Source organism: Pelodiscus sinensis, chromosome 1, assembly GCF_052426305.1.
Source record: "Pelodiscus sinensis isolate ZL-2025 chromosome 1, ASM5242630v1, whole genome shotgun sequence".
In the NCBI taxonomy this organism is placed as follows: Eukaryota; Metazoa; Chordata; order Testudines; family Trionychidae; genus Pelodiscus; species Pelodiscus sinensis.
In genome coordinates this window covers 235,122,373-235,264,984 of record NC_143052.1, presented here as the reverse complement: position 1 = coordinate 235,264,984, position 142,612 = coordinate 235,122,373, and the positions used below count along the sequence as shown (strand labels likewise).

The 142,612-nt window shown below is 45.0% G+C and overlaps 5 protein-coding genes and 1 long non-coding RNA gene across 16 annotated transcripts; 3 read left to right on the top strand and 3 right to left on the bottom strand.

The window, feature by feature from the left end:
* Positions 1 to 6,508: 6,508 nt before the first annotated feature.
* On the bottom strand, positions 6,509 to 21,660 carry PDCL3 (phosducin like 3). The gene is made up of 6 exons (XM_006113551.5): positions 21,384 to 21,660; positions 17,971 to 18,103; positions 13,105 to 13,195; positions 12,108 to 12,251; positions 11,075 to 11,283; positions 6,509 to 8,193 (listed from the first exon to the last, which is right to left on the bottom strand). Exons 1-6 carry the CDS (start codon positions 21,387 to 21,389, stop codon positions 8,051 to 8,053), a joined length of 726 nt encoding a protein of 241 aa, XP_006113613.1. The 5' UTR covers positions 21,390 to 21,660; the 3' UTR covers positions 6,509 to 8,050.
* A 1,774-nt stretch (positions 21,661 to 23,434) lies between these two features.
* On the top strand, positions 23,435 to 25,874 carry LOC102459197 (histone H2A-like). Its single transcript, XM_006113550.5, has 2 exons — positions 23,435 to 23,571; positions 25,285 to 25,874. Exon 2 carries the CDS (start codon positions 25,286 to 25,288, stop codon positions 25,721 to 25,723), a length of 438 nt encoding a protein of 145 aa, XP_006113612.1. The 5' UTR covers positions 23,435 to 23,571; position 25,285; the 3' UTR covers positions 25,724 to 25,874.
* Positions 25,875 to 30,949: 5,075 nt separating this feature from the next.
* On the top strand, positions 30,950 to 33,833 carry LOC102460152 (histone H2A-like). 6 transcript variants are annotated; one of them, XM_075917082.2, is made up of 4 exons: positions 31,063 to 31,104; positions 31,733 to 31,830; positions 32,037 to 32,225; positions 32,852 to 33,833. In XM_075917082.2, exon 4 carries the CDS (start codon positions 32,864 to 32,866, stop codon positions 33,275 to 33,277), a length of 414 nt encoding a protein of 137 aa, XP_075773197.2. In that variant the 5' UTR covers positions 31,063 to 31,104; positions 31,733 to 31,830; positions 32,037 to 32,225; positions 32,852 to 32,863; the 3' UTR covers positions 33,278 to 33,833. The 6 variants fall into 6 exon arrangements, with proteins under 6 accessions (XP_075773192.2, XP_075773202.2, XP_075773201.2 ...); XM_075917081.2 differs by lacking the exon at positions 31,063 to 31,104 and adding an exon at positions 31,137 to 31,272; XM_075917077.2 differs by lacking the exon at positions 31,733 to 31,830 and having other exon boundaries at positions 30,950 to 31,104.
* An 11,534-nt stretch (positions 33,834 to 45,367) lies between these two features.
* Positions 45,368 to 79,610, bottom strand: NMS (neuromedin S). The gene is made up of 12 exons (XM_075917050.2): positions 79,213 to 79,610; positions 56,603 to 56,796; positions 55,317 to 55,372; positions 54,262 to 54,309; positions 53,734 to 53,793; positions 53,614 to 53,640; positions 53,469 to 53,522; positions 51,363 to 51,437; positions 50,333 to 50,368; positions 49,893 to 49,934; positions 48,551 to 48,600; positions 45,368 to 46,385 (listed from the first exon to the last, which is right to left on the bottom strand). Exons 2-11 carry the CDS (start codon positions 56,736 to 56,738, stop codon positions 48,562 to 48,564), a joined length of 573 nt encoding a protein of 190 aa, XP_075773165.1. The 5' UTR covers positions 56,739 to 56,796; positions 79,213 to 79,610; the 3' UTR covers positions 45,368 to 46,385; positions 48,551 to 48,561.
* CHST10 (carbohydrate sulfotransferase 10) lies at positions 79,600 to 118,089 on the top strand. 6 transcript variants are annotated; one of them, XM_075916981.2, is made up of 7 exons: positions 79,600 to 79,732; positions 94,700 to 94,839; positions 99,064 to 99,161; positions 105,005 to 105,079; positions 107,775 to 108,009; positions 111,150 to 111,255; positions 115,542 to 118,089. In XM_075916981.2, the coding sequence occupies exons 2-7, from the start codon at positions 94,740 to 94,742 to the stop codon at positions 116,077 to 116,079; spliced, it is 1,152 nt and encodes a 383-aa protein (XP_075773096.2). In that variant the 5' UTR covers positions 79,600 to 79,732; positions 94,700 to 94,739; the 3' UTR covers positions 116,080 to 118,089. The 6 variants fall into 6 exon arrangements, with proteins under 6 accessions (XP_075773096.2, XP_075773141.1, XP_075773102.2 ...); XM_075916987.2 differs by having other exon boundaries at positions 79,602 to 79,732; positions 94,703 to 94,839; XM_075916997.2 differs by having other exon boundaries at positions 79,700 to 79,836; positions 94,703 to 94,839.
* Positions 118,090 to 129,601: 11,512 nt separating this feature from the next.
* On the bottom strand, positions 129,602 to 133,942 carry LOC149525720 (uncharacterized). The gene is made up of 2 exons (XR_016348415.1): positions 133,587 to 133,942; positions 129,602 to 130,466 (listed from the first exon to the last, which is right to left on the bottom strand). It is a non-coding gene; the product is annotated as an uncharacterized LOC149525720 (long non-coding RNA).
* Positions 133,943 to 142,612: the final 8,670 nt, after the last annotated feature.

The following is a 142,612-nucleotide window of genomic DNA, read 5'->3' as shown; positions in this document are numbered from 1 at the left end:
CAGTGGCCAGCACCAGGTGCCCCAGAGAGGGTGGACCGAAGACAACGATCAAGCAATTTGTCTCCTGCCATCTGTCTCCAGCCTCTGACAAACAGAAGCCAGGGACACCAATTCTATCCCCTAGCTAATAGCCTTTTATGGACCTAACCTCCATGAAATTATCTAGCTTCTCTTTAAACTCTATTATAGTCCTAGCCTTCACAGCCTCCTCTGGCAAGGAGTTCCACAGGTTGACTACACGCTGTGTGAAGACATTTCAGAGTCAATTGCTGAGTTTGAAAAGATCACTGTAATATGAAAACAAAAGCTTCGAGTTCTTGGAAAGAGAAGAAACAAAGACCAATCCTGAATAATATGTCCAAAATGCCAAATGTGCATAGAGCACTGTAGTTGTACACTTATAGTCTGAATACATTATTAGTACTCATTTTTATAATTACCACAGATGTAACATGTTTTGCAAAACAGACAAATACTTTCTGACCTGAAGAATTCACATTCTTTGCAAAGCCGCTGAAGGTTAGCACAATTTGGGCATGTCTAACACAATAAGACCAACCACGTTTAATCTTTTGCTTGAGGAATTCCAGGAAATAACTGGTTCCACAGTGCAGTTGATTTTGAGTGCTCAGCCGCTCCCTGAGTTACGAACAAGTTACGGACCAACACTTGATCTGTAACTCTAAGTGTTTGTAACTTGGATCCCATAGAGTTACATGGCGACCGCGCTGTTTGTAAGCGCGGATTGCCGTTCGTAACTCGGATCCGCATTTATGACTGCTTTGTTCGTAAGTGCAGATGGTCGTAAGTCGGGGAGCGGCTGTATTCATAGATTATAATAAATAGATTCTGAGGCCAGAGGAAACTAATCATCCATTCTAACCACCTCCATAACACAGACCAAACGTCTTCCATGAATTAATTCCTGATTGAATTAGAAATATCTGATCTCGATTTTAAAGTTACCAGTGATGGAATAAAAGTAGGACTGTTAATTAGTCACAGTTAACGCATGAGATTAATTCAAATGAATTGAAATGTTTAAAATCACAATTAATCACAGTTTGAATCACACTGTTAAACAATAGAATGCCAATTAAAATTGGATTACTCACATGCATACGGGCTTGGTGGACTGATACCTTATTCTCATTGTCCTGAACCTTATGCCTTCATTTACTCCATTGCAAATTAATGTAAAATGGTTCTATTCTGGTTTGGTAGAATTTTACATCCATTCTATGCTGATATATGGATAATGGAGATTCAGACCCATAGTCCACTCAGAACAGGGCAAGATGTCTTGGCAGGAGCAGTATGGAAAAGCATGCATTGCAGCTCTCTAGAGCTGTGTCTAGACTACACCATTCTTCCAGAAAAAAGATATGCAAATTGCAACTACAATTTGCGTAGATTTTTCCGCTTTTTTCGGAAGAGGCTTTTCCTACACTGGGCCGTATGTCAGGAAAAAAATAAACATCCCTTCTTCCTCATAAAATGAGGTTTACAGGGATGCTGAAAAAACACGTCTGCTCTTCCAAAAAATTTTTTGGAAGAGCAGACATGTTCCTTGGACATGGCAGTTTTTTGGGGATACCGTTGGTATCCCGGAGAAGCTCTGTAGTCTAGATTTACCCTAGGCTATACCTATAGTGGGGATAGGTGATGTCAGTTACCAGTGATGCAAATAAAGGTACTTTTTTATAAACTTTCAGTTCACTTAATATAGCTATCTGTCAGGTACCTACTTACTAACTACAGATTATAGCTATGTAAGCAAACAGACTTTAGAGTAAAAGTTGCTCCTATGGTTGTGTTTTACCCTTCATCCTGCTGAATGTCATGGTTAAAAATCTGTTCATTTGATGGAGGTGCCTATGTATCTGGTTAGTTAGGGGGAGATTTCCACAGCAATGCATGAAGTAGTTACCCATACCAGGGCAGTTAATAGACTTAGTTCACCTAACGTTCCCCATAATGTTGTAGCTGTTGGGCTAGTTTGCCTTTGTTATATTTACTGCTACTGTATCCTAACTTCATTATATTCACGGTTACATTTTATTTATTAGATTCAGCAGCAATACAAATTAACCTACAGACTTTCATCCTGTAAAGATATTAGCTTCAGTAAGTTAGTATAAATCTTCAGGCCTATAATATCTAATCAAAGAAACTTGGTACAGACTAACAGCCCAGTGGAAAATCCCAGTTTTGGGGGATCAGAAAATAGAGATAAGTACATCTGGAGACATAAAGCGTTTGAGATAGTCAGTGTTCTGTGTGGACTACAGGGAGAGGAGTACGTAATCGTCATCATCATCATTATCATCATTATCATGCCTGGTGAGGCTAAGTGGAGGATGTTGGTTACCTACAGTAATCTATGGCCAGTTTTGAGTGGTAACCAATCAAAAAGGTGCCAATATATATACCAATGTGTACTTTGGAGTGTCTCATCACAAATCCAAATTTCTGTTTTACTCTAAAATCTCATACTTTGATGGGGAACCAAGCATATCCCCCTATTAACTATAATCCTAGGGAAAAGTCATTGTTAGCTCATAAAGAGACCCACTTCATAGAAATTACTAAAAATATGAATAAAGCAAAACCAGCTGTTCCCCCAATTAACAAAGGAAGGTAATGAGTCTGTAACAATCCCTGATGTGGATGTTGGATTAAAAGAATGGGTATAGATCAGGGTTTATTGAGATTATTTTCATTATTCTAATATACAATTTAGCAGGTATAAGCAAAGTCCTAGACAAGTAATTATCATTGAACGCATTTATTATATCTATAATATAAAATGGCGCACATGACACATCCCAGAAATATACCAAGAGTATCATCTGTATAATACTCAATCTCCACCTCGAGGGGGGGAAAATAGCATTGGTATATAATAACATCTGACCATTTACATCCGTGCCAATGTGAGGGGGGTTCATTTTACATTTCACCCCATCCGGGGCGGGGGGGAGGGGGAGTATAGCCAATAGAACTAACCTGCCTGCTTGCCTATAGATACAGAAATTTATTATTTCCTTATGGTTTTGATGATGTGTTTATTATAAATTACATTAGGTTTCTATTGGCGTTAACACAACGGACTTACAGGCCACATCCTATATGATGAGCTAAGGCAAAGTTGGCATGCACATGCCTGGAATCTTTCACCCAGAGAGCAAAGTCAGTGCTCATATATTTTGGACCTTTCTCCTAGATAAAGCAACCTCAATGGCATCGGGCTTCCAAGAATCCCTCAAACTTAGCAAATACATCAATACATAGGAAAACCTGAAATAACTAGTTAAGACCAGACTGAAGAACCGTGTAGGGCAGAAATAACAAATGTGATATACAACCACAAAAGGCCCATGTTACTGAATTGACATATATGAGAAGTTAAAAATCAATATTATTTTGACTGACGGGAAAAAAGACACTTCAACAGTAGTAAGGTGAGGAAATACAAATAAGTAGAAAAGGAAACACCCCCTACTGAATATGATCAAACATAAGGTCAGTGTAACATACGATAAAAGTGACATCCTAGCTTAGGGGAGCTAGGAAAAGATGATATAGTTCCTGGGAGGTGCCAGAATGACAGCTAGTGGTAGTGATGAGGAAGGCGAAGGTGATGAGGAAGATGATGGCGAACAGCTCAATTGTTCTTGAAGGAAGGGTGTGAGAGTATGATATGGAAATATATATGTACATTCCCGATCTATCTTATGAAATTGGGGTGTTTGTGACTGTGCTAAATGTATTTAATAAACTATGTGTAATTATACAAGAGTTCCTATAGTGTGAGTGTTGCAACTGTGCACATCAGGGTTCCCAATCATAGAATAATTGAATACTGGGCCTGATCCTTGGACAAAGGACCTGTCAACCCTAAAGGTGGTGACCAGAATGCGTAATCTAAAATCAGCCTACAATACTGTAAACATTTATCTGTTCAGAGGAGGTGTGATGTGATTATTGATCCAACACTGCTGAGAGATTAACTGAGCTCATTGTCCACATCCTACAGATTTAATTTCTGCTAAGGATCCAAGCTAAATGATTGGCTAGAAAGGGCACAAGTACATGATTTATAAAAAGCAGTTCTCACACTTATCTCTATGCCAAGAAGCATAGAAAACATTTAAAGATGCACTGTACATAGGTCTCAACTCCATGACAGAGTAGCTCATCAGATTTCATTCTCACATTTGCCCTCCTTTAAAATGACATCTTTTTACTCCCAAAGCAGCAATGGATTAAGCAGCTCATGGAAAAATACAAATCCATCTTTAATCCAACTACTGCATGTATCACTATTCTGTATTTCAGTGACTTCTACTAAAATGCGAAACAACAGCTTCTCCCTCCCCCCTCCCCAGCAGATAGTATTGAAATTATGTGGCTAAGAGTAAATCATAAATACCAATGACATGGAATACACGTACAGGTAGTGCAGAAACTGCTACTTTGTGACATTTATAAAAAGAAGGAAGACAGAGAACCTATTCCACAGCTACCGCTTCAGGCCTTTCCTTCATAGGAAGGGAAGACCAGAGTGAATTATGTAACAGTGGGTTCTTTACACACACACCCTTCTTGCATGACAGCACTGTTTAGATGTATCCTTAAGAAGTGGAAAGGGTCACCTTGAGCCAGGAATAAACACTCCAGTTTCTTGGATACTTGGGTGCATAAGTTAACAGAAACTGCAGTCCTTGTTGGGCCCAGACTTGGTCTTGCTGGTAGTCCTGTAGCAATTCCACACCACCCTTTAACTTTTGTTGCACTATTGGTCTATTCTGTAGCAGGATAATAGCAATGAGCAGTCTCAGTCCCATTGACTTTTTTTTTTTTTTTAATCAGGTTAGTTTCTATCATCAAACCGCACTAGGCATGTTTCATGGGTGCATAGATTTAAGAACCATCAAATACACAGCCTCTGTTAGAGATGAAGTAGAACCTCCTACTGCTGGGTTGAACTTTGTCAAGTATGAATATTAGAACAATATTAGACATCAGGGATGGTCTAGATGGTACTGGGTCCTGCCATGAGGACAGGGACTGGACTCGACCTCTCGAGGTCCCTTCCAGTTCTAGTGTTCTATGATTCTATGGTTTTGTTTAAAGAAACCAGCCAGATGAGGTAATAGCTTGTAACAGATTAACTTCAGTTGGTGAGACAGTCTTTCAAGCTCTCAAAAGTTCATCTTCAGCCATGGAAAAGGGGTTTCCATTAAAATCACGTTCAGTTTAAAAGCCAATACAGCAGGTGTCAGCATTTTGTGCATGTCTGAGGAAGTAACCAAGAATGTTTAATTTCTGGCTCTACTCCTTTTAAGTCCATCCCACACAGTTAAGAAAGAATTGATTAGTTGAACATAAGATGACACCACTGGATAATCTGCAGCAGGAGCAGAGAACCCATAGGCCAGGTCCAGCCCTGGCTTACTTAGGTCCAGCCTATAGCGAGGCTTGGGGCTTCAAGCCGCATTCGCACTCCAGCCTCAGTCTCCGAGCCTTGGCACCTCCATCTGGTGTAGCTGGAATCCAAGGGGAGCTCAGGCAACTTGAGTTGTATGAGTAGGGGCCAGGTCAGGGGGCTTTTTTTTTTTGGGGGGGGGGGAGGTGAGACAGGGAGTTGAGGTTTTTTCCTCCTCATTGGTATATGCCCTCAACCTGTTTCTGTGGGTCACCGCTTCCCCCCCCCAAAAAAAAGGTTCCCTACACCTGGCCCACAGGTGGCATTATGTACACTGCTCTTTTATTATGGTAAAACCCCTTTATCTGGCATACTGGGAAAGCAGGGGGTACCAGTAAATTAAAAATGGCAGTCAACTAAGAGGGAGGGATTTGGAAGGTGGGCCTGGGGCAGAGCATAAGGGCTGCACAGCACAGGTTCAGGAAGGGCTTAGGGTCTCATATGGGGGAGGGCAGGCACTCATCTCTCGCAGCCCCCACAAGTGGTTCCCCATCCCTGCTGCTCCTGGTGGAAGCACAGCCAGGTGGCTCTGCAGCAAGCAGGCACACTGCCTCCAGCTGGCCAGGAACCACGGGGGGTGGCACCTGCAATGGGCCAAGAGCCACAGGGTCGGGGGAGGGGAGAGAGGAGGAGAAGAGAAAGAGGATGGAGGAAGCCTGCCTAGCCACACCTTTGCCAGCAACAGCAGAGATAGGGAATGACTAGAGGGGAGTATCCCCGTGCAGGTTCCACACCAACTGCTCTACAAACTGGATTTTCTGTGCAGATCAGAAGTGCCAGTTTATTGAGCTCACCCACTGGTGCATTGCCACATAAAAAGGGTTTTAGTGTACTTCAAAAACTCTCATCCCAATTTCAAATATGATCACAACCAATATTTATATTGATGTATCAAGGCCTCTTCAATATGCACTGGAAGAATTTCTTCCCAACATACAGATCACTTCCACACTGTAGCATTGAGGTGTAAGAAAAATCCAGATATGCAAGAATAAAACAATCAAGTACACAGACAGGTATCAAACAGTCTGACAAGTAGTATTTCAGTGCTTGTGTTAATAGAAGTTTGTTTACAGACAAGCTTAATATACAATTAAGTTTTTACGTTCAATCAGATGACAATGCTGACATTTTAAACAGAGCAATTAAATCAGAAGCTTCTAATCAAGTTTTCACAATACAAGGAGACCATACTGCTGTGGTGTCCAACCAGTTCTGAAGCAGTAGCCACTAGAATGAACTAGCCCCATTATTCTGAAAATGTAAATAATATGGTGGCTACTACTATAGCCAAATAGCCATGAGACTAGCATGTTGGACACCACGGCCATACTCCACAGGTACTCATTGCTAGGTAGTATTGAGGCCAAGAGCAATCTTTGTTCACTATTTCTATTGCAGTAACACCAAAGGAACAGAGTCCCCTGAGTTAGACAGTGTTGATCCCCATAAGAAGGCAGTCTCTGCACCAAAAATCTTACAGACTAATATGTAATTTAATTAAAATAGCAGATCTTTAAGTTCCTCTAATTCAAATAAAGGGGTCAAGTTAAAGCCATCCAGCTGAAATCTTCCAGAAGCTTATCTCAATATAACAAAGCTAAATGTTTTATACTTATTAAATGCTCAAATTCTATACTGTGCTTCCACAGACTCCATCAGCAACATAACAAAAGGTGTTTAGGTAAGCTTGTCAGCATAGTCATGTGCCACTTATTAGCATCCACATGTAGACAAATGAGACATGTAGGTAGACAGCAAGCCCCGTCTGAAACAGGCATGCAGCTTTCTTAAACTTCAGAATATATATAAATAATTAGGATGGCATTTTAATTTTTTCCCTCCTCCAAGGGCTTGCTATTTTAACAAGAATTAGCTGTGGCAAATGCTGGAAGACAAAGTTTTTACTTTAATATAATAAAAAAGGCACCTCTTAACATCAAGTCCATTGTGAATGAGGCACCAGTTTGGTAGCAGCACTAAAGCATTATAGCGTTAGTCAAGTGAGTATTCTACAAGGTTATTAAATAGGTCAGAGACTGTTCTTTAGGCAAGTTTGCCTCTGTGCCCAAATGTGCGTCTTGATAAACAGCCTAACAAAAGGACTCTGAAGCCTTAACTTTACTGCAGCTGTTGCAATGCACCATTTATTGCAACTTAGATATTTACATGAATATATCTTAAGTTATTTAAAATCAGTGTATTATGTTCCATGCCATATAGTACTTAAACTTGTAGGTCTCTCTCTGTTGCAAAGATTTACCAAAACAAAAGAAAAAATGATCACTTTTCCTACTATGTCTATTTTTAAAAATGTGGAATAAGATTGATTGTGTCTCCATTTATAAAGGTATTTCAAACTGTCAGATTTTAAACAAAGTTGTAATAGATACAAAGCTGGAAATTGCTAGTAAAAGACTGCCATCTTGAAAAACTATTCTTCCTTAATTGAGGCATCAGTGGAAAGATTAAGGTGTGTCAGGTGGGTTTTGTCCAGTATATTGGATATGAACTTTGGTTGAAAACGTACTGCATCAACCTTAGATGATGGTAGAGGAATTAATCATCTTCAGAATCACTGTCCCTCCTTGTTGGAACAGAGCACCTAACTGAGGATATCAACTGGTCCTGGATCTGTTTCCTGGGGTTTTCCTCTAGATCTGTCTTGATGGCACCTGACTCTGAAATCTTCCACTCCAGTTCTACATGGAATTAAAAGAAAAGAGTGTCTCATAAGGATGGAGGAACAGAATATGCTCTTTCAGTCTCAGCCTTCTCTTTTCTGTAGCATACATAACCTTTTACTATATGAAACAGCCAGCATTTTACAGACCATATCTTTGCAGATTAAAATGTACAAGATGAAAGCATGTATGATATGGACCAATCAGTGGTACACTCAAGCTGCTGAAAATGTTGCTAGAGGGATAGAAGTTTCTTGAATTACTTAATGACCGAATGGTAAGAGACAAATAGATTACTTAATAGAAGGAAAAAATACAATTCCATTCACACATCAGAATTAGATAATTTTACAGAGAAACTTTAAAAATACAATTCATTCACTTCCCACATCCCTTGCGCTGATTAGTTCTTTCACAAGAGAAGGCTCTTCCTTCTGAGAGCAGGCCTTATTAGAGGCTCAAATTGGATGACTTCCTCAAAGTGGAAGAAAGTCAATACCACACATTCAGCAGACACCACTCTCCTAGCCCTGCTGGCAGTCCAATCATGAAAAACTGAATTCTGTTAAACAAAAAGGAAATGGGTATACCGCACATTCTCCTCAATCATACAAAAATCACCCCCGAATCGTAAATCAAAAGAAGAAGAATTCAAAGAGTGCAATGGCCAGAAGTGATCCTTATGTGATAACTAACCTGAGGTGGTATAACACGTACCTCCAGGAACCTGAAAATCAGTTAATTTAAATTCAATTACTTTAAATGAAGGGATGCATGCATTAAGTATCCCTAAGCCTGACTTACAGAAGCTGGGCCTGGAAGACAGGGAATGGATCCCTTGATAAATATCCCTGTTCTGCAGGGGCCAGTGCCAGGTGCTTCAGAGGGAATGAACAGAAGACTGGATACTGGGCTAGATGAACCATTGGTCTGGACCCAATATGGCTGTCCTTATGCTTTTAGACATGGAGAGCTGATCATACTAGAACCTTTAATTATTTCTCACTTTGATGTACAGGCAGTCCCCGGGTTACGTACAAGATAGGGACTGTAGGTTTGTTCTTAAGTTGAATTTGTTTGTAAGTCGGAACTGGCGTCAGCCACTGCTGAAACTGATCAGTTTCAACTGCGGCTGAATCTGGACGCCAGTTCTGACTTGCATACAGATTCAACTTAAGAAACCCAGGCGTCCCCAAGTCAGCTGCTGCTGAAACTGATCAGTGGCTGATTCCAGGAAGCCTGGGGCAGAGCAACTCTGCCTGGGGCTTCCTGTAGTCAGTCGCTGGTCAGTTTCAGCAGCGGCTGACTTGGGGACGCCTGGGGCAGAGCAGCTGGGTGCTGCTGGGTAGGTCCGGAGCAGCGCTGTGGGACCAACCCGGCAGCCCCCAGCTGCTCTACCCCAGGGGTAGACAAGAAAAGCCTGGTCTGCTGGGGGGGGGGGGGCACTAGCTGCACCCCCCCCAGCAGACTAGGGAGACGGGGGTGGCGGGACCGCCCAAGTCCTCCACGGCTTTGCTCCGTCTCCCTGGTCTGCTGACCTGGGAGACGCGGAGCAAAGCCTTGGAGCACGCCCGCAGGGGGACAGCTCAAGCGCGCCCGGGCTGTCCCGCTGCGGGCGTGCTCCAAGGCTTTGCTCCCCGTCTCCCTGCAGACCAGGGAGACGGGGAGCAGCTTTTCTTGCCCCGGAGGACGGGGGCGGCGGGACCGCGGCGCATCTGGGCGTCCCGCCGCTCCCGTCCTCCGGGGCGAGAAAAGCCCCGTTCGTAACTGCGGAAAGTCGGATCCGCGTAACTCAGGGACTGCCTGTATAATTAGCCAGGCTCTACATTTAGATTTAGTTGTTCCCAAAGCCATGCTCTCATTAGTGAATTTTCCATTGGAAAGCCAGGACCACTTACCGTAGAGAACTACACGGAAAATGTAAAAAGTGTTAGTTAAACCAGGACTATGGTTAGTGAAATCTATTTGCATCCTTCTGCAAAATAGGTAAGTGATATAGCTCAGTACAGCACTTGAAACACAAATTATTGGTGGTGTATTTCTCTAGCACCCTCAAATTCATTTTAGGTTACAGGGCAGAACCATTGGGAAATTTAACAATATCATTTTAATTACAAGAAAATTCCCTATTGAATCAGGCTAAAAGCTTTCATTCCATTTCCAACACATGGGAAGTTTAGTTTTATGGCTGACATCCTTGATGCACCATTTAAAAGTTTTGTTCCCCTTCCCTCTACTTTCAAAGAAATGCTTTTGCAGACAAGCTTAAAGAACATTCATAAGACTAGAAAACATGGTGCTGAAACACCTTGTCAGACCTCACGTACAGAACATATGACATGCTTATCAAACATCTGCGTCAAGTCTGTTAAAAGGTTCAGCAACGTTGGTGGCCTGTGCTTAGATTATTTGCAGCAGGACTACATTGAATCCTGGCCTCAGAATCACATGAGTTTATAACACTTCCTCTTGGAGCCCAGACTCTGACACTGTTTCAGAAAGGAGAGACGCATCCTGGTTACTGCCAGAGATGCAGCAGAGCTGGGAAAGGGGGAGATAGAGGGTCAGGCAGCACATCTTCAGGCTTTCAGCAACAGCGGGGGGCAGGGTCACACTCACTCACTCACTCATATATTCCAGGTACAACCAACTATGGAGGGAAGAAACAAGATACAGTTTTTATATATATATTTTTTTTGTTTTAAATATACTGTTGAGTCAGAAAATATACACAAGAAATGTAAATAATTGTGACACTTCTATTATATTTTTTTGCCCTGTCACTAATTCCCAGCCTCTGCATTTCAAGATCAGTGCAAACATAACATACGGAAGATTAGTTAAACAGGTTACAGACATTTTATTTTTCCTATATAAGATACCAGATACAGCCACTTACCATCTCGTGTCAGGTTCATGCCACCAAACACTAGAGGCCCAACAAATTGGGCCTTGATATCTCCTTCAAAATATATGAAAATTGTTGGCAGGTTCCTATCAGGGTAATTGGGTATGCAGGTTGTAGAAATGGCTTTGATAAATTTAACATCTGGGAACTTCCTCGCAAGTCCACTTAAATGTTGATTTATCAAGGTACAGAGGGGAATTCTGTTAAAAGAAAAACAGGTCAAAAGAAGAACTAAGAAACAGAATATCAAGAGTAGTCCTCCACAAGGAAAACTAGAAATATCAACCTATTGAACAGTATTTATGTATTAGAATTTATAAAACAATTTCAGGATATTACTACAGTGCTCATCACCCCAGTATAAGATTAGAATAATTCATTACAGTAGTTCAACTAAGATTTTCCACTCTATTATAGGGGAAAAAAGTGTACAAGATTCCTTTTTTAGCTTAGAATAGTGACAGAAATGGTAACATGAGGTGAAAACAGAAGAATCAAACTTGTATTTGTATTAAGAAGATGAAGTAAAATATTGTGTACTACGAAGAATTGATAGCATGTAAATTATATTAAAGATAATGAACACAAGCAAGCTTTTTAATCATTTTTACAACACATTTATTTGCAAAGTAGTGACAACTACTTTTGCTTCCTTGAAAAGCTATTTTGTAACATCAGTGGAGTTGAGTGCTTTACTTGCCCACATTTTGTGCAGCAAGAGAAGACGGGCCACATAATTGCATCAGATAGAGAAGGAGGCTGGTGATCTTGAGGGCATAGCTTCAAGTGCATTTATATAAAAAAGGATTATGCCTGCCCCCAGATTTTCTCTGTGATTAGGATCCAGTGTACTTTGGTTGTAAGTGTTAAGTGTAACAAGTGTGTTTCTTCTTAATTTTAACTGACAGAATTCTGGAATTAATCCTTTAGTGTCCATAACACAGTTATGCACTTGTCTAAAGGTATTATCATTGTTCATTAATAGTTTCTGAAAATGCTGAGTGTTTAAAAACAGCATACTTACCCTTGTTTGTAAAGATGCAGGATTACCCATATACCCTTGCCAGCTTTGGTGACTTCTTGAACATAATCCTGTCCTGAAATCTCTAGAATTTCCCCAAATTTGTTCTTTATTTGAAGTGCTTTCCATTCTGCTATCCTTTGCTGTCTACACAACAAGGAGGGTAAAGATGGGTGAAGATAAATTGAGCAGGTTTGAAAACAGATGCACTTATATAACAGAACAATGATTAGACAATCAAAGTCACAGGTTTTGAAGTAGAGAGGAATGATAGAAGTCTCTAAACACCAGGATAGTGAAGGAGTGTTTACACAGGTTCACATTTAAATAGAAGAGCAGTCTAAACCCAATTAAATTATTGTATCATAGTAGAGTAAAGTCATAATATTCAACTTCAGACTCAGTGCATAAAATATATCTTGTTCCTGAGATAGAGGTAAATAGGTAAATAGCTAAAAATACGTAGGGACAAGTTCTCCACTATCCTGCACGTTGAACAGTCATTTGTATCTATACAAAATAATACCAAGTCTGAATGACAGGTGTTTTTTTTTTTTTTTTACTCCCACACTAGACTTATAACTGATTGTTCAAGAAAAACATGATAGAGATTCAGACCATAATCTCTCTGCCTCAGTTTCACTAAGGCAAAATTTTTTAGAAGTCTCCAATATTTTAGGTGCTAAACTCAAGATCTGATTTGCAGAGGTGTTTTGCACCCATTGACTTTAACATGGGTTATGGGTCAAGAGTACCTATGAAAAGATGAATCCTAAATAGGGTATCTAAGATGTAGACCCAAGTGGATTAGTAACGATAGTATGCAGTCTTTTCAACCAGGGTACAAACCACAGGTCTTCTAACTCCCGGTCTTGGGTCCTATTAAGCACACCTTTCTCCCCTTTTCTTCAGAAAAATGAAAATCCAATTGCACTGTATTAGTGTGTAAGGACGTAACCACGATAGTTTCATTTAGGCAGTTCTGCAAGCTGGCTCTCACCTGTACATTTTGACAGCTTGCTCGTCTTCCTCATTAAACTCATCTTCATTTTCTTCTAGCTCCTCCAAAGTCATGTCTTCGTATGTTTTCACTAGAAGGGGAGTAACATAGGGTTAGCAATATTCCAAGGAAGATTAGCCTGTGCAAGTTCTTTTTTTTCCCCCCTGCTGTTTTTCTAAGTTATTGAACAACACAATAAGACTACTTACAATGATTTGAGAAGGGAGTTCAGAAATCCTCAAATTCAGCATTTTGAACAGGCAGAGGGATGCTTGGTGCTTTATAAGCACTCCTCTCCCCAGATTTACTACACTGTAACCTCCGTACTCTGCAGGGTCTCTGATTCACGAAGACCCAGGATACAGACCCTGTCAGGGGAAGAAGGAAGCAGCTTTGTGCACTGCTGCTCCTCCAGCTGGGAGAAAAGCAGTGCAGAGGCACACTCAGTTGAAGGCTTTACCATGCTGCTCCCATAGTGGTGGGGGGTATTGGCTGTAAGTGGCAGGGGATGTCAAGCGACAGGTAAGCACTCCATTCTCATCCCCCTCATTCCCTCTCTGACTCAGTGAAATTTTAATCTGGCAAATCCGGTTTCCCAGGAATGCCAGATTAAAGAGGTTCACACGTATTGTAAATATCTGGGACGTAACTGCAAATACTTGAGCTTGATCCCTTCTAAACATCAGTTCATGTTGCTTATCCTGTGATCCCAGTGAACAAATACACATTGCATTAAGATTAAGGTCTCAACTAGGGATGTTAAGTAACAATTAATTTGCTAGTCGAGTAGTCAATGGAATTTCCATCCACTACTGGTCTAGTTGATAAGAACTTCTGCATTCTGCTTTTGAAATGTACAAGAGTCCCAGCAGGAACTCTTGTGCATTTCAAAGTTGGAACACTGCGTGAAGCCCAAGGCCAGTGGGAATTCCCGCTGACTCTGGGCTCCATGTGGGTGCTTCCGCTTTGAAATGCGCACGAGCCCTCACTGGGGATTCTTGTACATTTCAAAGCTGGCACACTGGGCTCCCCACAGCATTCAAAACAGCAGCAACGCATGAAGCGGCTGACCCCAGGCTCCTTGAGTAGCTGCTGCTTTTAAAGTACTCTCCTTCCTCCCCTTGCCACTTTTGATCGAGGCAACAAGGGAGGGGAGGGAGGCGGAGCGACTAGTCGACTATCCGATATGCATTTGCTTATTGGATAGTCGACTAGTCCTTTACATCACTAGTCCCAACAACATACAGTAAACTTTTGATAATACGGCACCTTTAGGACCCAGGGGGTGCCAGATTATCAGATATGCCTGATTCTCGGAAGGGGGGGCTACGAGGGGTCTGGGGTAGGGTGGGGGAGATGCCACCCCAGACCCCTCATAGCTCCCCCTTCCGATAATCCGCTCTGCAGTGGCTGAATCGGGGACAACTGCAGCAGAGCAGCTGGAGTGCTGCCGGGTTGGTCCGGTAGCGCCGCTCCTTGGCGCTGCGAGACCAACCTGGCAGCACCCCAGCTGCTCTTGGGGACACTTGGGACAGAGCAGCTGGAGTGCTGCCGGGTTGGTCCCGCAGCGCCACGGGGCGGTGCTACGGGACCAACCCAGCAGCACCCCAGCTGCTCTGCCCCAGGTGCCCCTATTCAGCCTCTGCTGAAACTGACCAGCAGCTGATTCCGGGAAGCCCGGGTCAGAGCAGCTGGGGTGCTGCCAGGTTGGTCCAGTAGCACCGCTCCTCCGCACTGCGAGACCAACCCGGCAGCACTCCGGTTGCTCTGCTCCAGGTGTCCCCCAAGAGCAGCTGGGGTGTTGCGGGTTGGTCCCGCAGCCCCAAGGGGCAGTGCTATAGGACCAACCTGGCAGCACTCCAGCTGCTCTGCCTCCAGCTTCCCCGATTCAGCTGCTGGTCAGTTTCAGCAGTTGCTGAACTGGAGAAGCCGGGTGAAGAGCAGCTCCAATTGTCCGGCTGCCCCAGCACTTCCGGGTTCCTGATGGTGCCGGACCATCAGGAGTGCCGGAGCATTGGATGCCAGACTAATGGAGTTTTACTGTATTCAAGTAATGAAATTCAGGATTACATTCACCAGCCTCACACCATCATCAACCCTATTCCCTTGCCTCTCCTCCACCGTTAACTGACTACTTTACAAATTCATAACTATAGCCAAGCTAAAACTTACTTTAGACAATGATATCCATGTCTTTTGCAAAGGAATAAGCAAAGTTGTAAGTCCAGAGAAGAAGATGGCATCACGAAATGGGCCACCCAAATACCGGAGAGAATCTGCTGTCATCCAGAAACAAAACCCTCACTCCAACTATGCTCCCCTACCAGTCAGCTTCCACCCCACACTCAAACTCAGACAACGTATCATCAAACTACAACCCATGCTCTAGAGTCTATGGGGACCCCATGCTGACAAATCTTTTCTGCCCCTCCTCTTCTGGCCTCCAAACAATCACCCCCCCCCCCCAACACCTCCAAGCTCATCAGAAGGAACTCCTTGCATACAAGGGCATGCCAACTCAAAGCAGCACTAGATTCTGCTGGAACAGATACATCTGCAGCTTTTGCAACTCCACTGCTAAACGATCACCACTCTCCAAAGCATACCTTTCAAGAGCCAGGAATCCTCCACATGCCCATCACACTATGAGGTGTACCTCATCCAGTGCATTAAATATCCCAATAGCAACTACACGGATAAAACTAGATAATCACTATGCTTTCAAATGAACTCACTCAGGGAAGCGATAAAAAAGATCACTCTATCATCTGTGGGTGGGCATTTTCCCCAAAGCAATCACTATCTGACCTATTCATTCATAACCTCAAAGGAAACTAGCCCAAGTTTCAAAAGATGAGCTTGGGATCTTAAATTTAGCAATGTTATGAAAATCACTGAATGAACAGACACATTGGATTTATAGCTTCTTATAACATGTAGCCCCCTAGCCTGTCATGACTAGAGAGGTGTTAACAGGCCACTCTGCCTTGAATAGTCCCTTAGAATAAGTGTTAACCAATCCGTTCCACCTGCTCAGAGTCCCTTTCCCAGAAGAGCTCCGAGTGTGTCTGGAAAGCTTCTGTCTCTCGCACTAACAGAAGTTGGTCCAATAAAAAAAAATTAAAGAAACAAGGAGAATTAGGTAATGTCCTGGGACTGACATGGCTACAACTATGCTACATACAACAATGGAAGATATCAAATTTTGCCATCTGAAATGACAACTCCACAACATGATGAAAAAAGAAGCAAAACAACAATATTTATTTCCTGAACAAATGCAAGAAACAAAACAGAGATTATGAATCTGTTATAGAAGAGGGTAGGGAAGGTTCTCTGGCTTGCAGTATGCGTCAGGTCAGACTAGATCACGATAGCACCTCCTAGCCTTAAAGTCTAGGAGTGTTCAAAGACTACCTCACAAGGCATATTTTGTACAATGACTATTACAAAAGTGTGCAGGGAGTGAATTCACGGTGCTTAGCGTCAAAACCATGCGTGCACACATAAATCAATGGACATTTTTTCCATAGAAAGCTAGCCTGCTCACAATGCTTGCTAAACCCCCTCTGTCTGCCACAGCTGGATTGTAGCCTCCCCTCCTACCTGTGCTGCAGCAGGAGGGGGACTCCTGTGGCCAGATGGGGGCTGGACCATGGGGCCTGCCCCAGGATTGGGGCTGGGGACAGATTGCTGTGGCCAGATGGGGGCCGGGCTCTGATTGGGGCCCTGCTGGTCAAGCTTCATTTTAAATCAAGTAAAATATTATGTCCAACAAAAAGGCTTTCAACATCATCTTTATTTATGGTAGGGGAGAGGAACCTTTTTGGGGTCGGGGACCACACAACTGAGAAGGAAAAAGCGCCCCTCCAAAGACCCCCTCACTGATGTGGCCCCCAACTGAAACATCTCACTCCTCTGGTGCTCCAGCCCCATGGGTAGGGGAGAGAAGACTGAGGTTCAAGGTCTCAGGCCAGATTAACTCTTCTGGGGTTCCAGGGTTAGTGAATTTGTGGGGCCTACTAAGCTCCAGGGTGGAGCCAAAAATGAGGGGTTCAGTGTGTAGGACAGAGCTGCTAGTGAGTGGGATACAGATGGGGGTGCAGGATCTGGGCAGGAGGTGGGATGCAGGAGGGGGTGAGGATGCAAGGTGGGGTGCAGGACCAGGCTGGGAGTAGGGTGTCTGGCCAGAATACCGGGGGGGAAGGGAGAAGTGGGAGACTGCGCAGCTGAGGACGCAGGTGGAGGGACATAGATGATGTAACTCTGTCGTCCCGCGGGGAGGGAGGGAGGGAGAGGGAGAGGGAGAGGGAGATCAAATTTTAAACATAATCAAAGAAAGAAAATTGCCGCTTGAAAACTTACTAGAGTCAAAAATCCAGAGTTATATTTGTTGCAAATGAACTATTAAATGGACAGCAAAAACCATGAATGACTTGTTGATTTACTTATTTACTTTGCATATTTTGATGTGATGTTAATAATTTATTTTTTAACAGTTCACAAAGCTTTAGCTTTACTGGCGGTGACATTGAGATTATATTACAAAATAATTGTCTGACACCCCACCCCCCCACAAATAATTTCCTAGAATTGTGAACATTTAAAATCTATTTTAAGAACCAAAAAAAAAAAGTTTAAAAACGATCAGTAATAGCTGCCAAAGTTGTAAACAAAATGTAATTCTACCAATTCTGCTATGTTATATATGTTTTAATATAATATGGCTCTGCTTTTGGTATCCTGAATTAAAGGAGAAAAAGTTTGTTTCTCATTTAGAGACTTTAAAAAAGTAACTGGACATGCTAATATAGAAATGGCTCAGGATTTTAGTTTTCAGTGACCTGTTCTTGCCTGATCACTCACCAACAGATTTTTGCCGGAGGACCTGCTGTTCCTGCTCCTCTGCTGCATTCTCGTCCTCTTTTAGTTTTTCCTTTGGAGGGAGGATGCCCTTCTTACGCAAAATGTCATTCCATTCGGTATCTGCATTAGGGTCCTAAAACAGAACAAAACAGAGGATGTGCACCTTAAACTGAATGAACACTTCTACCACTTCCACAACTGGAATAATTTTATTGTATGGGCAATGGAGAGCACACACAGAATCTCCTGCTGATGGGATTTTTATACACCTTAAGCAGAGGATAGTGCCCTGCAAAGAAACTGATACCTTGCTCCACTCTCTTCTGTTCTCTCTCAAAACCCTACAGAAGAGCTTCTGAGAGTTCTCAAAAAAAGGAGAATGCTGCAGCAGAGTCTGTAACTTCCTTAATTGGGGCAGGAAAATGAGAAGATCTGAGTCATCACGAGGGCAGGTAAAGACGAAGCAGAGCAGGGTGTCTATCCAAGGTTTTTTGTGTTTTTTTTTTTAAAGCAAAAGCAAAGATGACAGAGGTTACAGGATTGGTGACCTCCTTATGGACACAACTAGCTAGGAAAACAAAAAGAAAAACCATTTTTTCTACTAAGAAAGTTTTCACCAATGGAAAGCTGCAAATGGCAGCCCCCAAATTCATTCCTGCCATACTGGCTTTTTCGACCCAAAGAAGTTGCTTAGAATACATTTAAAAACCAATTTTGTTAAAATTGCACCAGTTTGTGAAAACATACTTGTGATTTGAGCTCAACCCAAATCACTACAGAATCAAGTTTACCTAAATCTACATAATCATCTTGGACTAAAACAGGATATTGTACTGATTTAATAAACACAGTTAGATAAATGTGTATGTAGACATGGACTAATGTAAGATCCAGAATGTACTAGGTTTGGGATTGAAACAACACAGAAGTAGTAGGCTCTTACGTCACTTCCTTCCATGAGGAAACTTTTTAAAAAGTGTTCTTCCAGGTTTCATTGTTTATGGGCAACATTTAGATGTAATGCATAAGATAGTAAAACAAACTGTTGAAAAAGTTAACAAAAATATTTTAAAATAAATTGTAAAAAAAAAAATACTGTTTTGAATAAATGCACATATACAGCCACCCCTAACCACAAACAAAGTGATTTTGTATGCCTCTCAGGACAAGGCACAGGAAAGCTGAACAGAGGTCAGACACATAAAACATACTGCCATCATGGAAGCATAACAACATTGTGGGAGTCAGAGGAGTTGACTTGGGTTTTCTTTACTTTGAGATTTAGAGACATCTGCTCCTCACATGGACCTGAAAGAGTGGTGGGTAATTAAGGCAACAAACTGGGACCGAGGACGTACAGGTTCACTTAGTGGCTCTGCCACGGACTCCTTGTTCCCTAGCTCAAGCTTATAAATAGGGCTACTATTCCTTACTTTGTTAATACAAAAATTGCTCAGATACTTATGTGTTTCCCATCATTACAGTATCTACATGGATTACTTGGGTGACTAATGCAAGATTTACTTCTATGGGTTAAACCTCTCTAGACCGGCACTTTTGGGTCCAGGAATATCTGTGGTTTGGGATGATTTTATTTAGCCAGATGTCTACTTATCATGGATGCAGCCAAGTTTCATGCGGTCCCCTAAAGTTTGTTTATAGCAACCAGTCCTGGCCCTCAGTGCTCTGTGCTGTTATTTAGCTCTAATTTATCCCTAAATATCTTCTAAGACCCCAATAAGCAGTGGAAGTGTTGGTAGTGCTGCTAGACAATATTGACCTCCCATGGTTCGGCAAATTCTCTGGTCCCAAGAATGCCAGATTAGAGGTTCAATCTGTATAAACTTTACAGGCAATATAGGGCCCATCAATCTTCCAAAGCTATCATTCTCACTCAGATCAACAGCACTGTAATTTCCAATTGCAAGAACAAATTTTAGTGACAAGTGTCACTAAAGGCAGAAATTGGTCAAAAAAATGTGTAGTATTGGTGACCACTCATATTTCAGACTAAGAACACAATATCCCTTTCCTGACAACAAGTCCTTTCTGGCAGACAATGGCTTACAAGACATCAAAATAAAGACAAAGCATGTTGCCAGTTTATGTCAAGCAACCATTTACATGTTCATATCTTCTGAATGAGCACAAGCAGAATTGTGCCTGCCCCCTTATTTTAAAACACTAAGTATCATAGGATTGTTTGGAGTAAGACCACTTAAGTCAATTAAATTAGGCTTTATTTTGAGGCAGTGTTGGGATTTTTCACTTGTAATATAAATATAAATGCAGTCATGACTGCTTACAGATATTTGAGGCCCTGGTACATCCTGTTTAAGGAATCCCACCCCCTCCCACTCACTTTAGATCAGTGGTTCCAAAACTTTACGCCATCACGTTCCCTTTTTGATTTTTGAGAAACATTCACGCCCTCCTCCCTCTCAATAAGAGCAAAACTTGTTGAGAAAAAAAGAAAAGAACTTACTGAGGCTGAAAAACAAAAATAGCAGCAAAACTTGCTATTGAAAGGGGGATGGGGGGGGCTGGGTCACCTCATGCCCCCCCCCTGGAGTTTGGGAACCCATGCTTTAGATGTTACAAGTATTTTAGGGTCTGCAGAGTTTAGGGCCTGGTAGAACTGCCCCCCCTTCAGCTCTGATTGTGGGAGGAGTTATTTTAAGGCAACCAGATGTCCCATTTTTATAGGGCCCATCTCCTGACGTTCGTGTCCCACTTAAAAAAAAAAAACCCCCACACTTTCTCTCTAGGTACTCTACATGTGTTGATATCCAGAACTGAAGATTCGGGCGACAAGCAGAGCCACAGGAGTGTCCGGGGACAGGCGTGATAAGGGTGCGCAGTAATAGCATTTATTGGACCAATTGTTTAGTGGTGGAAGAGCCAAGCCTGGGAGCCACCAAGTGCCCTTCTCCCGGATTGCTGCCCCACAACCTGCTACTCCCCAACAGCGCTTGGCCCAGGGACAGATGTCACGTGTCTCTCCAAGGTCCTGGCTCGGGGGGGGGGGGGAGGGTGGCTCCCCACCCCCACGCTGCAGCCCCGCCCTGACGATAGCTACTCGCAATGCAAGAGGCGCGCCCAGACCAAGCGGAAGGGGAAACGCGGCGGAGGCTTTTTCCCTTTATATGGGAAGCTCCGCAGTGCAACACTGTAACCCGAGAAGCGCCCGGCGAGCCAGCCGCGCGCTCCTTATGTGGCTATGGGCGGCCGGCCAGCTCCCCGCTCCCGAGCCTGGCTCCTCCTGGCAGCTCCCGGGCGAGCCCCGCGCAACAGGCCCGGGAGGGGCCGCGCTGCATCGGGGCCGGGGGAGACACACGCTCCCCCGTCTGCAGCCGGGGGGCTTTACCCGCCCTTCCCCGGCCGCCGCCGCCTGTCTCCCGGGGCCTCCTCACCTGCATGTTGGCCCTGACACTGCAGCAGCGGCGCCGCCGGGCAAGATCCCCCCTGCAGCGCCCGGAGCCCACGTGCCGCCGGCTGCGGGGCGAGTCCCTCCCTCTGCGTCTGGGGCAGCGCCGCCGCCTTCCGGAGCAGCCTTATTCGGCAGCGGGGCCGCCCAGCGCCCTTCCCCTCTGCGCTCCTGGGAGCTGGCGGTGGGGGGCGCCCGGGGAGCGGGGACTAATCCTCTCGCGTGCACTAGTGACCCGTGCGAGAGCGGCCGCGTCTCCTCTCTCAGGCCTGGGTTTTGCTCGACTGAGCATTGCACAGCTCTCCCGGCGCTCAGGCGGTGCCCCCACCCCAGGCCCGTCACTGAGTCCTGTCGGAGCGCGACAGCGTCTGGCGAGCTCAGGCTGTCCGTCACTATTAACCCCTCCCCCCCTTGAATTTTCCCAAAATCATCGATCATCATTTCCTCATTCAGAGAGTCTTGGAACCAAAGCGGTGGGAGGGTGTGGGGGAGATAGCTAGCTCTTCCCTTCACAGATGAAGGGGAACGGATCACAGTACTAAGAATTGGTGTTTGTTTTAAGTGCAAGGGATCATACCTTCAACAAGCCCGTTCTTGCACAAGAAAAACTACAGTAAAGCTTAAGAACACAGGGCTTTTTGCACAAGAGTTATTCCTCTCCCCATGAGGAATAAGCCTTTTTGATCAAGAGCTCTCGTGCAAAAAGGCATGTGTAAACAGGCAACAGCGGTTTCTTGCACAAAAAAGCCCTATGGCTAAAATGGCCATCAGAGCTTTTTTGTGCAAGAGAGTGTCCACACTGCCATGGACACTCTTGCCCAAAAGCACATCTCTTGTGCAAAAGCACATGGCAGTGTAGATACGCTCTTGCGCAAGAACTTATTGTGCAAAAACTCTTGTGCAAAAAGTTCTTGTGCAAGAAGCCTGAAGTGCAGACATAGCCTCGGGCTTTGTCTATACTGCGCTGTTTTGTGCAAGAAATATGCAAATGAGGCAAAACGTGAAATATTGCCATGCTTCATTTACATAATTAATGAGTAGCCACTTTTTTGCAGGAGGATTTTGCACAAAAAAACCCTCTTGCGCAAGATCCGTTCTTCCGCATGTTTTCAGGAAAAACAGCTCTTGTGCAAGAGGAGGTTTTTGCACAAAATCGAGCCATGTAGACTGCGCAAAAAGTGGCCACTCATTAATTATGCAAATGAGGCACTGTGATATTCAACACTTCACCTCATTTGCATATTTCTTTTGCAAAACAGCGCAGTATAGACATAGCCTTAGATTAACACACAATCCTGAAATCAGCATCTCCCATACTCTTTCATAGGCTGCTCTCTACTTAGTGTGCTGGCTTTTGTCTATCCCATTCAGTGTCACCCATCTCTCCCTATAGAGCTTAGGCACCTACTTCAGACTCTGTAGGCCCTAGGATTTTCAAGGTGCCTATAAGTGAGGGAGTGTAAAACCACTTTGTGCAACTCAGCAAGAGACCTTAGGTATGCTGATTGACCTGCAAGTTTAATAACTCTAATGACAAATGGATTATTGGAATTATTAATATTTGAAATTATTAGTGTGAGAAATCACCAAGCACAAATGTAACCACCAATTTCTTTATTCAATCCAAAGTCCAAATAGTACATTATTATAGTTGCTCTAAACATGCCTAAATAATCAATTTATTGTATCCAAACAATAACTAAGCATTTGATCAATTTGATTACAATCAAGCTAAATCCAAGGGTGTTTAAACCCATATTGGCCAGCTTCAGCATAGTCAGGCAGGTATTAGCAAGGAATCCTTTAAGAGTTTACTTTTTATACCATTTCACAAACAAGTAGTGTCATTGCCAATTATTGACTTTAACTGAAAACCAACTGGAGATAGTCCACCCATATTTCCAGTATTAATCTGGTTAAGACAAGAGAAACTTCCTCCACTTCTCAGGTGTTTGTAATAGATTTCTTTCTTTTTCCCGGTAATAAAGCTTACTCTTTTGGGGGCATGAATGACTCATTAATAAGCCATGTGGTCACCTGATCTAGAATAACAGCTGCTAATAAAATGGCTACCCTTGAGAGGTTAAAAAGAAGGCAGTTAGCTTCTATTAGAAGAATTTGCAGGTTAGAGGTGGTAACAAGCTTGGGCTACAATATAGAAAGATTTATTGAAGGTAATGGGAATTGTCTTGTTTTTTAGTTAATGTATACCTGAAAAGTAAAAATATTACATTACAGGGAAAGCATTGTTTTTTGGGGGGGGGGAAATAATAATATTGGGATGCATGTAAGGTAGAATGTTTTTATGCATATCTATGTAGGTACTAAGGTTCTTCTGGATTCTATATATGACAAAGTAGAACTATTTAGTTTTTCTTTTTAGCCTAATAAATATGTATCTCTCTGTGTGTGTGTGTGTGTGTGTGTGAGATCACACACAACTATGAAACCTAGATTTAAGATCAGTTGTCTTTTTAACCCTGTATCCTACCTTCCCTAAGTACTAGACAGAAGAGCTTTAGTAGCTCTATTAAGTTGACCTCAGAATGCTATAACCTCGAATAACTATAGTGAAAGCTAGTTACATCAATATCTACTGAGAAGGCAAAAACTGTGATTAGTAACACCTGCTTACATTTGTGGTTTGATAAAAATAAGTCTTATAGTGGCTCCAACACCATAAAATAGTAAGAGCTAGGAGTCCTAACATTATCTATAAACTTGAACTTCTATTCTAGGATTCCTGATCTTTATTTAGGTGGGTTTTTTTTTTTTTTTTAAACCTCCCTTATTAAGCCTAGAGGCATCTTCCTTTAGTGGGTGTTTCCCACAAAACTCTCCCTCTCTGTAGCTTTTCCAGAGTAGTATTTAAGAACATGTTCTTTAGTAGTTGTAAGAATTCTTTGCACTTGAAAGTGGCTAGTCACACTACTTGTCTCTTGAGAATAAACTTGGTTGCTCCAAACCAGAAAATAAGCTTAAAAAATCCTGTGGTTACAGGAGAACCAACTATCTCTTAGCTATTTTCTGATAGCTTTATTTATATACAGTAAAAATAATTTGAACTAATTATATAAAACCTGCTCTCTTAACTATGAATAGAGTAGATGGTGACCTGGATCTTCTTTTGGCAAAAAGAACCAAAACTACAGTTTCTGAGCATACTATTTTTGACTAATTGTCTTGCAAACTTAAGGTAGGCATGCATGGCAGAAATCTACTTTACCAAATAGTAAACCATCTATTATGAAGCAGATGACTTAGAGCTCATGACTAGTTGTGAGCTGTAATTCAAACCTAAATCTATTAGGCTATGTCTACACTGGTGGCTTCTTGCACAAGAACACGTCCATGATGCCATATGCAAGCTGTGCTGTTGCACAAGTACCCATGGCAGTGTGGACGCTGTCTTCATCAAGAAAGCTCTGATGGCCATTTTAGCTATAGGGCTTTCTTGCACAAGAAATCCCTGCTGAGTGTCCACGCTGCCCTCTTGCGCAAGAGGTCCTGCTCAAGAGGGCTTACACCTCATAAAAAAGAACATAGCGCTTGCGCAAGAAGCCCTCTCTTATCACGCCGTACTGTAAATTTCCTTGCACAAGAGCTGGCGGGCAGTGTGGATGCTCTGCAGATTCTTGCACAAGAATGGCTGTACTTGCACAAGAAGCCACGAGTGTAAATATAGCCTTAGGAATTTGTAGGGTTTTTTGATTGTGTGGTGGTTCCTCCCCCAACTCAAAGTAGCGACCCAATCTCTGTATTGGAGCAGGAGGCTATATGTAACCCTGCTACCATTTTGACACCTGTTACATAGCTGGAACTCAAGCGCTGGAATGGTGTCACAATGCCCTGACTAACATAGTTCTGCTTCTGTGGTTTGATATTAGAATGTCTGGGCGGGGAAAGAAAAATGTGGTGGCTGCAAAACCTGCACTTCCGTCAAGAAAAAGTAAGACAGCAAGGGCTGGCCTGCAATTCCCTGTGGGACGTATCCACCGGCTTCTCAAAAGAGGGAACTATGCTGAGAGAATAGGGGCTGGAGCTCCTGTTTACCTGGCGGCCGTACTGGAGTATCTGACAGCTGAGATACTGGAACTGTCAGGAAATGCTGCCCGTGAAAACAAGAAAAGCAGGATTGGGCCACGGCACATCCAGCTGGCTGTGCGGAATGATGAAGAGCTAAACAAGCTGTTTGCGGATGTGACCATTGCTGAAGGAGGAGTTATGCCCAACATTATTTCCCAGCTTCTTCCCAAGAAAACACTTAGAGATCCTCTAGAAAGTGGGGATCCTGCTGCTTCCCAGGAAGAATCCAGTAATTATTGACCGCCTTTGTTTGTGTGGGTTTCTGTACTTGCTGACTAGTGACTCTTGTTTGTCCATTCTCCTATATATGTTAACACTGCTAAATAAGACTCTGGTAACCATTTTAATGTTTGTCTTTTTAAAAAATATTTAATAAACTTTCTAGAATTCAGCAATTGACTCAGTCTGTTTCCCTTCAAGGAGTTGGGAGTATTAATCCTTTCTCCAGGAAATGTCTAGAATGCACCTGTTAAACATGCTTCTCTAGCACTCATCAAAACCAGCATAAGAGGGGAGTTAGCAGTACCCCAGGCCCTGCATGGGGCTCAAACATCACATTAAACCTCCAGAAAGAAGAATGGAGGGAGAAAACAGATCTTTTACCTAAAGATGCAATGCAGGTGAGCAGATTAATTTCCCTTCCTCCCTCCCCAGAAGAGAAAGACCTCTGCTTCTATGTGCTAAAATAATAAATCTGTTTTCATGTATGAACTTGTAATGGAGTTAAGTACAGAACCTTCAACAGTTATGCGCATAGACTGGATTATTATTCACTGACCAGCTAAAAGTCACTGATATATTGAATGGTTCAGCAACAGGTAGTTCTCTCTGCCTCTTCAGGGACACTGTCCAGAAAGGAAGGATACCATCAGTGCTGATGGTGAATTTAAATAAAAATCTTTAACTGGTCACACTCAAGTACCACAAGGCAGTGAAAATGTCTCCATTGAGGCTCTAATCTCCATGCTCAAATGAGGTACAGCTCCTAGCTGACCTAGGTTTCTGGCATCTACTAGATATTTTTCTTCCTTCAGCCACCATCTGTTAGACAGGAAGGAAAGTCCCTGCCATGACTTAGCCTTTCTTGCATCTGAGCTATTTGTCAGGCCTTAACTCTGGGCCACAGAGGTCCACTATTATGCTGCTCTAATGGAATAGCTAGATTCTCCCTCCCTGCCTACCGCCCTCCCCCCACATGAGCTTGTGGAGTCTTTATGCAGGTTTTAGAATGCCCTAATCAAACCAGGGATGACTCGAACTGTAACAAAATAAAAAAACTGGTTCAAAAGTGGTAAAGTTCACGGAGGATAGGTCTGTCAATGGCTTTTCACTGAAGTGTGGGTGCGGGGATAGCTGTTGCCATGCCCATGCTAGGCTTCTAGAGACGATAGGTGAGAATATCTTTCCTTAGACCAGTTTCTGTTGATGGAGATGAGCTTTTGAGCCACTCAGAGCACTTCTGGGCTGGGAAAGGTACCAGCAGCAGCCCTACACTTAAAACACTACAGCTGCATCTGAGCCACTGAAGAGGCAGAGAACTTCCACATAATTAATCCACCTCCCACAGCTATGGCACTGCTTCTCTCATTGATGTAACTAGGTTGATGGGATGGTAACAGCTTCACTAGCTGGTGTGGATTTTCACACCCCCTGAGAAACACAGTTAAGCTTGATCTGTTCAAAAGTGTACTAGTTAGAAGTCTCCTGGCTGTAGATAACAGATTTGTCTAAACTATAAATTTAAGTTGATCTAATTTACATCATCATGGAGGTGCCATAGTGATTAGTGTGAATGTATACTCTTTGGCTGTGTCTACACTGGGCCACTTATTCCGGAAAAGCAGCCGCTTTTCCGGAATAACTTGCCATCTGTCTACACTGGCCGCTTGCTTTTTCCGGAAAAGCAATGACAATCTACTGTAAAATTGTCAGTGTTTTTCTGGGAAAAACTCTGCTGCTCCCGTTCAGGCAAAAGTCCTTTTCTGGAAAAACTATTATGGAAAAGGGCCAGCGTAGACAGCACAGTAGTCTTTTCCGCAAAAAAGCCCCAATCACGAAAATGACGATCGAGGCTTTTTTCCAGAAAAGCGTGTCTACATTGGCACGAACACTTTTTCTGGAAAAAGTGCTTTTCCGGAAAAGCATCCTGCCAATGTAGATGCGCTTTTCCAGAAATACTTATAATGGAAAACTGTTCTGTTTTAAGCATTTCTGGAAAAGGGTGCCAGTGTAGACATAGCCTTTGTTCCTTGTGGGGGGCCGTGTGCCCCCTCACCAGTGGTACCTGTGTGGGGTGTTGAGAGCTTCTGACAACAAGCCACGGTCAGTTGCAGCAATGCAGCGTCCATGTAGACACTACACTGATCTAACTACATCAACCTTGACTCTGTCTCCCAGAGAAGTGAAGTGAAACTGGTGTCACAGGCAAATTACATGGGCAGTTGAGAAAGTTTACTCTAGACAAACTAGAGTTTTAGGCTTTGATGTACACTGCTTTGCATCTACCTAACTCCATAGTGTAACAGACCAAGACTTGATGTGGGTTTGCTTTAATCCTATTACTGTACCAGTGGTAACAGACCACTCTACCTCTGTGCTAAAAACTTATACAATTATTGTTGTAGTTTGAGTATCTGTTCCACCTTTTGTTCAGAGTCCCTCCTCAGTTACACTGACATTCAGAGTCCCTTCCCCAGTTCATAAGACCTGTGTGTGTCTTGAAAGGTCATCTCTCTCGAACAGAAGCTAGTCCAATATAATATTCCCCCTCACATACTTTGTCTCTCTAATTTAGCCAAGATTAGGATGCAACCTGTGCTCTGGATGTCCCTAACACTCCAACTAGCAGAAGCTGGGGCTGAACAACAATGGAGGGCCCACTTGAAATTGAATTCCAGCCATTTGAAGCATTTCCTTTGAAGCAGCTGGTGCTGGCCCCCATCAGAAGAGAAGAGGCTAGGCTAGGGGGCCAGTTGGTCTCGCTCTATAGGCTCTTCTATTCTTGCTCCACAGAAGTAGGGTGAGTGAGGCAAGAGCAGCTTATACCTGTTCCATGTAATGAATGCTGGGTAATAGGGTGAGGTCTCCAATGCTCTTAATAAGGTGACCATATGTCCCATTTGAGCCAGGGCAAGCCCTTTTTAAAGCCCTGTCTTGGGAGCTCTGATTTTTTTTTTTTTTTTTTTTTTTTTTTTGCAAAACTGGGCATTTGGTAATCATGTGCATGGTTTTGTCCAAAAAAGTGGGGTGCACATGACCCATAACAGTGCAGAGGAATGTGGGGGTGAGGTGAGGCAATGCCATCCCTGCATAGGAGGAAGGGCTGGAGAGAGTGGCTCAGTCTGAGCCAGGCCCATGCAGGCTGAAGATGGGGGGGGGGGAGGTGTCTGGGTCAGCCCTGTGTGCAGGCAGTAGAAGGGGTTCCAGCTGGCCCTATCCATAGGATGGGGGGGTGGAGCTTGCTTGGTCAGGTCCCGTGTGGTTTTCTGTTTTCTCTTTGGGAAAATATGGTCACCCTATCTTCCCTCCACAATCTATGCAGGCTGACCTCTGTGGCTGCAGAGCAACAAGGATCTCTTCCTGGCAGGCTAAAGCTGGCCAAACACTTAATTTATCTCCCTTTCTGATGAGAAAAAGCCTTTTGAAAAATAAAGAAAACATGTAAATCTTCATATATTAACCTTGGACAATTTTTTAATTCAAATGAAACTTCCCTATGCTCTATCTTGGGGGCAGGGATGTTGGGAGGGGAGAAGAAACGACCATGGAAAGGCTACATCTAAACTACGATCTTCTTCTGCAAGAAGAAATGCAAATAGAGCACTCATTTGCATTGCCTCTTCCTTTCCCTTTTGTGCAAGTATTGTCCTTCCCAAGCTGGCCAGGACTACAAGGCTATGTCTACACTGGAGTGATCTTGCACCAGAGATATGCAAATGAGGCTGAGCCTGGAATATTGCCGAGCCTCATTTGCATATCTAATGAGCCACCATTTTTGCAGAAGAGGCCCTTACACCAGAAGGAGATGTCTACACTGCCCCTTCTTGCGCAAGAAAAACCCTCTTGTGCAATGCCGCTATGCTGATTATTTTCAGGAATAGGGGCATTGTGCAAGAGGGGTTTTCTTGCACAAGAAGGGGCCGTGTAGACAGCTCCTTCTGGTGCAAGAGCCTCTTCTGCAAAAATGGCAGCTCAGATATGCAAATGAGGCTTGGCAATATTCCACGCTTAGCCTCATTTGCATAGCTCTGGTGCAAGATTGTGCCAGTGTAGACGTAGCAGCAGTGAGGAGTCCCTAGCTGGAGTTCTCCCAGCAACACAGGGAGATCAGACCCACCTCTACCTCTTGGTAGCTCCTGTGGTTGCAAAAAGCTCTACAATCTAGCTCTGAAGGCAGCACAGAAGTAAAGGTAGCAATCCTCCCAACAACAGGTTTGTGCCCTGCCCCACTAATCTCCTTTTGGTCAGGACCCCATGGTTACAATACCATGAAATTTCAAGTTTAAACAGCTAAAAATGAGACATTTGCCAGTTTTCAAATCGTGGCTGTGAAATTGGCCATAACGGACCATGAATTTGGTAGGACCTTGTTTAGAGCTTTTAGCCCAGAGGTTAAAACTCTCACCTTGTGTCACCCAGGTTCAATTCCCCTCTCCGCCTGATGAGGAAAAAGGTTTTAAACGGGGATTCTTTACCTCCCAGGAGAGTGCTACAGGATATTCTGATAGGTGTGGAAGGAAGCCCTCCATAGCTCCTGTGGGAACTTTCCCACTGTGTATTATAAACATTTAAATAGTGGGGAAGAAGATGTGAGGAAAAATAAAGACTCTATGGCAGTACTGGTGCTCCAAACATGTTTTAATTATTAATCCAAAGTGGAACAGCTTCAACAGTGGAGACTAGAGAAGCCCTGTGTCAGAATTTCACATAGCTCAGTCATTAGAGCATGATTCCCAAGATGTAGTCTCTCCCTCTTCAAATCCTTCTGTCCTCTCAGCAGCAGGGGGGAATTGAACCTTAATCTTCCACACCAAAGGTCTGTGGGCTAAAAGTGAACAGGTTGTTCTGAATTGAATTAAGGGCTTGCCTAACCCATTTGCACAAGAAGTTGCTTAGCCACCTAACTGAGGGGTTCCTGTTCTGAAGCACTAGCATGGTTAGGTGCCTTAATCCAGGCTAGAAGGAGATACCTGTCTCTGTGTGGGGCAGAGGCCTTAAGACGTGCCTAGCAATAGTTCCCATTGCTTGATGTAAGTGGCTTCTATAGACTGCATTCTGAGGTGCCACTTTCTCCCCATTCATTATAAAAGGAGCCTACGCACCTAACTCAGGCTTTGTGTATCAGGACCTAACTATCTTGTCAACAAATAGAGAAACAGCCTCTACATGGCAGGTGTTTATGCTCTTTCCCTCTTCTCCAGTTTATCATTTTGGAGTGTGTGGGTGTGTAATTGAATCATCAGTAATCCAAGTGGGCTCCATGATCTGGAGTAGAAACTGTTAATGAGTGGCTATGACTGAAGGGCTTAAAGAGTAGTTTCCACAAATAAGAGAAATCTGTTAGATTCAGAGGGCAGTGTTCCTGAGCAGGAGAATAAGTAAAGCATTTGGTTAAGGTGAAGGTATGTATGTTTCTCACTAGGAAAAGATATATTGGGGGGAGGGTCTTCTGCAATGATCTATGAATTTTAGTTTAAGCAGAACTTAAGTAACTGTATTTGATGTACAACAACAGGCAGGTTTCTAAGATAAATCAATTAAGTTGCTCTTATTGTTTCTATTCTGTCAAAGTAAGTCTCTAGTTAGAATTTATCTTCTCCCTAGCCCTGATACTGAGATAAAGTCTCTGATCCCCTGAAGGTATTGCTGTTCAACATCTGAACTCTTTTTCAAAACTTCTCTTGCTTTGCATCTGATCCCCCTATTTACCTATCACTAGCTCTAAATAGAAAACTTCAACTACTCTTAAATCTTATTTCTCTAATAATTGTAGGTTTCAGTACAGATATTTGGAGGATTAAGTAGGGAAGAAGGAATCACTAACTGCAGGTCTCTAACTACCTAGTATGGTTCACGTATTGAACAGTAGTAGTTTTTACAAACTTTAGGGGTGGGTTAAGTTTCAAACTATATTGAGGTTCCCTTATTCTAACATCACAAAACTCATGTCAGGGAGTTGTACAAAAAAACCCTCAAAATTCTGCTTGCTTTTCTGTCTTGCAGTTGCTCACCAGTTTTTGTGTTTGCCAGGGGCTGATTTGGTGAAATTGTTTAGTTTTCCTGCTTGGGGTCCGCAGTGCTGCAGGAGAGGATCTTAACATAGTTTTCATGCAAAGCTTCTTGAAGATGTAAGAATCCTGAATATGTAAAGCCTTTATTTATTCTACCTCTCTAAACTAATTTGACTTTTCCTCTTAGAAAGGGGCCTGTTCTTCTGAAGCAGCTCTCCAGGTTAAGGGTTGTCAAGATGGCACACCTTTCTCTCTGTGGCAGAAAGTTCTAGGCAATAGGGAGGGGGGAAAAAACTTCTTTGCTTTTTCTACCTGCTCCACAGGAAAACTGCCATCTGAATTTACTGGAGACTCTTGATAGGCTGTGGTTTTCTCTTGACCAGTCTTCTAACCAGCAGGCTGACTCAGGCTACTTCCTCAGAAGAGAGCCTGAGGCATTTCACTTGATAAACTGCTGCTAAAAAGTTGACCTCTTAAAATCAGGACGTTCCTCCTAAGGAGAACAAATAAAGGTAGGAAAGGGAAGGGTGTATGTAAGCTTGCTGCTATATTAGTGGCTTCTGTGCTTTTTTTTTTTAATAGCTTAAGAAACATTGGGTACTGCAATGACATCCCAGAGCTTGTCTACACTTAAAATGCTAGAGTGGTGTCACTCTGATGCTCAAGTATAAACATTTCCTATGTTTAGGCCCAGTGGCCAGCAAGGTGGTGGGGGGAAGGTTTGAAAAATGGGCACCCTCTGACCTATAGTACATGCCCAGAGCTCCTACTGAAGAGTGAGGTTGGGGCTTAGGGGCATTGCTTGTGTCCCAGCAAGGGGTGGGGCAGGGGGACTACAGGCAGAAGAGGGAAGGACCCCTGTCTGGCTTTGTCCCAGGGCCCCACAAAACTGATCTGCCTCTACCCAGCAGTTCTCCTTTTGTAGTTAATCCACCTCCCCAAGAGGTAGACGCTTAGATGATGAAATAATTCTTCCATGAATCCAGGATTGTCTGTGAGGACTTGAGGCATACTGGCTACTCACTGGATTTTGCAGACCCCTGAACAACGTAGTTAAGCCTTCCTCTGACTACATAGTTAAGCCTTCCTCTGACTAATGGTAATTCTTACTTCCCTCTCATTACATTCTCTATGCTAGGTTGATATTAGGATGTCTGGACGAGGAAAGAAAAATGTGACCCCTACAACTGTCTCCAAGACAACCAAATCAGCAAAGGCTGGTCTGCAGTTCCCTGTGGGACGTGTCCACCGACTTCTCAAAAGAGGGAACTATGCTGAGAGAATAGGGGCTGGAGCTCCTGTTTACCTGGCGGCCGTGCTGGAGTACCTGACAGCTGAGATACTGGAACTGTCAGGAAATGCTGCCCGTGAAAACAAGAAAAGCAGGATTGGGCCACGGCACATCCAGCTGGCCGTGCGGAATGATGAAGAACTAAACAAGCTGTTTGCGGATGTGACCATTGCTGAAGGAGGAGTTATGCCCAACCTCCTTCCTGCTCTTGTTCCCAAGAGCACAAAGTTGCCTAAGCAGGCATTGAAAGATGGCCAGTCACAGGAATTCTAATAACAGCTAACCTGCTGGAAGTGAACTGTTCCTGCCTTTCTCTACAACACTAGCACTTCACCCACATAGGACTCTTGGTTCTAATCCATATATTTATATACAGACTGCATGTCTTCACTGCTTCTAAATACTGAGCCTCCGAAGGAGTCCCTCTTGTGTGTTTTTAAATGTCTTTGAAATAAATACTTAGTGCATGGAGAACTCCTTGAAACTTGTGTTCTGAAGTACACGGATACTTGAGAAGGAAGATGCTGTTCCACTATTTAATTGAAGGAAGCTTGGGCCAGGATTTTCAAAGTTATTGATTGGAGTTAAGGCCCACTTAAAATTAGGCTCACTTCATGCACCCAGAGGGTGAGTGCCCAGTACTTTCTGGTAAGTGGGATCTTCTTATACTATCTTAAATTGAGCACTCAAATGTACTTGGCAGTTCAGGGAACCCTTAAGCTGGCTTTTTCTACAGTGGTGATTTCCCCCATTGGGCTCAATTCCCCAACCTGACACTCTGAGTGCAGAGATGGGGAAACAGCTAGTAGAATAAACTCTGTAAAACCTGTCTCTGACTCCCAGGCTTTGTCTACACTACAAGTTTTTTGGGGTTTTTTGTGTGTGTTGGTTTTTTTTGGGGGGGGGGGCAGACAATATGCTAATGAGGGACTCATTAGGATGAGCCATAGTCTTATTAGCATATTTTTTGCCATTTTCCTTTTGCACAAGGCAATCCACAAACTGGGGAAGATAGGCACTTGTGCCCCTGGGGTGAGTGCAACAGCTAATGTGGTAGGTGGCTCTAAGCATGCCCACCAGACTGGGTTCCTATTCAGTGTCTGGCTGGAGGAGGTGCAGCTGCTGCTACTTTCCACTTTTGTAACTCCTAATGTCATAGTTAATAGGAGACCAGATTTGAACATAGGTTTCCTACACCTCTGATATCTGTACTAATGAGCCAGGCACTATGCTCCACTTGCATGTGGAGCTCCCTCAAGTTCTCCAGTTGCTCTGATATCTAAGCATGTATACGTGGGGGGGTCTTGTCACAATTCAGGGTAACTGCATGCACCTGTATTATCCCTCTGTGGGCCCTGGAGAGCACCTGCTCCTGGCCCCTCCCTCATCCCCTTTTTCAAGTACAAAAGCACTTTTTGCTAGCCCCTTACTACATGTTTTCTAAATGGCACTGGCCCTGCCTGCCCAGCAAGTCAGACCCTCTAAAAGACCTGCAGAGGTAGTTTGCTTTCTTTCCAGAGGTTATGAACAGTGTATAGCCACACAAGAGTACAGTGAGGGCAGAGTGGGAGGCCAGTGGAATAGGAACAGTGGGGAGGTTGAGGTGGAGCAGGGGAAAGGAGGATAGTGGGGGAACAGGAGGAGGTAAGGGGGGCCCAGGACAGTAAGGGGGTTGGAGAGACTGTGTGGGATGGATGGGAGTGTGCAACAGGGGGCAGGGGAAGTGGGTGACCATGGTGGAGGGCAGCAGGGTGGCACAGCGGTAGGCATGGATCTGCTTTCTGAGTTAACAGTTGTAGCACACCATTGGGGCGGGCTGCTAAGGTGCTTCTTCATTTAATGTTGTTAAAATCAGGTATAAAGATGATTATATCAAGAGGAAAGGTCTGTATGTTACTGGGAACATTGTGGGGAGGGGAAATCATGTTTTATTGTCTCAATCAGATGATAGTTAAAGATTAAAATATCTGTCTTGCACTATTATATCAGTTAGTGCATTTTCTTCCCAATATGCAGTTATTCCAAATGGTGTACTTTCTAGAGGTTTAACTACCCAACTTCACATTCAAAAGCTCTGGCTCTTCCTTTGGGATACTCTAAGGCCCAGATCCACACAAGGAATTTATGCAGTGTCACGCTCACCATCATAGTGTCTAAGTGCCTAGAAAATCACAGGAACACCACTGCGATCCACAATACCCCAGTTAGGTGCCTACGCTCTCTAAACAATGGGCATTTGGGGGCCCCAGGCAGCTGCCAGACTGGGCAGAAAGCATTCCAAACATTCCTTGGCAGCCAGCCAGGCAGAGGGCTCCTCCCCTCCAAGGCTATGTCTACACTGGCGGCTTGTTGTGCCAGAAGTATGCAAATGAGGCTAAGCATGGAATATTGCTGAGCCTCATTTGCATACCTAATGAGATGCCATTTTTGCAGAAGAGGCTCTTGTGCCAGAAGGAGCTGTCTACACTGCCCCTTCTTGCGCAAGAAAAGCCCTCTTGAAAATAATCAGCGTAACGGCATTGTGCAAGAGGGTTTTTCTTGCGCAAGAAGGGGCAGTGTAGACAGCTCCTTTTGGTGCAAGATCCTCTTCCGCAAAAATGGCAGCTTATTAGGTATTCAAATGAGGCTTGGCAATATTCCACACTTAGCCTCATTTGCATACTTCTGGCGCAACAACCCACCAGTGTAAACATAGCCCAAGTGGGGCTGCTGCAGAACTTGGCATAGGTCGGGCGTCCCCTTCCCATGCTGAGCGTGGCAGGGCTTAGTGAATACTGTGTCATCAGCATCTTCATGCTTAGGATGCTGGCTTTGTGAATTCCACTCCTAGGTGCCTGTCTCTCCTCCTCCATTATGTAGGGGGCTTGGGAGAGGATTGCTGCAATGTTGTCCCTGTGATATTTTTTTTTCTAGGTGCCTAAAAGTCAAGTTTTCTGACGCTCAGTGTCACAGCTCCTAAACTCTTATTGTGGATGCTGTTGGCATTTTATGGCACAATGTGGCTAGGACCGTACATTTCCTTCTTTCCCCTTAGTTTTATTCATAGCCTTTGCCATCAAAATAGCCATGAGGCTCAGTGGCATGTGAAAAGTAAGGGTGGCCACATGTATCTCTTCAGTGTAGGTCTATAACAGGGGTGGGCTGGATTACATGCTCTGATGGGCTAGTCGCAGCCCACAGCTGTAGTTTGCCCAATCCCTGGTCTAAAAGGTAAGCATGCTAGAACCAAACCTAATCTGCTATGCCCTGTATTAGGAGGTCCATGTGGAGGCCAGCCATGGATTAGTCGGTAGAACAGCATACTTTAAAGGAGAGAATTGTCACTGAAAACTGTGTAAGTGGGAGCAACTGGGTGAATGAGGTAGGAGTTTGGGTTGCTGGGGACAGCTGGGGGAACTGGGAAGCAGGAAGTGGTGGTAAGCCTGTTAATGATGCAACGTTTGACCATAACTGAGACCAGAAAGGGGCACTGAAGACAATACCCATTTTGTCTACTAGAATCCTGGCTACTGGATTGTTTCAGAGGGCCAGAACACAGACGATAGATGCCAACCAATCCATGGCTTCTTATGTGCTTTTGAAAATCCCAGTAGGCACCTAAATACCTTTAAAATTCTGGGGTTTAATCTTGCTGCCTCTGGTCTCCAACCTCATGGGTAAATTGCTTATTAACTAGTTAATGCCTCTGGAGCACTTGGCAGCTGCGAAGTGCTAGGAATGTTAACCTGCCATGACTTTGAACGAAAATAATTCATTGAAGCAAGAGGCATTTAGAGCATGTGTGTGCAGGAATGGAACAGCTGATTTCTTAGGACAGCAGTGAAAATGACGCTTTTCCTAACCGCAGAAACAACCAGTACTGCCTGAGTGTCTTCCTTAGAGATGCTGTGCATAGCATCTGTGAAGATATTTTTTCCCAGCAGGATGGTGATAGGATTCTATGACCACCAAGACTCAATCCACTCATGGAAAAAAAAAAAAACACTGCAAGTGAGTTATTAAGCATATCAACTTTCATTATATTAGGCACCTGCTAAGTTTGAATGGCCAGGGAGGGGGGGGATGTCACTCAGATTCTTTAAGCTGATAAAATCACACCCACAATAAATAAAATGTATGTACAGTTACCGACTGACTGGATAATCTCTGTCTACTACCCTTGATATTCTGTCAGGCAATGTCTACACTGCAATGCTATTTCGGGATACAGGAGTATCCCGAAATGGCTACCCTGCGTCTTCACGGCAAGCCCATTATTTCGGGCTCACTATTCCAACGTCCCTGTAAATCTCATTCTGCGAGGAGTAAGGGACATTTCGGAACAGAGCTTTATTTTGAAATTTAGCGCTGTGTAGACAGCACCAAATGATGAAATAAGCTATTTCAAAATAGCACTGAAATGAGATCCACAATTTGCGTACCTCAAATTGCGTATCTTATTTCGAGTTACAGTGCCATGTAGACGCAACCTCAGAGCCAGGGGATGCATCTACGGGAAGCCTGTTCTAGCTCCTATTGAATGAATGGAAGTCTTTCCTTTGACTTCTGTTGGAGCTGGAGTGGGGTATTGCTTTGTTCTTTGTTTTGAACTCTGCATAGCTAGTGATAACAGCACTTCCTCCTTTTGTATTATGTGTGTATTGGCTGTTTCTTTAGAGTCAGGTGTGCCTGTAGAAAAATGGTACTGTGGCTATTGATATAGTGCCCGTGTGCCATTAGCTTCTTTGGGAGTGGTTTCCCTATGGAACTGGAGCACTCAAGTCAGGAATCCATTACTAGTGTCACCACAACAATGCCAAGGCTTCTGATCCTTGGAGCATCTATCCTTAGTGATTCAATAGTAAGCTATTTGCTTAGTGCTGACGGTGTGCTGGTCACGGCAGCATCACAAAGAAAAAAATTGTCCCTGCCCTGGGTTTGCAGCCTAAAAGACAAGAAGAGGAGACTGGTCACATAGGGAAAGCCAGAGGCAGGAATAATGTAAGGTTTTGTTTCCTGAGAGTTGATCATGGTGAAAAACAACCAACAGCCTTGAGGGATGAAATGAATGGAGAGATTTGAGATGGGGACAAAGAACAGTGTTAAAAATACAGAAAACCAGTTATTACTTTTCTTGACAGAGTTGCCAGTGTATTAAATGTTATACAGAGTTTTCTCCGAACTATTTGAGTGCTCTCTCCACTACAAAATAATTTTCTTCTTCAGTTCTGTGATCTTTCTAGCTAAGATATTATGTTCTATTTTTAGAATGTAATTGAATCTCATGTCTTCAGTCCCAGCGTGCTTTTTTACACCTTTGAATCACTCCTCAAGCCATCCCCTCCACTTGCCGCCCCTTTTGTCTCTGCACAGGATTTTCAATTTCTTCCCAGAGAAAATTGACAAAATATGATGTGACCTTCCTCTCTTCTCTCAGCTCATCTCCCCCCTTTTTCTCTTCCCCATCACAACTCTCTTGTCCTCTTCCTGTCATAGATACTGAGGTTTCTCATCTGTCCTCCTCTTCTAGCCTCACCACTTGTGCCAATCTGGTCTCTTTTGCACCCACTCTCACCCCATCCTTTACTCTTCACATTAACTTCTCACATGCCTCTTGCTCTTCCCTTCACATTGCCACAATGCTTTCGTCTTGCTCAGCTTAGCCCTGCCCTTGACCCCACTCACCTCTTTAACTACAGCCCTTTCTCCTGGCTCCTTTTCATTTTTGTGATAACTAAAAGGTGCTTTTTACAATTGCTGCCTGAAGTTCCTCTCCTCCAGTTCCATCCTAGATCCTTTCCAATGTGGCTTCTGCCCTTTGCACAGCACTGAATCAGCTCTTGATGCAATCCCTACTGATCTCTTCCCAGCTAAAGATCAGATCCAGTACTCCAATCTCATCCTCCTGGGGTGTCAGCCACCTTTGACACAGCTGATTATGCTCTTCTTGAAATCCTATCCCCTCGAGCAATGGCTCTGTTCTCTTCTGGTTTTCTTCCTAGCTCGCTCTTTGCTCTTTCAGCATTTCCTCTCCAGCAGCCACCTCATTTGCCCTTGGTTCCCTTCTTTTCTCCTTCTACACCTTATCCTTGGGTCATCTCAGCCACTAGCACAAATTCAACTACCATCTCTGTGCTGATGACTCCACTACTCTAGGGTCTACTGTCCTCTTCTGTCCAAACTAAAAATCTCAGTCTGTTTCTCTGACATCTTGTAGATGTCTAGCTGTCAGCTGAAGTTCAGCATGACTAACATAGAGATAATTTTCTCCCTCAAGCCGTCTCTGCTACTTCCTTTCCCTAGTAGTGTGGACACCTGTCACCCAAGCCTGTAACTGGCCCATCTTTAACTTGGACCTCTGTCTAGCTCCTCACATCCAGGTTATGTCTAAATCTTATTGATCCTTTCTGTATAACATCTGTAAAGCTATGGTCTTTTCTAGCTATCATTTCAGCGAAAACTCTCCTCCAGCTCTCATCCTTTTATCTCTCAATTACTGATACATCCCTTTCTCAGGCCTGGATTACTGTAGTCTTGCTCCATTCTTAACCAAGTATGAAAATCATTTTCCTCCTAGCTTATTGCTTTGGTGTTGTCTTTGAAGTCCTCCATTGGCTCCCCTTTTTCTAGTGCATCAAACATAAGCTGAATTCATTGTCCAGGGGGGAATTATCCTCACACTATATATCTTCTCTGTCATTGAGAAGTCAACTCCTATCTCCAATCAAGCCACAATGTCAGCTTCTGGTGCTCACTTGTTACATTTGCAAACAAACATCTTCAGGCTTTCTCCTATGCTGCTTCCTCCCCCCACCCATGCCTGTAAGAAGCATGCCTGTATGGGTTTTGATCTAAAGAGGTTTATAAACTCTGTCACTGTCCAACATTAAACATCGATAAGTAGGTTTGGGGTTGAACAGAGGCCTTTGTTTTACTTAATTACTTGGGAAACCCCCAGCAGCATTCATTTCAATTTGAAAGTGTATTGATTAAACACAAGAAGAAAAGGAAAGTCACAAACATTTATACTACAACTGGCTGAGTGATTATGCAAAACAACCTAAACTTTTACTGTGTTTCTCTTTTTGGGGGCAAAATAAGTCTTCTATTTTCAGAACTACCTTTCTTTGATGAAAAGAAAAACATTAATATTGCTCTGTCATGATGTGTAGAGGGCATTTACTTATCCTGGTCTGAACAGACTGACAGACACAAGGTAAAGGAGAGACAAGGGTAGAAAAATGAGTGAAATACGGCTTTTGCGGATGTTTTGGAACACTGGGTCGCTAGATAGTTACAAGCCGATATTTGAGCTGGTAGGTTGACCATGACTCCTGCTGTTTAGCTCCTGGTTTATAGTCTGGTCAGGGACATCATCTGATTGCCTTTCTCAGAAAAAGTCCAGTCTTAGATACATACAGTACAGCTGACTTCTGGTTGGGATGAAAAGCCTGGAGTGTGTGTGTGGGGGGGGGAGGGGGGGAGAGAGGTGATAGGAGGAAAGAAAGGGGGGGCAAAAATAATGCAACCAGGGAAGGGAAAATAACGCAGGATCTTATCCACCTCTGTAGGGCTGTCTATTAGCTATCCCATTGATGGTCCGAGGATTGGTTTTCATGATATGGTAACTTTCAGTACTCACCAATGAAAAAAATGTCCTTGAACAGTGGTGCAAGTAAAATCCATGTCTTACCAGAGGACTAGCAACTAAGGAGGGCATGTGGCCTCTCCATGTGACCCTCTATGTGACTCCTGACTGCCCGGCCACCAGCCCGGGACTCCCAGGTTCTCCTCATTCTCTCCTCACATCCATCCCATGTTACTGGGGGAGGGAGGGAGACTCTCCCCTGCTCATGTTGTGCCAGAGAGAGGCCTTGGGGACAAGGCTGGCAGCTGGTGGTACAGGCAACAGAGGAGCTGCTCCTTTCCCCACTGTTTCCCCTGCCGTCAGGCGAAGGAGCAAAACCACTAGCCCCACCCTGCAGCCCTCTCCTCTGGCAGGACCGCTGCTGTTCCTGTCTGGTATGCCCTGCCAGCTATTAATAGCTCGCTAGTACAGCATACTGGAGCGTATCAACCTGCTTGCACTGCTGTCTTTGAAGAAGATCAAGGGCAACTGGCCACCTTCTCTGAAATAAAGTCCTTTAGATGAATCAAGATGAGTTGCAGTGCTGGCAGGTCAGGGAATGGGCTGGGATGCAAGATGAGACAGGAGATAAGAGGGAGAGCCAAAGGGAATCATAGAATACTAGAACTGGCAGGGACCTTGAGAGATCAAGTCCAGCCCCCTTCCCTCATGGCAGGACCAAGCACTGTCTGGAAGACACACCCTAATAGATGTCCATCCCACCTGGTCTTAAATATCTCCAGTGATGGAGATTCCACAACCTCCTTACACAATTTATTCCAGTGTTTAACCATCCTTACAGTTAGGAAGTTTTTCCTAATGTCCAACGTAAACCTCCCCTGCTGCAGTTTAAGCCCATTGCTTCTTGTCCCATCATCAGAGACCAAGGAGAACAATTTTTTCTCTCCTCCTTGTAACACTCTTGTAGGTACTCGAAAGCCACTATCATGTCCCCTCTGTCTTCTCTTTTCTAAACTAAAAAAGCCCAGTTCTTTCAGTCTTCCCTCATAGGTCATGTTTTCTAGACCTTTAATTGTTTTTGTTGCTCTTCTCTGGACTTGAATGGATGATGGGGCTTTTTTTTATCTTCTTTAAAGAAATACCAGAAGGGCAAAAGTGGGTGGCATAGTCCATCCACCTTATTCTTTTGTCCACCAATTATCCCTCAAACCAATTTTGATCTGCAAAACTTCTGGTTTCACATCTGGGCTACGTTCACACTGCACCTCTCTTGTGCAAAATCCTATGCAAATGAAGCACGGATTAGCATATTGCCACACTTTAGTTGCATAATTAATTAGGGGGTCATTTTTGCGCAAGAGGCTTTTGCGCAAAAAGGAGCTGTGTAGATGGCTCCTTTTTGCACAAAACCCCCTCTTGCGCAAGAGCCGTTCTTCCTGAAAAAATGCCGCACTTCATTTGCATAGACTTTTGTGCAAGAGGTGTGCAGTGTGGACATAGCCCAGATGTGAAACCAGAAGTTCTGCAGACCAAAATTGGTTTGAGGGATAGTTGGTGGACAAAAGAATAAGGTGGATGGACTATGCCACCCACTTTTGCCCTTCTGGTATTTCTTTAAAGAAGATCAGTTTTATAATTTCAATAGTTCCTGAAGTGCATCAGTGTGGACACTTTAGTTTAGTTTAATCCAGCTTCTTTGTCTGATTCTCTTGCACTTGTTGCAAACTTTAGCACCACCACCAACTTGACTTATTTTTCATGGTTATTGTACACACTGTGAACTTTCACACACTGTTACATTTGAGCTCACAATAGGGATACACTTTGTAGACCCAATGAGCGCAACAGAACTTCCTGTAAACACGTGCAGAGCTGCCTCATTATCCATCTACAAAACTCCATTTAAAGTTCCTCTTTGCTGCAAGGCCTACAAAAACTTGACACCTGCAGAGCTCCCATCATACTGACCAATATTGTCTCATTGTTTCCTTGTGCTCCCCTGATAGTCTGTTCATCTCTTGCCTTATGCCTTGATTCAAAGCCCTTTGCAATAGTCTCTCTCTTTTTGTTTCCGCATTTGTACAGCACCTAGAACAGTAGGTTCCTGGTCCATAACTGGGGCTCCCAGATGCTATATTAATATTACTACTAATAATAATTCATAATGAAGTAATAGTGATAATAATAATTATTATGAATAAGTCCAAAAGAGTTACTTTTCATTCAATTTAATGCTGATATGAAAAATGCAAGCTAATAAGTTGGAAACAGCTTTCCATCCTCTCCATCATAATGAAGGAGAAATGGCCACAGATTTTTCATCAAGTTAATTCCAGATAGCAACCAAATCCAGGGCCCTGTCTATGCAGGAAGGATGGAATCATGTGGCAAGAAGCACTGCAGTGTCTCCAGTAACTTTGCTGATTTTTGCACAGTATTATAATTCTCCTTTTGACATTTTTCAGACACATCTGGGATAAAAGCTCAGACAACTTGCTGAAATATCACACTGATTTTATTGTGCTTCACTCTCCCTTTCAGCATCAAGTGGTTACTTGATGAGGCTTAAATGATTCGGTACCAGCCAAGTAAATTGAGAATGGTACATGCTGCTCCTGGAGAAGACTAATGTGGTTTATTTATGACTCTGTCAAGGAAGAATTAAGCATCTGGCATACATCACTGCCCCCCTCACCCCCATCTGTGAGCTTTGTTTTTGCTTATTTCACATTTTGTTTTTCCCTTTTCTGATCTAGTCCAGTGGAATTAGCACGACCCATTTACTAACTCATCTGAGATCCAATTACTTTGGCTTAGTTGCTACAAAACTTTCTTACTCATGGATTCTGCAGCTCAGGGAGGGATTCAGCTGTACTAAATGTGCTTCCTTTTTACTCTTGACTTTTTTCCATCCATTTAAGGTATGGGCCTGATTCTGCCTTCACTGAGGTGCTGCAAATTTGGAGCAACTCCCAATGGAAATACACGGTTGTAGCACCAATGGGAGATCACGGTCATATCGTTGTTTCTCTATGAACATTTCTGCAGAGACCATGACTGTGGCATGTTGGTGTAACAGAACTGCTGCAAATAATATTCAAAGTAAAACCTTCCTTTGTCCTAGGCAAAGGCTGCTGTCTTCCAGAAGAAGGCTGTCAGACTTCTCCTTCCTTTCCAGGGTGCCTGGAAGGAATGACTCTGCAAGATTGAAACACAACTCAGAGCTACCTGGGAACATGCAGAGGTGAGTCTTCCTTCTGCTTTTAAAATTTTCATTCTGACAAGTGACACCTGAGCGTGGCAGCATGCACTTGTCAACAATCAGTCTGATTTAGGGCCTGACGGAATCATTAGGTCCTCTAATCTGATGTCATGCACAATATAGGTCAGAGAGCGTCATCCAATTACTCCTGTATTAAGCCCAATAATTTGAGTTTGGCTAAAGTGTTGGGTTTTTTTTCAGAAAAGCAAGGACTGAAGACATGAAGAGATGGGGAAACCACCACTTCCTTTGGTAGTTTGTTCCAATGGTTAATCATCCTCACCATTACAAATGTGAGTCTTATTTTTAATGAGGCTTCAATTTCTAGATGTTTGTTCTTGTCACATCTTTCTCTGCTCTATTAAAAAGCTTTCTGTTACCTGAAAGTTTCTCCCCATGAAAGTACTTATATGCTATGATCAAAACTGTTCCTGTATTTTAATATTATGTATCCAATTAATTTAGTTTTGTTTAGTCCCTCTGAATTCTAGTTCTATTTTCCAGGGGACAAATGCCACAGGCTGCTGGCCAGACAAAAACCAAAAAAAAAAAAAAAAACTCATGACTTCAGCAGACCATTCAGATGTTCTGAGAATGACCCTTTGTATCATTGTTCTGCCATTGCAACAATCTTATCTGAAGCATATCATGTAAAGTGTCTGAAAATGTTACATTTTCTCCAGTATGATTATTCTGGTTATTCCTGTGTTATCACTGCGTCAGAAGTTATGAATACTGGCTATGTATCTGTATCTCAAATGTAGATGTTACCTCAGGAACAAGGTAGTTTACAGCTCATCTTGCCAGCCCATTGTGAATGGGCTATTCATGCTTAATGGGTCATTAAGAAGAATCAACTCTCTAGGTAGCTCTTCCTTTGGACCCTGCAGTAAGAATATGGGAAGTGGCTGCCCCTGTTTGTCATCAAAGAATGTGAGGACATGTAATATACTCATGTGACCCTGGACTCCATCTTAGGCCAATAACTTTCCAGAGTTAATACATTTCCTGGCAGAGGATAGAAAAGGCCTCTGAGAGAGCTTCATTTTGTCTGTTTCCTGCCCTGATTCTCTGGACTATGGATTTACAACTAAAAGGAGGAATTTGAACTATGACCTGAGGACCTTCCAATATTTTGGATGGTACCAGAAAGACTTTATATGCCTGATGTCTATTTCATCACTACACACCTGAAATAAGAACTTTTCAATTTATTTGTATGTATATGATATATTAGACATGTATAACTCTCTTCTTGCATGAAACAAAAAACAGGACTATGTAGACTTTAAAGACTAACAAGATGATTTATTAGGTGATGAGCTTTCGTGGGCCAGACCCACTTCCTCAGATCAAAGTGGGTCTGGCCCACGAAAGCTCATCACCTAATAAACCATCTTGTTAGTCTTTAAAATGCTACATAGTCCTGTTTTTGTTTCAGCTACACCACACTAACACGGCTTCATTTCTATCTCTCTTCTTGCATGTTGTTGTTGTTATTATTAAACCTTTAGATTTTAATTACTACATGATTGGCATCAATGTGATTATTGGGTAATATCTGGCTGTACAACCCCCACATTATACAGTGACCTGGCTATGTAGTTGATCTCTTGGGATTAGAAGGACCCTGTATTTGTTTTCAGAAACTGCTTATCATAGAGACCAGTGTCTGGGTGGTGAGAAAAGGACTAGGATGCCTAAGAGGATAGTATTTCTGATTTCTTGTTAACTGAGACAGAAGTTTACTCTTGTTACTAGCTTAGTATAATCTAATGATCAAATAACCACCAGTTTGGGGTGAGTCTGCCCCATTTCTCAGCTGTTTGTCCTGAATCTGGTATTCTCAGCTGTGACCCACTGAGGCACAGTGACAAGCACATCTCAGAATTTGGCTTCTTATTTATTCTTTATGTTGCCTACTAGGGGAAGGGTGGAAAAGGTAGACCAGAGTTACCACTTTTGGCAAATTGTTTGGTCAGATAGAGTCAGTTAGTAACAATTGTCATAAATCAGTGTCACTCAAAGTAGCTGATTTGAACCAATCGGTCTTCATGATTCAGCCTTTTGTTCTTATTTTGGAGAAGATAATTCAGTCATGAAAATGATGTCCTGTTGTGCTGTTTGGGGTAGAGCAATGTGTACTCAAACTCTAAGTAAAAACACACTGCATTGTCATACAAAGGGCATGTCGATCATGTATAATCCTAACAGAAGGCATGCTATATAAAATAAATGATAGAGATAATATTTTGAGAGTGGTTCTTCGTCATATTACCTTAATAGATGTTATTGGTTTCCTGTAAATAAAGAACTCTGCTTTGGAGCCAGACAAAGGAATGTAACAATAAAGAGTGACCACAAGTGTGCATGGATAACTTTACAATGAAAAAATTAAAGAAGTACAAAGTAATTAATACTGTAATTTATTACGGGACAGTATATTCTAGTCAAATTAGTCACTTAAAACAATAGACAAATAGTCCAATGGGATTTTTTCTTTGTATAAATCATCTTCAAGTCAACCCATGAACTTCACATTACATGGAATTCTGAAAGAAATTAGCAGATGTTAGGACTATACTTTGTGTTGAGCTTTGTAATTGATGTAATGTAAAAATTCAGTCCTGTGTGTCAGTTCCATCCCAAAACTAATGGTACAAAATGTTAGCCTCTGCAAATAGTAGTGGATGAATCTCAAAAGGTTTTAATAACTATCCAAAGTCCACAATGATTATCTGAACTTATGAGGTCTTTCACCCATACTATAAATCTTTCCTCCCTACATTTTTTCCCTTCATCACCAAGGTCTACCTCCCTCTAAGAGGCCTTTTTCTTGAAGACTGGGGAGCACAGTGTTTATCTTGCAGTCCATTCAGCTGAGCCTTTAGAAGACTCAGTGAGTAAAACTCAGGCACAACAATAAGTCACACTTTAGTTGATACAATAACATGGGAATGGGACTTATTTGTTGCCACAGACCTTCTGTTGGCCATGGTGGAGGGTGAATTACATTCAAAGTGTTTAAGAACATGTTTAAGCTAACCACAGTTAGAAATATGTTGCCAAAAAGTTCATTCCATATCTCTCCATTCATCAGCTACTGGATCCGTGGCTTGTTTCTTTCTTAAACGTTTAATACCAAAAGTATATTTTGTAGATTTTTTTCGCTGTCATTCTAGTCACCATCCTCTCCTTCAACCAGCATTACCAGTTGCAGTGAAAACAGATGAGTCACAAACAGAAAATAGTGACCTCTTTTTTTGAAAAGTTCAGAAAGGTTGAGAGAGGATGGGGATGGTAGAAAGAGTATGAGGTTTCCTTTATAGATTAATATATACTTAACTTACCATTAAAATGTAAATGACTTTAACACAACTATCAAGAAGCGCACACACTGAAGCTGAGCCATCATGTACTATTATAGCCCATTGTCTTACTTCACCCAGGATATGTCTACACTACCACCCTAATTCGAACTAGGGTGGTTAATGTAGGCAACCAAAGTTGCAAATGAAGCCCGGGATTTAAATATCCCGGGCTTCATTTGCATCTTGCCGGCGCTGCCATTTTTAAAGCCCCGGTAGTTCGGACTCCGTGCCCGCGGCTACACGTGGCACAGAGTAGGTAGTTCGGATTAGGCTCTCTACTCCGAACTACCGTTACTCCTCATGGAATGAGGTGTACCAGTAGTTCGGATTAGAAAGCCTAATCCGAACTACCTACTCCGTGCCGCGTGTAGCCGCGGGCACGGAGTCCGAACTACCGGGGCTTTAAAAATGGCGGCGCCCGGCAAGATGCAAATGAAGCCCGGGATATTTAAATCCCAGGCTTCATTTGCAACTTCGGTTGCCTACATTAACCACCCTAGTTCGAACTAGGGTGGTAGTGTAGACATACCCCCACCCATCTACCTTCTGTTGTTTGTTATTAGTCATCTAAAATTAGGTCCCAATCCTGATGTCAGTGAGATTCCATCAGAGTGCAAGGATCAGCATTAGTGGGTTCTGATCTAGGTTCAGGTGGCTTTTGATTGCAAGCATTACAGGGCAGAAATCTTGTCTTAGTATTTTTCTCTGTGGAGCACTTCACATGCTTTAGGGTACATCTACATTGAAACACTAGTTTGGGATACTGGGTACCCCAAAATAGCTATCCCGCATCTTCACAGCAAGCCCATTATTTTGGGCTTGCTATTCCAATGTGCCTGTAAACCTCATTCTACAAGGCTTAAGGGGAGTTTGGGAATAGCGCTTTATTTTGAAATTTTGCGCTGTGTAGACAGCACCAAATGACAAAATAAGGTATTTCAAAATAGCATTGAAATAAGATATGCAATTTGCATAGCTCAAATTGCATATTTTATTTCAAGTTACAGTGCAGTGTAGACGCATCCTTTGAGTGCTGTGTAAATAATAGTATTTCTAAGTTTGGAACAGGGAAATAGCAAAAAATTGTTATGCTTGTATTACCACTTTGAAAGAGCATAAAAGTTCTGAATGCTCACACTTCATAAAATACATTAACTTCATTAGCTTGTTGATAGTGCACACAACACCCCTGATCTTTCAAGTGGCTCTGTGCAGACAGATTCCTCTCCCTATGCAGAGCAACTAGCAGTGAGAGGGATTACATGTGCAAGAAATTATTTCTCAATAACACCTTCCGTCTCAAAGATTATTTATTAAGAAAATAGAATGAAGCCTTTTAAAATCACCTTTCAGAGTCCTATTCACCACCATCTTCAATAGTTCTTCCATTTCTAGGCTGAAAATGTAATTAAATAATATTGAGGTACAGAGATCAGACAAGCAAACACTTCAGAAAATGGTACGTTTAGGAAAAATCATAAAATTATATGCCAAATTTACCACAAGTGGATAACCGGTATGGAGTGGAAATAGGACTTATGTATGGAGTATGCAACCTAGGGTCTGTTCATTCAATCTCTGGACCGACAGCTGACAGATCTGACTTATTTTTCATTCGGCACCTTAGCTCCAATTCAACAAAATACAAAGCCCTCTGACTAACTCTAAGCACGTGAGTCATTCCACCGAAATCACTTGGATGACAGACATGTTTAAAAGTTAGGCACATGTTTAAGTATCCTCCTAACTCAGGGCCCTGCTTACCTGTCAGGGCCTATTTTTACTTGATTCCTCTTCCTCTGTTGGTGGGGAGCATGTGAAAATAATTTTGCCCATGTCCACATAGTGCATCACTGGCTGAATTTGGGTTAGAACAGTGTCTGCAGCATTCTTACTTTGGGCAATGATCCAACAGTCACAGTGAGGGGGGAAATAAACCACAGATGATTTTTCATACGTTCCATTTTTTTTTTTTGGCTGTATTCACTGAATGTGATTATCAGATCACTTGGTTAGTGCAGTACTAATATTTATGTAAAAGAAAATAAACCTTTTCCACCACAACTCCTCTCTCGAAGGCTACGTCTACACTATGAGTTTTCTTGGCAAAAAATATGCAAATGAGTGACTCATTTGCATGAGTCGTAATCTCATTTGCATATTTTCAGCTGCTCTGTTTTTGCGCTGGGGTTTTTGTGCGAAAACAAGCAGTGTGGATGTTTTCTTTTTGTGCAAAACTCCCTTTTTCCACAAGGAGGTATACCGATGCACATAAACCCCAGCACAAAAACGGATCAGCTGAAAATATGCAAATGAGATCATGACTCATGCAAATGAGTCCCTCATTTGCATATTTTCGTCCAAGAAAACTCATAGTGTAGACATAGCCTAAGTGGAACATTTCAAGAGGTAATATTTTAAGGGTCATCCTTGTGCAACAAAGTTTTAATCCATTACTGAACAGGACTTCACAGTTTTTACACCTTTTATTCTAACAAAGCACAACATTAACTCCCTAAGCTTGTCAAGCAATGACTTTAGACTGCAGCATCTACAGAATACCAGGAACATTTTTTAGCTGCAAATAGTTTAATATTTTTAGATATAAATAGCTTTATGTTGTTTTCTATGCCAATGTGAAATTGCTTATAATTCAGAACTGTATAAAGAAAAAGACAAATCAGATACCCTGAAAAGAAAAAAAGGCCGTCCCATGGTACCAGCACTGTCCTGTAAAATAAGACACACAACCATTAACAAAATATATTTCAATTATAGTATGGATATATTGACAAGTCTTTGTGTCATTGTCAGAGTTGTTGTCGTCAATAATTCAAGGAGCCTTTTCAGCAGTATGCAAATAATTGGATGCTGATCGTTCCCAATGCCCATTCACCTGAACTACTGATTAAACATTAATACCCAGTAGGCATTGTCAAGAACTATCCATTTCGTTGGCTGGAAATATATTAGAATACCACAATTAAATATGATGTTACATGGACTTTAGAAAATGTCTTGTAGGCTGCTTTAGTAGTGGTTGATTATCTCTTGGAAGCAGCAGGTGAGCTAGTTCAGAATAACTGTGGTCTCAGATTTTTATTTTAGTCTAAATTAAATTAACATACCTTCTTTGTAAACTCTGCAGCAGCAATTTGTGATTCCTGTAAGGTGATAGCACATATCAGTTTCAACATATCCATCTGTTCATGAGGTGTTCATTTCCTTGGTTTTGCATATTAATCTTCTAGTACTGGTTTTAAGTACATTGCTCCAATCCATTTTTGGAAGTGAGAATTTTAAACACAAATCAGATTGTTACAGAGAATCTAGCAGGAAATCAAAATTTGCTGTCTGTGTAGTAAGTATCTCTTTAACCGATTTCAATGTAAAATATATTGTTGTCACTGAAATGCAAATTAAACACTCATGCTCTTGAGAATCATGCAATGCTTGAACTGAAGGGAGTATAAGGAACAATATTCACCAGGTTTCAGAATAATATTGACTTCTGTGATCTTGTTGAAATGTGGTTGGTTCCCCATCTTTAAGATTTCCACTGATATTTTAAATCCAATCTGGGTTGCTGCTTCTAAACCCAGCCCATGCTGTGACCACACTTGCATCACTGAAGTCACTGCAAGTTCTGCCGTTCAAGATCAAGCCTTGTGTCAATAAAGCCTCTGATCTTTCAATCTGATCTGCAAGGACAACCCTTTTACAGCCCCACTGACTTTGACTGGACTTTAAATGGTCCTTAAATGGAAAAGGCTCATTTAGTAATATCAGGAGAGATCAGTGGCAGCAATAGCTACACCAGGGATTGGATTTAGCTATCAGGGATATGTTTTAAATATGTACGTAAAATGGAAGATGAAAGTAAAGATATAAAAATAAAGAAGATGGAGAGGGGCCAGAAAATGGGGAACTGACAGTAAAGGGGGGGGGGGGGAAGAAGAGTAAAGTTTGAAAAGGGAAGGGAAGGAACTTAAATTTTAAAATGAAAGCATAGAGAAGGTAAGAGGAGAGCCCAGACAGAATATAAAGCAAGAGGACTTCCCTTTGCTAGATGCTCATGGTTCCAATATGGAGACAATGATTTATAAAACAACTGAAATTTTAGTTCCATAAAATACGATGGAAGAAACAAATGCATACTGGATCAAGGAATCTTTTCATTCTTCTCTCAGAGAGCTTTGAAGCAAGGCGCATTAAAGGATGCACAGGGGAAGACTACAACAAAGAGATATCATGAACACTAGTTTTGTACTAAGATGATCAATTAGACACAAAACATTCAAACATAGTCACTGACTAAAAATTGTTGATAGTCTGGCACTTCAGAAACCGACATTTACAATACATATTAATTTATTTTAATGCAGAATCATTGCAAAACCCAAGCTCTGTAATGATCATAGATTGAAAATTTCAAAGTAGTCTAGTTGAGATAAAGACCTAAATTCAATGAGATTTGGGTGCTTACTGCTCCAGGCTCCTTTGAAAACCCCAGATGTAAAGCTTATACAAAGATTGAAGGAAGAAATTAAATTCTCTAGCCAGTTCTTTAAGTAACTTGAAGAATTGTTGCACACTTTGGGTGAAATCTTGGGCATTCTGCTATTGACATCAGTGGGGCAAAGATGTCATAGCCCGTTTTAAAATGTAATCTTAATGTTTTAGGCAAATTCTAATCCACATGTCCCACAAATGTATAAGGCCATCTAAGAGGAGGATCTACTCAATAAGAATTTTTTTTATGCTAAGGTTGAATTTAGCCCAGAGTTCCCAAGGTATTGGGGAAAGTTCAAGTGGGCCAGAGATAGGGAGATTCATGTCAAAATAGGCATGTGAAGCTGGATAAAAGGTGTAATTTTTAGCTGATTGTGGTGGAAAACCTGCAATCAGCATTTTGTGGGTTTGTGGTTTAGCTAACGTATTAAATATATTCACAGCCAAGATCTAGAAGACATTTGCTTGGTTTTTATTTTGTATTTTTGGAGGGTGAGGCTGTACGTTAGAACACAATGTAAATATTTTAATGTTTTTTATTCAATTTTTTAAAATGCATTCAGAATTAGAAACTAAAGAAACTGACAAAGTATAGAAAAGCTAGAAAAGCACCTTTTAAAAATCCTTCCTGTAATTATTTTAAAGTCATTGTACATGACCTGAATAAACTGATTGTTTGAAACTTTAGAATCACGGTACATTATCGTTTTCAGACTAAAGCCATTCAGATATAAAGGGGGTTCAAAGAGTTCTGTAATTTTGGTGGGTAAAGCTCTTGAAAGCTAGCATTAACTAAAAAGGTACAATAGGAAAAAATGGCTTTGGGGCAAGGATGCCATTTCGGGAGGGAGGGAGAGAAGGGCAGCAGCCGTGCACTCCGGAACATGGCTTGCTTTTCATTTCATTCCCCAGACACTAAGGCTATGTCTACACTGGTGCAATCTTGCACCAGAGCTATGCAAATGAGGCTAAGCATGGAATATCTCTGAGCTTCATTTGCATATATAATGAACCACCATTTTTGCGGAAGAGGCTCTTGCACCAGAAGGAGCTGTCTACACTGCCACTTCTTGTGCAAGAAAAACCCTCTTGCGCAATGCCGTTATTCCTGAAAATAATCAGCGTAGCGGCATTGTGCAAGAGGGTTTTTCTTGCACGAGAAGCGGCAGTGTAGACAGCTCCTTCTGGCGCAAGAGCCTCTTCCGCAAAAATGGCGGCTCATTATAGATGCAAATGAGGCTCGGCAATATTCCACACTTAGCCTCATTTGCATAGCTCTGGCGCAAGATCACTCCAGTGTAGACATAGCCTAAGGGAGTGAGGGGAAAGTACTTGCATTCAATGGTTGCCTCTCACACATGGTTGGTAAAAGGAGCTCACCAGCAAGTTGTGAGAGGCATGCATGCAATACAAGTATTTCCCCCTCATTCCCTTAATGTCCAGGGAATGGGATGAAAAGCAAGCAGTGGCCCGAAGTGCACTGTTGTTGCCCACACCCACCCACCAATATTCTACCATTGCTTTGGGGCCCTCCTGACTGGCTGTAATCAACATGAGCTAAGAGTCTCAATATCTCACAGGCTTGAACCTTTATAGATGATTAAGCAAGGTACTTAAGCACTGAAATCAATGAGTCTACTCACTTGCTGAAAGTTAGGCATATGCTTAAGTACACTGCTGAATCAGACTTAGTAAACATCTTGCTCACATACTTATGCTACGCAAAAGTGATGATTTTGTTAAAATACTGACCCCAGGTTTAAGTGGATATGCTGGTTCTTGAACTCTTGAGTAGTGAAATAAAAACTGCATAAAAAGAGCAATTTTAGAATATAATCTTATCAAATCTAAGAGCTGAAATTATATGCATATATTACTAAGATGAAGAAATACTTACTCTTTTATACATGTCCTCATTGTTTTCCTAGTAAAGATAATGATGATAGTCAAACTCTATTAGGTTAGACAAAATATTGAGAAAGATTTTCTTCAAGGAAAGAAAATCATTAGACCTTACCTCATCTATCTGCATGTCATTAAAAATAGCATTACAAAGATCCATTACTTTACCGGAGATCTAAAAGATAAATAGATTTTTTAAAAACATAGATCCATTTTATAGTATATTTTGTACATAATTTTTATGGTAAGAAGCCTGATTTTCATTTCACAAATTTAAATCAAGAATAATTCTACTGAAGCCAAAGGCATTATACCAGAGTGGAGCTTACTGTAGCTACCAGATATAAAATATTATGTAATTTTTATATCTGGGAAAAGTTGATAGCAAATGAATTAGGTCAGTATACTCATATGCTACATACAAAACAAATTCTTAGCATCATTTAGTGAAATTAGATTGATGGGAAAATAGAACATAAGTCAGCAGAACCACTTGCATCATTCCAGCTAAGTATTCAACAGCATTGAAGAGATGGAGCAGGCATTTACATTGATCATTTCAGATGCTAATTTTAATTGTTATGGAATAGTCAATGTATCTGGAAGAGTAGAGTCAGTTCAATAAATTATAAAGTCAGTTTACCTTCGGTTGATTAGATAGCTCTGTCCACTGACTGAAACACATTGCTAGCTTAAAAATAAAGAAGAGACATTAAGGTAAGTTATATACTGCATATACAAGTAATATAAGTAATATGTAAGTTGCTCTGCATTGCTAGCTTAAAAATAAAGAAGAGACATTAAGGTAAGTTATATACTGCATATACAAGTAATATAAGTAATATGTAAGTTGCTCTGCATTGCTAGCTTAAAAATAAAGAAGAGACATTAAGGTAAGTTATATACTGCATATACAAGTAATATAAGTAATATAAGTAATATGTAAGTTATATACATATAAGTAATATAAGTAGTATGTAAGTAATATAAGTAGTATAAATAATATGTAAGTTATGTACTGTGTATATGCTAAATATATGGTAAATATACTGTATATTAACCTGTATTTTAGTAAGAGATATTTTAGTGTTAATAATATTTTGTCAAGGCATTTCCTGATTCAGCTATCTGACACTGAATGTGTATATTTTGTTAAAATAAGTAGCAAAGGGCCATTTTAGATATATTTGCAAACCAGGAGGTGATCAAGTGGACATTCCTCCAGGTCATGTTGTTGTTATTTCATTGTTTTATCAATTCAACCTCAACTGTACCCTAGGTTTGATCACTGCATTGTCTTATATTTCAATTAATTTAGGGTAATTGTAAATATACGAGTAGTTTATTTTTAGCATTGTATTAGCTTGCTTATTCTCTTAGTAAAGCAGATATAAATGATATCAGCCTTGTTTCTCAGAATTGCAGTATGGTCAATGATCTACAAAAAGCACAAGTGAGCCCCTAGACCCACTCCTGAACTACCCTCCCTTTAGCCTTCAACTGCATACTTTTGTCCATGTTTTGTTAGCATGGTGAGCAAAGAGTTTTAATAATGCTTCCTTAGCCACTGGCTAACCGGAAAATGTTCAAGTGTACTCTGTTTCTCATTCCCTAATGGAAATTTAGCCTTGTTTCTGGTGCCCCCTGCACTGTGTTAAAAACATGCTTCCAGTTGATTGCCATGTTATGAAACCCTACCTCACTTTGAGGAATGTCTGGAGCATCCATAGTGCGAGAGCCAGGCTGAGGAAACCCTGTTGAGATAAAGCATTCACCAATGTAATTTCCAACGAAGGGTGACTGCCCTTCATTTAAAAGCTACCCAAGTACAAATTCAGAGAGAGGATTCTCCAAGAGCACGTGGAAGCTATAACCGATCAACAACTAGGGTACAATTAAATCCTGGCGCAGGCTAAAGCAGGAGGGCTTAGCAGGGATGCTTGGCTTTGCTAATTTTGCTAAAGCACCAAAAAAGGGGGTATCGTCCCACTGGGGAACGCTAGAGCACCCCCCCCCCTCCCACCCCCGTGCATTGCCTCGGCAGACCTAGCTGCGGGGATGAGCAGAGAGGAGCATCCCAGTTCAGCACCCTGGACAGAGGCGCCGGCAGAAGAGACGGTCTCCAGCCTTGTCTCCTCCAAAGTTTCCCCGCTCGCTTTGGCCTCTTGCCCAGTCCTAGCACTGACAGCTGGTGCCATTGGGGGTAGCTCCGCTGAACGGAGGGGACACTGGTCCCACGGCTGTGTCCATTTCCTCTCTGCCCGACACCCGCTGTGGCGGCGGGGGGGCCCTTGCTCTTGCCACAGACACCTCCCTCCCCGGGCACTGTTGGAAGAACCTGCTGTGCACCTCTTAGGCTCAGCAAGCAGCTCCTGTCTCATCCTGGTGCGGGACATATTCCCCGGCCCCCTCCCGCCCTGCCACTTCAAAGGAGAACTGCTTAGCCTTAAGAACCGCAGGTCCCCTTCTTCTGCGGGGTTTGAGAGCGGACAGCCACGTCCTTTGCTTAAACAATCCGCAGCCTTCAGCCCGGCAGCCTCCTGCTCCTTGGAAGAGCCTGAGGCGAGAGTCCAGGTCCCGCCTAGTTTGGACCCACCAAAATAGGACATTTCTGAGAGGGAATGTATGTGTATCAGGATCTGCCATCTCCCGTTGTATTCATGTGTATATATAGCATATATAGTATACAGTATACAGCGCATGAATACACCGTGAGCTGGTAGATCCTGATACAGATACATTCCCTCTCAGGAGTGTCCTCTTCTTTGAAAGTTCAAATATGGTAACCCTAGGACCAGCTGAGCTCCGAGTGTGCAGGGACCCCAGGCTGTCCGAGTGGCAAAGCGGAGACGGGGGTGTGTGGGTGGGTGTAGGGGTGAGGAAGAGGAATGAGTTCAGCTTCCAGTATTAGCCCAGTTGTAGTGACTATTCTTTGTCCATCTGGCTCAGGTACGGAGGAGGCAGTGTCGGGGCTGGGGTCTTACCTGAGCTGAACTGTAGCGCACAGAAGCAGTAGAGAGCGAAGCTCAAAGGGAAGGGGGACGGATGCCGCTTCATTTTCAGCCACCGGTTCCTTCGAGCTGGGGACAGACTTCGGTGGCTCTGCCAGGACCGGAGCATTTCACAGCAGACGTCAGCTGGCCGGGAGGGTGCTCAGCCTGTGGGCGACTGGCCCAAACTGGAGAGCGGTATTTGTGTTCCAAGTTGTAGCCCATGGCACGGGGAGCCAATCAGCACTTTGCACGGGCCTGGGTTTCTCATCAGTGTCACGCTGTGCCCTGCTTTACGCAGCAATCTCTCTTAACTCAAGGCCATAGGTTAAGGGTGCAGGAGCGCAGAATGGCGAAGTGTCGAGTCTTTGGTGCATCTCTGTGTGTAAAGAACGCTCGCCAGGAAAACCGCCCTTATGCCAGCAGGCTGGCTACATACATTGTTGCTGCATCACAGACTTTCTCGTTATTGCATGCACACTGGTCTGCCTACTGATAGGTAATCAGAGCTCAGCGAAAAGTTTGCTAGGAAAAATTAACTACAATCGATCTGCAGTTCTTTGATTATTTTTTTTAACAAGACTAAAATGTTCCTACAAAGTAGGTATGAAATAGCTACGGATACAATATTTCTACTTAATCACTGTTCATTGGGAAGCCGGTGAAGTCTAGTGATTAGGAAGTCATTTATTGAAACCACTTCAAAAGTCTAGCTTATCAATAACAAGGGGAAATGAAGCAAAAAGAAGCATTTCAAATGAGAGAGGCTCAGGTTCCTTAAAGTAGAAGAGAGTGATGTACGTTCTGCTTTAATAAATCCAGGGAACTATTTCTCCTTATGCCCACTCTGGAAAATAAAGCCTTTAAAAGAATGGGAAATTTTATATAAGACAATAGTTGCCTTATTTGCCAGTTTTATTAAGTAGGTCATCACTTGTAAGAAGATTTCCTTTCCATTACTTCCCATTAATGTCTAAATGTAATCATTTCTAAATGCCATGTATCATAGTATCTTCATGTGTTGTAGAAAATGCTGGGATCAGTTCAGAAGGAAAATGCAATTCTTCAGCTTATTCTGCTATGATCACTGAGTTCTACTTTGAAGTGTGCTGCCAGGTTTTATTCTGCTTTGGTTCTTGGGGGGGGGGGGGTATTTTACGTTGTCACCAGAACATAGCAAAGGCAGATTGCGCCTGATTTCCTTTTGTGTGTGTTCTAAAGCTTTCGGCATGCTGCTGTAATTATTTTTTCTCCAGTTCCCTACAGTTTACACGAGCTAAAATATCCCTGATACGGTGGGCGATTGCAGCTGCCACAATGGGTTGCAAAAGAAGATGATTTTTTCCCCAAGAGCTTTTCGAGTGTAGATATGCTTGATTGAAGGGGTAGGTGGCTGGTGTAGCCGACCCGTTCCTCAAAGCTTTTCCCTTTTCCAGCCTTCCTGGGTTGTCTGAGCCATCTGTTCAACAGTGCCCATGAGAGCTCCCCTTTCCACCATGTTTAGAGCTATTTGGCTGGCCGTGTTGTCTTTGCAAGATATGAAAGGCACGAAGCGTTTTGTGTATCATTGATACACAATTGGCACTGCAGCCCATGCTGTCTTCTGTCCTTCAATACTTGCACACCGACACTCCACAGGTCAGAACTGACAGGACTGCTTCCTTGGAGAACGGAAATAAATTAGCCGATTAGCCAAAGTAGTAGGATTCTGTTCCTGAGAGGACACGCAGGCGGGACAGCAGTAGCTGGCGGTGGATGATCTGAGAACCACTGGTAGAATGAGCCGCCTCAGAATAGTTGTTTTCACCTCTTACCAGTACGATGCGAACGGGTGGCACTTTTGCTACCCCACCGCGATTTTGGTACAGAGGGGTCTAGGCTGTCCTGGGGACTCTGCTGTTGTTGAAGCTGGTCTGCTATCATCCTCTGCAGCAGCGTGACTAGAAAGAAGAGCTCGAAGGCTGGCTCTGCATGAGGTTGGTGGCACAGCACGCGGAGGGTTTTTGGTCTCTGCGGAGGACAAGCGATAGATCTCTTGCGTGATTCCTGCCGGGGTTAGAACACCTGCTTCCGATAGCCCTGGGCCACACACATTCCTCAGTGCCATAGGGAAAGGCATGGGTGCGGGGGAGGGGTTACTGGCTCACTCATAAGAATAGCCAGCTCTTCAGTAGTGTTGATCCTCAGAGTACTGGTATGTCAGTAGCACCATTCTCATTTTATTGATGGGGAAACCACATAGAAACAACGTAACTCGCCTAAGGTAACCCAGGAGGCTAGATACGGAATCCAGGTCTCTAGTCAAGCACCTTAGCTTCTAAACTATACTTGTTTCCATGAGTCTAGTACAGTGGCCTCCAACCTTTTAAAGCACAAGATCACTTTTTGAATTTAAGTGCAATCCAAGATCTACCTCTAATATAAATACCCTTGTCCCTCCTCCTTTCTGCCCCTTCTCTGAGGCCCTGCACCCGGTTCACTTCATCCTCCCTTTCTTGCCCACCTGCCCTCACTTTCACCAGGCTGGGGCAGAGGGTTGGGGTGCAGACTCTGGTCTTGGATTAAGGGATCTGGAGCATGAGTGGGGCTCTGAGCTGCTCTTGGGGCAGACAGGTGGGTTACTGGAGTGGGTTCTAGGTGTAGGCTCTGGGAGGGAGTTCGGATGCAGAGATGCTCAGGGCTAGAGCAGGGGTTTGGGCGCAGGAGGGGGTTTATGACTGGGGTAGGGTTTCAGGATGTGGGCTCCGACTGGGCACTGCTTACATCAAGTGGCTCCTGGGTGGTGGTGCAGTGGGGCTAAGGCAGGCTCACCCCTGCCTTGGCCCTGAACCACTCCATAACGCAGCCAGCAAACTCACTCCCAAGTCCTGTTGTGTCCCCTCTCTGCTCTGTGGAGAAAGGATACAGAGTGGGAGTGGGCATCTTGATCTCAGCACCCTCCTCTCCCTCCCCTGCCCTGCTCTGCACAGAAAGCAGAAGGCTCCTGAGGAGACAGCTCCAACGTAAAAGGCAGGAGGTGCGCAGCAGTGCGGGAGGGCAGCTGAAGTGCTGGCACTTGACAGACTCTTGGCCAAACCAGACAGGATCACCTGTCAAAGGCTCCAAGATCTACCACTAGATCCTGATCTACTTGTTGGTGACCACTGGTCTAGTAGCTGGGATGGAGGGAGAGCAAAGGGAGCTAGCATCTGCGTGGCGAGGGACTGACTCCAGCATGGGAAGTTCCTAATACTGCTCCTAAGGTAGTTCCCTAGTGGCTGTTGCCCTGTGCACTGACATCTCACCCAGGGGCTAGTCCCCTTGTCCTATCACCTGTCCCACCCAAACAGCTGGTACACATGTTCCTGCCCCTCCCCAAGGCCAAGTGTCTCTGACAGAACTCAGCAGTGGCTGGAAGGTAGGATCAGGCTGGGCCAGGGAATCCTACCTCATCCACAGCAGCCACTTTGAGCTCATGTGCCACAGGCCAATGATGAGTGCCATGTCTCCCCCAAGCTGTGCTCTCATTTCTCCCCACCCTGCCCCACACCTGCATTTGCAGAACATAGCCACATACTGATCAGCTCTCACCCCGCCAGATGTTGTGGGGGCAGAAAACACTGGTGGGGAATGGGAGGACAAATAAGAATATTGGGGGATGCTAGCATCCCCCCCCCCCCCCACACACACAGATACACACACCTGGTTCTGCCTCCCCTGGATTCCAGTACCTCTTTCTGAAGCCTGTATGTGGCTTTTCTGGTCATGTCTATGCAAATTTGGACTCAAGAGCCTGTTTGGATTTGTTAACCCTCATCAGTAGAGCTTTTTTCACAGCAGGATAAGTTTGGAGTTGCTGTTGAGAGCAGGCAGTCTGAGTTCTTCTGATGTAACTTCATTGAAATTAATGGAGTCGCACCAGCATAAAATAGGAGTAAAGTGGGGTGGGGGTGGGGAACTGAACTCAGCCTCTGGCTTGCTTGAATCTAGTCCATGAGACTTGGGGCTCCCCCACAGAATTGGGGAGCTGGCGCTGACACTGACGCTGAAGCCCCCCACCTCCCCTGCAGGACTGGAGCACCAACTCTGGCTCTGCTTCATGGGCCAGTGTCAGGCAAGCTGGGCCAGATCCGACATACAGGCTTTTCCTCGTTGGGGGAGGAAGCGGCTCCATGTGCGGGCACTCACCCTCTCCCACCTCACTTCGGCTAGGGAAACAGCAGAGCTAAGGCTTCCCCCCCCCCCCCCCCCCGGCTGCTCTGAATGGCTATAATCGTGGCCAATAGGAAGAGCAGGGGCAGTGCCTGGAGATGGAGAGAGACATGGAGCCATATGTGCCCCCAGGAAACTGTGCTAGGTAAGTCCCCCCCATGTCAGACGCCACACCCCATCCCACTCCTGCACACACTCTCCAGCCCAGATCCCCACTCTGCCTCTCCAGCCCAGATCCCCACTCTGCCTCCTGCATCTCCCATTGAAGTCAATGATATTACTTATGTACTCAAAATTAGGCACATTTAAGGACTATGCTAAAATAAGGCACATAAGCTCAGTTATTAAAACATCAGTTACAATACTCAAAACAGTAGTGTCCCAATGAAGGTATAATAATCAAGGGAGGAATAGGAGTGCATGTATTTAAAGAACAAAACACACAAAACAATTACTGCATGGAAAATTATTAACACATTCTCTTTCCTTAAACCAAATTTCTTTTTCTCCTCCCGTATATTTCATTTCACTGGTGTTAGCTGAAGAGACAGCATTGCCAATAGATTTATCAGTGCCAAGCCAATTTAATGAGTTGTAATTTTACTGTACAAATGAAATCCCTGCTTGGAGGTCCAGAACTCACTGCACTAGGAGAAAGAGAGGCCATGAGAACTGAAGTTAATTCCCTGCTCCTCAGCTCTACACATGCACACATACAGACAGGGAAAAGAAGGCACTTTGCTGAGGTGATAAGAAGCAGAGAAATTATCTGTGGGAGTCAATAATTTTGGAATATAGCTAGTCTCAGTAGCATTTCAGCACCTGTGACTTCCTAACAAAAACATGCTGTGACTAATAATTGAAGAATATGGAGAAATTTGGCTGAGACAGAAGCAAAGAGGAGGGCTGGTTTCCAGTTTGTAAATGGTCTCCGCAATGAAAGTTTGCATGTTACTAAAGAACTACAGAAATATCGGCAGGATTTAGCTACACTGGCATTCTCATTACATTCTAAGGGTATGTCTACACTGCCACCCTAGTTCGAACTAGGGTGGTAATGTAGGCAACCGGAGTTGCAAATGAAGCCCGGGATTTGAATTTCCCGGGCTTCATTTGCATAAAGCTGGGCACCGCCATTTTTAAATGTCCGCTAGTGCGGACTCCGTGCTGCACGGCTACACGCGGCACGGAGTCCGCACTAGCGGACATTTAAAAATGGCAGCACCCGGCTTTATGCAAATGAAGCCTGAGAAGTTCAAATCCCGGGCTTCATTTGCAACTCCGATTGCCTACATTACCACCCTAGTTCGAACTAGGGTGGTAGTGTAGACATACCCTAAGTTATTGAGTCTGAGTTCCTAGTGCCCTGCACCTTCTGTGGTCCTTCACAACTGAGCAGAGTGGGTCTACAATGCTACCATTCTGATCTATTAGCATTTTACACCCACCCCGCACTCAGTGTGCAAGGTGGTGGAGAACCAAGCCCATTGAGACCTACAGGAATCTTCCAAGTGCTGACCAGCTGATGTGATGTTAAATGTGACAGTCCCTGTTCACTCATTATGTGTCTGTAATGGGGTGCACTCGCGAGCCAAGTGCATGTGCCGTCTCTCTCTCGCTCTGCTGTTCGGTGATTTAGCCCTTCAGCTGAGTCGCAAACAGTTTGTATGTTAAATGAAAGAAAGCAACTCCTTTCCAGAAGATAAGTCCAACAGGGGCCCCTTTGTAATATTTCTCTCTGTTTGCCTCTGCTCTGAAATACAGCGATGCCCCCAGGGCTTCTTCCCTGAAGGCAACATCTTCACCCTCTCAGGACCTTTCTGGCTCCAGCCCTACTGCTGAGTTGCTCTAATTCAGTTCCTCCACTCAGAGAGCCTCACTTTCCAGGCCACTTGCCCCCTAGTCATGGTTGGGGAGATCTGGACCTAACCCAGTCCAGAGATCTTGTAGATAGCAGCTATGTACAATGTTCTTTTTAATAACTGCTTTGTTGCTAGCATTCCCTGGGTCACTTCCCCATGATTCCAGCACAATTTTTCACCCTTACCTCAGGGCCTTGTCCTGATGGAATCCCAGCAGCCAGCCCAGTGCACCATCTGTTCCTGCTCTAGCAAGGAACTGAGCTCACTCAGAACTTTCAGATCTTCTTATAGGATACGTCTAGACTGTGGCACTATTTTGGGATACCGGAAGTATCCTGAAATAGCAACGCTGCATCTTTAAATGCACCCAATATTTTCCAAAATAACAAGTGTGCTATTTCGGCATCCCTGTAACCTTCATTCCATGAGGGTTAAGGGATTTGTCAAAATAGTGCCTTATTTTGAAATTTGGTGCTGACTACATAGCACCAAATTTCAAAATAAGCTCTTTCGACCTAGACTTGGAATAAGCTACACAATTTCCATAGCACAAATTGCGTAGCTTATTCTGACAGAAGGGTTCTGTCTAGACGCATCCATACTGACCTACGGACTCTAATTGACTGCTACGTTAAGCAGCTTGGAGGACCTCTCTATAGCCTTTTTCTGGGATGAGGTGTGACCTCCAGCAGGGGGCCTGAGGGCCTAGTCAACTCCATTACAGTGTCCTACACATTCAATCTGCTCTGTTTTAAATTAACCTTTCTCTTTCAGAGTGAGACTGATTTTTTTCAAAGCATCTCAAAACTGCATGGATTTACTCATCCTGCTAATTTCTGTGTTTGTTATATACCAAGACATCACCTGCATGGAAAAGTGTACCAGGCAAACCTGTTAGGATCCAAGAAAATCATTTCTGGAAATGTTTGGTGCTGAATATATGAGGAATGGACGCATAATGAAACAGTATGTTGGAAACAGGATGATGCAGAAAGAGGGCTTTCCCAGAAGACTGCTTTAGCATCTAACTCTCTTTCTCTGCACACACTTTTATTAAGTTATGCAAGGTCCACACACATGCACTGGGCTTCAGAACTACAACCATCCCCACACACCAGCCAGTGAGTTCTTCTGTTTTCTTTCATTTTTCTTTGGCTTTCCCTAGATAGAATATAACACTGAGGCATGGATTTTGAGAGCAAAGGGAGCCACTGATGTCCTCAGTTATATTTTGTACTCCCTTGCCAGCTTTCTTAGTCATGTGAAGACATGTGGATACATTTAGGCTGTGTCTAGACTGGCCAGTTTTTCCGGAAAATCAGCCACTTTTCCGGAAAAACTTGCCAGCTGTCTACACTGGCCGCTTGAATTTCCGCAAAAGCACTGACTTCCTACTGTAAGAAATCAGTGCTTTTTGCAGAAATACTATGCTGCTCCCATTCGGGAAAAAGTCCCTTTTGCGCAAAACTTTTGCACAAAAGGGCCAGTGTAGACAGCTCAGATTTGTTTTGCTCAAAAAAGCCCCAATCATGAAAATGGCGATCGGGGCTTTCTTGCGCAAAAGCGCATCTAGATTGGCACGGATGCTTTTCCGCAAAAAGTGCTGTTGTGGAAAAGCATCCGTGCCAATCTAGACGCTCTTTTCCGAAAATGCTTTTAATAGAAAACTTTTCCGTTAAAAGCATTTCCGGAAAATCATGTCAGTCTAGACATAGTCATATAGTTCACTTTATGGCAGTTAATGTTTTCCAGTTTCTTTCATAGGAAAGTCCTTGTATTCTAAGTCCTTGTATTGCCGGCTGGAATCCATCCTAGGGGAGATATAAGCCCTTATATTACATATATTATTTGTCAAAAAACTGGCATTACCCAGGTCCTTCAGGTCAGGGGACGGGTGGTGGGCTGGGGTGCAAGAGTCAGGCCAGGGCCTTGTGCATATGAGGGGAGTCAGGAGGCTGGGGGCATGGAGAGTGTGAGAGTGGGTGCTGGAAGGTGAGGAAGAGCTTAGGGCATTTGATGGGGCCTTCTGCCGCCCCCTCCCAGCCACCAGGGGCCTTCTGTCTGCCCCCTCCCAACTTCTCTGGTGCTGCAGCCAAGAGCTGCGGGTTAAGGGTTTGGAGTAGAGGGGTTACTTACACATTCAGGTGGTAGGCAAGATAGCGGCACCCCAACACCTGCTCTCCACTCTTTTGGGGTATGTCTACACTTGGACCCTCTTTTGAGAGAGGGATGCAATTAAGACAGTCAAAATTGCAAATGAAGCCAGGATTTAAATATTCCTCATTTGCATATTCACGATGTGGCACTATTTCGAAATAGCGCTATTTCGAAATAACAGACGCTGTTAAGACGCAGTTATTTCGAGAGAAAACCCTTCTCTCGAAATAACCCTTATTCCTCAATGAGGTTTACCAGTTATTTCGAGAAAAGGGTTTTCTCTCGATATAACCATGTCTTAACAGCGTCTGTTATTTCAAAATAGCGCTATTTCGAAATAGTACCATAATGCAAGTATGCAAATGTAGCACAGGATATTTAAATCCTGGCTTCATTTGCACTTTTGAATGTCTTCATTTGCATCCCTCTCTCGAAAGAGGGTGCAAGTGTAGACATACCCTTGGTGGTGTAACTGCCCCCCATGGTCACTCAGTATGGCTCTCCCCTGCACTCACTGACCACTCAGTGGCCACTCTCAGTATTGCATCCCTTCTCTCTGTGCCCCTCCCTTTCCATGTTGTGGAAAACAATCCCATTCCTGGCACTTCCCATTTTCTTGGCACAGTCAAGCCCTGAGCTTGCTTTTAAGCTAGGATAAGAGGAAATTGCATATCTAATTTGGTGGTCCTAGCTCTTACTGTTTAGGAGGAGCTCTTGAACAAACAGACTCCCGGCGGGACCGATAGACAGACATTTCTAAAATATATGTTTTTTGGAACTGCAATGACTGCTTCCCTAGTATCATTGGCAGGGGATGTTGTGAAAGGCAAAACTAGGGGATGCCATAAGGGATGTTGTAAAGGTCAAAAAAGAGCTAAATAAGTTCATGGAAGACAGGTTCATCTATGGCTATTAGCCAAGAAGGTCAAGGAGGCAACCTCATGCTCTGGGTGTCCCTAGATACTGATTGCCAGAAGCTGGGAGTGGATGACAGGGGATGGATCACTCAATATTTGTGTCTGTTTTGTTCAATCCCTCTGAATCATCTTAAACTGGCCACTATCAGAAAACAGGATACTGGGCTAGATGGACCACTGACTCAGTACGGCAGTTTTTATATTCTTACGAGAAGCATTCAAAACGGATAGCTACAGATTGTAATCTTGATGTTTTCTCCATGATCAGACTTCAGTGAGGTGTCAAGCAGGGCAGCTATCTGGAATGTGTTTCAATAGGTTTGCCTAGGGGTAAGTTAGATAGATGTTCAGCATACAGTATAAAATGGTCTTCATAATATAAAATGGCATTCACAGTTTGATACAGGCATGACAGCCATAAAGGTTCTCCTTAAAATGTGAAGAATGAACACTTTTTAGAGCTAATACAAGACTCAGTTTCAGTAAACTTATTTGGAGAATTCTTTCTGTGTGTTTAAGACACGGGTAGGGAACCATTTTTGGCTTGGGGGCCGCTGACCCACAGAAAAATCAGTTGAGAACCACACACACGTGAGAAACAAAAAAGAAAAACAAATCTTCACTGATGTGGCTGCTGACTGGGAAGGGGAGGGACACGCCCCACATTCTCCTCACACACCAGAGCCTAGGGGCCCAGGCTTGTAGATTTTGTGTGCTCCAGCCCCATGGTGAGGCAGTGGGGGAGCTGGAGTGCCAGTGCAAGCTGCCCAGTGATGGAGGGGGCTCTCAGTCTCAGGTCCCAGATCCAGACAAACAGGGGGCCATATCCAGCCCCCAGGCCTGAGATTTCCCACCCATGGTTTAAGACTAAATCTTTCTCTTTGCAGGGAGCAGGATTAAAGAGGCCCACTTTTATGACAAGTCATATGTACACTTCAAATTTTGGTCAATACAAGTTAGGGTAGTGTCCAGCTGCCAAACAGTACATATCACTTATACTCATGCGTAATTTGACTGTTTGCATTGGCGTTCCATGTATTCACCAGAAGCGCTTCTGGGCTACATCTAGACTGGCATGATTTTCCGGAAATGCTTTTAATGGAAAAGTTTTCAATTAAAAGCATTTTTGGAAAAGAGCGTCTAGTTTGGCACGGACGCTTTTCTGCAAAAACACTTTTTGCGGAAAAGCGTCCATGCCAATCTAGACGCGCTTTTCTGCAAAAAAGCCCCGATCGCCATTTTCACGATAAAGGCTTTTTTGCGGAAAAAAAATCTGAGCTGTCTGCACTGGCCCTTTTGTGCAAAAGTTTTGCGCAAAAGGACTTTTGCCCGAACGGGAGCAGCATAGTATCTCCGCAAGAACACTGACAACCTTACATGAGATCGTCAGTGCTTTTGCGGAAATTCAAGCGGCCAGTGTAGACAGCTGGCAAGTTTTTCCAGAAAAGTGGCTGATTTTCCAGAAAAACTGGCCAGTCTAGACACAGCCGTTTTGATGCAAAGTGAGATGTACCCTAAGTAGGTATCCCAACATGCCACATTCTTTTCTCAAGCAATGGATTACCACTGGAAATACTGAAATGCCAAGAGTGATTCTGGAGGCCCCAGCCTTCCACTTTCTTATGAAGATCTACACTGGCCACATACCTTGCCTTATAAACAACACCCCATTACTACAACCCAGAATGGTAATTGCCTTTTTTACAACAGCATCACACTGTTGGCTCACATCCAATTGGTTATCCACTATAAAGCCCTGTTCTGTTACTAGCCAACATTCCCCATTTTGTATTAACACTTTTTATTTTTTTCCTTCCTAAATGTAATACTTTACATTTCCCTTTACTGTCTTTCATCTTATACATTTCAGACCAATTCTCCAATTTGCAAAAATCATTTTGAATTGTAATACTGTCCTCCAAATGTTAGCAACCCCCTTCAGGTTGGCGTCATCCATAAATTTTATTAACACACTCTCTATTCCATCATCCAAGTTGTTAATTAAAATATTGAATAGTACTAGCTGCTTGATCTTTCTGTCTTTGTATTGATTTTTATATGAAAAAACAGGCTATAAAATACAAAAAGATAGGCTTCAAAATACCACACACTTCATGGGATAGCTGATAGAATTTTACAGTTTTATAACTTGTCAAAGCTGCAAGACCAGACAATACAAAATTGTACAGTACTACAAGGACATAACATTTTTCAGAGGGGGATTTCAGTAATAAAATAGAGGAAGATATACATAATTAGGAAAAGGAGAAAAGGAAGGAACGAGGGAAGGCAGGGAAAAGCAGAAGTGGTTAGGTGGAATGGAAGTTTGGCTTTCTTTGAGCAGTTAACATTTTTAATCTGAACATATCTAAAAACAGGTCCCGTAATTCTTTGAAATTATATAATTACTCTGTAATGGCAAGACATTCCTTCTTTCTGAATACCACTGATATCCTCCACATACGTCTACTCTTCTTCTTCTTTTGTTGGTAAAATCATGCACTTAGTGACCATTGCAGGCTTCAAGAACGAAAGTCTTGGTAGGTGGTGGAGTTAAACCCACCTTAGCAGGTACATAACCTAGGATATCATATTCAGAAGAGGTTTGGCTGTTGAAATTGAGCACCATTTTAACTCTTGCCCATAGCTCATGCATCAGGGTCCCATTTTCCTTACTGAAGTGACAACAAACAGAGGATGAGGCCTTTATCTTGTGCAACCTATTTAGCAGTCAATAATTTTAAACAAAACCTTTTGTTGCATCAAGCACAACATAAGAGCTGCAGAGGCATTTTTAACATTATGTAAAATGCTGGGCCCCAGTGATTCTTTTAAGTGCTATGATAAATCCTCTTCTCTTCCTTTCACAAAGAACTTCAGATAATGCAGTTCCTCTTCAGTAACAGTGCATATGTAATGTACATGGGCCTGCGGAGGTTATGAAGCATTTCTAAGGTTCCCAGTAGTTATAGGGCCTATATGTTTATAATTTTCCCAATATTTAACCATTTGGGCTGGAATTTTCAATGCCAGCTGTTTGCCTCAGGCTCTCTCTTTTGTTTTTTTTTTTTTGTTTCAGGTGAATGGTTCAGCCATTTCTGATAACAAAGCTTGGGGAAAATAGTTTGCTTATGTCCTAGGGTGCCCCATGCTTCCACTCTTTCTGGGTGGGCTAGCACCATTTTCAAATTACTGTCAGCCACTATAGCTCCTACAGGGCTCCCCATGGCTACAGGTGCAACCTCCAATGCACAGAGGCCGTCTGGGATTTACTTGAGCTCGAGCCGGGTGACTTTGGTTTTGGACTTAATCTGCCACACCACCAAGCAGATGATGTGGTTGCAGCAGCAGAGCCTCCAGCAGCGGAAAATGGAAGATGAGGACAAGGATGAAGAAGAGGATCCCAAGCAACTTAGAGGAGCTGCTACAGGAACAATACAGTTCCATTTCTGAGCTTGGGAAACCAGTGTCAGTTGCTGGGAAAGGATCATTCTGCAGACTTGAGATGACCAGCAGTGATGAGTGAATTTTAGGGTGGCAAAGGCAGCCTTTTTTTGGAGATCTGTGCTGAACTGGCCTCTGAGTTATGATGGCAGCCCAGGTGGTGTCTCCTACCTGTTGAAAAGCAAGTCACCATTGCCACCTGGGAGCTGGCAACCACTTAATATTGCTGGTCCACAGCAAACCACTCTGATGGAAGCCAACAGACTTACATATAAAAAATGGGGCCATTGTCATGCAGGTGTGCGATACCATGGGGAAGGTATGGTCGCACCAGTTTACATAGTTTGGTACCATATTTTCCGGCGTATAAGACGACTTTTTATGCTAAAAAACATCCCCCCAAAATCGGGGGTCATCTTATAGGCCGGGGCTTTTCTCGCCCCGGAGGACACAGACTGCGGGACCTCGTGGTCCTGCTGCCTGTGTACTCCGGGGTGAGAAAAGCTGCTCCGCGTCTCCCTGGTCTGCAGACCAGGAAGACGCGGAGCAAAGCCGCGGGGGATGCCGGCAGCGGGGCAGCCCAGGCACGCCTGGGCTGCCCTGCTGCCGGCGTCCTCAGAGGCTTTGCTCCCGGTGTCCCTGGTCTGCTGGAGACGGTCCCCAGTAGACCAGGGACACCGGGAGCAAAGCCGCAGCCGTGGCGGGGTCCCGCGTCTCTGAGGCTTTGCCAGAGCAAAGCCTCAGAAGCGCGGCACCCCGCTGCCGCTTCGGCTTTGCTCCCGGTGCCCCTGGTCTGCTGGGGACCATCTCCAGCAGACCAGGGACACCGGGAGCAAAGCCGGGGAGGCGGAGGGGCGCTGGGGCGCTGCCGGTTGGCCTCTTAAGGGGGGGTAGTCTTATACGGCGAGTATAAGACAAAAACCTATCTTTTAACTAGAAAATTAGGGGGTCGTCTTATACGCCCAGTCGCCTTACACACCGGAAAATACGGTAATTATCAGATTATTCATAGTTCAGTATCCCTGAGGTTCCCCAACTTTTTTGAGGCAGTTGGTGGGACTTATGTGCTTACTGTTTGTTCCTTGCACCCAGCCTAAGAGTTAATCAGCAGGAAGGGGCATTGCTCTAAGGACAGGTTGACGACCATGGCAGGTTCACAAACACAAATGCGGGGTGGTGTGGAAAGTTTCACAATGCTAAGATGTCATGTAGTCTGTGACAGTTACAGCACTTGGACAGAATACAAACTCTCTCATTATATTGTATGACAGCAAGAATAAACAATGATCTTAATGCATCATTACTCAGCAAGTCCTGTAGTATTAAGAAAATGATGTAATTTCAAACATCAGACAAGATTTTTGTTGGCCTCAAACACATTTCAGCATGTTGGAAAAGATTTTTCAATGCCTTATCCTTCCTTATTTCCATACAATTCCATTCAACACTATGGATTTATCCACCCAGACCACTAGAGTTTTAGTTTAAAATAAATGCAAGTGAATATACAGTAGAAAAACATTTTGCTTAGACCTGTGCAAACCTGAGAGGATTGTTTGGTGCATGCAAATTTGACTCTTCCTAAGGTATACATCAGTACTGGTAATGAACTGAAGGGCTACCTGGAGACTTAGACTATACACTACCTCAGATCCAGGCCTGGCCTTGGGGCAAGGTGAGCAAAGCGGTTGCCTTGGGCCCTGTACCTTCAGGGCCCTGCACTGTCCATAGGGCTGGGCTGCTAATGAAGGCCATGCACTTCATAGGCTGTCATGGTGAATTCCCCAGCCCAGAGTACACACAAGCCACATGAGCTGGGCCTGACCAGCTGCCCATGAAGCTTGTGGGGAGCAGAGCAGCCTGTAGGACCCATGCCTGTCCAGCAGGGGAGTTAGTTCAAGTCCTACCAGCTGCTTGGAAACTGCACAGCCTGCTGGCAGGGAGGGCACAGCCCCACTTATGGCTCTGATCTGGCCCTTCCACCTGCAGGGAGCTTCCCATGCTGCTGCTCCCTTTGCAAGGCTGCAGAAGAAGTCCCTGCCGTGCAGTTCCCTTTCTCTGGGGCTACTTCCCTCGCTTGCCAGTGTAGAGATAACATCTTAAAGTATTAAAAATGATTCCCCCAAGTGGAAGTGACTCCCCATAATTTGTTCCCCACAACTAAAAGTCTAAGTAGTATAAGTTTAAGTAGAAGAAGCATATAAGTGTTTAGATTTATTCTTGTTAAAGTGTTTAGATTTAGTGTTATCAAGCTTGATAAGTGTTTAGATTTATTATTAATTATTATTTGTTAAGATTGTTAAATGTTTACATTTATAAATTATTGCCCCTCTAGAATATAATTTGTTAGGAATGTAATATTAGGTCATGTAACTTAAAACTGTTAAAAATATAATACTATGTAGCCAGAAACAGCTCCCCTCTCTGCGTCCCAGGGCATGCTCAAACTTTTGCAAGTGGCTGCTTGTCAAGCCACTAACTCTGCTCTGGGAGCCAAGCCCTGTAATTGACTAAGGGTATTGTTCTTCAAAGCATTGTGAAGCAATTAACCCTAATCGCAAAGTGAAACATTGTAACTATAACAGTAACTAACTCAGCAGTCAGAGAGAGAATGTTTTAAGTAAGAAATGCCACCCAGAAACTTTTATAACTTTTTGTAACTACAACTCTTGTACATGTAAAATTATTATTATACAAAATACTGTATGTGAAACATTAATAAGGGAATGTATGTAAGAGAGAAAGAGTGCTTGGACAATGAATGAATGGTTTGAGAGGTGCCAGCCTGAGAATGAAACATCAAAGGGCTGAAGAAGGCGTCAGGCGCCAGTGCAACCAAAAGGTGTCAAGTGGAGAAAAACTGGAGGTCCACCCTATGAGATCACTGACAAGCACCTGGCAGCCACCCTGAAGACATCAGCATGATGCAGCAATTCCCATAGACTGGCATAGGAAGAAATTCCTATAAAGATTAGACCAAAAGACTATGGAGTCAGAGTAAAAATTTTGCTGCCAGCCCACGAGGAGCTTCAGATGCGCATCTGATCAGGACTTCGCTCCCCACTACCATCACTTGTGTACAGAATACCTGGCCAGTATTCTGTCACAAGCAACTTCCAGGCTGGTAACTATAACAAATACATAGAACCTGAATGAATGGATGAATGATTGAATGAATGTTTTATATATATATATATATATATATATATAAAGGTGTATAAGGGTTAAATAGTGATAGGAATATGTAGCTAAACAACGTTGTTTGCTTCTATCTTTTCTTTATTATTATCTTTACAATAAATGTGGCTTTTTGCCTTCTCCTCCTCATAAGATCCTGCTTGCTTTTATTGGTGCGCTCCACCTACAAACTTCACCTTGCTGGCAAAGAAAACGCTGCTGGAGCCAGGGCCTTGCGGTGTTGAGTACTCACCATCCACCGGCTGGGTCCAGGGCCCCACTCCCAGCATCCTGCTTTGGGCCCTGCAAACCCTTTGGTCGGGCCTCCTCAGATCTCCACGAAGAACCCAAGCACACACATTCAAGGTGGTCTGTTCTGTGCTAGAAAAAGGATCTGTTGTTGACTGGTGCCAGGATAAAGTGCAGCTGAATTAACGCTGAACATGGCTCAGCTGCAAGTGTTTGGCAGGCAGACCGCTTTCAGCTCCATTTCAGAAATGGAGGCACAACAGCTGAGCCTATGTCTGGCAACCACAATCTACAATAGGTCTTTTTTTCCCTAGTGTAGACTAGGTCCCATAAACCAACCTGTGCTGGGGATGTTGGGAAGAAAAACACCAGACAAAAAGAGGAAAGAAGTTGGGCCTCTATTATGGTGTCTGAAAATTTTCCATGCATCTTGCAGAGATTTTAGATTCCTAACATCTAACATCTTAGATGCCTAACATTCCTAATTTCTAACATTTTCCTCACTCAATTTAAGCTCATTCCTTCTTGTCCTGTCCTCAGTGATAAAGGAGACAAAATAATCCTTTTCCTCTTTATGACAACCTTTTATATATTTCATATATGACATTTTATATATGACAATATTTTATATATATTGCCCTTCTTCAGTTGTCTCTTCTCCAGACTAAACAAATCCATTTTTTTCAGTCTTTCCTCAGGGGTCATGTTTTCCAAAATTGTATAATTTTTTGCTGGTCTCCTCTGGACTTTCTCCAAGTTGCCCACATTTTTCCCCAAGTGTGGTCCCCAGGATGGAACACAAATAGTGGAGCCCATATCAGTGCTGAGTAGAGTGGAAGAATTACTTCTCAAGTCTTGCTTACAACATTGTTGCTAATGTACCCTAAAACGGAGTGGCAACCTAAGGCACACTTGGCAATTTTCACTGGCTTGTGAGCCACCCCTCTGGATACAGGGTGCAGGGAACACTAGCCCCCGGCTCGGTGTGCTGCTATTTCTCTTCTCCCGGCTGGGACAGGGTTCATGTTAGTGTGGCACAGCAGCAACAGCCTTCCTACCCCGGTCCCTGCCAAGAATTAAGGTGCTGTGGATGCTTTGCTGGCAGGCAGCCGGAGCAAGGTGGCTTCCTGTGACACGTGGTTTCTGGAGCATTTTTCAAATCCCTGCCACCCACTGTGGCTACCCCACCACCGCATGCTGCACGGCCTCCTCCCTCTCTCCCCAGTCCTGCCATGCCACCTCCTCCTCCATCTCCAGGCAGGCGTTTGTTGTTATTACAGTGGCTGCAGCCACAGCCATAGCCATTGCTGGAGGCGGGGGCAGGCGGCAAGGCTGGGTCTTAGGCAAAACCCAGTGGAGCCGCTCCGGGACCTCAGCACTTTGGAGGGGCCACACGGAGCCTGGCTGTAGCACTGCAAGGCAGGGTCCACTCAGGCTCGGCAGGTGCGCTCTGTGTGCTGCCGCTCTCTCCCCTACCCCTCCCCACGCTCCTGGGGGAGAGGCAGCACATGGAGCTGCTCACTCTGCTGCTCTCTGCCATGAGCCAGGTCTGGCGGGGAAGGTCGGAGCTTTCTTCACACCCCGCCCCTGCATGCCCTCCAAGTGTGAAGCCAGGGCTAGTGCTGCAGCCTCGCAGCTGTGAGGGCTCCCCACTGTGTGCAGGAGAGGGGGGCTGAGCTCCCTCCCCATACCCACGCTGCTGGGGGAATGGCCGTACACTGTCTGGAAGCTTTTCCCTGCTGCAAGGGGATGCAAAGCCAGGTAAGCATCCCCCCTCATGCCCAGTCCCCCACATCCCAATCACCCTTGTTCATTCTCCTCCCCCTGCCAAGACCCTGCATCCTCAGCTTTTGTGTTGGACATAAATTAAAATTTTACTTTATTTAAAAGGAAGTTTGATAAAGTAACATGAGAAAGTTAAAACGCTTAATCTGGATAATAAGTTACATTAAACCAGACCCCCGAGCTGCAGCTGGTTCAGAAAATATGGTCACCATACCCAGCCTGTCCCCACCCAGCCACCTCCACCCCCTTCTTCCTCCAGCATACAGATGTGTGAATAAGTTAAATCTCGGCATGCCACTTCTGAAAGGTTGCCAACCCCTGTCCTAGAATGATGTTTGCTTTTTTGCAACAGTATTACATTACTGATTCATATTTAGTTTGTGATCCATTAGAACTCCGAGGTCCCTTTCTGCAGTACACTTTTCTATGCAATTGATTATTTCTTCCTAAGTTGCCAGTAGACCATACCTGTTAACTTTAGTGTCCATGTGGTTGCAGTTGCCATTCTCATTGCCTGCAGAGAGAAGTAACTTCCAAGGTAGCTGGGTCCTAGTCCATTCTAGGCATTGTAGATGGTAAAACAATAGTAATAACTAGACTGAGGCTAAGTCTACAGGGGATAGTTAAAATTAAGATATACAACTCCAGCTATGTTTGATTCAGTCTTTGGCGCCATCTCCACAGTGGGAGGTCAATAGGAGAAATGCTCCTATCGACTTCCCTTACTCCTAAAAAGGAGAAGGAGTACTGGCACCGATGAGGCCACCCTCAGCATTAGATAGAGGGTCATTATTAGACCCACTAACTCAGATGCTGGAAGATGAATCACCAGAGCATTGATCTGTCAGTAAGTATAGATGTGGCTACAGTTCTTTGTATCAGTAGGTCTCAAAGCAGTTTGTAAAGGAGTCCAATATCATCATTTCCATTTTATAGAAGGGCAAATAGAAGCACAAAGAGATGAGTGACTTGCCCAAGTCATCCAGCAGCTGAGTGGAAGAGCCTGGAATAAAACTCAGGTTTACCTGAATCCTCATCTACTTCTCTATCCACTTTAGGTCACACACTGCCAGGGGTGTGTGTCAGGGGGTGTGTCTAGACTACACCTCTCTGTCAACAGAGATGTAAATTAGGCACATCGAAATTGCTAATGAAGCAGGGATTTAAATATCCAATGCCTCATTAGCATAAATATGGTAGCAGAAATAAAGCCTTTTTCAACATTTTTGAGGAATACAGGATCTGTCAAAAAAGGCTTTATTTTGACAGATCCACGTCTAGACTGCCGTTTTTTTTAAAAACCTCGGTTTCGAAAAAAGCCGTGGCCATATTAAAATCCCTGCTTCATTAGCAATTTCAATGTGCTTGATTTGCATCCCTCTGTTGACAGAGGGCTATAATCTAGACGTAGCCCCAGATGAAGGGCAAGTCTCTTAAAGGAATGGTCTACTGTATTTTTAACGATAATCAATATATCGTATGAGGCACTGGTTTGATGTACTTTCATTGGCCTGATCTGCTTAATAAATTGTGTATAACATCTGCACCAGTTACAATTTCCATGTGGCCTCTTTGGTCAGCGTCCAGTAGGACACATTTACACTACAATAGCCAAGCCTAAAAAGGCATGGATTATAGTGACTAAATCCTCATCTAATAGGGGTGTTGCCTTCTGGTTAGCTATTGAAGGAAGAAACCATTTAATTTAGTACATTAAGTACTACTTCCTGGGGCTCTGAATAAGGTATGATACATTACAAGTTAGTGACTGTGAGAGAATCTTGGAGTCAAACTCCCTACACTGGTTAAACCATATGATGAGAGTCTGAGAAGGGTGAAGCAGGAATAATAGAAGTGGGTAATAGGTTTAAATTGAAGTGGACTTGCCCTGCTCTAATTTGTACTTTCTTTTGCTCTATCACTGTAGAACTTACACCACTTTGAACTCACCTACTAAAGTGTAATTTATGACTGATTATTTCAAAGCTCTCTATGGGATTTAGACACTCAGTTCCCATTGACTGTATTGGAGATTGGACATCCAAATCCTCTAGGCAGCTTTGAGAACCTTTCTTTATAGCTTTATTGTCTCTGAATCTGAACCTCTGTCTGGAACAAATAATTATAAGGAATAATCCTGTTCCCAAAAAAGCTATTCTGATTCTTGACAGCACGCCCGTTATTTTGAAATAGCTTTTGAAATAACAGGCATGCTATTCCGATGTCACTGTAAATCTCCTTCCACGAGGATTAAGGGACATTTCAGAATAGCGCAAATAAGCTATTTTGAAATTAACTCAAAATAAACTGTGCAGTTTGGGTAGCTCAAATTGTGTAGCTTATTTTGAGCTAAGGGTGCAGTGTAGACGCATCCTACGACTTCAATATGTTCTGGGGTGGCACAGTGTCTGGATACACTGAACTCTCTGCATAATTGGAACCTTAATTTGTTTAGCCACAGAAGTGCCCCTGAAATTAATGAGAACTGTCTGGCTAAGTCCTTTTTAAGCGGTCTTTGAAAATCTCAATGTATGTCTTCAGACATTAATTCATTATCTATTTTTTCATATCACATATGACCCTGCACTCTAATCATTTGTATTGCAGGAGGTTTCCAACTTTTTCAAAATTCTGTTTGGCCATTTATTTCATAAGAGAGAACTTGTCTCACTACCCACCTCCTTTCCTTGCATCTCAGTTAGCTCTCTGAGGGTACGTCTACACTACAACGTTAATTCGAACTAACTTAGTTTGAATTACTTAATTCAAACTAAGCTAATTCGAACTAACGGATCCAGACTAAAAAACTAGTTCGAATTAGCGTTTTGCTAATTCGAACTAGCATGTCCACACAGAGTGGACCCTGAACAGAGGTTAAGGATGGCCGGAAGCAGTGCCGGCAGGGCATCAGATGAGGACTTAGAGCGTGGAGCTGCTGTCTCAGGCTAGCTGAGGGCTGTGCTTAAAGGGACCCGACCCCCACCCTGGACAGACAGTTCTCAGGGTTCCCCGCTTGCAAAGCAGTCCTGGCTTGGAGTTCCTGGAGTGCCCACACTGGGCACATCACAGCACTCGGCCATCAGCCCGGCTGCACTTGCCGCAGGCTGCCATCCGGGGGGAGGGGACAATCGGGGGGCTGCAGGAGAACTTCCACCCCGAAAAGCCCGCAGAGCCAGCCCAGTCCTCCCCATCGGGGGCTCGTACCCCATCCCTCACCTCCTTCCACTTACCCTTCCCTAGCCCCTCTTCTTGATGTACAAAATAAAGAAAACGTGGGTTCAAAAATAGAATCTGTCTTTATTGAACAAAACTGGGGGAGACTGGGAAAAGGAGGTGGGAAAGGGGAAGAGAGAGGCTGGGAGAGGGGAGGGCAACTAAAATGATCAGGGGTTTGGAACAGGTCCCATATGAAGAGAGGCTAAAGAGACTGGGACTTTTCAGCTTAGAGAAGAGGAGATGGAGGGGGGATATGATAGAGGTCTATAAAAGCAAGAGTGGTGTGGAGAGGGTGCATCAAGAAAAGTTCTTCATTAGTCCCCATAATAGAAGGACTAGAGGACACCAAAGGAAAGGAATGGGTAGCAGGCTTCAAACTAGTAACAGAAAGTTGTTCTTCACAAAGCAAAGAGTCAACCTGTGGAACTCCTTGCTGCAGGAGGCTGTGAAGGCTACAACTGGAACAGAGTTTAAAGGGAAGTGAGATCAAGTCATGGAGGTTGGGTCCATGGAGTGGTATTAGCCAGGGGGTAGGAGTGGTGTCTCTGCCCAAGGTTTGTGGAAGGCTGGAGAGGGATGGCACAAGACAAATGGCTTGGTCACTGTCTTCGGTCCATCCCCTCCAAGGTCCCTAGGGTTGGCTGCTGTCGGCAGACAGGCTACTGGGCTAGATGGACCTTTGGTCTGACCCAGGACGGCCATTGTAAGCTCAGGGCTCAGGGTCGGGGGTCTCAGTGGACCCCCTTGATTCTTTTGCACACCTGCTCCTGGGTGGCCAGGCAGGTAGCTCTCCTGCCCAAGCCGGCCACTTTCCTGTGCCTAGTGCGGAGTTCGTGGACGAGGTCCATGATGTCCGTACTAGCCCAGGCGGGTGCCCGCCTCTTGCGGTCCCAGGCAAGCTCCCGGGAGCTGCCAGCCTGGTCCCAGGAAGAGGGGGAGGGCTGGGGGGCATCGGGTGGGTGGCTCGATCTGTGCTAGGTGCAGGGTCTGCTGGCTGGGTGCTGGCAGGCTTGCACCTGGCACGGGCACTGTAGCCAGCCCGTGCCCCTTTAAGGGGTCCGGGGCTGGGAGGGGGACAGTAGAGTTTCCCTGGTGTTGGCCAGAGTGGCCACCAGAGAAACCTGGGGAGGGCTAGCCTCCCACTAATTCGAATTAAGGGGCTACACACCCCTTAATTCGAACTAGCTAGTTCGAACTAGGCTTAATCCTCATGGAATGAGGATTACCTAGTTCGAACTAAGCGTTCCGTTAGTTCGAATTAAATTCGAACTAACGGAGCTTTAGTGTAGCACCTATGAAAGTTAGTTCGAACTAACGTCCATTAGTTCGAACTAACTTTGTAGTGTAGACGTACCCTGAGTTATTTATTCTCCAGGATCACCTAGGGAAGGCACTGGGAAATTTACAGCATTGCCAATTCCAAGTGTCAAAAAATCATGAGATACATGAGATGTTAATAGACAGTAAATGTGGGGCTCTTTTATATGATCTCTGGGTGTTTGAGCCTCTGGGATACAAGGTCACTAGAAACCTGCTAAGAAAGAAAGCAGAGAATCCCATGTAATCAGCTGACTCCAGGAATTGGGGTTTAACAAGTAATACTCACCAGTTTATTGTACATCTAGCAGTAGCAGCCTTGCATTTAGGCCTCGATTCTTCGATGTGATCTACGGGCAGATTCCTGAACTGGTCCCTGACCCTAAGGAAATGGAGATCCAGAGGCTAGGACTGGGGCTTTGGAAAGTCCACCGGTTAGGCTTCTCCGATTAGATAAATATTAACCCGGCTGGACAGCCCAGGACGATTTGCACGTGGGGATTTCAGCGAGCAGGGCCGCAATTAGAAGGGAGGACGGAAACTAGGTCCCCGGCGCTGGGGGCTGTGCTGGGTCGCGCGTCAGGCCCGGGGAGGGAGCAGGGCGGAGAAGCCGCCTGGGGAGGCGCTGCTGCGCCTTGGAGGTGGGGTCTCGCCTGCGTGAGCCCCCCCGGCCCCGGCAGGGAGCGGGGCTGCGGCGGGGCCGGGCCGGCCTCTCCTCCGCGAGGAGGCGGGACGCGAGCTCCGCGGGGCCCGGCGGGATGGAGGAGGAAGCGGCGGCTCCAGGCTGGCCGGGCAGCCGCTGAGCCCGGGTGAGGAGGAGACTTGGGCGGGGCGCGATGCAGCCACCAGAGCCGCTTCCCCCGGCCGCCGAGTGAGGGAGGCCCCGGCGCGGCTGGGGGGGAGCGAGGCTGCGGTGAGCGGCGCTGGCGGGCCCGGGTAGGGGGGGGTGCGGCCGCCGCGCTCCCCTGCTGGCCCCGCGGGGCTCCGAGCGCAGCGCCCACCCCGCGCGGGAGGCGCCGCCGCTGCCGCCGAGCCTGGGTCCCGGGGCGGGGAGGCCTGGCTGCAGGGCGGGGGGGCCGCGCCGCTCCCAGCTCCTCTGCCGGAGACTTGTCTCTGCGGGGCAGGGATGCCGCAGCCCGGGCAGAGAGTCCATCTCCCCCTGGGCCGGAGCTGCGGCTGCTGCTCCCGCTTGGTCCTTCCAGCCTCCCTGGGCGCTGGGTGATGCAAAAGGGCTGCGAAAAAAACAAGTGGAAATGGAGGACTCCTAGGTCCAGTAATCCGCTGCCCCTCCTCAGCCCAGCGTCCAAAGCCTTACGTGGGGCTTTCCAAGACCAGGGAGCTGGGACAGGGCTGCACTCAAAACACGACGTCCCCGCAGGCCTTGTAGTGCTGTGTCTGCGCCAGCACTGTAGTCTGCAAAACAGACAGTGGGCAGGAGTGTGAAAAAACACCCCCCCGGCAGACGTAAGTTTCCTACAGCAGCGCAGTTGCAGCAGTACAGCTGAGCTGCTGTAAGGACCGTAGGGGCCTGCACTAGAGAGTCATGTGGCTGTAACTAGCTGGCTGGGGTATGAATTTCCTGACTAATGCAGTTATACTAACTCAGTGGTTCCCAGCCTTTTTTATTCTGCAGATCGCCAAATCCATTCCCAAGCCTTTGGTGGACTGGCATCATTTTATTTGCATATTTGTGTATTCATTATGCAAATAATAAATATGTAAATAAAATACCATCCACATAGCCCAACCCAGCCCCTTGTTCCCCGGTGCCTAACACTCTTTGATCCCCCGGGCCTCATGCTCTTTGACCCTTTAACCTTTGATCCCTACAGCCCATGCCAATAGCACTTGCCCCGTGTCCCCATCACACCTTCACCCATCACCCCTTTGCCCCTACCCCACTCCTGCGCTTCCCAGAGTGAAGCTGCCCCCTCTAGGGAGCTTGGCGATTACTGCTGCATGGGCAGGGGGAGTGGCCCTCCTCCTTTGCTCCCTCTCCTTCCCCAAGCACACCTTACATCCCCATGGAGCATGGAGTCCTGGCCAACCACCATTACCTGGGGAGTGGGAAGGAGCCTTCTGTTCTGCCTCCTCTTGCATTAGCTTGTAAAAGTGGCCAGGTGGGCTGGAGGGAGCGCAGAGACCTAGGGAGGCACCTCCTGCTCTGCCTCCTCCTGCCACTGCCAGAAAAAGCGGCTGCAAGGCAGGGGGAGTAACCGTTGGCAGTGCGTGCCTCCTTTCCTCCTTTGTGCCCCTTCCCTCCCCAGGCGCGGTGTGGGGAGGAGGAAGGGAGACATGCACTGCCAATGAGCACTCCTGCTCTGCCACCTCCTGCTGCCGCGTGAAACACCACGGCTGCTGGAGCTGAGCCACCATGGCCTGGCAGCAAGTGGTCCGCAGCCTGGCAGTTGGTAACCACTGTACTAACTCACCCCCTGTGTGTCTGGGGGGGTATGTCTACACTAGCCCCCTAGTTCGAACTAGGGAGGCTAATGTAGGCATTTGAAGTTGCAAATGAAGCCTGGGATATTTAAATGTATTTATTTGCATCTTCCCGTCCGGGCGCCATTTTTAAATCCCCTTAGTCTGAACTAACTGCCCGCGGCTACACGCGGTAGTCAAACATTTGACTGCTGTTGACATTTGACTGCTGCAAGGTGTAACAGTTAACGTTTGACTGCTGCATGTAGCCGCGGGCAGTTAGTTCGGACTAGGGGGATTTAAAAATGGCGCCCGGATGGGAAGATGCAAATAAAGCCTGGGATATTTAAATCCCGGGCTTCATTTGCAACTTCGAATGCCTACATTAGCCTTCCTAGTTCGAATTAGGGGGCTAGTGTAGACATACCCTGGGAGTGTTTCTCCTGTGGACCTAGCTACCGCCTCTCGAGAAGGTGAAATAACTACACCGATGACAGAGCTCTCTCTCATTGGTGTAGAAGTGTCTTAAACCCTACAGCAGCCTGTGGCCATGTAGCATTTTTATTGTAGCCCTACCCTTAGACACATGCAATGTGAACGGTTGGGGAGAAAGAGGATTCCCTGGAAAGGTGTAGAATCCTGGCGATCACTTATACTCCCTTATTTGAGCAAACAAGGTGGGTGACATTTTTATTGGACCAATTTATGTTGAGAGAGACAAGCTTCTGAAAGTGTTTCTTAAGGTCCCTTATTTGTAATTAGTCTTTTTTTTTCCTGTGGGTGGTTCACTTGTAATATTTTGGTGAGCAACAGAGAAAGCCCATCTCCAGAGAATAGATCCAAAGCAAATATATCCCAAATATCTGTAACTTCTCATAAGTGAGTAATCAAGATTAAAATGCCTAGTGGGAGAGATTTTCCTTGCATAATAGTTCTATTAAGAATGCTGGAAGGCTAAAAGTAATGTGAGTACACTCAGTTCTCTTGTTCAGAGTCAAGAGGTGTTGTCAGAAGTGTGAGGTATACTCCAGAGAGACTTGTCTAGCAAAAAATGAAGGAAATCTGCTGGGCTTTGTGATTTTTCTTCCCTTTAATAAGATTAATTGAGAGAGCTCAGAAGGGATGGGTAAACATGAATGTGGGAGTCAATGTACAACACTGATAAACCAAGTGCCAAGACCATAGGGATTAGATAATAATTGACAGACTCTTACCTGGAACCAAATCAGCTCAATTGTACATTAGTTTTGTTCAAAAGAGGTATTAGTCTTATAAGAATGTAGTTAGTGTTTAATCTCTATTAAATGCTTGTAAATTGCTGCCTGCATTCATCTCACTTGTATATAAGAAAATATGTCAGTTTTGCTTGAAAACTGAAAATATTTGCTCTGAACTTGTGAACCCAGTCATGGGAATCCTCTCTTCCATCCATTCAAGAGGCCTATCAAGATTCAGTGCCATTAACAAACATTATGACACAAAGGATAGATGTACTGTATGTCTGTGTCATACTTTGCAAATACTATATGCAAGATAGCTCAGCTCATAGACAGAGAGACTAAATGTAAAAGATAAAATGGGGTCACTAAAGAATTTTTCATCTCTTGGCCAGTTGAACTTTCACAGGGTCAGAGACTCTAAACTGAAGCAAGGTGTTCCCCAGTGTTATCCCTTGGTTTGACCCTCAAGAAACATCTAGAATTGACAGATCACTACAACTCTGCCTCTATTAGAATTTAGTTTGCAACTTGTTTGTGTTATATGTAAGGCCCTATCAAATTCACAGCTGTGAAAAATGTATCATGGATTGTGAAATCTGGTCTTTTGTGTACAGATTTAATGTGGGAGGTAATCAGGGGCACCATTTATGGGGGGCTATGGGGACAGTAGCCCCCCCCCGAGTCTGAACCCCTGGATTTCATGTTTAAAGTCTGTTCAAAGATGCATGCCCTGACTCCAGAGGCAGTTCTTAAATGCAACAGTTTGAGCTGCTTGCAGCTTTGCCTTTGGGGTAGGGAGTTTGTTATAAAAAGAGAGAGGGGTGGGGTGATTAAGAATAACAAAAGGCTGGGAATTCAGATAATTGAAAGATCCTTAGATCATCATGAAAACATTGCTGGATACTCCACTTAAAAGATGGGGAAAAAAGCGTAGGAATGAGTGAGTGTTGTGCTGCATGGATCTGCATTTGGGTTGCTGATTTTAAACTTATTACTGTTCTTGAAAAAGGGGTGAACAGTGACTAATCCAAAGGTGTCTGCAAATAGTTACAAAGGAATCACACAAAACTGGGTGATTGGGCAACACAAGGGCAGATTGAATTCAGTGTTGATAAGTGCAAAGTAATGCACATGGGAAATTATAATGCTACTATAGATACAAAAATGACGGGGTCTAAAATAACTGTTACAACTCAAGAAAGATCTTGGAATCTCTATGGATAGTTCCCTGAAAATATCTGCTCAATGTGCAGTGGCAGTCTAAAAACTAAAAAGCTAACAGAATATTGAGAATCATTAGGAAAGGAATAGATAATAAGACAAAATATCATATTGCCTCCATTTAAAGTCATTGTATGCCCACATCTTGAGTACTGTATGCACATACAATCTATCTTTTTTAAGAAGGGATTAGGAAAAGGTACAGAAAGGGCAAAAGAAATGATTAAGGGGTAAGGAACATGGATATGAGGATTGATTAACAAGACTAGGACTTTTCAGCATGGAAAAGAAATGACTAAAAAGTGGAGGGATATGTTAGAGGTCTAGAAAATCATGAGTGGTGTGGAAAACCTTCATTCCTTCACTAACATAACACAAGAAGTTGACCCAGTGACATTTATAGGCTGCAGATTTGAAACAAACAAACAAAATACATTATTTTTTCACAGTCAACTTGTGGAACTCTTTGCCAGAAGATGGTGGAAAGGCCCAAACTATAACAGGGTTCCAATAAGAACAAAGTAAGTTCAGGGAGGATAGGTCCATCAATGGTTGCTAGTCAGAATGGGCAGGGATGGTGTTCCTAGGTTCTCAGAAGCTGAGAATGGGCGACAGAGAATGGATCATGACAATTGCCTCTTCTCTTTATTCCTTCTGATGCACTGGCATTAGACACTGTTGGAAGACAGGATACTGGGCTAGAAGGACCTATGGCCATTCTTATTTTCTTATATACAGCTGAAAGTATCTACCCACTGCTGCACCTCACTAGACTGCACTCTCCTTCTAGAGCTGAGAGGAAGCCCTGGGATCCTGACAGGGTCTCTCTCTCTCCCCCCAGAGTTAGTAATAATGTAAGAATATATATTAAAATGTTAAGGCTAACTAGTGTCCCTTAAGTGACAAGATGTCAGAATATGTTAGTGTTAGAGCTGAGTGGATCTAATATTTATTTAATTTTCTTTCTTTTATGTAGGAATTAGATACAGTGTTCCTATCAGCTAATTGTTAAGTTGTCTGCCAAAAAAAGCAGAGTTTTCCAGTGTCTTAGTAGCCCCTGGATGAAGATGACGATAACGGTGTATGTGTGTGAGAGGGGTGGAAGGAATTGGTTCCTCCACCCCCATTTGGTGCTTGGCTTGTACTGAGCATGCTCAGTAACACTGCTGAAGCCACTGTCCTCAGTCTGCCTCCCATGCTCTCACTCTTCCCCCACCACCATCACAGCATAACACAGGTTGTCCGCCTCCAGATCTGAAATTAAGCCCTGGAGATGAGCGTCTCAAAATGGGGGTCCCAACCCAAAAGCGGGGCACAGGAGGGTTGCAAAATTATTGTAAGGATGTCATGATATTACCACTCTTACTTCTGCACGGCTTTCAAAGCTGGGTAGCCGGGGAGTCATGGCTGCTGGCTGAGGACTCAACTCTGTAGGCAACAGTGCAGAAGTAAGGGTGGCAATACCATACCATGCCATAATTTCTCCACAGCTGTTGTTGGTGGCCCTGCCTTCAGAGCTGGGCTCCTGGTCAGAAGCTACCAATCTTTCTAGCCACCTGCAGCAGTACAGAAGCAAGGATGGCAATACAACAAACTTCCTACAATAACCTTACAATCCCTCCCCAACCACTTTTGGGTCAGGACTCCTACAATTACAGCACCCTGAAATTGCAGATTTAAATATCTGAAATAATGATATTTATTATTTTTAAAAGCCCAAATTGACCAAAATGGATCATGAATTTGGTAGAGCCCTAGTTATTTGTTAGCTTGCTTTAACTGTAAATAATGCTTTTTTTTCTAGTTAATAAAACTAGTTAAGGTTATATTACAGAATTGGCTACAGACATTGTCTTTGGTGTAAAATCTAAGATGTAAAATTGTTCTTTGGTAGGTGACTGGTCTTTTGGGATTGGAAGTAACTTGCATGTTTTTGTAATTTTTGGTGGAAATGACCATTTACCACTAAGTCCAGCTTGCCTGTGTGATATGATAAATTGGAGAGTCCATGGGGACTGTGTTTGACTCCATGGTAAGGCTGTAATAATGATCTAGGAGTTCACATTTGTTACTGGGTTGGTGGAGTCTAATTATAAAACATACCATCAGTTTGAGGCATCTGCCCTGTTTTTGACAATTTGTCCTGAGGCTGACATTTGCGGCTGTGTCACTCCAGGCAGCGTGACATTTGGTGTAGTCTTGGTGGGATTCATGTGCCTCAGGGTTATTTGAGTTTATAGTTCATAACTCCAGTGCTATTAAAAGTTTAAATTTTACATCGAGAGTTTTTAAGGGCTTAAGATTAGTCACAATGAGTGAATCACAGTCAGATGAGGGCCTTGAAACAAACGACTTTGAAAAATTATGCAAAACAAAAAAAATAGGGGAATATATAAAAACTCTGAGGAGTAGACATGTTAATTTTTAACTTTAAAAACCATGAGAAGTCCCATGGCACTTTAGAGACTAACACAAATATTAAAGGATTATGAGCTATCATGGGTAAAACCCACTTCATCAGATGAGTTGGAGTGGAAATAACATAATTCAAGATATATATAACAGCAAAAGAAGTACCTGTCAATTGTAGGACCTGTGTTAATGAAGCTAATTAAGTGGGCTGGATGCATCCCCATATGCCAAAATAAGGATATGCATGCCATCTATTGCCTCTCCACAGTTAGTGGAAGCCCATTGCTGAAAAGTTATCCATTATATCCTCTGCATTGCCAAGAATCACAGTCTTACATAGCAGGATGTGATTAATAGTCCTGCACACTTACATAACAGTGAACCTTGAGAGAGATTTCTCGACTCCAAATTGACTCAGAATACTGACTGACTGGTAGCAGTATGGCATTGCAGGTTCTCGCAGTGCAATCACCACTTGTTTCTCCGCTGCCAGTGCAGCTCTCATTTTAGTGACCCTGCACTAAAGGGCTAGGCTGAGTTCAGCACACAGATTCAGGGATGTGGCCTGTCACATGTGTAAGTTTTGCAGCCGCTGCTTGTCATCCCAGACCTGCATGATGATGCCATCCGCCAGTTAGTGTTTTTTTCTCAGGCAACAGAATGGGGGCTTCACCATCTGAAGCTTCTCCGTGACTGCCACCAGCAACCTTGAATTGTTTCTTTCTCTGTCCCACAGCCATCTAGTCTCCAAGGAACTGCCATTTCCCCTGCAGCTCCTCTTGCAGCCATACACATACTGTAGTATCAGGTGTGTTGTACTCGGAACTCTCACCACAGTAGTGAGAGCTGTATAGACTCCATGCGTCTATCAGAGATAGCTGACAGCGAGGAAAGATGCATGGGTTTGTAGGACTTTGAAAGAAGAAATAAAAATTATGGTATGCAGATGAAACTGGGGGATGAAGACAACTGCATTATGGGAAGTTGACCTCATGCTCTTAATCATCCTGTGAGATCAGCTCCCTTACACATCACATTTCCAGGTGTAATAGGACCATTCACCAACCCTGTGTGTCACAATGTTAATTAATGGCTTGTTTAATCTTTGTAGGCCTCTGAAAGGCACTGGAGTAGGGGGAGGAGATGCTCAGATGACAATTTCTGTGCCTGGGTTCACAAGTTCAGAGCAAAGATTTTCCTCTTATGTATTTCCTTACAGCCTGAGATACAGGTCCTCTCTTCAGTGTGAGGGGGTGTGAGGGGGTCACTCACCACCGTAGCGGGGGTCCGTCATCTGTCTCCGGAATCAGTCCATTCCGCCCGCACAGGCCTCCGCTCACGTGGTGTTCCCCCTCTGGAATCTTCTCGTCGCGTTGCTCTCTTCGCCACACTGCCCTCCGGCAGTGCCCAAATCACTCGCTCTGAGCCCCCCTTCCGGGGGATTGATGTCTCTCCAGCAGGCCTGTCCGCAGGCCTAGCAGGCTGGCCGGCTGGCGGTCCGAGTCCCTGGCCCAGCCTAACTCTCTAGCCCTGCCCTAGCTCCAGAGAGCGTCCTGCTCCCTCGGCAGCCAGGCACACACCCTTGCCGCAGGCCTAGCAGGCTGGCCGATTGGCTGTCCAAGCGTCCTGGCCCAGCCTGTCTCTCTAGCCCTGCCCTAGCTCCAGAGAGCGTCCTGCTCCCTCGGCAGCCAGGCACACACTCTTGCCGCAGGCCTAGCAGGCTGGCCGATTGGCTGTCCAAGCGTCCTGGCCCAGCCTGTCTCTCTAGCCCTGCCCTAGCTCCAGAGAGCGTCCTGCTCCCTCGGCAGCCAGGCACACACTGTCTGTGCTGAAGCAGCCCTTCCCCTTTATAGCTCCCAGCTGGGCCTTAATTGGCCAACGCCGCCCAGCTGGGCTGAATTCCCCGGGCCTGCTCCAGGCCAGGGTTTGGCTCTTAAAGGGGCCAGTACAGGGCAGCTGCCCTGTTACACACCCTCCCCCTTAAATATCTCCCGGGGGGGTTCCCCTGCTGCCTGCCCTGTTCCCCAAATCTCAGCCGCCCCCCCATTCCTGCTATGAGGCGGGCCACCGTTCCTGGCGTGTCCATATCCCGTCCTCCTCCCGGAGTGGACCGGGACGGCCCGGGGGGGGGGGGGGGGGGAAAAGGGGCGCAGGCCCGCCCGTCTCACTGCGCCCCGGCCCAGGGACCCTAAATGCAGCCGCGTTGCTGCGATTGCCTCAGTCCGGATTTTGCTGGCCGTGAAGGCTCTCCGCCTGAGCGATCCCTGGGCCCCTTCTTCCCCCCTCCCTTTTCGGGTACCTGTAGCCTCTGAGGGCCCGTCGGGCTGTCGAGCTGTCTCAGTCATCCTAGTAGGGTCCAGGCGGCCCACTCAAGGGGTCCAGGGTTGGGTCCTGCGAGGTCCCGGCGGCGGTTCGGCCACAGCGTTCCAGCACCCATCGGGGATCGAGCTGGTCCAGCCCGTCGGGCTCGTCCTCGGGGTCCAGGGGGGCTCCTGCCGCTGGTCTGCGCCCCACCTCCATACCCCATTCTGGGGCATTTCGGTCGGCCCCCAGGAACTCAGCTGGGGGCAGCCCCGCCCGGGCCTTAGCCTCCCCAGGCAGGAGTTCGGGGTCTGCCTCCCGCTCCTCCAGTGGCTGGGCCCTGACTGCCCTCTCCCGCCGTCTTCTTAACCTCCCTGCCCCGCCCTCTGGGGTCCGGTCCCGTGACGGAGTGGGATCCGCCTCTGCCCACCCGGGTGTCCTGAGGGGTTCCTCCTCCTCTGGTTCCGTGGGCGGCCAATCCGCCCGGCTACCTGCCCTCCCCCATAAGTCCCGGTCCCCCACCTCGGGGTTGGATTCTTGTTCCTCATCCAGGCGGGACAATGCGTCCGCATTGGCGTTGGCCTTGCCCGCCCTGTGGTGTATGGAAAACACATAGGGTTGAAGGGCTAAGTACCACCTCATAAGGCGGCTATTGGTGTCCCGCATAGTTTGTAGCCACTTTAGCGGGGCATGGTCTGTCAACAGGGTAAACTCACCCCCTAACAGGTAGTATCTTAGGGCTTCAACCGCCCATTTGATCGCCAGGGCCTCTCTTTCTATCACGGAGTATTGGCGTTCTCGGGGAAACAGCTTACGGCTGATAAAAACCACCGGATGCTCTTCTCCACCAACCTCCTGGGAGAGTACGGCGCCCAGCCCAGTGGCGGAGGCGTCTGTCTGTAGACAAAAAGGTTTATCGAAGTCTGGGCTAAGCAAAACGGGCTCGCTACACAGGGCTTCTTTAAGTTGTTGAAAGGCCGAGTCACACTCTGTGTCCCACCTCACTCTCTGAGGTTTGTCCTTCGTGAGCAGAGAGGTGAGCGGCGCCGCTATGCTGGCAAATTGGGGGACAAATCGGCGGTAGTACCCCGCCAGTCCCAGAAATTGTCGGACCTTCCTTTTCGTGGTCGGGGTGGGGTAATTTCGTATGGCCTCTACCTTCCCCACCAGGGGCCGGACTAGCCCGTGCCCCAAACGATACCCCAGATAGGTGGTCTCTTGCGCGCCGATTTTACACTTTTTGGGGTTGGCCGTGAGACCCGCGTCGCGGAGCGTCCGTAGTACTGCCGCCACTTGGTTTATGTGGTCCTCCCAGTCGCGCCCGTAGATGACCACGTCATCCAGGTAAGCTGCGGCATACGCCAGATGAGGGGCAAGCAGGCGATCCATCATCCGCTGGAAGGTGGCAGGTGCCCCGTGGAGGCCGAACGGCATGCGCACAAAGTGGAAAAGCCCGGACGGGGTGGTGAAAGCTGTCTTCTCCTGGGACTCCCGATCCAGCGGGATTTGCCAATAGCCCTTCGTCAGGTCGAGGGTTGTTATGAACTTGGCTTTTCCCAGGCGCTCCAGCAGCTCATCCGTCCGTGGCATCGGGTAGGCGTCAAATTTCGATATAGCGTTTACCTTTCGAAAGTCGATGCAAAACCGAAGGCTTCCGTCCGGTTTAGGAACCAACACGATCGGGCTCCTCCACTCACTCCTGGATCGCTCGATCACTCCCAGCTCCAACATGGTGTGGACCTCTCGTTCCACGACGTCACGCATCCGTCGGGGAAGAGGTCTGTTCCCCTCCCGCACGACCTGACCGGGCGGAGTCCGGATGGTGTGCGTTATTGCTGAGGTTCGGCCCGGCCGCGAGGTAAAGGTCCTGGCGAAGGTTTCAACAAGCAGCTGGGCTACGCGCCGTTGGTTCTGCGACAGGGTATCCGCGAGCTGGGGTGTCTCTTCCCCCTCGGCGTCAGGCACCCTAGGACCTAACCCGGGTTCCGACGGGTAGGGCGCGACCAACATGCATTCTCGCTCTCGCCAAGGTTTGAGGAGGTTCACATGATATATTTGTTTTTTTCTTCGCCGGTCCGGCTGATGAACCTCATAGGTGACTGGGCCCACTCGTCGGGATACCTCATACGGCCCCTGCCAGCGGGCCAGCAGTTTTGACTCCTCTGAGGGGAGTAACAGCAGCACCCGATCCCCGGGTTCGAACACTCTTTCCTGGGCTCCCCGGTTATACCCTCGCTCCTGCTCTCGCTGGGCTGCCTGTATGTTTTCTTGAGCCAAGGCCCCCACCTGCGTGAGTCTCTCCTGTAGTCGAAGTACGTACTGCAGAAGCCCGACCGAAGAGGAGGGGGTCCGTTCCCAGGTCTCTCTAACCAGATCGAGGACGCCCCGAGGTCGTCTGCCATACAGGAGCTCGAAGGGGGAAAATCGAGTGGAGGCCTGTGGCACCTCCCGCACTGCCATCAAGAGCAAGGGGATAAGCTGGTCCCAGTGCTTCATGTCCGCCGGAGGGAACCTTCTCAGCATCCCCTTCAGGGTGCGGTTGAACCGCTCTACCAGCCCGTCGGTTTGGGGGTGGTAGACGGAGGTCTGTAGCTTGTGAATATCCAGGAGGTCACAGACCTGGCGCAGCAACCGGGATGTGAAGTTCGTTCCTTGGTCTGTCAGTAGTTCTCGAGGTAGCCCCACCCAGGCAAAAATCCTCACCAACTCGTTCGCGATCGTGCGGGCACGGGTGTTTCGGAGGGGGACGGCCTCAGGGAACCGGGTTGCATAGTCCATGATTGTTAAAATATACCGAAATCCAGCCGCGCTCCGCGGAAAGGGCCCCACTATGTCCAAGGCGATCCTTTCAAAGGGGGTCCCTACCACGGGCAAAGGGACGAGGGGAGCTTTCGGCACGCCGGGAGCTGCGGCGAGCTGGCAGGCTGGACACGACTGGCAGTAGTCTTTGACCTCTTTGTACACCCCGGGCCAGAAGAAGCGGGCCAAAACTCGGGCCAGGGTCTTCTCATGCCCGAGGTGCCCGGCGGCGGGAAGGTCGTGCGCCAACCTCAGCACGGCTCGTCGATGGGTCCGGGGTACCAACAACTGGGCCTCTTCTTCCTGCGTCTGCGGGTTCCGCCCGACCCGGTAGAGCCGGTCGGCTCGTAGCTCAAACCGAGGCCAGTGCGCCGCCCTCTGTGGATCCACCACCGTCCCATCAACACAAGCGAGCTGGATGTAGGCCTCCCGCAGGGTGGGATCCTCCCGCTGGTCGCGGGGAAAGTCGGTCGAGTCCAGCGCGACCGGCATGTCCTCCGGGTCCGAGCGCCCTGGGTTGGCCGGTTCAGCTGCGTCGCGCCCGGCGGGGCCCTCCCTGTCGAGCGACCCCGGCGGTCGGACTGCTTGGAGTTCCTCCCCCAGGAGTTCCACGCGGGGCTCGGTCGGTGCCGGTACGTCTGTAATGAGAGCTGTAAGACCTGGCCAATCACGACCCAGCACCATAGGGTATGGCAGGTGCGGCACCACGCCCACTCGCATCATTCGGGTGACTCCCCGTACCGTCAAGGGAAGCCGGACCTGAGGATAGATCTTCACATCCCCATGGATGCACCGCAGCTGCAGCTCCCCCTCGGCCAACGCGGTGTTAGGCAGTACCTCGGGGCGAATAAGCGTCTGGCTGCATCCCGAGTCGAGGAGGGCGAATACCGCGGGATCCCCCGCGGGTCCCCGGGTGGTCAGGGAGGGGGAGCTAGCCGGGGGAGTCGGGGCGGCCCCCATACCGGCCTGGTCCTGCTCCGCCACCTCCTGAAGAGCCGGGCAGTATTGGGCTCGAAGCTTCACTGACGGCTGTCGCCCCTTAGTCAGTCCTTCGGGCATTGCCTCCCCCTCCATGGCCCTCCCGTCCGAGCTCGCCGAGAGGGGAGGAGGGAACCCCGCAACTTCTCTCTCTTTACGGGGGGGGGGGGGGGGGTTTTCTCTCTCTTTTTTTTTTTTTTTTTTTTTTGTATTAGGGTCCACTGAGGCCCATGCAGGGCCCTTACCTCAGGGCCGGGATCGCGTATATACCCACATTCTCCACCATCTGTGAGGGGGTCACTCACCACCGTAGCGGGGGTCCGTCATCTGTCTCCGGAATCAGTCCATTCCGCCCGCACAGGCCTCCGCTCACGTGGTGTTCCCCCTCTGGAATCTTCTCGTCGCGTTGCTCTCTTCGCCACACTGCCCTCCGGCAGTGCCCAAATCACTCGCTCTGAGCCCCCCTTCCGGGGGATTGATGTCTCTCCAGCAGGCCTGTCCGCAGGCCTAGCAGGCTGGCCGGCTGGCGGTCCGAGTCCCTGGCCCAGCCTAACTCTCTAGCCCTGCCCTAGCTCCAGAGAGCGTCCTGCTCCCTCGGCAGCCAGGCACACACCCTTGCCGCAGGCCTAGCAGGCTGGCCGATTGGCTGTCCAAGCGTCCTGGCCCAGCCTGTCTCTCTAGCCCTGCCCTAGCTCCAGAGAGCGTCCTGCTCCCTCGGCAGCCAGGCACACACTCTTGCCGCAGGCCTAGCAGGCTGGCCGATTGGCTGTCCAAGCGTCCTGGCCCAGCCTGTCTCTCTAGCCCTGCCCTAGCTCCAGAGAGCGTCCTGCTCCCTCGGCAGCCAGGCACACACTGTCTGTGCTGAAGCAGCCCTTCCCCTTTATAGCTCCCAGCTGGGCCTTAATTGGCCAACGCCGCCCAGCTGGGCTGAATTCCCCGGGCCTGCTCCAGGCCAGGGTTTGGCTCTTAAAGGGGCCAGTACAGGGCAGCTGCCCTGTTACAGGGGGTATGAGCCATTTTGGATGATAGTGCTTAGCTTCCTCAAGTCCAAAGACAACCTCATGGTTTTATATTTTTTAGTTATCCAAAGAAGGGGTATTTTGAATTAGTGTGCTGGGAGGAGGGATGGAGTGAGTGGGGGTGGGAAGGGTGAAGCCTCGGAGAAGCAGTGCGGAAGTGGTGTTTGTATAATTCTGGAGTGGGCAAAAGGGCCTTCACGGGCCGGATCTGGCCCGCCAAGCAGGTCGATCCAACCCTTTGCTGCTCCCCTGCCCCCAGGCCAAATAAGGCCTGGGAGCGGGGGGAACAAGTGCAGTTTCTTCTGCCCTACCTGCTCCTTGCAAGAGGCGTGCAGTACTTTGAAGCGCCACGTGCTTCTGGCAGGGAGGAGGTTTTGTGTGCTCCCCCGGTTGGCCTGGGGTGGGTGAGCACGGGAAGTCTCTTCCCACTGCCAGAGGCATGGGTGCTTAGTGGGAAGGGGGACAAAGGGGCTCCTCCACCCCGAGACCAATCATGGTCTGTGTGTGAGGTAGCCTGAAGCATCCTGGCCCCGCCTGTTCCTTTTGAGGTTCCACCCCTTCCGGTGCGTCCCTGGGCCTCCAGCAAAAAATTACTTCCCACCCCTGGTATAATTAAACAGTTGGCAACTGTAGGGATTTGCAAAAACACTCAACTTTGGCTTAGCTGCTTCCATAGAAGTCAGTGGGAGTTTTACCAACCAGGGCTAGACTAATGTTGAGTCCATTTGAAAATCCCATCCTAAAAATGCATACATATGTGTATTCAGTTAATATTTAATTATTATATTTTTATTTTTAATACCGAATTCTGTCTCTCTCAAATTTTTTTTTTTTTTTTTTTGCTAAGATGTCAGTTGCTGATCAAAACTAAGCAAAGCTCACGTGCAACCTTCCTACTCCAACATATCTGCAAACTGCCTGCATAGGTAGCCAAATGTTACTCCATCCTCTTCCCCATCCCTTTTTGTTTCACCACCTGTTGTATTTGCCTTTAAACCAAGAACTAGATTCTGCAATTTCCCTGGAGTCCTGTTGACTTTGATGGGGCTCTATAAGAGAAAACAGGCTTGCCGTATGGATCTAATTGCAGGATGGGGGCCTAAAACAGACATGTCTTTGGGGGCAGGGATATTTTTTTACTACCGTTTCATACAGCATCTAGCATGATAACAGCCATGACCAGACTAGAGCCTCTATCACTATAACACTAGTAATACAATTATATAACTGTAGAAGTATTAAGTATATTAAAGGTTATGTTGTTACAAAATTTAAACCTCTAGGTGTATTTGACTTTAAGCAAAAATATAATATGTATGTTTTAATGTCAGCTGTACAAAGTACTGGTTTTATGAAATAGAAAAATATATTTCGTATGTCATAATTTTTACTTTTTTTTTTTAAGCAGGAAGATAGAAAAAATTATATGGCTCCCATCTGACAACATGCACCATCAGTGGCTGCTGTTAGCTGCATGCTTTTGGGTGATATTCATGTTCATGGTTGCTAGCAAGTTCATCACACTGACTTTTAAAGATCCTGATGGTAAGTTCACCTTTAATTAAATTTGAAATAATACAGACTATTGAACAAAGTTCTGTCCAAAAGTGGCAATATAATAGTTGTGCCCAAAGCAGAACCCAAACATGGTCATCAATTCATTTATTTTGGAGAATTAGAGATTGGAGGAATGCCATTTTATTAATTGCTAGCAAGTGACGATGCTATTACTTCTAGAGTTTACATTCTTGTTTATAAAGATCTAAAAGAAGTAACATTGTTACCAGATTCCTACAGTTTGGAACAGAGGGAATCACATTTTGAAAGTCTGTCTTTTAATAAGCAGTTTCTTGAACCAATTCAATGTCAATATCTTAGTTTGTAAACAAAATGCTGTATTTTTGCAGCAATGCAGAACAGTTACTCAAATTGTTTCGCATTCCTTATTAGCGAGATAGGAAACTTCATAGTAACTATGTAGTCTTTATTTTCTGCATCATTTTAAATACTTGCCATCCAGTTACAGCATTGAAGAGACATTATGTAAAGTTTGATTTACAATACCAGTACCCTAACCTGTCCTGCCTCACTCCTTACATCAGTTTTATCCTCTGCTGTTTGATTGGCAAATAGCTTATAGGCTTTTGTTTAGCCTAAGTATCCCAGATGGTATTAGACTGATAAAGAGTTTAAAGCCACTTGATAACATTACACAGCATGTCACATTCTCTGTACACTTATTGCTGTTGCTGTTAAGAAGCAGACCTCGAGGGAGTGTATGATGAAAACACCGACATAACATGCAGATAGTGTTTTTGAGTGTGCATGTGTGATGTTAGCATATACCTGGGTTCTCGTCTCTTTTTAAAAGACACTTAACAAAATATACCTGTGGAGAGTAAGGTCATCAGTTTGGTTCTTTTCAATAACTTGCCAATGGATAAATGACACAATAAGTTCATTTAAATAGCATGCTTGGTAGTATCTACAGTATTTCAGCCAGGCTTATAGAGGTGAATTCTTTGTAGCTATTCTCACATCAGGCTATTTCTGTGCTTTGATCTTGCTGCATGTGAGCTGATCTGACTTTAGGACAGCATATAATTTTTATAATTATGTGCTATGCTTATTCTTGAAGCAGTAAATGAAATAAAGGTGATCACTGATTTCCCAGCACAACGTATGGCTATCTGCATCTTCAAAATGAAGCTGCATGTCCCAGATTTCTAGGAGGAAATATCGAGAGAATTCATATGTAATAATATATTTTTAATCTTTTATTTGTAATACTCACTTACTCCTTTCCTTTCCTTTCCCTCCCCCCCCCCCCCCCTTGTTGTTGTCCCTGCCAATTTTTTCTGTTTTTCTTTGGGTAGACACTGATTCCATTCTGCCCAGAAATGCTGTTGGAACAGAAGACAATGTAATTCCTTAGGCTCCAATACTGCAAAGCCATAAGCAACATAATTAACTTTACACACTGTGAGTAGCCCCATTGATTTTATTGGGACTATTCACATAGAGTGTGTACATGGCTCTCCAGACTCAGAGCCTTATTTATTGTGCTGAGTAACTGCCTTCCAGTGATATTGTGGAGAATGCAGACAGCTGTAAGAACAATATTTGTTAGCTAAAGATTGCTGGAAAGGGATCATAGACTTGGTTTTTTTGTATGACTTACCAAAATGATGGCTGGGAGGAAAGCTGTCTACTCATGTAAGACAATTTAAAGATTGAAAATACTGTTTGTTTGAGTTTGTTCAGTCTGTTTTTATAAGGTGTTTGTTTTGCCTAGATAGTTTTCTATGGGGTAGCATTTTAGGTCTTTATTTGATCTTGTGATTGTTTCTGACTTATTTTTACTAATGTTTTTGCACGTTGGGCCCATGTCCTGCAATGACCAGTGATTGGGCAGACTGCTTCATCTGTGCAGTTTGGCTCAGAAGTCCTGCCTACAGAAGCTCGTTGCAGGATGGGGGCCTTAGAGCTGAACTGATTCTTGGGTTCCATGTTGGTCTCCAGTGAGACATGATTCACTTTGCCTTCTGTTTGACTTTTCTGTCTTATCTGCTTGTCTCTGCAAAAATAAAAACCGACTTCCTTCCCCTGGTCTTTGCAGAAGTGGTAGTTTTAATTTTGTTTACTCTTCTGCTGGGATATATAAGGTTTTAGCAAGCATTGATTGTCCTCCTTCTCCTTATTTTGCTGAAGTTACATAACTTTTTTTTTACTACCACTTCTTAATTTTCCTATTATTGTTCCTGAACTAATTTGAAAGAATAAACTTGCCTGGCAGGTAAGAACTTCTGGTCTAGTTTCAGCAATAATACATTTTCACCAGGATTCATGATCATCCTTAAATTGCAGACAGATAGCTCTTTCAAGTATTTTTATACATCTTTACATTGCTCTCACATTTGTATAGAAGTGCCATATACTGTCTTGATGAATTATTATTATAGGACAAATCTTAAGCCATAGGGCAGAAGGTTGGGAATCTTCATTTACTTGAAAGTTACAAATAGAAATCTATTTTAGAGGGAAAGGAGTGTGTTTTGTGTGTGAGAGAGAAGGACCTAGAGAGAAACATCTTTGCAACTGCAATTTAGGTATAATTTATACTGTGGGTAGTGCCTATTAGGGACGTTAAATGTAGATTAATTGGCTAATCAAATAGTTGATGCAATTTGCATCGACTATTCAACTAGTTGATAAAGGTGCCTCTGCCTTTGAAGTGTAGCAACACCCTTAAGGCTGTTGCTACACTTCAAAGACGAAAGTGCTGCAGGGAGCACAGGGCCAGTGGGGGACTCAAGCAGTCCTCTACTGGCCCCATGCTCCCCGGAGCGTTTCATAGCGGCAGCACTGCATGGAGCCCGGGGTCAGCGGGGGACTGACCCTGGGCTCCATGCGGCACTGCTGCTTTGAAGCACGCCCCCCACCACCACCACCTTGCTGCCTCTTTCTAATAGAGGCAGCAAGGGGGAAGGAGAAGCGACTAATCGACTAGTGTGTTGACTATCTGATAAGCATTTGATTATTGGATATACTAGTCGATTAGTCATTCATATCCCTCGTGTGTATGAGCTTCTGTCCTAAACCATTGATTTCTAAGTAATGCTTTCATCATCAAAACAATATGTGCTTGCTTAAACAGAGTGCTGGTGTTAATGTGTAACTACACACATACACTGGTTCTAGCCTCTGGAGAGAAAGCAAAGTGCAGACAGCAGACTTTTGGGCGGTGTAGCTTGTTGCGAATACCACAGTATAGGCAGGGAACTGTGAAGCCTGAAAAAACCCTGGTCAAGAGTAGGGATGTGAATGATTAACCAGTTTACTGGTTCTGGTTAACCAGTGGGGTCCCAGGCAGGGGGTGCTTCAGCTATATTGAGCCTGCTGCAGGAGTAGGCCCTATTGGCTATAGGTGTGGCTTGGGTGTGCTGCAGGCAGAGGTAGCCCCCGTCTGTGGTGGTGGGAGCTGATTCAGCCTGGCCACGGGGGATAAGAGCAGCCCCCCAGGCACCCTTTTAAAATCAATTAATCAGTGAAACATTACATTTAACTGGTTAACCAATTAAACAGGATTTTACATCCCTATTCAAGAGGGAGACAGATGTAGGCATTGGCCCAAGAGAGGTGAAGGCTCAGGAATCGAGAGCCTGGAGTGGGTACACTCATGAACCACAAGGTGGGTAGTGCCTATTATACAGGCACAGTTGCTCTGTATGGTGACATTTACAACAGGAAAAAGCTGCATGCTCAGATGAGCAAACAGTGATGGATTAATTTTGTGTTTGGCTACACTTAGCTGAGCTTCCTGAAAATAAAAATCTCTGCTGTCAAATCCATATAGTTATGCTCATTTATCTACTGAACATAATTTAAATATCATACATTAGTGTCTCAATATATGAAATGACTAGCTAAATCTTTTTTACAGCCTTGGATTTATGAATTAGTGTTTCTTTGCTCTTCCTTGCGCAATCTGTTAAAAGATTAATAAAAATATAGGGCAATGTTAATCTGTAGTGTAATTCTACTGAAATTATACCAGGGTGAATTTGGCCCATAGCAACTAAAATCCCAGAAGAGAACATCCTCTAACATATTCATGCACCATATTGTGCCATATTTGTTTTTTATCCTCTCATTTTGAAGCAAGCCCTAAAATGTGCTTGGTGATTCAAGAATTGATACCAGTGTTGGCTATAATGTGGAAATAGCAGCCATTTTTCTATAATTCTTTTCTCTCTCATTCTTATCTAGTATATGGTGTCAAGCAAGAGCCATTAATGCTGACGGCCATGACAAAAGTTGAAAAGATACAAGTGCCAGAGGAGAAACGTTTGCCCGAAGAATCCCAGGTGCCTTTTGAGATGACTGTTACGTTTGCTGAAAAATATGTGAAAATACAGAGTTAATGAAAGAGAGCTCTTGTTTTAAGGCATCAGGAATCGCTGGAAAAGAAATAAGTACTTGACTCTTATATTTAGAATAAAGTTAGGTGAACTTCATACGCTTCTTCATAGAGTTGTCTTGGGGTTCACTCAGTTCTGGGGTCCCTCCTTGTTACTGCATCTGGGGATTCTGTATTGATCTGATATCCCCGTCTTTGATTGCTCACCCTTGGCCTCTTTCTTTCTCCCCACTCAGGCTACTCCCTCTTTGTGACTTGCCCTGTGGTAGATCTCAGGAGCCAGGATGCTGCTTCTTCATGTCTCAGCTCTCGACCTGTCACTATTTAGTTTTCTCTTTTCATATTATCAAAGTCCCACGGGACAAGCTGTTTCAGGCAGTCTTCTGATCCACTGCCAAGTCTGCGCCACTTTCCCGGTAGCTGGCAGGGCAACCCAGGCTCAGCCACTACTCCAGATTCCTGCCCAAGGACCCTGAGCCCAACAACCATGCTCTGCTCAAGCTCTGACTCTGTTGCTGTTTCCATAGGCCTTTCCTACCTCTCTAGAGACTGACTACAGTGCCTCTCCCTACAGAGTGCACCGCTCCCCCTCACCCCCCGGTTCTTTTTTTTTAATAAGCCTAACCCAGCTCCTCTTCCAGTTGGGCATTATCATTTATTAGGCCCCATCAGCTCCTGGCTTTCCTCCAGATGCAGCCTTTAAAGTTAATTGGCCTATTCCACCTGTTCATGTGGGTTACACACCTCGTCACAAGAATCACAAAACTGGTGTGTGGCTATAAACCTCTTCCCCCACAAATGGTGTAAGGCAATTGTTTTCTAATAGCGAGTCAGCTAAAAAACTGCCTTGATATCTAAAGCAGCATTTCCCAAACTATGGGCTGCGGCCCACTATTGGGCCACGGGAAAAAAATACCGGGCCTCAGGATGGCTGCCAAGGTGTTCTGGGCTCCCGGACTGCCTGTGCAGCGCCAGGTTCCCCAAGCCCTCAGCTGGGCTGGGCGGATGCAGCCGTATGTTTCAGGCTCCCAGCAGAGGCACAGTGAGGGTTACCAGGTGAGCTCTTATTGCTGGCTGTGGAGCGGGGGGGATTGGATGTAGGCCGCAGGGAAGCAGGGTCGGGGCAATGGAGCTACCAGGGGGAGAGGGAGATAGGGAGGGGAACCGGCCAGCAGAAGCAGGGGTGGCCGGGGGGCCGGAGCAGTGGGGCTGGCCAGGGGAGATCGCAGGGGGGACTGGCTGGCAGAAGCAAGGCTAGCCGGGGGGGAAGGAGACGGGAGCAGTGGGGCTGGCCAGGGGATATCGCGGGGAGGGGACCCGGCTGGCAGAGGCAGTGAGGCAGGCTGGGGGAGATCACGGGGCTGGCTGGGGAACCGGCTGGTGGAAGCAGGGCTGGCGGGGGCAGCAGGGCTTGCCAGGAGAGATCGGGAGAGAATCGGCTGGCGGGGAGCGGGACAGTTCAGGGCACACGCAGATCCTGAATAAAAATGTAAAAGCAGTGCCTTTTAAATATCCCCACTGCTGACAGTGAGGTTTAAAGGCACCACAATGTGTCAGAGAACCTGATGCATTCACCATCGGGAATGAGAATATGGATAAAAAATTCCAAAGATGGTGTCAGCTTTCTGAAAATAAATGAGCCTCTTTTCAATACAGGCAGTCCCTGGGTTACACGGATCCGACTTATGTCGGATCCGTACTTACGAACGGGGCTTTTCTCGCCCCAGAGGACGCGGGCCCTCCCTCCCCCCAGCAGACCAGGGAGACACAGAGCAAAGCCGCTGAGGACCCGGGTGGCGGGACCCCAGCACGTCTCGGTCCCGCCGCCCACGTCTCCCTGGTCTGCTGGGGGGGAGGGCGCAGTTAGTGCGCGCCCCCCCCCCCCCAGCAGACCAGGCTTTTCTCGGGACGCCTGTGGTAGAGCAGCTGGGGCGCTGCCGGTTGGTCCCGCAGCGCCGGTCTCGGCGCTACTGGACCAACCCGGCAGCACCCCAGCTGCTCTGCCCCAGGCATCCTGATTCAGCCGCTGCTGGTCAGTTTCAGCAGTGGCTGAATCAGGATGCCTGGGGCAGAGCAGCTTGGGTGCTGCTGGGTTGGTCCGTAGCGCCGAGGAGCGGCGCTACTGGAGCAACCCAGCAGCACCCGAGCTGCTCTGCCCCAGGCGTCCCCAAGTCAGCCGCTGCTGAAACTGACCAGCGCTGACTACAGGAAGCCGAGGCAGAGTTGCTCTGCTCTGGGCTTCCTGGAATCAGCCGCTGATCAGTTTCAGCAGCAGCTGACTTGGGGACGCCTGGGGTTCTTAAGTTGAATCTGTATGTAAGTCGGAACTGGCGTCCAGATTCAGCCGCTGTTGAAACTGATCAGCGGCTGATTCCAGGAAGCCCGGGGCAGAGCAACTCTGCCTCCGGCTTCCTGTAGTCAGCCGCTGGTCAGTTTCAGCAGTGGCTGAATCTGGACGCCAGTTCCAGCTTACATACAGATTCAACTTAAGAACAAACCTACAGTCCCTATCTTGTACGTAACCTGGGGACTGCCTGTACATGATGTGATGGTGCAGGGTTTTATTGGATTACAGTCCATTTTTCCAATCCATATTCCCTTAACTTGCTGATAAGAATGTTGTGGGTGGCCGTGTCAAAAGCTTTGCTAAAGCTGGCCATGGGGGCTTTGGGAGGACCAAAACTGACGTATTTGCATATTCATCATTTTCTTAATGAATGTTACCGGTCCTCCGAAAGCTCGTGAATGGATTTTCTGGTCCCCATATCAAAAAGTTTGGGAACCTCTGATCTAAAGGGAAGAGTGTATTATGTATTGTGTACTCCTCGCAAAGCTAGCAAAAGTTGTTACCCTATCAGTGAGCCACACATGTAGAACCCAAAATTCTGGGCAGTCTCTGATGCAGTCAGTGGGGTGGTACATTCCTTGATGGCAAAATTTGGCCCACTGTATTTATTTTTTTAATTAGACTGTATTTCCCCTCTTTTCCCCCGCTCCCACCATGGTTCCTTTAGTTCTCTGTGCAGTCTTTTTGTTTTTGTCTTTTGTTCTGCCTTATCCATTCCACTTTCCCCACACATACTCCTTTTTGTGTGTTTTGTGCATTCTCTGCTCCACATGTCAAGGTTTGACCTAAGCAGAACATGAACCCAATAGACTTCATTATAAGTTGAACTTTCTAGCTTGCAATTTTCAGTGATTGGAAATGAGGCAAAACAAGTCTGCTACTCTCTAATTTACAGAGACATGCCAGTAACCCCTTGTCATGGAATAAAACATTGATGAGAGAGACAGTTCTGGTGATATTCTGAAGGTGGCATCTTTTTCTCAGCGTCTCAAGTAATTTCATGGCTGCTTTTTTTGCGTGTGGTTGAGGTTGAAATTGGAATTGAAGCCATTATCAAAATACTCAAAAGCACTGGGTTTTGGCCAATTCTTTGATGTAAGGAGGCAATATTGTAAGTGTATAAAATTTGCCCTTGCATATCTGGGGAAGAGTAATAGAATGCCTGGATCCAAATGTATCTCCTGCAGAGCAGTGCCGTTAATCCAGAATACATGCAAGGTAATGTTCACAATCAGACAAGCAATCTGCTAGGTTTTTCAGATTTTGTTATGGCCAAAAGAGTTTGGAGAGGAATAGCAGGAGAATGCAGGAACCTGTTTTCCCATGGAGAATTGAAGTGGAAAACGAAAAGGCTTTTAATTAGCCTTCTTTTGTATCTTTTACAGACAGTATGTTTGAAGCTTTTGATACTGTGAATGCTAACATGGATGACAGTGCTTAGGTTTCTGAGCTCCCTTAATCAAATCCTTCTGAACTTTACTTGTGTAGCAATGAGCTATCATAGCTCAAAGTGAATAATGGAGTTATTCAAGAAAATAAGATGAATAGGGTTTTTTCTTTCACAATATGTTTCCAAGATTGGTGCTGTAGCAATGAAGGTATTCAGCAGAGTTTACAAAGCTTTTAAACTTTTTTACTACTTTGCACCAAAAAAAAAAAAAAATGAGACGAGAGGAAAAACAAGAGGAAAATTCGAGTGAAAATTAGTTTGTGAACATTTATGTTTTCCTCATTATCCAAACATTGTAGATGAAATTTGGTTCGCTGGACTCTTTGAGTTGAGCTATAGTGCACAGGGCCAAATATTGATTGAACTCCTGTTTCAAAAGCTATTCAAACAGCTGTCTCAAGATGGCTCACTGGCTTCTTAGACTCACTTAAAATGACTGCTGGAGATGTAAGCACACTTTTTCTTTTCTTTCTCTTCTTTTAAACCCTTCCCACCATTTGTAAGTGAAATTTGTTTGCAATGTTCCCTCTAATCTTTTCCATCCATGTTTGGATTTTGCGGAATAAATTTGCTTATGTTCACTGAGGCATGTGTGAATGTGTAGCTCCGGGAGAAACACTAACCTAGCTGTGGGCATTCCGCTGAGCAGCATTGCAATTTCTCCTGAGTGGCTGCACAAGTGCACAGCTTACAGAGAACACTTGTTACTAGCCCTTTTTCTGGAAGAATGGCGCCTCACAGTGTAAACCAATCACTGGGGAAGCTTGATGGTAGCAAAAAATAGATTCCTCTTCCCCCCCCCCCCCCCAAAAAAAGTGAAGCTAACCAGGCAAGCTATTTATAAATAAAGTACTCCCTCCTTTTTTAAGATTGGTGGTCATTACAGTTCTGCCAGATGCTTGCTTGAGACTAGAAAGGGGAGACAATTAAATGGATGGGTCTTAATTCATCTGTTCAAGGGGAGGGGTAAATGTTGCCATCTTCTGCTGATGATCCTGTTCCATCTGACCCTGTGGAGTCCCTGCTAACATCGGTACTCTCTTCTATAGACCTTTTAAGGTGCTCACTTCCTGTGGGTCTTAAGTGGCCCAATGGAGATGGATGAGGTAATCATAGAGCTTAGTGAGGAAGTGGGTCTTGGAGAGTGCTAACTGAATGAAGAAATTGTATCAGGAAGGGAGAAATTGGAGGTTTGGAGCAAAACAGAATGGCAGAAGGAGAGCATCAGAAGCATTGAAGAAGGGGCCAGAATGTGCTTCAGGTCTTACGTTTCTTTGCTCTTTCCTTGTAAGCTATAAGTTGTTCACCAAGGCCTCACCCCTTTTCTAAAAGATTCAAGGTGTTTGTTTAATCAGGTAATATTTGATCCTGTGCACTAGAGCTCAACTTGATGAGTCCAGCGAACTAAATCTTATCTAGAATGGTTAGATAATGAGGAAAACACAAATTTTCACAAATTAATTTAAAATACACACCTTGGACTTCAAAAAAGCAGATTTTGACTCCCTCCGAGATCTGATGGGCAGAATCCGCTGGGATGTTAACATGAAGGGGAAAGGAGTCCAGGACAGCTGACAGTATTTTAAAGAAGCCTTATTGAAGGCACAGAAAGAAACCATCCCGACACGTAGCAAGAGAGGCAAACATGGTAGGAGACCGGACTGCAGACCAAACAGGAGAAATCGTTGGTGAACTTAAGCAAAAAAAAGAAGCTTACAAAGAGTGGAAACTTGGACAAATGACCAGGGAGGGGTTTAAATGTACAGCTCGAGAATGTCAGGGGATTATCAGGAAGGCGAAAGCGCAAATGGAATTGCGACTGGCTAAGGATGTGAAGGATAACAAGAAAGGTTTCTACAGACATGTAAACAAGAAGAAGGTGATCAGAGAGGATGTGCGGCCCCTAATGGATGAAGGGGGTAACCTAGTGACAGATGATGTGGGGAAAGCTGAAATACTCAATGCTTTCTTTGCCTCTGTATTCACGGACAAGGTCGGCTCCTGGACTTCTGCGCCAAGTGATGCAAGATGGGATGAAGATGGACAACCCGTGGTGGGTAAAGAACAGGTTAGGAACTATTTAGAAAAGCTAAACGCACATAAATCCATGGGTCCGGACTTAGTGCATCCAAGGGTACTGAGAGAGTTGGCAAATGTCATTGTGGAGCCTTTGGCTATTATCTTTGAAAAGTCGTAGAGATCCAGAGAAATCCTGGATGACTGGAAAAAGGCAAATGTAGTGCCCATCTTCAAAAAAGGGAAGAAGGATGATCCAGGGAACCATAGGCCGGTCAGTCTTACCTCAGTTCCTGGAAAAATCATGGAAGAGATCCTTAAGGAATCCATATTGAGGCACTTGGATGAGAGGAAAGTGATTAGGAATAGTCAGCATGGATTCACAAAGGGCAAGTCGTGCCTGACCAATCTGATTAGCTTCTATGATGAGGTAACTGGCTCGGTGGACATGGGGAAGTCAGTGGATGTTATATACCTTGACTTTAGCAAGGCTTTTGATACGGTCTCCCACAATATTCTTGCCAGCAAGTTAAGGGATTGTGGATTGGATAAATGGACGGTAAGATGGATAGAAGGATGGCTAGAAGGCCGGGCCCAGTGGGTAGTGATCAATGGCTCGATGTCAGGATGGCGGTCGGTTTCTAGCGGAGTGCCCCAAGGTTCGGTTCTAGGACTGGTTTTGTTCAATATCTTTATTAATGACCTGGATGAGCGGATGGATTGCACCCTCAGCAAGTTTGCGGATGACACTAAGCTAGGGGGAGAGGTAGATATGCTTGAGGGCAGAGATAGGGTCCAGAGTGACTTAGACAAATTGGAGGATTGGGCCACAAGAAATCTGATGAGGTTCAACAAGGACAAGTGTAGAGTCCTGCACTTGGGACGGAAGAATCCCAAGCATAGTTACAAGCTGGGGACCAACCGGTTAAGTAGTAGTTCTACAGAAAAGGACCTGGGGGTTACAGTGGATGAGAAGCTAGATATGAGTCAACAGTGTGCCCTTGTAGCCAAGAAGGCTAATGGCATATTAGGTTGCATTAAGAGGAGCATTGCCAGCAGATCCAGAGATGTCATCATTCCCTTTATTCGGCTTTGGTGAGGCCACATCTGGAGTATTGTGTCCAGTTCTGGGCCCCCCAATACAAAAAGGATGTGGACGCATTGGAGAGGGTCCAGCGGAGGGCAACTAAAATGATTAGGGGGCTGGAGCATATGACTTATGAGGAGAGGCTGAGGGACTTGGGTCTGTTTGGTCTGCAGAAGCGAAGAGTGAGGGGGGATTTGATAGCAGCCTTCAACTTCCTGAAGGGAGGTTCCAAAGAGGATGGAGAGAGACTGTTCTCAGTAGTGACAGATGGCAGAACAAGGAGCAATGGTCTCAAGTTGTGGTGGGAGAGGTCCAGGTTGGATATTAGGAAAAACTATTTCACTAGGAGGGAGGTGAAGCACTGGAATGGGTTACCTAGGGAAGTAGTGGAGTCTCCATCCCTAGCGGTGTTTAAGTCTCGGCTTGACAAAGCCCTGGCCGAGTTGATTTAGTTGGAATTGGTCCTTCCTAGAGCAGGGGGCTGGACTTGATGACCTTCTGAGGTCTCTTCCAGTTCTATGATTCTATGAATTTTCACTCCTATTTTCCTCTTGTTTTTCCTTCCTTTTCGTATTTGTTTCTTGGTTCAACCCCTTCTTCTGAGGATAAAAGCACGTAAGCTTAGATTGCCTATCACCAGCTTGGCCCAAGTCTCTATATTAGTAACCCTTGTTCTTAGGCTAGTTCAGAAAGGCCATAAGCTTTATTACTCTGCATGATCTGTAAGGCGGTAGCAGTTTTCAGCCACATAAACCCAGGCTGCTTTACTTTAAACTGTTAATATGGGGATTTTTAGGGAATTTCCATAAACATTCCAATATCTCACTGTAATGGAATAAGAATGCCCTGTATGCTTTCTGGAAAGCCAGGTCCTAACACAGAATGAAATAATTGAAGGTCTGACCATTTCCACAAAACAGAGCTTGAGCTGTTTACCTTGTTGCGTTCTTAAGATATTACTGCTCCTCTCTTATCTGCTTATCTTTCGATTGAGGGGTTGCTGTGTGATTCTGTAGTTCCTCCTCCCCATCCAGAATACTGTTAGGTCCTGCCTCTGTTGCTATGCAAAGTGAATGGATGTTAACATTTGCTTCATGGCTGCTCGTTGGGTTCTGAAGACCATTCACAAAACTGAGCAGAATTTGGCCAACTTCACTTTGCTGCAACTTGGAGAAACAGGTGGCTTGGAGCTTTCTATGTGTGTAGATACAGGAAGTCAGCATAGCATCAGTTTGCATCTGGGCCATTATCTTCCCATCTGCAAAGGCTAAAAGTCTTTTGTTTCAAATGAAAACTTAAGATGAAACTGATAGCTTACTCTACCATCCCACCACCTGGAAAATGTCCTGCTTTTCCACTGTTAAGCCCAGGTAAAAGCATGGTTTGTTCCTTTCTATACAGATAAGTCCAGGCTTCGTAAAATTGCTGTATAGAAAGTTTCCTACCCTCCTTGATAATGGTTGAAAATCACCAGTCTCTCCAGTATCAAACCTGAGGAAGCCAACAGAAACCAACTGGGATGATGTAAATTTAGCAATATTTTTATATAGAAGAGGGGGGAACATACTTTACTAAGATAATTAATGTATTCTCTTACTCCCTAAAATTTGATCTAGAAGTTAAACTTTTTCTTTTTTTTCCCTTTTTTTTTAAAAACAAGCCAACTGGAAAAGTTATTTCTGAAGATCTGATGCACCAATCCCTGGTCCATGTGAAAAGGATTGAGCTTCTCAGCAACGTGTGCAGAGATACGGCGTTGAGAAATCTCTCTCATACGACCATTTCCAAATTTGTCTTGGACCGAATATTTGTTTGTGATAAGCACAAGATCCTGTTCTGTCAGACGCCGAAAGTGGGCAACACTCAATGGAAAAAAGTCTTGATTGTTTTAAATGGTACCTACTTGCTCTAATGAATGTAAGGGTTTTCTTTGAGGGGGAAAGGGCAGAATCACTAGGATGAGGAAAGCATATAAACACATTTATTTACATTCTTCTTTACAAACAGATACTTAATTGCAGTTATTCATTCCTTGCAGTTTCATTTAATCCTTTAAAACAAAGTCTCCTTTTTGAAAAATAAAAAAATTACCTTCTTTCTACTAGAATAAATATCATTGCCACTTTACCTCAGAAGTGACGCGAGCCATTGAGGATTTATTTGGTGGATTTATTTTCACTGCAGGCTGGGAGAGGAATTTTACAAATGATTGTAAAGGCTCATAGTCTCCTAAAACAGGGGTAATTTAAAATTTGCAACTTAAACCCGACAACAAAAGGAGCAATTGTGATTTCAAGTGTCTAGCCATAAGAAAAAGTTTCTCTTTTCAGCACCATTGTAAGATTCCTGTGACATGAAGCTGAAATTTCTATTTTTACAGCAATTCTCAGTTTTCAGTTTGGCAGCTGCTGCAAGTAACACTGGGATTTTGTATATACATTATTAATGAGCCATGGCATGAGCTATGAAGAATCTATCATACACTTAAAAGTGTTGAATTGTAGCCTGCTCGGTGAAAATAAATTGTAGAATGTTACACTAAATGCAGACTTAAGTGAACGGTTGTATGCAATCAGTGATGTCAAAAAAGGGTACATTCTCTCACCTTTCCTGTTTGGTATTGCCACCGAGATCATTTGAGAAACAATGGCCAGAAGTCCATGTAAACAAAGGCTAGAAGTCCAGAATTTCAAAAAAGACAAGCGTTAGTAACTAATTATTAAAAACAAAATCTAGTGAGACTCCCACCCCCATCCCAGTAACTCCCAACTCAAGCATTTTAGTAGAAGGCACAGGAATACAAAAGGTTAGTCTATTACACATTTTGGCAGTAATGTGCAAGCCAGTTGGGAATGTCAAAAAAAAAAATGTTATGAATTGGCAAGCCAGCAGCAGTATTCACCATCTTAAACAAAATTTGGTTGATAGAAATCTGCCATTTAACGACCAAACTATCAACCTTAAGGTATGGATGTGAAAACTGGAAATCCACTAAAGGTACAGACAGGCGACCAAATGATTTTGGAAGCAAATGCATCATTCAAATACTAGATATTGATTTAAGTGAATTGTAATAAATCTGAGATTTATCAGAAACACTTTATTCGAGTTATCGAGAAAAGATGGTGATAATTTCTGGGCGGGCCCGGCCAAAGAGTTTGCTGGGCCAAAGGCAGCATGCTGTGGTTGGCTGCGCTGTCCACTCAGGACAGTGAGCAAGCAGCCGGGTGGGCGGGAGTTGGGCAGCGTGGGGCCTGTGTCTGGGACATGAGTTAAGAATGAAACCACAGCATCTGCTCAGGGGAGCTAGAAGTACATATAAAAGGGACTGATGGAAAGATTGTCTCCACTGAACATTACTGAGAGAGGGAAAACATATGGGACCTAAGGGATAGGCAGAGTGGCTCAGGAGAGATGAGATGGCGGATACCTGTCTGGGCCTGTCCTTAATCAAGGTCTGATAGTGCACAACGGATTCCGATCTCGATGTGCTTATTGCAAAGCTTTAGTTAGTATGAGCAACACAATTGATAGGTAAATATTTATAGATCATCTTACCTCCAGCTTACCGGGTCTGGTAGTGACAGAAAGTTACCACCATTTGATTAGCAGTGGCTTATGTGAGAAGCATTTTGTGGGCTTAGTCCAGTTTCCAGTAGGCAATTGCCTGCTGATGAGCAGCACCACCACAATTGGCACTAACCAAGCCCTTACTGAGCAGCCTCAGACGACAGACCTAACAGTAGTGATGCCTTAGAGGTGACCTTTGCAGATCACGGTTGACACATACTCCAGGGGCAGTCTGGAGTAATTGACCCTGCTATTGTGTGTGCTGGACCTTAGCTCTGAATTAAATTTGCACAAGAAAAGGGGAAGAGGGGGACAAAAGGTGTTAATTTGTAGAATGGACAACATTGAGGACATTTAGGCTGTGTCTAGATGACAAAGAAAAGTTGGGAAAATACTCAAATTGTGAACTGCAATTTGTGTATCTTTTTCCGCTTTTCTTCCAAAAGAGGTTTTTCTGACATTTGGCCTGTCTACACTGAGCCAAATGTCGAAAAAAAGCCTCTTTCAGAACATCCGTTTTTCCTCGTGGAACGAGATTTACAGGGATGCCGAAAAAATGTGTCTGCTTTTCCGAAATGTTCCCAGAAAAACTCTGCAGTCTAAACGTATCCTAAGATCCCAACCTGTGCAATTTAGTCACTAGCTTTATGGGCACTGGTGTTTCCTGGCACCAGTGTGACTCCAGTGATGGGATCACTCAGTTATAGATGGGCACTGGTGGCTTTCATGAGGATTTGTGGATTTGATTACTATCCTTGTCTTTCTGCCCATGTGGAATCCCACTGAATTCCATAGAGCTCTTTATTGTCATGTAACTGCACTGCATGTCTACTACTGTAGCATTGTAAGCATGAGAGGGTAACAGCTAATTAGCATAAATTAGCTTACAGAACCATGTTAAAATAACATTTGGACGCTTGCCATTCTGTATTTTATTTTCTTATGCAACACCCAAAGATCTGACATTTGGCACTTCTTAATGTAGTATTTGTTTAATTCAAAAAGGACCCAAGCAAACGGAGCTTGTCAGGAGCGTGACAGTGAAGTGTTTCGAGTTGATGTGGTTCAGGTAGATGCTTTAGAGTGTGTCAGTTTGCTGGAAGCTAAAGCAAAAACCCTTAGCTTCTAAGTCTTTCCAGCTTGGTTATGTGAGAGCAAGGTTGTGGGAAGGGAGGGGAGGGCTGCTTGATGAGGCTTATTTACATGCACTATTTGAGACTTGAGTGCTGGTTTGGTTTAGAGAAGAGTTGCCATGTACCAAATCTCCAAATGTGTATTATATTCAGTGTTGAACAGCCGTTAGTGTTGCAATCAGAATCATCCCTTATTTAACAGCTTTTGTACCTTGTAACCAGAGATACTAATGCCATGGGAGAAAGAAAAGCCGTATAAAACAACACTGTGAGATAAATATTCTTCCCCAACTCTTTTAAAGGTAACTTTTCTGTCTGTATTCTTTTTCTAGGAGCATTTTCTTCCATAGACGAAATCCCAGAGAACATTGTACATGACCATGAGAAGAATGGCCTTCCACGCTTATCTTCCTTCAGTGACTCTGAAATTCAGAAACGGTAAGAGGTGATTTGATTTTCCAGGGAGATAAGTTTCTGACCCAGAGAAAATTGGGAGGCTCACCCATTAAAATGCAGATCGAACAAAGGAGTTCTCAGTTGTTATTACACTGGTATTACCCCTGGTGTTACTCTACTGATTCCATTGATGTTGGTGTTACCATCTCATGTTGACTTCAGAAGAATAAAAACAACATGACTGGTGAAATGGAGAGAAGACTCAATTCCAGGTTGTGCTTGGGTATGTTTCGGGATTTCTCTGGTTCATCTGGTTATGTAAGTAACACATAAGTGTTTTAAATAAAAGAGAAAGATCTCTTTCTCAGAAAAACTTACAATCTAAGGGCCAGATTATTTCACCCATATTCACAGCAACAAGTGCCTTACTCCATAAGTAATGCCACTGAAATCAATTGAGCCATGAGAAGGATTGAGGAAGTAGAAGGATGAGGGAAAAAATGATCGTGGTCACTTAGGAGACTTGTTCCTGGAAGGCTATGAAAAATGTAAGAGACACAAGCCTTGTGGATGGAGAGAAGTGGTAGATGTGGTATATCTTGACTTTAGTAAGGCTTTTGATACAGCTTCAGATGACCTCATTGACAAACTAGAGCAGTGCAACCTAAATGGAGCTACTATAAGGTGGGTGCATAACTGGTTGGAAAACCATTCCCAGAGAGTAGTTGTCAGTGGTTCATAGTCGTGATGGAAGAGCATAACAAGAGGATCCCTCAGAGATCAATTCTGGGTCTGATTCTGTTCAATATTTTCCTTAGGTTTTTTTAGATAATAGCTTTGGGTATGTCTACACTACAACGTTAATTCAAACTAACTTAGTTCGAATTAGTTAATTCGAACTAAGCTAATTCGAACTAACGGATCCAGACTAAAAAACTAGCTCGAATTAGCGTTTTGCTAATTCGAACTAGCATGTCCACATTAAGTGGACCCTGAACCGGGGTTAAGGATGGCCGGAAGCAGTGCCGGCAGGGCATCAGAGGAGGACTTAGAGCGTGGAGATGCTGTCTCAGGCTAGCCGAGGGCTGTGCTTAAAGGGTCCCAACAGTTGTCAGGGGTGCCCCGCTTGCAAAGCAGTCCTGGCTTGGAGTGCCCTGAGTGCCCACACTGGGCACGTCACACCACTCGGCCATCAGCCCGGCTGCACTTGCCGCAGGCTGCCATCTGGGGAAAGGGGGCAATTGGGGGGCTGCAGGAGAGCTTCCACCCCCAGAAGCCCGCAGAGCCAGCCCTGTCCTCCCCATCGGGGGCTCGTGCCCCATTCCTCCCTCACCTCCTTCCACTTACCCTTCCCTAGCCCCTCTTCTTGATGTACAAAATAAAGATAACATGTCTTCCAAAATGGAATCTCTATTTATTGAACAAAACTGGGGGAGACTGGGACAAGGAGGTGGGAAAGGGGAAGAGAGAGGCTGGGAGAGGGGAGGGCAACTACGATGATCAGGGGTTGGGAACAGGTCCCATATGAAGAAGAGGCTAAAGAGACTGGGACTTCTCAGCTTAGAAAAGAGGAGATGGAGGGGGGACAGGATAGAGGTCTCTAAAAGCAGGAGTTGGGTGGAGAGGGTGCATACAGAAAAGTTCTTCATTAGTTCCCATAAAGAAGGACTAGAGGACACCAAAGGAAAGGAATGGGTAGCAGGCTTCAAACTAGTAACAGAAAGTTGTTCTTCACAAAGCAAAGAGTCAACCTGTGGAACTCCTTGCTGCAGGAGGCTGTGAAGGCTACAACTGGAACAGAGTTTAAAGGGAAGTGAGATCAAGTCATGGAGGTTGGGTTCATGGAGTGGTATTAGCCAGGGGGTAGGAGTGGTGTCCCTGCCCAAGGTTTGTGGAAGGCTGGAGAGGGATGGCATGAGACAAATGGCTTGGTCACTGTCTTCGGTCCATCCCCTCCAGGGTCCCTAGGGTTGGCCGCTGTCGGCAGACAGGCTACTGGGCTAGATGGACCTTTGGTCTGACCCAGGACGGCCATTGTAAGCTCATGGCTCAGGGTCGGGGGTCTCAGTGGACCCCCTTGATTCTCTTGCACACCTGCTCCTGGGTGGCCAGGCTGGCAGGTCTCCTGCCCTAGATGGCCACTTTCCTGTGCCTAGTGCAGAGATCGTGGACGAGGTCCCCGATGTCCGCACTAGCCCAGGCGGGTGCCCGCCTCTTGCGGTCCCGGTCAAGCTCCCGGGAGCTGCCAGCCTGGTCCCGGGAAGAGGGGAAGGGCTGGGGGGACATCGGGTAGGTGGCTCGATCCATGCCAGGTGCAGGGTCTGCTGGCTGGGTGCTGGCAGGCTTGCACCTGGCACGGGCACCATAGCCAGCCCGTGCCCCTTTAAGGAGTCCGGGGCCGGGAGGGGGGCAGACGAGTTTCCCTGGTGTTGGCCAGTGTGGCCACCAGGTAAACCTGGGGAGGGCTAGCCTCCCACTAGTTCGAATTAAGGGGCTACACACCCCTTAATTCGAACTAGCTAGTTTGAACTAGGCTTAATCCTCGTAAAATGAGGTTTTCGTAGTTCGAACTGAGCGCTCCGCTAGTTTGAATTAAGTTCGAACTAGCGGAGCGCTAGTGTAGCGCCTATGAAAGTTAGTTCGAACTAACATTCGTTAGTTCGAACTAACTCTGTAGTGTAGACATACCCATAGAGAGTACATTTATAAAGTTTGTGTGCGATACCAAGCTGTCAGGGGTTGCAAGTGCTTTGGAGAATAGGATTATAATTCAAAATTATCTGGACAAATTGGAGAAATGGTGTAAGATAAATAATATGACATTTGAAAAGGACAAATGTAAAGTACTTTGCTTAGGAAGGAACAATCAGTTGTACATATACAAACTGGGGAGTAACTTTCTAGGAAGGAGTACTGCAGAAAGAGATCTGGAGGTTATAATGGACCGCAAGCTAAATATGATTCAACAGCATAGCATTGTTGTGAAAAAATCTGAACATCATTCTGCGTTATATTAGCAAGAGCGTTGTACATAAGACACAATAAGTAATTCTGCTCCTCTCCATGCTCATTAGGCCCCAGCTGGAGTACGGTATCCAGTTCTGGGCACCACATTTCAGGAAAGATGTGGACAAATTGGAAAAAGTCCAGAGAAGAGCAACAAAAATGATTAAAGGTCTAGAAAACATGATCTATAAGGGAAGATTGGAAAAAATGGGTTTGTTTAGTCTGGAAAAGTGAAAATTGAGAGGGGATGTGGTAACAGCTTTCAAGTACCTAAAAGACTGTAACAAGGAGGAGGGAAAAAATTGTTGTCCTTGATCTCTGGGGCTAGGACCAAGAAGTAACAGGCTTAACTTGCAGCAAGTGGAGGCTTAGGCTGGACGTTAGGAAAAACCTCCTAACTAGGGTGCTTAAGCACTGGAATATGTTGACTAGGGAGGTTATGGAATCTCTGTCACTAGAGATTTTTAAGAACAGGTTAGACAAACACCTGCCAGGCATGATCTAGATCAGTGTTTCTCAAACTATTTTTTTAAAGTACCCCTTTTTATTAAAAAAAAAAAAAAAAAAAAAAAAGTACCCCCTTTAAAAAAATTATAAATACCCCCAGTAACTATAGTTTTCAGACATATTTTTGTTTCTACCATTGCAACACATTTGTTTAAACAACTTAATCGTAGCTGGTGGGCTACGATTAAATTTTTGGTTGTAAAAAGTACAAAAATAATAAAGCGCTGTAAAACTTAAAACTTACCACTGGTCGAGAAACACTGATCTAGATGTTGCTTGGTCCTGCCATGAGTAGAGAGGGCAGGACTAGATGACCAATTGAGATCCCTTCCAGTCCTATGATTCTGTGTATTTTTGGTTTAGTATAAGACTAAATATTTTTATAAGCCCCCTTGAAGGGGCTTGAGAAGGGATAGTTCTGTAACAGAAAGGTAACACCTCATTTGAGGCTACTTCCAAAGCTCATTGAAAACAGTGGAATAACTCCCATTGCTTTTAATAGCCTTTGAATTAGAATGCTGAGTAATTCCCAGATAAGATCTGTTCTAGAAACTTCGTCACAGGCCTTAGAGGACATGGATTCAGATATTTTGTCTCCCATGAGTAACCCTACTTAATAGGTGACCATTTGTACATCCTGTTTTATTAAAACAAATAGAACATTTTATTTCAGGTGTTATTGGTGTCATATTCAGAGATGGACGAAAAGTGGGATGCTACTTATAAATCATATTCCTGGTATTTAGAGGTTATTTTTATCTCGGTTTTGTAGCTTTTCGGTATGTAGTTCACTTTTTCTATCTGTTTTGTTTTAGACTGAATTTATACTTCAAGTTTTTTATTGTAAGAGATCCTTTTGAAAGACTTATTTCTGCATTTAAGGACAAGTTTGTCCACAACCCTCGATTTGAACCTTGGTACAGGCATGAAATTGCTCCTGGCATAATTCGGAAATATAGGAAGAATCGCACAGAGACCAGGGGACTACAGTTTGAGGACTTTGTGCGCTATTTGGGGGATCCAAACCACCGATGGCTTGATGTTCAGTTTGGTGATCACATTATTCATTGGGTAACATATGTGGAACTTTGTGCCCCGTGTGAAATAAGGTATAGTGTGATTGGACACCATGAAACCCTGGAAGATGATGCTCCATATATTTTGAAAGAAGCTGGAATAGACCATCTGGTATCATATCCCACAATTCCACCAGGAATAACGGTATACAACAAAACAAAAGTAGAGCATTATTTCTCAGGAATTAGCAAGAGAGATATAAGACGCTTGTATGCCCGCTTTGAAGGAGACTTTAAACTCTTTGGATATCGGGAACCAGATTTCTTGCTAAACTGATGCCTAGAAACTGAAGGCATGTCTATCATATTAACTGAAGTATATGAATACCAGCTGCAGCACTGACAAACTGATATTAACAGTACTGTACCATTGTTTTCTAGCTTTTTGATGTTGCTCCATTTTTCAGTGTAATATTTGTCACATGTACAATTAGGGGTTCTTAACTGTTAGCCACTGACCATGTTTTCAACATATGACATTGCAGTCTTCTATTGTGAATGAAACTATCATCCAACATATACAATGTCATTTATCCCTTCTTTCCAAGAGAAAAAAAAACAAAAAACAATAGGCTATACAAGAACATAAAATAGAATGCAATGTAAAATGTTGTAAAGCATTTGTAAAGATGCCAGTTTTGCTGTAGTATAGCTTTGTGAAATGTAAGGGGACCTGATGCTTACAGAAAGAAATGTGGAGTCTTTCATTGGCTATGAAAACTAGAGACTGACATAGGACCAAAAACTGATGATACACTAGACAAGCAAAAGATGTCCAGATTCTACTGTGGCTGCTATGAATTGTTGTGCTGAGCTAATGCTGTTTCTTGCAACACATAAAATGAGTCTTAACTTGACAGAAGCTTCAGTCCTATCCTGAAAGGGCAGATTTCAGAGGCCATTTGTTTTTATTTATTTTGTGTCATGGTGTCATCTGTACTTATTACTCGTCTATCAAGCAACATAATTGTTCATTTTAGAATTATCATCTTCCAGATTTGTATAGTGTCTGAAAACTTGAGGTGGAGCATTGACCCCAATGAGAAATTTAGAAGGACTCTTGGGGAAATCTTGAGGAAAACTAATTAAAAAGTAAAGATTGACTGTATTTGCAAGAACAAACATAGAAGCCCAGGCCCACTTTTTAAATACTGTGCATTTTAACATGGTTTATTTTCTAATGTTGCAGGCTGTTACAAATATCAAATAAGCCATGAAAACAAGAAAGCATATGAACATACAGATTGCCATAATTAACTGGACTAATTGTCCATCCACTCCAGTATCCTGCTTTCAGCAGTGATCAGTACCTGATGCTTCAGAGAAAAACAAATCACTTCACAAAATGTACCTCCCCAATTCTGAATGAGAAGATTCATTCTTGACTCTTTCAGGTGGTCTGCTGGCATAATGCCCTAAATCAAAGGTGCCCAAACATCATGCCACCAGCTTGGGCAACATGCCAGGAGTTCGGGAATTAAACTGGTTTCTACATTTGCCTGTGTGCACACTGTTCGTGTTTAAGAGAAGTATTTTTGTTTTGAGTTCACCAGCAATAAAATCTTGTGTAGTCAGCTTTGCCTCCCCATCCTGCAGCAAGTGTCAAGAGGGAAAATCAGATAGGATACTGCGAATCCTAAAATGCAGCTATTTGGCTGCTGAGCTTCATGGCAAAAGGATGAATTTTGAAGCTAATAGAGTCTGAACTTGCGTGGCCAGAATAATGAATGATGGCCATAAAGTTATGGAGTCTCTCTCTTTAAATCCAGCCACAGTATTTGTCTGAATTGCTTTCTGTGGCAGGGCAAAGGAAGTATGTCACATCTGTGAACCTAAAGAAAGGAAAATTGGTGCCAAATTAGACACAGGCTGCTGTCTGCAAAAAGGAAGGCCTGCAGTGTCTGGATGTAATTCCAGAAGCATATCGGCAGACTGTTTGGTATAAAGGAGAATTGTTTACTGAGAATTGCTCACAAAAGAACAGTCTGAGGTGGCAAAGCTTGAAGTGCTCTTGTTTTTCTTGAAAAAGCAGCAGTTACAATGTTTTAGATTTATTACTTCTTAACTGGTAATTAAAGGATGTAACAGCTCTGTTATTTTTATATGAAGTCATAGCAAAGTATATTGTTAAATGCATTTCAGAGCTAATGAGCTGATTGATTACCTCTCTTCTGAATTAAAATGTAACAGTGTGAATAATGTATAATGAATTAAGGCCTTAAAATTTAATCCTAATAAAGGTGAAATAGAATTATTCTTTCTCAAGCAAAAGATACTGATCACATAACTGTGCCTGAATTTATTCTTCTTAGCATAGTGTTTGGTACTTGTGTTCTAATGCAATGACCTACTAAGTTCTTTTAAATTACTATTCTGTGACTTTTTTGAATGGTTCCATACTACCAGCTCTCTGCTCATGCACTTTACACTCTGGGCTTGAAATGCTCATGATCTTTTTCTTAATTTGTAAGTAAAATATACTAAAACAATATCCCTCTGAGCTATTTTTTTCCATGTGGAAATCTTCATTCTTTTGTGGTGAATAGTATTTCAGGGATAATTGTAGATGAATATTATAGAAGCTACTTAACACTCAGGTCATGTCTCTGCTAGAAAGTTAGGTCAGCGCAAAGTATGTTGGCATAAAGCCTCCTCAGAGAGTAATAAAGTGTCTTTATGAAAGTTTTGTTGAGATCTCTCAGGAAAGTCATTGGGATGAGAAGACCAGGCTTAAGAAGGACTAGGTTAAAATGGTAAAATCCATTCAGAAGGAAGAGAGGAAAGGCAGACAAGTTGGGGGGGGGGGTGGAGCACGGAAGCCTGCAACATGGGGAGAAGTGGCCTACATTGGGTGCACACAGAACACATGAAATAAGGTGGAGGTTTTTCACCCCAGCTCCTTTGAGGTTTGTCATGAGAACATAAGAATTAAATCCCGTTTAACTAGGTTAACCTAACATTTAACTGGTTAACTAGCTAATCAGGATATAGGGCCAGGGGACTGCTCCAGCCTGGCTGCTCCAGGACTGCTCCATTTGTGGCAGGCTGCTCCTGAGCACCAGTTCATTGTTACCTGTTCACATCCCTAATGGCCAGACTGGGTCAGACAAGTGGTCCATCTAGCCCAGTATCTGTCTTCCAACAGTGGCCAAAACTAGATGCTTCAGAGAGGGTAAACAGAACATTCTGGCAAACAGAGAGGCTAGGGACACTTCAATCATGGTTTTCCATTCCTGCCCATCTTGACAGATAGCCATTGATGGATCTATTCTCCAAGATCTTATCTAGCTCTTCTTTAAAATTCTGCTATAGTCTTGTGCTTCACAGCCGTGGTTCCCAACCTTTTATATACTGTGGACCAGCAAACTCATTCAAAAACTTTTGGCAGACCAGCACAAAAACATTTGCATATTTATTATGGAAATGAATGTATTTGCATATTCATTCTGGTAATTAATTTTAAGCAATACATGTTGTTATACATTGCATCTGTACGCACACAATACATATCATTGTAACAGATTTTTTATTATTATCCCTCCCCTCAGTATTTGCTTTCCACCTTAACAAATCATACATAACACATCGCTAGCTACCCAAAGTTTTTTTTTTAAAGCAGCCCAGCAAAACATAAGGCTGCCGCTGCAGAGGGGGAAGGAGGCAGGGAATGGAGGGCTGCTCTGGCTTTTTTTTAAAGCGGCCCAACAAAACATGAGACTGCCAAAGGGGTGCTCTGGCCCCCTCCCATCCCAGCCACATTCTTCCTCCTTCTTTCCCTCCTTTCTTATGTCTCCTTCCCTACCAGCATACTCTTGTTTGGACTTGGAGTAGGGAGCTTCTACTAGTGAGGGAGTGCCCCCCCCCCCACCAGGACGCTCTCTGCAGGTGGGGCTCAATTAGCAGTGGCCACACTGCTATGCAGCTCACAGGGAAACCCATCAAGCCATGGGGGCATGGCCAGGCAGAGTACCACAGCCTGGCAGCCAGCGGCTCGTGGCCTGGCACCAGTCCATGGACCGAAGATTAGCGACTACTGCTTCACAGCATCCTCTGGCAAAGAGATCCACAAGTTGACTATATGTTGTGTGAAGAAATACTTTCTTTTATTTGTTTTAAACCTGCTACCTATTAATTTCATTTGATGACTGCTAGTTGTTGTGTTATGTGAAAGAATAAATAACATTTCCTAATTTACTTTCTTTACACCAATAATGATTTTATAAACTGCATCATGTCTTCTCTTTTCCAAAATGAAAAGTTCTAGTCTTAATAATCTCTCCTCGTATGGAAGTTGTTCCTTACTCCTAATAATTGTTGTTGCTCTTTTTTGGACCTTTTCCAATTCCTAAATATCTTTTTAGAGATGAGGTGACTACATCTGCACACAATATTCAGTATGTGCACATACTATGCAGAGGCAATATGATATTTTCTTACTATCTATTCCCTTCCTAATGATTCCCATTGTTAGCACTTTTACTGCCACTGCACATTAAGCGGATGACTCCAAGAAGTCTTTCTTGATTGGTAACAGCTAATTTGGACCACATCATTTTATTCGTATAGCTGAGATTATGTTTTCCAATGTTCATTACTTTGCATTTATCAACACCGATTTTTATCTGCCATTTTGTTACCCAGTCATCCGTTTTGTGAAACCCTTTGTAACTCTTCGAAGCTTGTTTTGGTCTTAACTAGCTTTAGTATTTTGTATCATCTGAAATGTTTGCCTACTCACTGTGTACACCTTTTAGATCATTTAGAAATATGTTGAACAGGATTGGTTCCAGAACAGACTGCTGGGGGACACCACTGTTTACCTTTTGCAATTCTGAAAACTGATCATTGATTATTATGCTTTATTCCCTATCTTTTAACTAGTTACTGATCCATTAGAGGACCTTCCCTCTTACTCTATGACAGTTTGTCCTTGAAGTAGTATCTATATTGGTGACTGTACATACTAAGCTCCACTTCTCTTGCTGGTGGCCTGGCTCTCACCCACTTTCAAACTCCCTTTATGTAAAATGACTCAAGCAGGTTAGCGAGACTCAAAAAATCTTCCTGCTGACCCTCCTCAAGGCCCAGCTTGCACTCGTGATGAACATAGTCAACAGGAATCAGTAAATTGTAGGTGGAGGGAGGGAATAGTGTTTTGGGTTGACTAATTCTTATGTAAGCTACTGCCCTTTTACACCATTCTGTCACTGCAAAGTGATCTTAAGGTAGGCATAAAATTAGTTTACATTCACTTTAAGGCTAGGGTTACCAGGTAGACCCCCCCCCCCCCAAATACCAGACACACTTGATCATGGGCGGGGAGGGACCGGCAGGGAGGGAGGCAGGGCTGGCCGGTGGGGGAGGCAGGAAGCAGAGCTGGAGGGGATCGGGAGTCTGGGGGGCTGGATGGGAGGAAGGGGGTCAGGAGAAAGGGGGCGTGGGAAGCAGAGCTGGCGTGGGGGGGGGGGGTGCAGCCACTGGCCACAGCCAGAGTCCAACAGGCTGTGCCCCCGACAGGCACTCCCTCTAGTTGCTAGTAGAAGCCGGGCGGGGGGGGGGGGGAGTGGCTGGAAGCCACTCCCCCTGCCCAGCTTCTGCATGCAACCAGAGGCTTCCAGTTGGGAGGCGGGGCCACGATTGGCGCTGGGAGCCTCTGGTTGCATACAGAAGCTGGGCAGGGGGAGTGGCTGGGAGTCCCAGCCATTCCCCTGCCCCGCCCGGCTTTTGCACATGACCACAGGGTTCTCAGCGCCAATCCCGGCCCTGCCTCCCAGTCGCTCCTCCACCCCCGCCAGGTTTCCATCCGGTGCCCAGCCAGAAATTCAGAAAATACCGGACATTGCACATGTCTGGTATTTTCTGAAATTTTCTACCGGACAGAGGGCGCAAATACCAGACTAGAAAACTGGACACCTGGCAACCCTATTTAAGGCCCCTTTACAGAGTGGTGTAAAGGGATCTTAGTATAAATAAAAATGGGACCCTAAAGGCTTAACTTAGCAAAATAGTTAAGGCATCTGAATAACTCCTCCCTGTGCCTGGACCCATAGGTTACCAGATTTACAGATAGCTGCAACTGCGAGATAGCAGGGGGGCAGAGAAGTGTACTGCTAGTGAAAAATCCCCTTGCAGTGTGATTAATTTGCAGCAGAATGTGTGTCCTGTGGCACTGCTATGTGGACAGTTGCAGAACTACATTCTATTAGCAATGAACCCACAGGGAGATTGTTTAGAAAGCATTGGAGGCGGATACCTCCCTCTCTCTGGAAGAGAACTGAATCTGTCTCCCTCAAGTTCTCACCGTACTTTGGTGCTGCCTTGTGCAGACCTTTAAGGGGAGAGCTTTTGGTAAACATGTGTTTAACTTTAGGATACCCCATTGGTTTCCCCCTTTGTCATCTGGAGCAATTGCTTGAGGAGCCATACGGCTCTAAATGCACCATAGTATGGCAGGCCTGATAACGAGAAGTGCCCCTGCAAGGCAAGCAGCAATACACTTCCAGTTGAACAGCTGACGATAACAGGCTGACATTACCCAGAAGAACTAGAACGGCTGACAAATGATGATGCTCAGTGCTAAGTAACATTTAATCATCATTTCTCATTATTAAGGAAGGCAGGAGTGCAGAGGAAAAGGAATGTATGTTTGCCTGCAGTCATAACAAGCAATGTCCTTGGCAAAAATTCCAGACAGCACTGAAATCGCACCTGATAGTCACTCTAAAACCCCCTTTGGAGAAACTAACATTCCTTTTGAAATAACTATAAATTATACACCGATCGTGATTTGACAAATGTGGGCTATTCTGTCTTTTTTTCTGTTTCTCCAATCTGTAGCCTCTTTATATTTCTCAGTATTTGGTCTCCCTCCCTGGCTGTATAAGATAATGTGCTGTGACATACACTCACCTCCTTTGCTGCCCATATTGACGCAGATGGTAGGTCGCCATCTCCCTGAATGCATATCTTTATAATGTGATTACTCCACAGTTTAGAATATGGAGACAGAATTGCTATGGGTTACAAATGAGTTACTGTGGCTGTGGGGATCTTGGTGATGTGACATTTACTGCTTTTAAATCTTTCATCTGCCTTTAATGCTATGAATATTGCTAACTACATAATTAATCCTTTTTTTTTTGTCCCTCAGTTTATCCAGCACTTCTGTTCTCAGTACTTAGGTGGGTTCCTGATCATTCCTCAGCAAGTTACATTTGCAAACTGATATGCTGCAAAGTCTTTGTCTAGATCCACTTGTTTTTCTCTCCTCCAAGGACCCCACTTCCCTGGCCCAGCTAGAGCACTGGGCTGAGAGGGGCCAGTCCCCCACATATTGCCAGGAGCTGAGGCAGGGTTGGGGCCTGGTGGGCCCTGGATGCTAAGTGGTACCAGACCAACCCAATCATAGAATCATAGAATAATAGGACTGGAAGCCCACTCATGGCTACACTCCTGCCCCCCACCCTGCAGCCAGCCCTGAGAGCTGCCCAGAACATGCCACGTGGTGCTCTGGTGGCGATTTAAAGGGTCCGCTGCTGCTCTTGTGATTGTGGAGGCAGCCAGGAGCCCTGGGTCCTTTTGGATTGCGGGACCCCAGAGCAGTAGCCCTCTTTGCCTTCCCCCATCAGTAGGCCTGGATGAGGTCCAATAATTAGGGTTAGTCGGTGGTGACCAGAACTGGATGATGAGTGCTTGGTCCACTCATCTTCCTCCTTTTTCTCGGGAACAGACCAAGCAGCCTCTTTTACACCAGCCTTTTGCCCTTCTCTTTGGGACCTGAACTCCAAGAATAGTTTTGCAGGCATGAGTTGGCTGCTCCTGCCACAGTTGCTGGGGACCTTTTCCCTATCGCTGACTTCATCTCATCAGCGCCGACCCCAAAGAACTGCATCTCAGCAAATCACCATATCAGCTGGTTGTACATTTTTGCCCCTTTACTTTATATCCATTTTTTTCAAATAGTTCTGCATTTTATGAACATAATCTCTGTGCTTTCATGTGTCAAGAATTCAAAGTTTCTAAATGTCAGATAGTATGCCTGTGGATCAATCTGAAACCTTTTTAATGTAGCTCCTTTCAACTGATCACACACCATAGCATTATTTACACCCATATCATCAAACTCTTGTTAGCCTTTACCACTCAGTTTGGGAAGTAAGATGGTCATTCTCTAATCATCAGAGATCTGGGGTATTCTGCACATACTTTTGAAAGTACAGGCAGTCCCCGGGTTACGTACGAGATAGGGACTGTAGGTTTGTTCTTAAGTTGAATCTGTATGTAAGTCGGAACTGGCGTCCAGATTCAGCCGCTGCTGAAACTGACCGCCAGTTCTGACTTACATACAGATTTAACTTAAGAACCCCAAGCTTCCCCAAGTCGGCTGCTGCTGACACTGATGAGCGCTGATTCCAGGAAGCCTGGGGCAGAGCAACTCTGCCTCGGGCTTCCTGTAGTCAGCGCTGGTCAGTTTCAGCAGCGGCTGACTTGGGGACGCCTGGGGCAGAGCAACTGGGGTGCTGCTGGGTTGCTCCAGTAGCACCCCTCGGCGCTACTGTACCAACCCAGCAGCACCCCAGCTGCTCTGCCCCAGGCGTCCTGATTCAGCCACTGCTGAAACTGACCAGCAGCGGCTGAATCAGGACCTGGGGCAGAGCAGCTGGGATGCTGCCGGGTTGGTCCAGTAGTGCCCAGAGCGGGTGCTGCAGGACCAATCCGCAGCACCCCAGCTGCTCTGCTCCAGGGTCCAAAACAAAAGCCTGGTCTGCTGGGGGTGGGGGGGGCACACTATCCGCGCCCCTCCCCGCCAGCAGACCAGGGACACGGGGAGCAGAGCAGCAGCGGCAGCGGGGTGCCGCGCCTCTGAGGCTTTGCTCTGGCAAAGTCTCAGAGGCGCGGGACCCCTCCCCCCCGCGGCTGCGGCTTCAGTCCCGGTGCCTGTGGTCTGCTGGGGACGGTCCCCAGCAGACAACAGGCACCGGGTCTCAAGCGGCAGCAGCAGCGGTTCCCGCGCTTCCGAGGCTTTGCTCTGGCAAAGCCTCGGAAGCGCGGGAACCCGCCCGGTGCCCCTGGTCTGCTGGAGACGGTCTCCAGCAGACCAGGGGCACCGGAGCAGCTCACGAACGGGGCTTTCTCACCCCGGAGCTCGCAGGTAGCAATCCGCTACCTCGACCTCCGGGGCGAGAAAGCCCCGTTCGTAAGTGCGGATCCGACATAAGTCGGATCCGCGTAAGTCGGGGACTGCCTGTACTCAAATATTCGTCAGTGCAATCTGCCTTCCAAATCTGGGCACAATTTGTTGCATCTGAGGCTATGTCTAGACTGCAGTCTTCTTTTGGAAGAAGCTTTTCCAGAAGAGATCTTCTGGAAAAACTTCTTCCGAAGGAGAGCGTCCACACCGCAAAAGCACATTGAAAAAAGCGATCTGAATGGACGCTATCTTGCATTTCAACTGAGATTACTATGGATGGAATGGCCACCAGGGCACCTGTACTTTTTCCTCTTTCCTCTTCTTTCAAAAGAACTCCCTCTTCTCCGTCCACACACACCATTTTCTGAAAGAGCTCTTTCGCAAAAAGACATCTTCCTCATAGAATGAGGATTACCAATGTCAGAAAAAACCCTTTGTTCTTTCGATTTTCTTTTAGAAGAACGCGATTGCAGTGTGGGCATAATTGAAGTTTTTTTTGGAAAAACATGTTGTTCCAAAAAACTCTGTAGTATAGACATACCCTGAGTGATTCCTTGGGAAGGCCAGGGATTACCCATGGGCTGAATGTTATGTTGTAGTTCCAGATTTTTTAAGATTATGTTCCATTTCCATCTCCCTTTCTTGGGTTTCTGCTACCTCTTTTTCACTCCTGTGCTCCCAGCTCTTTGCCTTGAATAGATGCTCCTTTTCTCAGGCTACTTTTCCCCTTTCATGGGTTCTCTCTACTTTTTCCAGCTGTATGATCTCTGTCTTGGCCCATTCTAACTGCCGGGACACCCCACTGGGATGTGTGTCAGGCTGGTTTCCTACCCCAACTTTGACCTCAAGCATTTTTGCAGGTTTAGTCAGTTCTGTCTGATGCTTACAATATTCCACGAGTAAAGCTGTTTTTGTGTGGTTTCCAAACCACAGATTGTGCACAGTTTTTCCAACTGCGAATCAGTACGTTTAGCAAGTGTCTCCAATTTACTCATCCTTTCCTTTGTTCTATCACCCTGACTTGAAACAAGCAAACAGAAAATACCCCTTTTTCTTTACTTGTTTCCTACCTTCTGACTGTTGACTCTCTATTTATATTGGCTGGTATATAAATATCTGGAGCATGACCCCGGCTAACCAGCAGGTGGAGTAGACCTTTTCAACTATGCCACATTGATAGTTCCTGGGGGGTACTGAGCATTGTGAGGAAGCTCACTTATCACCTGTACTTATCTGTGTCAGTTCCCAATCTCCACAGGCCAGAGGAAAGAGCAGCTTTCCCTCCCCCCTCCCCATCTCAGCTTCACAAGCCCCATTGGCTCTCTGCGGGTAAGTAATAGGCACACTCTAGTCCCTGAGGTGTTCAAAAGTCACCCTGGAGTGTCCAGCCCCATCCCACTGGACACACACACTACTCACAGATTTGCAATCTCCAAAGAACCAGTACAGCCTAGCCCTCTAGTTCCTCAGATCCCCACTCTCCTGAACACACAGCACTCAGATATGTTTATAGTGAAAGCAAGCGTAAGTCTTATTTAAACAAAGACCAGAGATTCAATAGCAGGTAGAAGAGGTGGAAGTGAAAGATTACATGTAGAAAAAAGCATAAAATGAATGCTAGAACCTAGAATTAACTAGATACACACACGGCTGGTAGAGTATAGATTACCCAAAGTCCTGACAGCTTTTTACAGCCAGGTTTGGCTGTGATCCTCTTTTCAGGAGATGGACATGCGACCAATTTGTCTACTCAGTGAAGGGCCCTTTCTATTCCTTTGCCTCCTAAGATATACAAGTCCCATCCTTAATCTTCAATCATAAACAGAAATTTGCCTGCAGTTTTGTTCCTTTCTGTAGATTTTCTCTCAACAGGTAGATTTTGCAACATTGTGACTGGCACCTGGCTCATTACACAAATAGGCCTCCATTGTGAGACAAACAATATACTGTGAACAAACGATCAGATAGACAGAAAGGCATCTACTACAACCTGCCCAAAAGGAATGTGTCTGAGATTTCACCTCCTGGTGACCTGCCTTGCTTCCCAAACCTTAGGAACATAAATACATAACTTCTTAAATATTATCTGTGCATACATTGCACAATGATTATGATGACTGGAGGGTTCTTGGCTCTGTAGAAATCTGACGTGCCACCCTTCTGTGAACTATTTCATATATTTGACCAAGGGGATCTCTGTAAAACACAATGCCCCCAGGTTCTAGCTGGCACCAAGCAATCCCTTTGGTGGCTGGGGAGGGATGTGGCAAGTGGCAGACTGGGAAGGGGATAGGGGAGAGAAGGGATGTGGCTAATAGTGAGAACCTCGGGGAAGAGGCAGGGGAAGTGGAGAAGAGGAGTGAGAAGGGACTCACTAGGGTTATGTCTACACTGCAAGTTTTTGCAGCAGAAAATGTGCTAATGAGGGACTCATTAGCATGAGTCACAACCCCATTAGTATATTTTCTGCTGATTCTTCTTGCGCAAAAAAAAAGCAGCATAGCTGCTTCCACTTTGCACAAAAAAACCCTTTTGTGCAAGATCCTTATGCCTCTCCCAGGCCAATACCAGACACCTGGCAATCCTCCATGGAGACCTCCTGCTCCTCCCTCCAGAGGACACAGGGATGTGCTGGCCGCTTCTGGGAGTGGCATGGGGCCAAGGCACTTACCTTAACCTTGCTGTGTTGCCAAACTTTTAGAAGCCTAAAATTTCCCAGATTGGCTTCAGTAGCCTCCAGGACATTGAGCCTGATTCTGGGAGGCTCCTTGTGAAACCAGGAGGGTAGGCAACCCTAACATTATAACCCTAACAAGTTATAACCGTTGAAAATTTCAGTTTGTACATACTCAGTGCAGAGAGAGTTTGACAGCTAAAATTTTCAAAGAGAACATAACCAGGCCATGCATAGCTGATTGGGAAGGCACAGCCTCCTCCAGGCTTTCCCACTTGGCCCTCCATACAATTTCTGCATCCAATGTGCCCCTCAGGCCAAAAAATTTGCCCATCCTTGTTTTACACCTTTAAAAAACTACACTGAAAGAATGTGTAAACCTTGATATGTATACTGAATGAATTCCTTTGGAAAAGTCAAATGGGTGCCCTCTAATGACCAAAACATGAATAGCATCAATCTGTGACAAATACTGATCATACAGATCCATTTTCTTTTGTCAACATAGATTCACGTGAATTCTAGGACTAACACTCCACGTGTTTCCACTCCTGCCGAGAGAGAGAGAGTGTAAAAATATTTTGTACAAAATCATTAGGTAGCTACAGGCTAGTGGGTGCTATAAAAAGTACGAGACATAAAACTGGCTCCTCTTCATTTTCTTATGCTGTATTGTTCATTGTATTAATCTACATTTCTCTACATGTAACTTACTTAAATAGTTTTCTATCAAATAATATGAAGTCAGTAATATAAACCTGGCATAGTAACAATTAGTGAGAATTGTTAGAAGACCTCTTGTTATATCATGGTTTATTTGGTGCATGGGATTTGTGTGTTTCCTGCACCTAAAATACAGAATATTACAATTAATTTAACTGCAGATGGATAATACTTTTTTTTTATGAGAATCACTGTGTGTATGTATAATGTACATATCAAATGGTAGTGACAGTAGCAATTGCATGCATAATAGTGCATTGAGAATTTCACTTAAAGCAGGACTAACAGCCATCTGTTTCATACTGTAATTGAATTTGATCTCCAAACTTGGCTCTGGATGTAGGAAGGAGAGCTGTGAACGGTGGGTCCAATACTTCCTTTTGCAAGCAAATGGACAGGGAGAGGTTAGGCAGTAGAGACATGACCAGGGCAAACATGCTGCTGGGTGGATATGACACACTTGTGAGAGGCATTCCAGAGGTGTCTCTGAGGCATGGTTCCTTTCTGGAGATGTTCCTGGCATGGTGCAGCTACACACTCACCTTAAAGGCACAGTCTAGCTTAAGCAGTGCTATTCCCTTCATTAGTCATAACCCAATGGAAATTTGCCAAGTTTAACCAATGGCAGTAGTCAGCTCCATCAACTACTTTTGTTTTTGGATGCTGTCAGCACCCTGGCTGCAGGCACAACATGAACATTTAACATTTTTCTTTGAATTTTGTTTTTGTCTAAGCGTGCCAACCCATTCTATCTTATTGTGGCCATGTTGATCCCAGAATATTAGCAAGTCAAGGTGGGTGAGGCAATATCTTTTATTGCACCAACTTCTGTTGAGGGAGAGAAACAAGCTTTCAAGCTTACTCAGAACTCTTGTTCAGGTCTGGCAAACCTTCAAAAGAGCTCTGCGCAAACTCAAAACTTGTCTCTCTCACCAACAGAAGTTGGTCCAATAAAAGATATTGCCTCATCCATCACGTCACTTTAGGGAGGCAGGTTGGGCTTCAGGGGGGAAGGGATTGAATTCCAGGGGTGGGTGGCATGAGGGCAACTGAGGGGGAAGGTAGGTATAGCTGTTGTGCGGGAGAGGGTATTTGAGACTGAGCAGGGCAAAATTTTGGGGAGACAGGGAGCTTTAGCATGGGTAAGGCTAGGAGGGAGAGGAGTCAGTGTGTCAGAGTGAAAGCCAAGGGTATGCCATTCTTCTGTACCTCTCCTCCCTTTTTTATTTTACCCTTCCTCCTTGTCTTCTTTGTATGTAAATTATAAGATCTTTGGGAGCAGAAAAGAAGTCTTTATGTATGTAGGCATTACAAAATATGAAATACCAAAGTTAAAGCCAAGTATGTTGACTCCGTCCTCCCACCAGTTTACATTACAAAATAGTCTTTACTTATGTGATCATATTATTGCTTAAATATAGCTTTTTCTCCACATAGTTAATGCCCTCTCTTTCCTTTAATGTATTCCTTCCTACAGCCCCACAGCATGTAAGTTACACCAAATTTGAATCCTTACATTCACCTAGACCTCCTTCCACCAGGTAATCAATGCACAAAACTTACTTGTCACCTCAGAATTTGACCCTCGGTCTCTTCCATACACAAACATAATGCTACCTTGTTAAACAATACACATTAATCATTGTTTTATCCCCCTTTCACTGTAGACAAGATTAGATTTTAGCTATTTACCATCTCCTAATTCAATGTGACCCAATTTAGCTCCAGAGGGAGTACATAGACAGGAGTGCCTTGTTAGGATGACCCAGTCATCTAGAATTTCTTTCACCTCCTTAACCTAAAAACGTGATCTCTCACTCACACACACTGCTTTCAAAGTTTGCAACATGTCATTTGGGTGTGACACTGGGCAGAACACGAGCGGCAATTTCACCTGTCAAGGAAATTCTTCTTTTGCATCAGCACATTCTGTTGACTCACCGACAGCTTTTTATCTCTGCGGCTTTGTTTAGCAGCGGGAGGCAACGTGCTGCAGGTCAAGAGAGACTGCGATTCCACATGCTTGTTTAGGTTTCAGCCATTTGTCATTTTTCATTCTGGATTGCAAGTATGCATCCTAAAATAAAAATGGGACTCTGACATATGAGCTCATAGCTGGTGAGGCCAAAGTCTGAACAAACATTTTTTAAAAGATTCATTGCAAACTCATATTATTCCCCAACATGGGCCAGCACACCACAAAATGAGCTCTACTTCTGGGCAACTCTCCCTACTGCCCACAGGATGGGGAGTGCTACCTCCATGGCAATAGTCTTATCCCACTTCCTTGAAATTCCCCTGAAGCTTCCCTGATGGTTATAGGGGATGCTGCCCCGGGGCTCCGCTACTGCCTGGTGGCTCCACACTCCCCCCTGCACTCTGCTGCCTCCTGAGGTTTTGAGCTTTACCCAACAGCTTTATTGATGCCCGGGAAGCAGCACACTCCATCCAGCAGCCCCACTGCTGCCCAGCAGCTCTGTGCTCCACCGAGTGGCTCTGCTACCACTTGCAGGGCTCTGTGCTCCCCTCCCCTGCAATCCCTGCTATGGCCTGGGAGGATCTGCGTCCCCTTCCAGCAGCCATTCTGCTGCCCTCAACCATGACAGAGAGCTATACTCCCCTTCCTCCAGGGAGTGGGGGCTCTATGTTCCTCCCAGCAGCTCTGTTGTCCCTGGGGCTCTGTTTTGGTCCCCTAGTTTGGCAATGCTCCTGGCCCCAGACCAATGTTTTATCCCTGTAAGTGTGATGCTGGACTAGGGGTATTGCCAGATCAGGACACTCTGGATTACGGAGTTTCAACTTGTACCAGTTAATCATTCACATCCCTACTAGAAACACATGCTGCTGGCCCTGGGCACTCTGCTAATCAGTGGAGTAGCATCTGAATCTCTCCTCGGTGGCCGCCCAAGCGCTCAGCTTACAGGGAACACGTCTGGAGGTGCTTGTGTACTACTGGTAGCCTTTCCATTGGGTTGTCAGTATGTACTAGGATATGAGATGGTCTCATGTTTGGAGTACCCCAGGCTCTGGGGAAGCCCTCTATCTTTGTTCCTTTACCTATATTTAGAGACACTTTCCCCTTCCCCACAGCTGAAGTAAGTCAAAGAAAGCTGCTTATGACATGAGGGTGTGAGGGGCAAACTAAGGATGTTAAGGACTAGTTTACTATTCGATAAGCAAATACTTATTGTATAGTCAAGTTGACTGGTCGATTTCCCCCCCTTGTTGCCTCTATTAGATAGAGGCAGCAAAGGGGGGAGGAAGATGGGGTACTTCAAAGTGGCAGTGCCGCACAGAGCCCATACCAAGTTCCGTGCCTCAAAGGGGTGCGGCGCTGTCCCTTTGAAAAGCCATGGTGGTATTTCAAAGCAGCCATGCCGTGTGGAACCCGGGGTCAGCAGGGGACTCTCCAGATGACCCCAGGTTCCACACAGCATTTCCCCAGAGTCCCCTGCTGACCCCAGGCTCCATGCAGGCGCTTCCACTTTGAAATGCACAAGAGCCTCTCACTCACCTCCCTGCCAATACCCCCCCATCCCCAACCCGCTCATTTATCTCCTGCACCGAGACCCTGCACCTCCAGCCCCCTCACACACCTCTCCTCTAAGACCCCACCTGAACCCTCTCATTGTCCCCTCTACTGAGACCCCGCACCCCACCCCCTCAGTCACTATCCTGCTGCAACCCTGCAACCCCAGCCCCTTCACTCACAGCCCTATTGAGACTCTGCACTCCCCAGCCTCCTCACACATCCCTCCACCAAGACCCTGCATCCTCAGCCCCCTCACTTACCCCCTCCATTGAGACCCCACATTCCCAGCTTGCTCCTGCCCCCTCCTCCCTGGCAAGACACTTACCACCAGCCTGCTCCTGCTCCCTTCCCCTGGCCAGACCCCCCCCCCCCAGCCAGACACCCTGCTCCCAACCCGCTCCTGCATCCTCATCCCTGGCCAGACACCTACCTCCAGAGAAAGTGAGGTTGGGGAGTGTAGCTCTCATGGTCTCTGGCCGTGAAAGCCGTCAGAGAGAGGAGGTTGGCAAGAGTAGCGAGCAGGAGGCACAGCCTACTAGTAATTTTTATCCTTTATTTTGAGTCTTTGCTACAGATTACATTCTCTATTTGTGCTTTGGTAGGTTGAAAACTATGGAGCAGTCATGACTTCTAGTTGGCTATATTTTTAAATTGAATATTGAGTGTGCCTTTCCATTGTTTGTATTTTAAGATCAGTCTAGTTCCCTTCACTGTTTTTGAGTTTATGTACAATATTCCATACATGTGAACATCTACTATTGAACATCATTAAATGTGCTCTACAAACTACTTCATCTCTCAGGTATCAATTCAGTAAAAGCATTTAAACATATGCTTAAATCTTTCTTCTCAACAATGTACTTGTGTGGTTTTAGACGCCTTTGGAAAAGCTGCCTAATTAACCATTAAGGGCACATCTATACTTACCAGAAGATCTTCATTCCAGAGTTCAATCTTCTGGCATTCGATTTAGTGGGTCAAGTATAGACCCATAAATCGAACACGGAAGGCAGCTCCCGCCGGTGTCTAATACTCCTCTCTTTGTGAGGAGTAAGAGAAGCGAACAGGAGCACAGTGTGGTCGCTGCCAAGGCTCAGGTTAAGGTAAAACAACTCCTTTGCACAGCTGGCATTGTGTACTTTAAGCTGACCTTTCTGGTCTAGTGTAGACCTGGCCTAACTAAGCAGTCTCCCATGTTTTTCTAGCTTGTGCTAACAGTAGATAACTCTAACAGGATAACCTCCGCTTGGGTATCACTGTTTGTGGGCATGCACAAATTTTGGAAAGTTGCAAGCAATAGAATAAAATACATTAGCAAAAGTGATGATATATTTATTTTATAGATCTGGAGCCCTTTATAATAGAACATACCAATTGCTTTCCAGACCATAATAAGTACTCCTGAAAACTGTGGTTTTTTAAGGGTACTGGCCTATTCAGCAGAAAGTGACTTGACTTAAAGAAGGGTGAAAGCTCTTTACCATGGAGTTAGAGTAATATGGAGCTGCTCAAAGGACAAGAAACTTCACTGAACATGTACTGTCTGCCTCCCACAGCTCCCAGTGGAGTGGTATTGGATTGCCTCGCAACCCAGAAAGCTCTAAAACTGACATCATTCTTCTGTGTAACTTCTTGCTGGAAAACTGACTGGCTCCTTGCACTTACCTGGAAAGACTCTTCTGCCCTGCCCATCAGCAGTCTTGCAAGCAGGAAGTGTCATCTGAATGTCAGCCCACATCATCAGCCAATAGGTGCTCCCCGTGATTTGTATCTTTTGTATGACAGGTTGTAATAATTTTCAGGCCACCTTGGATTCCTACGACTTCCTTGCTGACAGCAGTAATTCTAATGTCAATCCAATGAGCACTTCATTCAGGGTGTGTCTTCTTTACATTTCCTCTTGCTTTGGCTCATGTTGTCAGCCTGAGAAGATGCTGACCCCATGTTAGGATGCTGTGAGGGAAGCAGAAGACATTCTCTGAACATACTTTATAATTTCATTATTTCTGTGACATCTCTGTTTTTCAGTTTGCGCTGTTAAACACCTAGAGAACACACACACACACACACACACACACACGCACATTGTTAAAAGAACATTACTCAAGTGATAATGTCGAGCCCTCAAAAGTTAGGAGACTATAAAGACAATATCATAATGTACATGCAAAAGGGTGCTGAATTAAGATTTTACTTGCACAGACAACATTAACATTAATCCCTACCTTTTGGGCACTTGATTTTGCAACCTTAATAATGTTCTTTTAATGTTATATTTGTGTGTGTAATATTACATAACTTTTAAATTCCCCATTAACTCTTTGTCAAATAATAAAAAATAGACAGCCTTCACAAGGCCAACAAAAGAAAACATATTGGAATTTGGAGGCCAATGCCATTTTGGAGTTAAAAATGTTAGATGTTCAAAAAATCCAGCACTTAATGAAATTCTTGAACTGTGTAATTTCAAAGTTCCTTTTCCAATCTTGTTTTCTAAAACTCTTCAGGAACAATTATCCTCTGATATACATTGTGACACAGGAAAGTTCGGGGGATTAGTTTGTTTCAGGGGAAGCTGGGTGTGAGAGTAGGGTTGCCAGATGGTTTAACCAAAAATACCAAACATCCCTGCTCTCCCTCTCCCCCCCCCCCCCAAAAAAAAAAACAACCCAACACTGGGGGAAAAATTCTGTTGAGAAAAAAAAGGACCCCGAGAGCTGTTAAGCAAAAATAAATAAATAAATAAATAAATAAATAACCAAAACAATGTGGCCCCTTTAAGAAATGCTTTTGAGGATTTTTGGCCCTAACAAGCTGCCAGCAGCCATCTGCTATCTTGTCTCACTGCTCCGGGCCTGACAGCTCTCCTCCGGAACCCAGTAAGCACCTGGGATTTTCGCCTCCTAACCAGGAAAAATCAGAAAATACTGGACATTTTGGGTGTCCAGTATTTTCTGATTTTTTTTTTACCAGACAGTAGGTGAAAATACCAGACTGTCTGGGTCAATACCGGACAGCTGGCATCCCTATGTGGGGAGTTTGAAAATGGATATGTATGTGCGATGGTTAATGGGAACCTGGCATCAACCTAGTTAGTAGTGAATGTATCTATCAAACTAGTGGTATAGCCCTCTGTGACGCTTTTCTTCGAAAGCAGGCAGACTCATGCAGATGTTTAATGCTTGAACTAGCATTATGAGGGTACTACTGAGAAGGAATAGGGAGTAACTTTCAAGGCCCCACTACCGTGATGGCTATATTGACAAAACAGGGCTCTTAGGCCTTGATCCAACCCCATGAAAATCAATACCATTGACTTCAGTGGAGGTGGACTCATGCCTTTTGTCCCCTATAGTAGGCAATATCTTAACCCTATGGAATGACTCCAGTTTAAAGAAAAATTAAAAGTTTAGCTTAATTATGTAGTTGCAATCAAGGTCATTTATTTAGAGACTCTAGAAAAGTAAAGATTGTTATTGAAACGTGTGTGTGCATATGTGAGATGAAGAACTACTTGAGAACCTGATTTCCAAAGGATTCAAGATGCCATGAGGCTGGAGCATGCAGTTTTATGGCACCGTCGGTTCAAAACGCCTAACAGGATTTATTCTTGGTATGCTTATTAACTGTGAATAAATAACCCTGGCCCTGGTGTACACTAAGTTGTCTGAACAAAATGTATTTCTCTTTTGTTTAATTTCAAGGAGGAGGGGCTGTTGTTAACAAAATAATTAATGAACTTATTGTCTCCCCTTTACTTTTGTTTGCATTGGAATATCAATCTGCTTTGAAAACTTCTTAGTACTATATACAATATTTTCCCCTCTACAACTATATAGTTCCTAAAGTACCAGTGCCTATAGATTTATCTCCTCGTTAGCTTCTGAGCACCTCAATTCTTCCCTCCTTTTGCTGTGAACCCTCATCACATTTGCAACAGACCATCAGCTTTTCCCTCTGACACACTTTTTATTCAAACTACTAGGCTGTGTCTAGACTGGCAAGTTTTTCTGGAAAATCAGCTGCTTTTCCGGAAAAACTTGCCAGCTGTCTACACTGGCCACTTGAATTTCCGGAAAAGCACTGATGATCTCATGTAAAATCATCAGTGCTTTTCCGGAAAAACTATGCTGCTCCCGTTCGGGCAAAAGTCTTTTTCTGAAAGTGTAGACAGCATAGTACTGTTTTCCGCGAAAATGGCGATCGGGGCTTTTTTGTGGAAAACCGCGTCTAGGTTGCCCACGGACGCTTTTCCTCAAAAAGTGCTTTTGCGGAAAAGCATCCTGCCAATCTAGACGCGCTTTTCCGAAAATGCTTTTAACGGAAAACTTTTCCGTTAAGAGCATTTTCGGAAATTCATGCCAGTGTAGACGTAGCCCTACTGTCTGCTGTAACCTGTTCTCCAGGAAGATTTCAGGGGAAGGCTAAACTCTGAAAAGCTGAAACAGAAGTGAGACAAGTTCAAAGAACAGTTAATGTACATAGGCCCATTTAGGGATTAGCGAATTCTTACTAGCATTGCATAGGATAGGGGTGGGGAACCTCAGGCCCAGGGGCTGGATGCAGCTTCCAACTTGCCTGGGTCTGGTCCCAAAGCTCAGCTCAGGGGAGCCCGCAGTGGCACTCCAGCCCCTCCCTCCCATTGCCGCACCGTGGGGCTGGAGCACACAAAATCTACTAGGCTGGACCCCCTGGGCTCTGGTGTGCAAGGGGAATGTGGAAAGTGTCTCTCTCTCCTCAATTACGGGCCACATCAGTGAGGGGGTTTTGTTTTGGGTTTTTTGGGCTTCTCACTTGTGTGTGGCCTCTGACTGATTTTTCTGCAGGTCAGTGGCCTCCGACCCAAAAAAGGTTCCCCACGCTAGCATAGGAGAACCAAGTCAAAGGCATCATTGACAGTTGGGACACAGCAGCTGTGGAGCAGAACACAACAGGCTCTGCCATTACTGTTCACAAAGAGACTTAGGGCACTTAACTGTCTCTTGAGTAGGGATGTTAGCATATAATCGAGTAAATGATTAATCAATAAGCCTAGGCTTATTGGTTAAGCCTATTGACTACACTCACTACCCCACTTCGCTGCCTCTGTATCAGAGGCAGTGGTGGTGGGGCAGAGTGGAGCCGGTGACTGTGAACAGTGGCTTTGAACAGACTCCCCATGAGCACCTGATCCATCTGCCTCTCCCCCACCCCCACACTGCTGCATCTCAGAGGCAGCAGCATGGAGGGGCAGGCAGGAGCCATTATGAGTGAGAAGCCAGCTTTCAAGCCAGCTCCCCATGCGCATCAGCTCCCAAGGACCTGCTTTCCCCCCCACCCCTCCATTGCTGCCTCCTACAGAGGCTTAAAAACCAGTTCCCCGCAGCACCAGCTTCCCAGTGCTGGCTGCTCTCCCCACTGCCCCCCCCCCCCGCACAGCTGCCTCTATTAGAGGCAGCAGAGAGGGGGTGGAAGGGCAGGGGAGGCAGCCTTTATCTGCAGGGGGGTCCAAGCTCCCCACAGAACAGCATCTGTCTGTGCGGAGCTTGAATCCCCCACAGACAGAGGCTCCTGCCACCCTGCACTGCTGCCTCTGTAACAGAGGCAGCAGCATGGGGTGGTAGGCAGCCAGTCTGCATGGGGAGTCTGATACAGAGGCAGCAACATGGGGTGGCAGAGGGGCTTCCTAGGAGTGGGGCTGAGTGCACTGGCTGCCGCCCCCATCCCCAGGGACTATAGAATAGTTGTGTAACTAATAATAGTTTATGCAGTTACCTGACTATTCAATTACATGATAGCTAACATCCTTATTTTTGAAGTGCCTAAATATGACATTTAGGTGCCAATATCCTCAGCCAACCTGTGTGTGCCCCTCCTCTCCTCCCCCGCCAATGCAACCTAACCCTGTAAGGTGTTTAAATGCCAAGTTTTCACTGGTGGGCATTGGGCAAAGCCACTTAAAGTTCTGACGCTGCCAAACCACTCAGTGTCCTAGATCAGTGGTTTTCAAACTTTTTCTCACAACTCAGTGGAAGAAAATTGATGCACATCGCCCAGTATAACTATATCTTTTGACTAGAGTGTGGGCTCTAGGGTGGGGCCTGGAATGAGGGGTTTGAGGTTCAGGAAGGGGCTCAGGGCTGCGGCAGGGGATTGGGGTACCAAGTTGGGTACAGGTTTATCTTTAGCAACACAGTCAGCAGACCAGTGGGGATTCTAAGGTTGTCTTCCCGCCTGTCCTGGCCCCACACGCCACACTGTACTCCAGAAGCAGCCAGTAGCAGCAGATCTGAGTCCTAGGCAGAGGTGCGCAAGCAGCTCTGTGCACTGCTCTCCTACGCAGGCACCAGCCAATGGGAGTGTGGAGCCAGTGCGTGGGGTGAGGACAATGTATGGAGCCCCATGGCCCCATGCCTTGGAGCTGAATCTGCTGCTGGCCACTTCTGCAGTACAATACGATCCGTGGTGCTATGACTGACAGAAAGCAAACTGGTTAACCTACAGCAATGAGACCCCGTGCCTGCCATTCCATGACCCAGTACAGTCACAACCAATACCTTGAAAACCATTGCCCTAGCTCATGCCTAAGTTGAAGCAGGCTTCACAAAACAAGTCATTTTCCTGCCTCTCTGAAATGCAGGGACGGATCAAGTAGGGATGCTGTGGACATGCCTAACCCACACAACTGCCATGGGGGGTGGGGTGAGAATTTGGGGGGCCAGCTAGTGTGTTATTGGATTTAGAGTGATTAGGGCACTTAACTGGGATGTAGGAAAACCAAATTCAGCAATCTTGGTTATTCAGGGGGCTTCCTCAGTCTCTCCTATTGATGCTGTTCTTTGTATAAATAATTCAGCATTTGGTGGCGTAGGGATTTCAACCTGACTCTCCTGGGCTAGAGAATTAAGTTCTCATTTTCTTTTTCTTTCTCAATGAATATTCAGTTGTTTATACAAAGTGGAACAGCGTCAATGGGAAAAATAAAAGACCCACATCAAAGCACATTGGTGGGAAGTGAGAGACCTTGGTGCAAGACCCTGTTTTAAATCAAGTAGAGTAAGAATTGGAAAGCAAGTCTCCCATAGCACAAGTGGGGGCTCTAACCACTGGGCTATAAATGGATGCATGGATGGGGATCTCGCCTTCTGTGGGGGGGTTTTTCCATAAAGGGTTCCTTGGCTTAGACACCCATCTCCAGGAGAAAAATCATGGCTGTGAATCCTGATTGGAGATAGTTTCCCTCTAATCTGTCACTTAAGTGCCATCTGTGGGTCTCAGACCTAAACCCGCCTTTTTCTTCTGCATGCCTCTGCTGGCTTGCTTAAGCATTCTGTTCAGCTTGCTTACTTTTAAGAATCCCTTTCTTGGGTGCCTAACTCTTCCCATATAATGAATGAGGGTGGGAGCTTAGGGACCCAGTTCTGAGAATGCCGCTCGATGGCAGGGTGCCTAAGAATGGCATTAATCTCATTTGTGAATATAGCTGCCAAGAGTTATTTAAGAAGGTGACATTTCTTCCCTGCACCACTGGGGAGAGAAGAACATAGTACCAAAAGTGAGAGAAAAGGGCAAGTGTGTTCAGACATTACTAGCAGTCCACGTCGAGCACAGGAGAACAAGGAGGAATACAAGGCAGTCAGTTTAAATTGCAGAAAAATAATTTTGTTCTCTGACAATAGGGTGTCTTAATGAAATAGGTATTACCATCTAAGGAGAATAAATTAGGAGAATGTTGATTATGTTACTAATTAAAGGACTTTGGAAGATTGACTTAGTGAAAGGCACTCTTGGAAAGTACTCAGCAAGTAAAATTGAGAAAAGAACTGCAGCATTCCAGTTAGACATCACAGCAGCAAATTCAAAGACTGGGATACACTGTTATAATTGTGCCTAAAAATGTACCCCACTTGTTAGCCTAAATGTGGGAGAATAGATAAACATTTATAAAATATTCTCCCAGAGCCCCCCAGTGCCAGCCCTAACTCCTCGAGCCCCCACCCTTCCACTATCCCCCAGCAACAGTCACTGATCCGAGTCTCCTGCACCCAACCCCGCCATGCCAGCCTCCTGCCTTCAGAGCCCTCCACTGCCAGCCCCACATCCCAAACGCCTCAGTGCCAGCCCTATGCCCCTTAGCACTCCCCATCACCAGACCCTCCGGCCCCCATGCCAGCCTCTTGTTTTCAGAGCAACCACTGCACCCAACCCCCAGAGCCTCCCCAGTGCCAGCCCCCAGTCCCTAATATTAGCCCCCCCAATGCCAGCTCCCCCAGGATGACCTAGTGACCCCCAGTGTCAGCCCCCCACTCCTCAGAGCTCCCCAGTACTAGCCCTGCTCCAAGCCCCCTGTGCCAGTCTCCCACCTCTTAAGAGTCCTCCAGCACTAGCTGCATCCTCAGAGCCCCCAGTGACTGTCCCGCCCCCCTCACCTGGCCCTGCCCTGCCTCCCAGCTGCCAGCTGAGTGCTGTTGCCTGGGTTGCGGCTGCTCTAAGGCTGCGATGCTAGGCTCTACTCAGCCCTCCTGCTACGCAGCAAAGTGCTCTTCTGCAGCCAAGAAGAGACCCCACTGCTGCCTGGCGCTGGTTGGCTGAAAGGCATGGCAGGACACACCTCTCCTAACAGCTTTGGCGAGACCCCAGCCCCAGCTCCCAGAGGCCTGGCAGCAAGACCGGCCACCGACCAGTGGTTGGGAACTTCTGCCCTCGGAGACAAAATAACAAAGGGATGGATTATTCCACTTATCGATCTTTTTGGGGTTCTAAAAGAAAATACTTTTGGGGAGAAAAATAGCAGGAGAAGCTGTTCATCAAAAACTGCAGCACTGAGCTTTAGAATCACAACTGCCACCCCACCATCTTCTGAGACCCTGCGATCTACTGTAACAATATTTGGCCTTCACTGTTGATCCTGATACTCTGACCAGACCAAGGGAGCAAGATGCCTCCTCCATCTGCTTTAGCTAAATCCCAACTACCACTTGAGATGAGAGACTTCTCTCATATACACACAACCCTTGCATGTCCCTTTTCTTCCCTGTCTTATTTCTTCTCTTTCCTCTCTCCTTTTTCCTTGTCTTGTAAAAGTCCATCTTCACCAGCCAAGACTGTATATTTTGCAACACTGATGTAAGCCAGTGATGAGACAGGCATCTAAAAGCAATGCCCGTAGCAGCCTGACATGGGTACAAATTTGTCAGGTCTCAGAGTAGAAAATTAGACCGTGTTTCTTCAGCAGTAAGGCTGCAAATTGCAGCTCAACACTAGATACAGAAGCTTTATTTTTTACCTTTGCTGATAATTTCTCTCCCGCTTTGTATGTGTTTGTCTTTGTTTGTCTTTTAGGAAAGGGGATCAAACTTCAACAACAAGAGCTCCAGTCCACATCAAATAACTTGTTCTCTTTCCCCAAAAAAGAGGGTCATTACCATCTTTATTATAATCTAAAAATCTTTCAGATTGGGGGAAGTGGAAGCATCAACTAAAATCTCTCTCCGGATAAAGGGAACAATACATATTGTCAAACTGAAATTTTATTTAAATAATTAACGTTTGAAATACTTGAATTGTTCCCTTCTTGTGTTTTTAATAAAAAGTTTAAACATTGTAATCATGTGTTTTCTGTGGTACTAAGCAGGCCGAGGTCTCTGTACACGAAACGTTTTTTAAACTGTTCAAAGTTGGATAGTCACAGGGTCGTGTTAACACCTTTCCACCTTAATTAACAGACTAGCTACTATTCATTACTGTCATGAGTGTCAGTATTGGTGGCAAAAACTAAATCAATCTAGACAGACTTGCAGATGAGGTGGATAAGCCATCTCAGAGCAACTAGAAGACATTCAGAGAAATCAGTGATGTGCCTGCCTCCTTTCCAGAAGAGTAATGAGAGCTGAGAGCTGTTAGAATGGGCCCCTTTGCTAAGAACCAAAGTTAGGATCAGGAGGCAGAATCACCAAAAGTTCTTGCCACTCCAGCTCAGGATTCCAGGAGCCAGCAGATAACTCTGAGAAATGGCTCAATTGTAATGGTTGTGTTGATTTCACTGCCATCAGCCTCCCAAGATCTAACTGGTCCTTGTCAAGATGCACTAATATAGTGGAACAAAATGCTCCATCATCTACCTAGCAGAGATGTAGGAGGAGGTTGTGAATAGAGCATCGAGTCTTCTCTCATCAACAAAACAGGAGCAATGCTGTTCAATCCCACACTAATGTCCTATTACAGTAACAAAAGTAAAAATCCCAGGAAAGGGATTGATGAGACTTTTAAAGGATACCAAGATAAGCTTTAGGACACTAGCAGCTCAGTCAGTGAGGATATGAATACTGAGCAGCATGAGTAAGTCAAGATGACTTTGCTGAAAATGTGAAAGGTGTAAAACTTGTAAGAAGTTAACAGAGCTGAAGACAGATCAGAAATATTATTGCTGTGGCTGTCAAGTAAAGAGGTACAGCCACAAGCAAAAAGGCTGTTGGTTAGGAATTTGTCTTGGGGAAATAGGCAAACACACCTTCTATTGTGAAGCTGTACTTCGAAAAATCACTATGAAAAATGCACTCTTACTTTTTCCCATTCACACCCTGTTCCTCAGAGTAATTTCTGCATGCAGTATGTCTAAAATAAATGTTGTCTCCTTTAGCCTTGCCCAAAGAATTGGTTGTCTCATGCATCGTCAGCTGCTTGTAACCAAGTTCTGGACACATTATCTTTCA

Bases quoted from the DNA above. Each gene is read 5' to 3' on its own strand.
- PDCL3 (XM_006113551.5), bottom strand. The intron at 12,252-13,104 runs GTGAGAGCCAGC...CTTGTTGTGTAG, and splicing joins CAAGCTGTCAAAATGTACAG to ACAGCAAAGGATAGCAGAAT. The intron at 11,284-12,107 runs GTAAGTATGCTG...TTCTTTTAACAG, and splicing joins CTGCATCTTTACAAACAAGG to AATTCCCCTCTGTACCTTGA.
- LOC102459197 (XM_006113550.5), top strand. From the start codon at position 25,286: ATGTCTGGGCGGGGAAAGAAAAATGTGGTGGCTGCAAAACCTGCACTT.
- LOC102460152 (XM_075917077.2), top strand. From the start codon at position 32,864: ATGTCTGGACGAGGAAAGAAAAATGTGACCCCTACAACTGTCTCCAAG.
- NMS (XM_075917050.2), bottom strand. From the start codon at position 56,738: ATGCTCCGGTCCTGGCAGAGCCACCGAAGTCTGTCCCCAGCTCGAAGG. The intron at 51,438-53,468 runs GTCAGTATTTTA...TCTTTGTTGTAG, and splicing joins CATATCCACTTAAACCTGGG to TCTTCCCCTGTGCATCCTTT. The intron at 50,369-51,362 runs GTATGCATTTGT...ATCACCTTACAG, and splicing joins TGAAAAGATTCCTTGATCCA to GAATCACAAATTGCTGCTGC.
- CHST10 (XM_075916981.2), top strand. From the start codon at position 94,740: ATGCACCATCAGTGGCTGCTGTTAGCTGCATGCTTTTGGGTGATATTC. The intron at 94,840-99,063 runs GTAAGTTCACCT...ATTCTTATCTAG, and splicing joins GACTTTTAAAGATCCTGATG to TATATGGTGTCAAGCAAGAG. The intron at 105,080-107,774 runs GTTAGGAACTAT...TTTAAAAACAAG, and splicing joins CCGTGGTGGGTAAAGAACAG to CCAACTGGAAAAGTTATTTC.